At 51.2% G+C, this 138,010-nt stretch overlaps 7 protein-coding genes across 7 annotated transcripts; 4 read left to right on the forward strand and 3 right to left on the reverse strand.

The window, feature by feature from the left end:
- The first annotated feature begins 8,378 nt into the window (after nt 1-8,378).
- On the forward strand, nt 8,379-29,460 carry LOC128977111 (myeloperoxidase-like). Its single transcript, XM_054394581.1, has 13 exons — nt 8,379-8,451; nt 9,431-9,524; nt 10,786-10,961; nt 13,219-13,342; nt 14,567-14,696; nt 16,732-16,938; nt 18,137-18,452; nt 19,590-19,750; nt 21,079-21,325; nt 22,895-23,065; nt 25,748-25,985; nt 28,065-28,288; nt 29,438-29,460. Exons 1-13 carry the CDS (start codon nt 8,379-8,381, stop codon nt 29,458-29,460), a joined length of 2,184 nt encoding a protein of 727 aa, XP_054250556.1.
- A 6,084-nt stretch (nt 29,461-35,544) lies between these two features.
- LOC128977112 (1-acyl-sn-glycerol-3-phosphate acyltransferase alpha-like) lies at nt 35,545-43,778 on the forward strand. Its single transcript, XM_054394582.1, has 6 exons — nt 35,545-35,729; nt 39,055-39,188; nt 40,397-40,572; nt 40,824-40,919; nt 42,118-42,190; nt 43,624-43,778. Exons 1-6 carry the CDS (start codon nt 35,545-35,547, stop codon nt 43,776-43,778), a joined length of 819 nt encoding a protein of 272 aa, XP_054250557.1.
- A 2,342-nt stretch (nt 43,779-46,120) lies between these two features.
- SPNS3 (SPNS lysolipid transporter 3, sphingosine-1-phosphate (putative)) lies at nt 46,121-69,452 on the reverse strand. Its single transcript, XM_054394583.1, has 11 exons — nt 69,245-69,452; nt 61,654-61,719; nt 61,071-61,207; nt 59,813-59,964; nt 57,354-57,420; nt 55,293-55,483; nt 53,481-53,633; nt 50,365-50,554; nt 48,198-48,263; nt 47,128-47,226; nt 46,121-46,288 (listed from the first exon to the last, which is right to left on the reverse strand). The coding sequence occupies exons 1-11, from the start codon at nt 69,450-69,452 to the stop codon at nt 46,121-46,123; spliced, it is 1,497 nt and encodes a 498-aa protein (XP_054250558.1).
- Nucleotides 69,453-71,077: 1,625 nt separating this feature from the next.
- Nucleotides 71,078-84,344, reverse strand: LOC128976986 (tudor domain-containing protein 5-like). Its single transcript, XM_054394416.1, is given in 12 exon segments — nt 71,078-71,277; nt 71,937-72,104; nt 72,107-72,152; nt 74,078-74,227; nt 75,020-75,181; nt 76,434-76,634; nt 76,971-77,037; nt 78,717-78,923; nt 80,644-80,864; nt 81,828-81,981; nt 82,734-83,133; nt 84,113-84,344. Coding segments are annotated over 12 exon segments (2,208 nt in total).
- Nucleotides 84,345-90,442: 6,098 nt separating this feature from the next.
- On the forward strand, nt 90,443-108,927 carry NUP98 (nucleoporin 98 and 96 precursor). Its single transcript, XM_054394584.1, is given in 18 exon segments — nt 90,443-90,482; nt 91,180-91,298; nt 93,077-93,184; nt 93,821-93,992; nt 95,287-95,447; nt 96,230-96,358; nt 97,172-97,310; nt 98,653-98,698; nt 98,700-98,719; nt 99,079-99,219; nt 99,930-100,063; nt 101,683-101,870; nt 103,027-103,143; nt 104,413-104,708; nt 105,806-105,919; nt 106,953-107,091; nt 108,354-108,531; nt 108,868-108,927. Coding segments are annotated over 18 exon segments (2,301 nt in total).
- A 10,651-nt stretch (nt 108,928-119,578) lies between these two features.
- On the forward strand, nt 119,579-120,697 carry LOC128977011 (C-C motif chemokine 3-like). Its single transcript, XM_054394453.1, has 3 exons — nt 119,579-119,708; nt 120,001-120,109; nt 120,607-120,697. Exons 1-3 carry the CDS (start codon nt 119,636-119,638, stop codon nt 120,695-120,697), a joined length of 273 nt encoding a protein of 90 aa, XP_054250428.1. The 5' UTR covers nt 119,579-119,635.
- A 2,244-nt stretch (nt 120,698-122,941) lies between these two features.
- On the reverse strand, nt 122,942-123,572 carry LOC128977012 (C-C motif chemokine 13-like). The gene is made up of 3 exons (XM_054394454.1): nt 123,497-123,572; nt 123,219-123,333; nt 122,942-123,047 (listed from the first exon to the last, which is right to left on the reverse strand). The coding sequence occupies exons 1-3, from the start codon at nt 123,570-123,572 to the stop codon at nt 122,942-122,944; spliced, it is 297 nt and encodes a 98-aa protein (XP_054250429.1).
- Between the last annotated feature and the right edge of the window lie 14,438 nt (nt 123,573-138,010).

Here is a 138,010-nt window from a genome sequence, read left to right on the forward strand (position 1 = left end):
AGGCTCTCTGTTAGCAGCTGAGGCTCTGTGTTAGCAGCTGAGGCTCTCTGTTAGCAGCTGAGGCTCTGTGTTGTTTGCAGCTGAGGCTCTGTGTTTGCAGCTGAGGCTCTCTGTTAGCAGCTGAGGCCCTGTGTTGTTAGCAGCTGAGGCTCTGTGTTGTTTGCAGCTGAGGCTCTGTGTTTGCAGCTGAGGCTCTGTGTTTGCAGCTGAGGCTCTCTGTTAGCAGCTGAGGCTCTGTGTTTGCAGCTGAGGCTCTGTGTTGTTAGCAGCTGAGGCTCTGTGTTAGCAGCTGAGGCTCTGTGTTTGCAGCTGAGGCTCTGTGTTTGCAGCTGAGGCTCTGTGTTAGCAGCTGAGGCTCTGTGTTGTTAGCAGCTGAGGCTCTGTGTTAGCAGCTGAGGCTCTGTGTTGTTAGCAGCTGAGGCTCTGTGTTAGCAGCTGAGGCTCTCTGTTAGCAGCTGAGGCTCTCTGTTAGCAGCTGAGGCTCTGTGTTAGCAGCTGAGGCTCTGTGTTAACAGCTGAGGCTCTGTGTTTGCAGCTGAGGCTCTGTGTTTGCAGCTGAGGCTCTGTGTTAGCAGCTGAGGCTCTGTGTTGTTAGCAGCTGAGGCTCTGTGTTAGCAGCTGAGGCTCTGTGTTGTTAGCAGCTGAGGCTCTGTGTTAGCAGCTGAGGCTCTCTGTTAGCAGCTGAGGCTCTGTGTTTGCAGCTGAGGCTCTGTGTTAGCAGCTGAGGCTCTCTGCAGCTGAGGCTCTGTGTTAGCAGCTGAGGCTCTGTGTTGTTTTCAGCTGAGGCTCTGTGTTTGCAGCTGAGGCTCTCTGTTTGCAGCTGAGGCTCTGTGTTGTTTGCAGCTGAGGCTCTGTGTTAGCAGCTGAGGCTCTGTGTTAGCAGCTGAGGCTCTGTGTTGTTTGCAGCTGAGGCTCTGTGTTGTTTGCAGCTGAGGCTCTGTGTTGTTTGCAGCTGAGGCTCTCTGTTTGCAGCTGAGGCTCTGTGTTGTTTGCAGCTGAGGCTCTGTGTTAGCAGCTGAGGCTCTGTGTTAGCAGCTGAGGCTCTGTGTTGTTTTCAGCTGAGGCTCTCTGTTAGCAGCTGAGGCTCTGTGTTGTTTGCAGCTGAGGCTCTGTGTTTGCAGCTGAGGCTGTTTGCAGCTGAGGCTCTGTGTTGTTTGCAGCTGAGGCTCTGTGTTGTTTGCAGCTGAGGCTCTGTGTTAGCAGCTGAGGCTCTGTGTTGTTTGCAGCTGAGGCTCTGTGTTGTTTGCAGCTGAGGCTCTGTGTTGTTTGCAGCTGAGGCTCTCTGTTAGCAGCTGAGGCTCTGTGTTAGCAGCTGAAGCTCTGTGTTGTTTGCAGCTGAGGCTCTCTGTTAGCAGCTGAGGCTCTGTGTTGTTTGCAGCTGAGGCTCTGTGTTTGCAGCTGAGGCTCTCTGTTAGCAGCTGAGGCTCTGTGTTAGGAGCTGAGGCTCTCTGTTAGCAGTTGAGGCTCTGTGTTGTTTGCAGCTGAGGCTCTCTGTTAGCAGCTGAGGCTCTCTGTTAGCAGCTGAGGCTCTGTGTTGTTTGCAGCTGAGGCTCTCTGTTAGCAGCTGAGGCTCTCTGTTAGCAGCTGAGGCTCTGTGTTAGCAGCTGAGGCTCTGTGTTGTTTGCAGCTGAGGCTCTCTGTTAGCAGCTGAGGCTCTGTGTTGTTTGCAGCTGAGGCTCTCTGTTAGCAGCTGAGGCTCTCTGTTAGCAGCTGAGGCTCTCTGTTAGCAGCTGAGGCTCTGTGTTGTTTGCAGCTGAGGCTCTGTGTTGTTTGCAGCTGAGGCTCTCTGTTAGCAGCTGAGGCTCTGTGTTGTTTGCAGCTGAGGCTCTGTGTTTGCAGCTGAGGCTCTCTGTTTGCAGCTGAGGCTCTGTGTTGTTTGCAGCTGAGGCTCTGTGTTAGCAGCTGAGGCTCTGTGTTAGCAGCTGAGGCTCTGTGTGTTTGCAGCTGAGGCTCTGTGTTGTTGCAGCTGAGGCTCTGTGTTGTTTGCAGCTGAGGCTCTCTGTTTGCAGCTGAGGCTCTGTGTTGTTTGCAGCTGAGGCTCTGTGTTGTTTGCAGCTGAGGCTCTGTGTTAGCAGCTGAGGCTCTGTGTTAGCAGCTGAGGCTCTGTGTTGTTTGCAGCTGAGGCTCTCTGTTAGCAGCTGAGGCTCTCTGTTAGCAGCTGAGGCTCTGTGTTGTTTGCAGCTGAGGCTCTGTGTTTGCAGCTGAGGCTCTGTGTTGTTTGCAGCTGAGGTTCTGTGTTGTTTGCAGCTGAGGCTCTGTGTTTTCAGCTGAGGCTCTGTGTTAGCAGCTGAGGCTCTCTGTTTGCAGCTGAGGCTCTGTGTTGTTAGCAGCTGAGGCTCTGTGTTGTTTGCAGCTGAGGTTCTGTGTTGTTTGCAGCTGAGGCTCTGTGCACCAAAGCTCTGCTGGTGTCCCCCAGCCTGGGTTGGATGAGTGCCTGTCAGAGAATCCCAGCGTGGTAGGGGTTGGAAGGGACCTCTGGAGATGATCTAATGCAACCCTACTGAACTCCTCCCTGCCTGGAGCACCCCAGGAACCACAGTGGCTGTAGAGTGCCTCAAGCAGTGACTCTGCAGGTGTCCCTGTCCCCAAAGCTGGGCTGTGTGCAGGTGGGGCCAGACCTTTTGCCAGATTCTCTTGGCCCTTCAGTGCTTTAAAGAAAAAAATCACAGAAACCACAGAAAAATCATGGAATGGCTTCAGTAGGAAGGGACCTCCAGAGGTCACCCAGTCCAACCCTCCCTGCAGTCAGCAGGGACATCCTCCACTAGCTCAGGGTGCCTAGACCCCCATTGACCCTGACCTTGAATATCTCCAGGGATGGGGCCTCAGCTACCTCCCTGGGCAACCTGTTCCAGTGTTCCACCACCCTCATGGTAAAGAACTTCCTCCTGATGCCCAACCTAAAATCTGCTCTCCTCTCATTGAAAACCATTGCCCCTCAAACCCCCAAAGCAAACTGCAAAGCTTGCAGTGAGTCAGAGGTGAAGCTGCACTCAGAGCACAGGTCCTGCCTGCAGACCTCGGGGCCAGGACAAGCTGGAGGGAATCCCTGTGGAGCACAGGACGTAGGAGGAAGCTGGGTTTGGCCAGTCTGGAGGGGAGCAGGCTCAAGGGAGCCTCACTATGGGCTTCAGCTGTCCCATGGGAGAGCAGGGAGAGCCAGAGCCTCTTCTGAAGGCACAGGGTAAGGACCAGAGCTGATGGACCAGATGTGCTGCAAAGAAAATTCCTCTTAGATGCAAGAAAGCCACCATGAGAGTGGTGCAGTGCTGGCACAGGGCCCAGACAAGGAGCTGGAGCTGCATCCTTGGAAGTAGCACTCACTTAAGCAAAGCCCTGAGCAACCTCCCCTGGCCATCAAGGTAGCCTTGAGGAACTTCCCCTGGCCATCAAGGTAGCCTTGAGGAACTTCCCCTGGCCATCAAGGTAGCCTGGAGGAACCTCCCCTGGCCATCAAGGTAGCCTTGAGGAACTTCCCCTGGCCATCAAGGTAGCCTGGAGGAACCTCCCCTGGCCATCAAGGTAGCCTTGAGGAACTTCCCCTGGCCATCAAGGTAGCCTTGAGGAACTTCCCCTGGCCATCAAGGTAGCCTGGAGGAACCTCCCCTGGACATCAAGGGAGCCTTGCACAACCTTCCCTGACTTTTAAGGCAGCTTTGAGGAAGCTCCCCTGGCTTTTGAGGTAGCCTTGAGGAACCTCCCCTAGCCTTTAAGGTAACTTTGAGGAACCTCCCTGACTTTTGAGGTAGCCTTGAGCAACCTTCCCTGGCCTTCAAGGTAGCCTTGAGAAACTTTCCCTGGCTTTCAAGGCAGCCTTGAGCAACCTCCTTGTGGCTTTTGAGGTAACCCTGCTATGGGCAGCTGGGACACACCAGAGACTCAGGAGGTGCTCCCATCCCACACCTTTCTGTGCTGTGTGAGCTCAGCAGGTTTGGGACAGAAGCAGAGGACCTGCCTGAGGTGGCAGCAGCAGTAGCAGCAGCAGCAAAAGCAGCAGCAGCAGCAAAAGCAGCAGCAGCAGCAGCAAAAGCAGCAAAAGCAGCAGCAGCAGCAGCAGCAGCAAAAGCAGCAAAAGCAGCAGCAGCAGCAGCAAAAACAGCAGCAGCAGTAGCAGCAGCAAAAACAGCAGCAGCAGCAGCAGAGGGCCAGCAGAGCAGCCCTGCTCTGGAGCACAGGGGCAGTATCTGGGTCCCTCATCTGCTGCATCATGCAGCCCCCCCCGGACAGAGGGGGAGGTCAGAGCCCAGTGGGGCAGTTGGTGCAGATCTCTGCAGCTGATAGCTGCATTGCACAACTGGCAACTTGCTTCACTGCTCTCCAGCCTGCTTCAGGAAGCAGGAGAGTGGCAGGGTTTGAGAGGACTCTTGGCTGCTCACCTGGAGATCACAGCCCTGCTGCCAGGGGATGGTGTGTGGCCAGGGGTATTGGTGAGCCTGCTGCTGAGCACCAGCACAAGCACCAAGCCCTTGTGCTCACCACCTTCAGCAGCAAAGACCACACAGAATCATCTGTGGTCTGTTTGGGTTGGAAGGGACCTCCAAAGGTCATCCAGACCAAGCCCTCTGCACACAGAATGAACCAGGCTGGAAAAGACCTTCAAGAGCATCCAGTCCAACCCATCACCCAGCACCATTCATCAACTAACCCATGGCTCTCAGTGCCTCATCCAGCCTGATTTGAAACACTTCCAGGGATGGTGACTCCACCACCTCCCTGGGCAGCACATTCCAATGGCAAATCTCCCTTTCTGTGAAGAATTTCTCCCTCAGGGACATCCTCAAGCAGACCAGGTGCTGCTCCTCTGGAGTGAGGAAACAAGAGCATGTCAGGGAGTCACAGAACCACTGGGGTTGGAAAAGACTTTCCAGATCACTGACTCCAACCATGCTCTAGCTCTGCCAAGTCTGGTGCTGAGCCATGGCCCTCAGCACCACATCTGCACAGCTTTGAAACACCTCCAGGGATGGGGATTCAACCACCTCCCCTGGGCAGCCTGTGCCAGTCTTTGAGAACCCTTTCAGTGAGGAAGTTTCTCCTCACATCCAACCTAGACCTCCCCTGGTGCAACTTGAGGCCATTTCCTCTCATCCTTTCACTTGTTCCTAGAGAGAAGAGACTGACCCCCAGCTGGCTCCAACCTCCTCCAGCACCTCAGAGCAGAGATGTGCCATCAGCACCTGGGGCACAGCAGAGGGTGCAAAGGAGAGGGGTTCAAAGCAGAGGGTGAAAAGCAGAGGGTGCAAAGCAGAGGGTGAAAAGCAGAGGGGTTCAAAGCAGAGGGGTTCAAAGCAGAGGGCTTCAAAGCAGAGGGGTTCAAAGCAGAGGGTGAAAAGCAGAGGGGTTCAAAGCAGAGGGTGAAAAGCAGAGGGGTTCAAAGCAGAAGGTGCAAAGCAGAGGGGTTCAAAGCAGAGGGCTTCAAAGCAGAAGGGTTCAAAGCAGAGGGTGAAAAGCAGAGGGTGAAAAGCAGAGGGGTGCAAAGCAGAGGGTGAAAAGCAGAGGGTGAAAAGCAGAGGGTGCAAAGCAGAGGGCTTCAAAGCAGAGGGGTGCAAAGGAGAGGGTGAAAAGCAGAGGGGTTCAAAGCAGAGGGGTGCAAAGGAGAGGGGTTCAAAGCAGAGGGTGAAAAGCAGAGGGGTTCAAAGCAGAGGGTGCAAAGCAGAGGGCTTCAAAGCAGAGGGTGCAAAGCAGAGGGGTTCAAAGCAGAAGGTGCAAAGCAGAGGGGTTCAAAGCAGAGGGCTTCAAAGCAGAGGGTGCAAAGCAGAGGGGTTCAAAGCAGAGGGTGAAAAGCAGAGGGGTTCAAAGCAGAGGGTGCAAAGCAGAGGGCTTCAAAGCAGAGGGGTGCAAAGGAGAGGGTGAAAAGCAGAGGGTGCAAAGCAGAGGGTGCAAAGCAGAGGGTGCAAAGCAGAGGGGTTCAAAGCAGAGGGGTGCAAAGCAGAGGGGTGCAAAGCAGAGGGGTGCAAAGCAGAGGGGTTCAAAGCAGAGGGTGAAAAGCAGAGGGGTTCAAAGCAGAGGGCTTCAAAGCAGAGGGTTCAAAGCAGAGGGTGAAAAGCAGAGGGTGAAAAGCAGAGGGTGCAAAGCAGAGGGTGAAAAGCAGAGGGGTGCAAAGCAGAGGGCTTCAAAGCAGAGGGGTTCAAAGCAGAGGGTGAAAAGCAGAGGGTGAAAAGCAGAGGTGTGCAAAGCAGAGGGTGAAAAGCAGAGGGTGAAAAGCAGAGGGGTGCAAAGCAGAGGGTAAAAAGCAGAGGGTGCAAAGCAGAGGGTGCAAAGCAGAGGGGTGCAAAGGAGAGGGTGAAAAGCAGAGGGTGCAAAGCAGAGGGTGAAAAGCAGAGGGGTGCAAAGCAGAGGGGTGCAAAGCAGAGGGGTTCAAAGCAGAGGGTGCAAAGCAGAGGGTGAAAAGCAGAGGGTGCAAAGCAGAGGGGTGCAAAGGAGAGGGTGCAAAGCAGAGGGGTGCAAAGGAGAGGGTGAAAAGCAAAGGGGTGCAAAGCAGAGGGGTTCAAAGCAGAGGGTTCAAAGCAGAGGGCTTCAAAGCAGAGGGTGCAAAGCAGAGGAGTGCAAAGCAGAGGGGTGCAAAGCAGAGGGGTTCAAAGCAATGGGGTGCAAAGCAAAGGAGTGCAAAGTAGAGGGTGAAAAGCAGAGGGGTGCAAAGCAGAGGGGTGAAAAGCAGAGGGGTTCAAAGCAGAGGGTGCAAAGCAGAGGGTGCAAAGCAGAGGGGTGCAAAGCAGAGGGGTTCAAAGCAAAGGGGTGAAAAGCAGAGGAGTGCAAAGCAGAGGGTGAAAAGCAGAGGGGTGCAAAGCAGAGGGGTGAAAAGCAGAGGGTGCAAAGCAGAGGGCTTCAAAGCAGAGGGTGCAAAGGAGAGGGTGAAAAGCAGAGGGGTTCAAAGCAGAAGGTGCAAAGCAGAGGGGTTCAAAGCAGAGGGTGCAAAGCAGAGGGTGCAAAGCAGAGGGCTTCAAAGCAGAGGGTGCGAAGCAGAGGGTGCAAAGCAGAGGGGTTCAAAGCAAAGGGGTGCAAAGCAGAGGGGTTCAAAGCAGAGGGTGCAAAGCAGAGGGTGCAAAGCAGAGGGTGCAAAGCAGAGGGTGCAAAGCAGAGGGGTTCAAAGCAAAGGGGTGCAAAGCAGAGGGTTCAAAGAACTTCTGCTTCACAGCTGCATTTTGTGTTTCTTGCAGCCCCTTAGATCTTGGCAACCAGAGCCTGAAGGCCTTAACTCTTTACAATCACAGAACAATTAAGGTTGGAAAAGATCACCCAGTCCAACCATCAACCCAACACCACCGTGGCCACTAAATCCTTTTCTTTTTTGAACACCTGCAGGGATGTGCTGGGCAAAAGTGCTGCCTTCCATCTCCCCCCACTAAAAACCAGGGGAAGCTCTGCAGAGGCACCAGGCTGTGTGCCCAGGTGGGAGACAGGAGCCCCTCTGCTAGGGAGCTGGGCTGGGGAGACCCAAAGTGCTGCACTGCACCCTTGGGGGTGTTGCCAAGCCCCATGGGTCAGCCCCCCTGCAGATAAGGTCCTGCTGCAGATAAAAGTGTGGGCACAGAGGGGGCTGTGGTGAGGCCAGGGACAGCAGAAGATCTCAGGTGAGAGCCTGGCTCATTGCATGCTTGCTTTGGCTTCCATGGAGCACTTCTTTCTGTGCCATGGGTGGGGGACTAGGGGGCTGGGGCTCTGCTTGGACCATCCAGCTGAGGTCTGCTTCTGGCATGGCTTCACTCTTGCTCCAGGGCTGGCAGAGCCACTGTCTGCCTGGCACCAAGCACAGCTGGAGCAAAGAGAGGCTGTGGCTGCAGCACACTGCTGCTGTTGCTGGGGGGTCCTCCATGGGGGATAGGTTTAGCTTGGAATTTTAAGAGAATTTTAAGAGACTCTGGGCTGCCTCTGCCAGCATCTCCATGGTAGGTGTTAAGCAGTGTGCAGTAGCCCAGCCCACAGCTCTGGGCTCCTTCTGATAGAGCTGATTGCCTTGGAGCAATCTTAGGAGGTGAGTGGAGCAGCTTTGGCCCAAACCATCCCAAGTGTTTGTGTGTGGAGGACCTTCCATGCAGCCCTGGCTGATCCCTCTTCCCCTCCAGCTCTGCACCAACTCTCCCTGCATGCTCAGTGTTGGTGCCTGGGATCCCTGACCTGCAGCCCTGGCAGTGTGCTCTCTCCCCTGCTCCCTTCTGTCTTGTCCTCATAGTTCCAAAGCTGTGCTCCACCAGTGCTTGAGGTCCTTGGGACAGGAGGCAGCTCCTCTGCTGTGTGCCACTGCAAGAACCTCCCAGGCAGCAGGCTTGCTCTTGGGGAGCATTGCATGGGGAGGAGGCCACCTCCTGATCTTCCTCCTGAGGTGCAGCAGGGGTGCATGGTGAGATCCTTGGCTTCACACCTTGCATTTCTTTGCAGGGATGAAGTCAGAAGTCTTCCTGGGGCTGCTGCTGATCCTCAGCCTGTTCCAGGCATCCCTACCTTCTTCCTATGGTATTGTCCTCTCCTCAGGTTTTGCAGATCTGGGGCTTTTCTGAGCAGGGAAGATAAAGTTAAGCCTAGAAGGGCCTGACTGACTCTACTGTAAGCAGCAAGGCCCTGAAGAGGTATCAGGAGGAGCTTAGCCAGGCTGTATCTTCGAGGGCAGCAGTCATGGCTGTTCCACAGCTTCCTCTTTCCATGTCCCATGAGAGTCCTTAAAACCATGGTGAAGGAGAGGGCAGCTCTGAGAACTGCTCCATCCCCTGGGAAAGAGCAGGAGGGATGATGCCTACACCTCTCACAGTGGCTATTTGAAGCCTCCACAGATGGAGATATCCTTTTCATGCCCAAGAGTCACTCTCTCAGTCTCCCCTGAGGAACATCTGCATCTCCAGGTCTCTCCCTCTAGAGAGCCAGTAGCAGCAGTTTCTTCCAGCACTGCTGTGCTGATATTAACTGCTTGAGAAGGCACAGCAAGGGGCTGTGGAGTGATGAGGGGACTGGAACATCTCTCTCATGAAGAAAGGCTGAGGGGCTTGGGGCTTTTAGCCTAGAGGAGAGCAGACTGAGGGAAGATCTCAATGCTAGCAGTACTTACAGGGTGGGTGCCAGGAGGATGGGGCCAATCTCTTTTCAGTGGTGCCCAGCAGCATGACAAGGTGCAACAGGCACAAAGTGGGATGTGGGAAGTTCCCACTAAGCCTGAGGAGGGTTTTGAGGGTGCTGGAGCCCTTCAGCAGGCTGCCCAGGGAGGATGTGGAATTTCCTTCTCTGGAGTTATTCAAAACCCCCCTGGATGCCATCCTGTGCCACCTGCCCTGGGCCACCCTGCTCTGAGAGGGGGGAGGGTTGGCCTGGATGATCTCCAGAGGTCCCTTCCAACCCCAGCACGCTGCCAGTCTGCACCATCCCTGGGTGCTGGAGGCACCAGGAGGAGCCTGCAGCAGGGCAGGGGCGCTCTCACCTCGGCTCTTTGCTTTCCCTCACCCAGATCTGGCAGAGGAGCTGTCGGACAGGTCCCTCCTGAGCAGCGTGAAGGACGCCAAGCGGATGGTGGATGCAGCCTACAAGCGCACACGGGACCGGTGAGAGCCTCCTGCCGGGGCACACTGCGCGTCCTGCCGGGGCACACTGCGCGTCCTGCCGGGGCACACTGCGCGTCCTGCGGGGGCTGCAGCAGCCCTGCCGGGCTCTGCCTCCCTGCTCCCGCAGAGCTGCAGGGCTGTGAGCCCCTCCAGGAGCACGGTGGGCAATCACCCAGCGTCCTGCCTGCCTTCACCCTGGCTTTGCACTCTCTCCACCCTGTCAGGCTCCAGGAGCTGTAACTCCATCCTCCAGCCGTGCAGGCTGCTCCTCCCAGCTCATATTTGCTTGGCTCTGTTTCATCCCTCAGGGATACTCCCAGGAGGACTTGGAGCCAGCACAGGCTCCTGCTGATTTCTAGTGGCTCTGTCCTATGGAGGGAGCAGAGTGCTGCAGTGAGGACATTTTGTGGGACCTGACAGAACCCAGGTTTTGCCTCCGTGGTTTGGGAGTTTATGGCTTCAGAGAATCAGAGAATCAGAACTGGTTTGGTTGGAGTGACACAAGTGACAGGTCAAGAGGAAACAGCCTCAAGTTGTACCAGGGGAGGTTCAGGTTGGGCATCAGGAACACTTTCTTTCCAGAAAGGGTTCTCAGGCACTGGCCCAGGCTGCCCAGGGAGGTGGTGAAGTCACCATCCCTGGAGGGGTTTTAAAGATCAATGGATGTGGTGCTGACGGGTGGGATAGAGGCAGCAGCTTAGCAGCAGTGGTGGAATTGTGAGCTCAAGGTGAGCAGTTGGACTTGATGATCTGAGAGGCATCTTCCAACCTCAGCAATTCTATGGCTCTATGGAAGAGACCTTTCAGACCATTGAGTCCAACCATCCTGTACATATCCTCCTCAGCAGCCATCCCCTGAACCCCCTCTCTGGCTCAGGGATCCCTCCATCTGAGAGCAGGCTCCAGCAGCTCTGCCAGGGTGAGCCTCTGGAGGGAGGCTGGCAGCTGCAGCTACTGATGAGCTGGGTGACAGCTGAGTGAGGTTTGGCTGCACCAAGGGTGTAAAGACCTAAGATTTGTCTGCTGGCAGGTGGAGCTGGGGCAGTTTAAGAGCTTCTCTTGCTGCAGCTCACTCTGCCTCTCTGCTGAGGGTGGCAGGAGCAGCCCTGCTCTCCTCCAGCAGCTCTCCAGGGAGGTAGATGACTCTTTGCCCATTCAGTGGTAGCTCACCAGAAGAGCTGGGGGTGCCTGGGGTAGCCTGCAGGTCTCTTGGCATTGCTCCATTCCAGTCCTGCAGATTTTGGTCCCTTCTCCCCGGCAGGATGAAGCAGCTCCTGCAGAACAACATCTTGAGCCCAGCAGAGCTTCTGGGGTACAGCAAACAGCCAGTGGCAGGGACCCGAGCTGCTGCCCGGGCTGCAGACTACATGGAGACCACCCTGAGCCTCCTCAAGGAGAAGCTGAGATGGGTTGTGAAGGGGGACTTCAATGTCACAGGTAAGGATCTCACTTTGCTGGGAGGGAGGCAGAGGAGGCAGGTATGGGGCTTGGTCCCTGGGGCTTTGTGGGGCTTGGGAGCAGGGAAGGGAAAGGGTTGCTGATGGGCCATGACTCCAACCCTTCCCACACTCCTGCAGTGGGGCACAGCTGGGTTGGTTTTCTCAGCTTTCTTTCCATCTCAGCAAATTATTTGGAGTTATAGAGTCATGGAGTGGGTTGGGTTGGAAGGGACCTTTTAAAGCTCATCTAGAATCATAGGGAATGTTAGGGTTGGAAGGGACCTCAAGGATCAGCCAGTTCCAGCCCCTCTGCCATGGGCAGGGACACCTCACACCAGAGGAGGTTGCTCAGAAACACATCCAGCCTGGCCTTCAAAACCTCCAGGGATGAGGCTTCCACCTCCTCCCTGGGCAGCCTGTGCCAGTCTCTCACCACCCTGCTGCAGTCAGCTGGGACAGCCCCAACTCAGAAGCCCAAACAACCTGACCTGCAGTGGTTCCAGGCATGGGGCAGCTCCCACCTCTGTGGGCAGCCTGGGACAGGCTCTCACCACCCTCAGTGTCAACCACTTCTCCCTTCTCTCCAGTCTGAATCTCTCTCTTTCAGTTCAAACCATCCCCCCTTGTCCTGTCACACCAGACCCTGCTCAAAAGGCTGTCCCCAGCTTTCTGATCAGCCCTGGAAGGCCACCAGAAGGTCCCCCTGGAGCCTTCTCTTCTCCAGGCTGAGCAAGTTGAAGGTTTATCAGTGCTTTGTGCACTTGCCTGGTTCTCCCTGCAGTCTGGTGGTTCACCTGCCAACAGGTCCAAGCTTGTAAGACTCTTCCAGATGATGCTTTTTGCTCGAGTAGGGGATGAGCAAACACAGAGGACATGCAAGAGCTCACCCCAAAGCCAGAAGCTTTTCTGGCAGGCTTCAGCCAGCAGCAGTCACTGCCAGATGGCTTTGCTGAGAGGACAGAGCAGTGTGAGAGGACACCTCAGTGTGTGTGTTGAAGGAGCAATGTGCTCCATGAGGTGGCAGTCCTGGTCTCCCAGCTGCACCACTTTGCTCTGACAGATTAGAGGCAGTAAGAGGAACAGTTCAGGGAGGTGCAGGGAAGGTTCCTGCCACCTCCAGATGAGCTCATGCTGAGCCCCAGCATTGCAGCTCAGCACCAGCAGGCTGAGGCACATCCTAGGGTGCTCCAGCATGGAGTGAGTGGGAAGAGGGAGGCAGGGCACTCTGTGCTCAGCTCCAGCTTCTCCATCCAGCAGAGCACTTCTCCACCCAGCTGCCACCTCACCCACTTGCCCAGGAGGCAGCAGTGGCTCCTTACACCATGCTGTGACCCAAGCTGTTGGTGGCAGCAGTGGCTAGGACACCTCCAAGGGACTCAGGAGGTGCTGTGCTAGCAGCAGGAGCCAAGGAGGCTTTGCTGCTTGAGCTGGGCCACTTCCCTCTCATGCATGGGGAGATCTCCATGGTGGAAATGTAAAGCTCCTTGTGCTGCCCAAGGCTTTCTTCTGATGGTTCTTCTCCAGGCAGCTCTGAACAGTGGTGGAACACACTGGTGGCTGCTTCACAGGGTGGGGGAAAACTTGTAAGACATCAGTGGGATGACTGTAGGTGTTAGGAGGTCATGGTGGAGAGAAAAAGGGAAAGGAAGAGGGTTGCTTTGCTAGGAAATCATTCTGCTGCTGCACAGGCTGGACAGAGCCACAGGATCCCAGCATGGTGGGCTTTGGAAGGGACCTTTAGAGATCACCCAATCCAACCCCCTGCTCAAGCAGGGGCACCCACAGCAGCTTGCCCAGGTTCACAATGCCCAGGGAAGGTTGGGATCTCTCCAGAGGAGACTCCACAACCTCTCTGGGCAGCCTCCTCCAGGGCTCCAGCACCCTCACACCAAAGAAGTTTCTCCTCATGTCAAGGTGGAACCTCCTGGGTTCCAGTTTGTGTTCATTGCCCCTTCCTTGTGCTGTCACAGGACAGCACTGAAAAGAGCCTGGCCCCTTCTTCTTGACACCCACCCTTCAGATATTTATAAACATCCATAAGATCCCCTCTCAGTCTCCTCTTTCCCAGACTAAACAGCTCCAGGTCTCTCAGCCTTTCCCCATCAGATGCTTCAGTCCTCCTCAGCATCCTCAGAGCCTCTGTTGGGCTCTCTCCAGTATTTCCCTGCCTCTTTTGAACTGGGGAGCCCAGAACTGGACACCCTACTCCAGATGTGATCTCAGCAGTGTGTTTCTGCATGCTTATTCTCTGGCAGACCTCCTGACACCAGCTCAGCTGGAGATGATCTTCAAGGCAAGTGGATGTGACCAGCAGGATAAGAAAATGAGCTGTGACTTCTCTTACAAGTACAGAACCATCACTGGAGAGTGCAACAACAGGTGAGGGGACCCTGACAGCAGGAGGGGGTGGCTGTGTGGATGGATGGTTCAGAGGAGGGTCCAGAGGAGGGCCACAAGGGGGTTGGAGCACCTCTGCTACAGAGGCAGGCTGAGGGAGCTGGGGGTGTTCAGCCTGGAGAAGAGGAGGCTCAGGGCAGACCTCATTGCTGTCTACAACTACCTGAAGGGAGGTTGTAGCCAGGTGGGGGTTGGGCTCTTCTCCCAGGCAAGCAGCACCAGAACAAGAGGACCCAGTCTCAAGCTGTGCCAGGGGAGGTTTAGGCTGGAGGTGAGGAGAAAGTTCTTCACAGAGAGAGAGGTTGGCCATTGGAATGTGCTGCCCAGGGAGGTGGTGGAGTCACCATCCCTGGAGATGTTCAAGAGGGGATTGGATGTGGCACTTGGTGCCATGGTTTAGTAGTCATGAGGTCTGGGGTGACAGGTTGGACTCGATGATCCTTGAGGTCTTTTCCAACCTTGGTGGTTCTGTGACTTAATAGCAGCCTGCCAGTACCTGAAGGGAGCTACAAGAAGGATGGAGAGACTGTTTGCAAAGGCCTGCAGTGACAGGACAAGGGACAATGGCTTCAAACTAGAGCAGAGCAGATTTAGATTGGATGTTAGGAACAAGTTCTGCACCATGAGAGTGGTGGAACACTGGAACAGGTTGCCCAGGGAGGTGGTGGAGGCTCCATCCCTGGAGATATTCAAGGTGAGGCTCGACAGGGCTCTGGGCAGCCTGATCTAGTTGAGGATGTCCCTGCTGACTGCAGAGAGGGTTGGACTGGATGAGCTTTGGAGGTCCCTTCCAACATAGACCATTCTGTGATTCCTCCATCAGTTGAACTGGACCCACATCCCCAAGAATGATCCATGCAGGATGCCACCTTCAGGGTTTTAGAATCATAGAATCAACCTCAGAGCTCATCAAGTCCAACCTATCACCCAGCACCTCATGAGTAACTAAACCCTGGCTTCAAGTGCTACATCCAATCCTTTTTTGAACACCTCCAGGGATGATGACTCCACCACCTCCCTGGGCAGCACATTCCAATGGCAGCTCACTCTTGCTGGGAAGAACTTTTTCCTCCCCTCATATTGTGGAGCTTTTAATTACAGTCTTGCTTTGAGGGCTGTTGGTGTGGTCTATGTCTGAGCCTTGGTGGCACTCACAGTGGTCTTGGTGGCACTCACAGTTTGCTGCTCTTCCATTCACTCCAACAGGAGAAGTCCATCACTAGGAGCTTCCAACAGAGCCCTGGTCAGATGGTTGCCAGCAGAATATGAGGATGGTGTGTCAATCCCCTATGGGTGGACAGAAGGAACCTTGGTCTCTGGATACCCCTTCCCACTGGTAATGTTTGTAACAGTCATCTGAAAAACTGGGATCAGGGCTTGGGGACTGCCAGTCCTTGATCACAGGATTCAAAGTGCACATCCACCAGCTGGTGTGGTGGGGGTCAGGAGGAGGAAGTTAAATTCCAAAGTCATGTCCTCACCTCCTCTGGTGTGCTTTGTGGAAGCTGTTTGTCTCCTCAAAAGCAATGTGGCCAAGAGGGCCAATGGGATCCTGGGGGGCATTCAGAGGAGTGTGTCCAGGGAGGTTCTCCTCCCACTCTACTCTGCCCTGGTGAGAACTCACCTGGAGTATTACATCCAGTTCTGGGCTCCCTAGTCCAGGAGGGACAGGGATCTGCTGGAGAGAGTCCAAGGGAGGGCTCCAAGGATGCTGAATGGCCTGGAGCACTGCCTGGTGAGGAGAGGCTGAGAGCCCTGGGGCTGTGCAGGCTGGAGAGGAGAAGACTGAGAGGGGATTTAATAAATGTTTATAAATATCTGAGGGCTGGGGGTCAGGAAGGTCAGGCTCTGCTCAGTTGCACTCTGGGATAGGACAAGGGGCAATGGATGGAAACTCCAGCCCAGGAGGTTCCACTCCAGCCCAGGAGGTTCCACTCCAGCCCAGGAGGTTCCACTCCAGCCCAGGAGGTTCCACTCCAGCCCAGGAGGTTCCACTCCAGCCCAGGAGGTTCCACTCCAGCCCAGGAGGTTCCACTCCAGCCCAGGAGGTTCCACCTCAACATGAGGAGGAACTTCTTCACTGTGAGGCTCCCAGAGCACTGGAACAGGCTGCCCAGAGAGGTTGTGGAGTCTCCTTCTCTGGAGACTTTCCAGCCCCATCTGGATGTGTTCCTGTGTGACCTGTGCTGGATTCTCTGGTCCTGCTCTGGCAGGGGGCTTGGACTGGATGATCTTCAGAGGTCCCTTCCAACCCCTGACATCCTGTGAGCCTGGGTGCCAGAAGGTGACAGGAACAAGTGAATCCCCAGCATAAAAAATATCCAGCTGGAAATTCTGTGCATGGGTAGGTGATCTGTGGAGGTGCATATGGTCCTCCTGGCATCCACATGGAAGCAGGGACACTCAGAGGGGGTTTCTGGTCACTTGGGCTTGGTGCAACTGCAGCACTAATGAGGAGCTCTGTGGTTTGCTGGGTTGTGTGCCTTATGCTTCTGCTTTCATTGCACTTCCTGACCCAACCTTCCAGCATAGTGTCAGAGCTTGAACAGGGTTTTTGTCCACTTTTTCTGTAGTAATTCATGAAGGAAGAACAGGTGGGGGAATTATGATGGATGGGGAAGGGATGAGAAGGGAAGGAGAGTATCCAGCTAGGAGTTTACTCCTAACTGTAGTACTGCATCCAGTTCTGGAACACCTATTACAAGAAGGATCTGGAGGTGCTGGAACATGTCCAGAGAAGGGCCATGAGGATGAGCAGAGGGCTGGAGCTGCTCTTCTATGGAGACAGACTGAGAGAGTTGGGGTTGTTCAGTCTGGAGAGAAGGCTCTGAGGAGACCTTCTTGTGGCTTTCTGGTATTGGAAGGGGACTACAAGAAAGCTGGGGAGGGACTTCTTAGAGTGTAAGGGAGTGACAGGACTGGGGAGAATGGAGCAAAGCTAGAGGATGAGAGATTTAGATTAGACAAGAGATTTAGATTAGACATTAGGAAGAAATTCTTCCCCAGGAGGGTGGTGAGAGACTGGCAGAGGTTGCCCAGGGAGGTGGTGGAAGCCTCATCCCTGGAGGTTTTTGCAGCCAGGCTGGATGAGGCTGTGAGCAACCTGCTGTAGTGTGAGGTGTCCCTGCCCATGGCAGGGGGGTTGGAACTGGCTGAGCCTTGAGGTCCCTTCCAACCCTGACAATCTGGATGCTCCAGCACCTCCAGATCCTTCCTGTAATAGAGGCTCCAGAACTGGACACAGTCCTCCAGGTGGGGTCTCACCAGAGCAGAGCAGAGGGGGACAATCACCTCCCTCTCCCTGCTGGCTCTGCCTCTCCTGATGCAGGCCAGGATGTGATTGGCTCTCTGGGCTGCCTTCCTCCCTGCAGGTTCGGAACGTGTCCAACGAGGTCATCCGCTTCCCCCCAGAGCAGCTCAAGCTGGACCAGCAGCGATCCCTCATGTTCATGCAGTGGGGCCAGTTTGTTGACCACGACCTGGATCTCAGCCCAGACACCCCAGCCAGAGTCTCTTTTGGTGGAGATGTGGACTGTGGTACCAGCTGTGCCAAGGACCCTCCTTGTTTTCCCATCACGGTACAGCCAGACTGTTTCCAGCAGGGAAAAGTGGGAGAGGGTATCCACCTTCCAGTCAGGATGTGCTGGTGGTTCTCCTGGTCCCTGGCCACAGAGGCTGTGACCCTGGGCAGCCTGATCTAGTTGGAGATGTCCCTTCTCACTGCAGGGGGGTTGGACAAGATGACCTTTGAGGGTCCTTTCCAACTTGATGCAGTCTGTGAACCTGAGGGACAACCTCCTGGAGCTGGCCAAGGAGGTCATTCCTGATTTCTGTGAGGTGGGGGGTGCTGGGTCCCAGGGACTGTCTCCTGGCACAGCTTTCCCCCATTTCTGACCATTTACCTTCTCCCTCAATGTTAGGACTTTGTTTGGAGGCAACAGGGGTGGTGCTTGGTTGATGGTGAATGTGGCAGTGCCAGAGGCTGGTGGGTGTCAGTACTCCAGCAGGTCTGCATCCATTGGATGGTCAAATGCTGAGCAGTAGATGGGGCAAAGTGATGAGCACCTCCTAACTGTGGCTGAGGTTGTTCATCCTGGAGAAAAGGAGGCTGAGAGGAGAGCTTCTGGCTCTCTACAACTACCTAAAAGAAGGCTGGAGCCAGTGGGGATTGGTCTCTTCTCCCAAGTAATCATAGAATGAGGCAGGGTTGGAAGGGACCACAAGGCTCAGCCAGTTCCAACCCCCCTGCCATGGGCAGGGACACCTCACACTACAGCAGGCTGGCCACAGCCTCATCCAGCCTGGCCTTAAACACCTCCAGGGATGGGGCCTCAACCACCTCCCTGCACAACCCATTCCAGGCTCTCACCACTCTCATGGAAGAGCTTCTTCCTCACATCCAGCCTGAATCTCCCCACTTCCAGCTTTATTCCATTCCCCCCAGTCCTATCACTACCTGAGAGCCTAAAAAGTCCCTCCCCAGCTTTCTTGTAGGCCCCCAAATAAGTGATAGGACAAGAGGAAAGGGCCTCAAGTTGCACCGGGGAGGTTTAGGCTGGAGATTAGGAACAACTTCTCTGCTGCAAGGGCGGTCAGGCATTGGAACAGGCTGCCCAGGGAGGTGGTGGAGTCCCCATCCCTGAAGGCACACAAACCAGGTGTAGGCATGGCACTTGGGCTGATGGTTTAGCGGGCGTGGTGGTGGTGGGTTGCCAGGTGGACCTGATGATCTTAGAGGTCTTCTCCAAGCTGAGTGAGTGTGTGCCCTTCCTGCAGATCCCACCTGACGACCCCCACTTTAAGAACATGAAGCAGTGCCTGCCCATGGTGCGCTCCGCTCCCGCCTGCACCAGCGGCAGAGCCATCCGGGACCAGCTCAACGCCCCCACCTCCTTCCTCGATGGCAGCCAGGTGTACGGCAGTGAGGTGGCCTTGGCCACCAAGCTGAGGAACCACACCAGCCAGCTGGGCTTGATGGCTGTCAACCAGCAATACAGCGACAAGGGCAGGGCGTACCTGCCCTTCGACACCATGCAGAATGATCCCTGCTTGATAGTCAGTGGGAAAGCTAAAATTCCCTGCTTCATTGCAGGTAAGCTGGGTGCTGACCCCCCTGACCCTGGCATCCAGCTCTGCTTCAGGTCCTTAATTGTTTGCTTTGCTTAATTAAGTAGAAGATGAAGCACAGATAACAGCACAAAAGACTGAGCAGGGCTGTGCTAGGTAGGAGAAAGGTCCTCCCCCATCTCCAGCTCTTCTTTAGGTCCTTCCTTCATCTCTAGCTCTTCTTTTGGTCCTCCCCCTCCCCGGTCTCCAGCTCTTCCTTAGGTCCTCCCCCCGCCCCGGGTCTCCAGCTCTTCTTTAGGTCCTCCCCCCCCCTCCGTCTCCAGCTCTTCTTTAGGTCCTCCCTTCATCTCCAGCTCTTCTTTAGGTCCTCCCTTCATCTCCGGCTCTTCTTTAGGTCCTCCCTTCATCTCCGGCTCTTCTTTTGGTCCTCCCCCCGTCTCCGGCTCTTCCTTAGGTCCTCCCCCCCGTCTCCGGCTCTTCTTTAGGTCCTCCCCCCCCGTCTCCGGCTCTTCTTTAGGTCCTCCCCCCCGTCTCCGGCTCTTCCTTAGGTCCTCCCCCCCGTCTCCGGCTCTTCCTTAGGTCCTCCCCCCCGTCTCCGGCTCTTCCTTAGGTCCTCCCCCCCGTCTCCGGCTCTTCCTTAGGTCCTCCCCCCCCCGTCTCCGGCTCTTCCTTAGGTCCTCCCCCCCGTCTCCGGCTCTTCCTTAGGTCCTCCCCCCCGTCTCCGGCTCTTCCTTAGGTCCTCCCCCCCGTCTCCGGCTCTTCTTTAGTGACTTGTGCCTGGAGGAAAGCTGTCCCAGCTGTGCTCAGCAGCTCTGTTGTATGGCCCAGAGAGCAGCACATGGGGCTGCTTGAGGTGACCTGGGAACCAGAGCCATGATGCAGCACCTGCAGACTGGCCTGAAGGCAATGGCTTGTCCACGGTGGTATCTTGGCTCTCGCTGCCTCAGCAGATATTTGGCATTCCCCTGATGGTCCCCAAGCCTCAAGGCCCAGCCCTTGGTTTCCTTCTCCTCCTCTGTGTGTGTTTCACCCATCCTCCTCGCGACGCAGAGACGGAGATCTCTAAAACCATCCCTGGGCACGCTTCCCAGGGTGGCATTCCCCTCCTTTCAGTGGCAAGCAGCCAGGCACATGCAAGCCCACTGAGCTGTGTCACTTGCAGGTGACCCTCGAGCCACTGAGATGCTGGAGCTGACGTGCCTGCAAACCCTCTTCATGCGGGAGCACAACCGCCTGGCCACCCAGCTGAAGACACTGAATCCCCACTGGGATGGAGAGAAGCTCTACCAGGAGGCACGGAAGATTGTGGGTGCTATCATCCAGGTACCAGCCCTCATGCCCTATCTCCTGGCTCTCCTGGCCTCCTCCATCTGGAGGCAGACTGAGAGAGTTGGGGTTGTTTGGTATGGAGAGGAGAAGGCTCCCAGGAGACCTTCTTGTGGCCTTTCAGTGTCTGAAGAGGGCTACAAGAAAGTTGGGGAGGGACTTTTTAGGGTGCTAGGGAGTGATAGGACTGGGGGGAATGGAGCAAAACTAGAAGTAGGTGGATTCAGATTGGATGTTAGGAAGAAGTTCTTCCCCCTGAGGGTGGTGAGACACTGGCACAGGTTGCCCAGGGGGGTGGTGGAAGCCTCATCCCTGGAGGTTTTGAAGGCCAGGCTGGATGTGGCTGTGAGTAACCTGCATCACAGAATGTTAGGGGCTGAAAGGGGCCTCAGAAGATCATCCAGTCCAAGCCCCCTGCCAGAGCAGGGTCACCTAGAGCATATCACACAGGAACACATCCAGGCAGGTTTTGAATATCTCCAGAGGAGGAGACTTCCACTACCAGAAAGGATCCTCCCCAGACTGCCAAAGCAGCTGGATGAAGATCTGATGAGGTGATAGAGAGTTTGGCTTGGGGGAGTCTTTGCTTTCAGACCTGTGGTAGCAGAACTTCCATCATCAATCCCACCAAGGAAGCTCAGTGTGACAGCTCCTGTGGTTTGAGACATGAGCGATACCTCTGCTTCCAAACAAACTGGTGGCCAAGCAAGGAATGACTATGTGATGTTTTTAAGACTTTTTAAATTTTCTTCACAAAGCATGAGCAGAGAAAGCTAAAGAATGTCAATAAATCACTATTGGATGTAAGAAAGCAAAATAATGATTGTTCTAAACACTTCCATTGGAGAGAGAGAGAAATGTTTAAGAACCACTACTCAAAAACAAGGTTGGGGAGTTTGGGCAGTCTGAGTTCTCAGCTTGCTTGCTGGGCTTCTGTCTGGCTGCTGCTTCTTTTCTGGCTGAAGATAACACACTGACCTTGATGAGCTAAATCCAACAGCCTCTCTGCTTCTTGACTCTCTGCCTTCTGCCAGGGGAGATTCCTCCTGGTTGGGGGGCAGACCCCTTGGGGGAAGAAAAAGGAGCTTGGTTTTTGCTTTTCTGTTGATTGTACATATTTGTAAATGTTGTGACTAGTATCTATTTGTACAGATCCATTGCACTGCATCACAGGTTGTAGATTTGCTTGTCAATACAGCTTGCATTTGCTTCCAGCCTGAGCTAGCCTAGAGCTAGCCTAGCCTGAGCTAGAGTATTGTCGGTGTGGGGGGATTTCAGCTCTCACACTGTTACAGACTGACACTGCCCTTGGTTTCCCCCCTCAGATCACCACCTACAGGGACTACCTTCCTCTCCTGTTGGGAAGTGCATTCCACAGGTTCATCCCTCCCTACCGGGACTATGATGAGTCTGTAGACCCTCGAATCTCCAACGTCTTCACCCTGGGTTTCCGCTTTGCTCATGCTTCGGTTCCTCCGACCATCGACCGCTTGGATGAGAATTTCAAGTCCCTAATCCCCAAAATTAAACTCAGCACTTCCTTCTTCGCTCCCTGGAGGATCATTCAAGGAGGTAAAGCCTCGCTTGCACCTCTGCAGTGTCAGTTTATTCCACTCAGCCTTCTCTGCCCTCTCTGGGTGAGCTCCTGCTTCAGCCCAGCCTTCAAAGCGGTTTGCAGTAAGTGCATTAAGTGACCTCTGCTACCAGCCAGGGGTTTGCCCAACCCAGCTGCTGTCTGCAGCCAGAGGGGACCCCATCTTGCTGTCACAGAAACATTCAGGTTGGAAAAGGTCCTCAGGATCACCAGGTCCATGCTATGAAGCATGTGGGTTGATTGCTGGATTGCTGTAGACTCCAAGAATGTTTCCTTTTAAATTTAAATGAAATTTTTTTGTTTCATTTTTAATTTAAATTATTTTTTGTTTCCTTTTTAATTTAAATGGATTTTTTTGTTTCCTTTTTAATTTAAATGAATTTTTTGTTTCCTTTAAAATTTAAATGGATTTTTTGGTTTCCTTTTTAATTTAAATGGATTTTTTTGGTTTCCTTTTTAATTTAAATGGATTTTTTTGGTTTCCTTTTTAATTTAAATGGATTTTTTTGGTTTCCTTTTTAATTCAAATGGATTTTTTTGGTTTCCTTTTTAATTTAAATGGATTTTTTTTTTGAGTTACATATCTGATTTAATCAATTCTTTGGTTAATTAATTTTAAATGATTTTTGATTCTTTTAAATCCAGTTTTAAATCACAGGATGGTGGGGGGTTGGAAAGGGACCACTTAGTCCAAGTCCCCTGCCAAAGCAGGATCACCTAGAGCAGGCTGCACAGGACAGGCTTTGAATGTCTCCAGAGATGGAGACTCCACCATCACTCTGGGCAGCCTGCTCCAGAGCTCCACCATCCTCAAAACTAAGAATTCCCTCCCCATGTTTAGGTGGAACATCCTGGGTTCAAGTCTGTGCCTATTACCTCTTGTTCTGCCACTGGCGACCACTGAAAAAAAGACTTGGCCATGTTCTCCTGCCCCCCACCCTTTAGATACTGATCAGCATTGAGGAGATCCCCACTCAGTCTGCTCTTCTCCAGGCTGAAAAGCCCCAAGTCCCTCAGCCTTTCTTCACAGGAGAGATGTTCCAGGCCCCTAACAATCTTTGCAGCCCTTAGCTGTGCCCTCTCGAGCAGTTCCCTGTCCCTCCTCAACTGGGGAGCCCAGAATCACTCAGGTTGGAAAATACCCTTGAGATCATAAGGTCCAACCATTCACTCTGCTCTACCAAGGTCACCACTAAACTGGACCCAGGACTCCAGATGTGGCCTCACCAGGGCAGGGCAGAGCAGAGGGGGAGGAGCACTTCCCTTCACCATGCTCATCTTGATGCCCCCCCAGGATGCTGTTGGCCTTCTTGGACATGAGGGCACACTGCTGGCTTATGGTGGTCCTGTTGGCCACCAGGACTGCCAATTCCTTCCCCATGGAGCTGCTTGCCAGCTGTGCTGCTATTCCTTAAGTGCAGGAAAATTGATTCTCTTGCAGTAGAAGCTTCCAATTCCACGTGAGCTGTCTGAGCTCTGCTGAGGCTCTTGGGGGCACACTTGCCACCCCAACACTGCTCAGGAGTCCCTCTGTGTACCCCTTGCAGGTGGTATTGATCCCTTCCTGAGGAGCCTGATGGCTAACCAGGCCAAGCTGATGACACCAAAGCAGATAATGGTGGATGACCTCCGGAACCATTTGTTTGAGCAGGTTCAAAAGATTGGTTTGGATTTGGCCTCCCTCAACATGCAGCGTGGCCGAGACCACGGCCTGCCAGGTGAGTTGGCTCTGGGGGAAGAGCTTCCCAAGAACATCAGGTGGAGGTCAGAAACTCTTCTGACTGAACACTGAATCCTAACATCAGGGAAGGGTTTGGGTTGGAAAGGATCCTCCAATTCCAAACCCCAAGCATGGGCAGGGACACCTTCCACCAGCCCAGGCTGCTTATGGTCTCATCCAGCCTGGTCTTGAACATCTCCAAGGAGGTGGCACACACAACCTCCCTGGGCAACCTGTTCCAGTGTCTCCCCACCCTCACTGTAAAGAGTTTCTTCCTCATCTCCAGTCTCAATCTCCCCTCTCCCAGCTCAAAGTCATTGTCCCTCATCCTGTCACTCCCAGCCCTTGTCAAAAGTCCCTCCCCAGCTTTCTTGCAGCCCCCTTCAGGTACTGGAAGGCTGCTCTAAGTTCTCCCTGGAGCCTTTTCTTCTCCAGGCTGAACAGCCCTGACTGTCCCAACCTGTCCCCATAGGGAAGGGTGATCCAGCCCTGAGATCTAAGGTCTCTCTGGACTCTTCTCCAGGCTGAACAGCCCAAACCCTTGCAACCTGTCCCCGTGCTTGATGAAATGATTCTTTCCCAAACCTTCTCATGGTTTCTGTACAATCACAGGTAAATGAAGAGGAGGTTGAGCAATGAAATCAAAGCCTGGCTGGAGCTGGAGGAGCCAGGGTGGAGGCAGACATGGGGCACTGCATGGACCAGAGCCAAGTGCTCAGCAATTGCCTCATTTGTATTGTGCTTCAAATGGCAAACTTGGGAAAGCAGTTGAGCAACCAGTTTGCAGGGCTGGAATCAGGGCCAGAAAAATCTCCTGTGGCTTCTCTCCAAGCAGCTGCAGTGGTCCAGCCCATCCCACATGAGGGGAAGAGCAGATTGCAATATGTGAGGATACTCTCATGGTCATTTCTCTGCCCAGGCTGTGCCCCAGCAAGGAGGAGCATGTCAGAAGCACTCTCAGGGCTCTGCAAGGTGCAAACCCAGTGTGATGGCATTGCAGGAGGGTCTTGAGAAAGAGGTTGTTGGTAGGACTGCACAGCTGGCTGTGCTGTTGCCCAACAGGGGTGCCTGGGGCTGCTGTGTTGGTGGTGTCCTGGGAGATGCAGTAGAGCTCATTGTGAAACCCTGATGGGAAACCTGCTGGATTCATGGAATCAGAGAATGGCTTGAGCTGGAAGGGACCTTAAGGATCATCTCGTCCCAGGGAGACCTTCTGGTGGCCTTTCAATGCTTAAAGGAGCTGATCAGAAAGCTGGGGATTGATGTTGGAGCAGAGAAAGGACAAGGGGTGATGGTTTGAACTGAAAGAGGGAGATTCAAACTGGAGAGGAAGGAGAAATGTTTGACACTAGAGGGTGGGGAGAGCCTGGCTCAGGGTGCCCAGAGAGGTGGGAGAGGTCCCATGCCTGGAACCACTCTGGGTCACATTTTTTGTGGCTCTGAGTGACCTGCTCTAGTTGGGAATGTCCCTGCTGACTGGAGGGGATTGGAACAGATGATCCCTTCACAGGTCCTTCCCCCCCCCGACCCCTTCTGTGATTCTAAGTCCTTATCTGACATGACACTGAGTCACAAATTGCCCATTGCTGGGTGTCCTGTCCACTAAGATGCAGAAGGATGCAGCAGTTGTGGTCCAGTGGATTTCCAGCTCTTTCCAGGATGGAAAAACCAATTCAGCTGGCAAAGTCCAGTGGCATTCTCCCACCTGGAGCAACTTGGGCAATGCAAGAGCTCTTTGCAGTATGGGGCAGCTTGTCCCTGTGGTCAGACAGGGACAGAAGTGAGACCAGCCCTGGGGAAGTGTTTGGCCACTGTCCTGTTGTGCACATCATCACCTGCTCCAGATTCACTTTCAGTGAAGGCAACATCAACAAGATCTGTAAGGACCTCTCTCCTGTGGCTCTATCTGAAGGTATCTGAGACTGGATGCTCCCTGGGTCACAGTGGAGATGAGGCAACCATTAGACATGGCCAAAGCTTTCACCTGAGCACCCCCAGCACAGGGTTGGGGGCAGTCACAGCATACCCAGGATGCTGTCTCAGCATTGATCTCCTTTGCTTTTTGAGGTGCCCTGGGGTCCCTCCTCTGGCTCTGCTGCAGCTTCAGCAGGGTGTGGGTCTGCTGTAGTTCCTTGGTCACAGCAGCAGAGGTTCTTTCAGACACACCATGACCCTGGAGCCTGCACTGCAGCTGGATGCAGCAGCAGAATGGTGCTGGAAGGTGGTGGAGCAACTCCTGCTAGCAGAGATCACTTGCAAAGGCAAGGCCCTTCCCCAGACAGCACTGAAATGCCAGGCAGGAGGAGCTGGCTCTGGAGGAGTAGGAAGCTCTGAATGTGAGGAGGAAATTCTTTATATTGATGGTGCTGGAGTACTGGAACAGGCTGCAGAGGGAGGTGGTGGAGCCTCCATCTCTGGAGTCGTTCAAAACCCACCTGGAGGTCATCCTGTGCAACCTGCTCTGGCAGGGGAGTGAGAGTAGATGACCTCCAGAGGTCCCTTCCATTCTGTGAAGCTGGTGGCATTGACAGAAACAGAGGAAAAAGAATTAGGAGAATATTCTAAAGACATTTGGAGCCCACCTGTGCCCTGGCTTTAGGAAAGGAAGGGAAAAAAGACCTTTCCAGGAAGAGAAAACTCATTACTGATTCTCTCTGCCCTGCTACCCAACTCCCTGCAGGTTATAACTCCTGGAGAAGATTCTGTAGGCTCTCCCAGCCTTCTGACCTGAAGGAACTTGCTGATGTGTTGAACAATCCTGACCTGGCAAAGAAGTTCCTGGAGCTGTATGGGACACCCAAGAACATTGACATTTGGATTGGGGCACTTGCAGAGCCCTTTGTGACTGAAGGCAGAGTTGGACCTCTCCTGGCTTGTCTCATTGGCACCCAGTTCAGGCACATCCGTGATGGGGACAGGTAAGACTGGTTGGGCTTGGTGATCTTGAAGGTCTTTTCCAACCTGGGTAACTCTGTAGGAGCAGTGCTGGGTGTTCACACCCCAAAGGGCAGAGGGAGCCTGGAGCTGATGGGGATTTCTCTGTGCAGATTTGGAAACTCTTCCAGCTGCTTGCTGCTTCTTTTTTTTTTTTTTTTTTTTTTTTGGGGGGGGGGGGAGGGGGGGGTGGGGCATTACTCCTCCAAGGGTTTCTTTCCCCTTCTGGTGATAGTCCTTGAATGTGGTGATTGAGATCCTAGGCTAAGATCCCTTCCCAGTCAAGGGTTTTCACCCTCAGGCTGTTCACTGCCAGCCACTACTGCTGCAAACTGGATTTCCCTTCTCCATGGTTGAGGGAGGGGATTCTCCCCTCTGCTCCACTCTGCTGAGACCCCACCTGGAGCACTGTGTCCAGTTCTGGAGCCTCTATTACAGGAAGAAGGATCTGGGAGTGATGGGAAGTGTCCAGAGAAGGGCCATGAGGATGAGCACAGGGCTGGAGCTGCTCTTCTATGGAGACAGACTGAGAGAGTTGGGGTTGTGCAGTCTGGAGAAGAAGGGCTCTGAGGATACCCTCTTGTGGCCTTTCAGGATCTGAAGGGGGCTACAAGAAAGTTGGGGAGGGACTTTTTAGGGTGTCAGGGAGTGACAGGACTGGGGGGGAATGAAGCAAAACTAGAAATGGGGAGATTCAGATTGGATGTCAGGAAGAAATTCTTCCCCGTGAGGGTGGTGAGAGACTGGCACAGGTTGCCCAGGGAGGTGGTGGAAGCCTCATCCCTGGAGGTGTTTGCAGCCAGGCTGGATGTGGCTGTGAGCAACCTGCTGTGGTGTGAGGTGTCCCTGCCCATGGCAGGGGGGTTGGAACTGGCTGAGCCTTGAGGTCCCTTCCAACCCTGACAATTCTATGATTCCATGATTCTCTATCTCCCAGCCCTGGGGCTGTTTAGTCTGGAGAGGAGAAGGCTGAGAGGGGATCTGATCAATGTCTATCAATATCTGAGGGGTGGGTGTCAAGTGGAGGAGGCCAGGCTCTTTTTGGTGGTGCACAGTAAGAAGTGAAGGAACAACAGATGAAAATTTGAACACAGAAGGTTTCACCTCAAGCTTCTTCACAGTGAGGGTGACAGAGCCCTGGAGCAGGCTGCCCGGAGGGGTTGTAGAGTCTCCTTCTCTGGAGACTTTCCAAACCCACCTGGATGTGTTCCTGTGTGGATTACCCTGGGTGATCCTGCTTTGGCAGGAGGATTTGGACTCCTCTCTGGAGGTCCCTTCCAACCCCTAACATTCTGTGATTAGTCTCTTTGCCTTTGCCTCACTGGAAGGGAGGCACAGGGCAAGGCTTTAATGCAGTTGCCTCTTTATTTCATGGCAGAAAAGCAAGAGACATCATCCCAAAGAACAGCAATTTAAATTGGTTGTTGGCAAAAGAAATGTCTCATTGGTGTGTGGAATAACCACAGCCTCCATCCCTGATCACCACATGGTGCTCATAGGAAACAATCATGGAATCAGAGAGGCATTTAGGGGAGAAAACACCTTGGAGATCATCAGGTTCAGCCATCAGCCCAGCACTGCCAGGTCACCACGGAACCAAGTCTCTCAGCATCCCATCTGCTGTGGCTTTGAAACCCTTCCAGGGATGCAGACTCCACCACTGCAGGTTGGAAGGCTGGCAATAGGATGAGAGGAAATAGAATCATAGAATCAGTCAGGGTTGGAAGGGACCACAAGGATCATCTAGGTCCAGCCCCCTGCCATGGGCAGGGACACCTCACACTACAGCAGGCTGGCCACAGCCTCATCCAGCCCTGGGCAGCCTGGGCCAGGGCTTGACAACCCTTTTGGGGAAAGGACTTTATTTTTCCCCTAATCATAGAATCAAGAAGGTTGGAAGAGACCTCAAGGATCATCGAGTCCAACCTGTCACCCTACACCTCATGACTATCTAAACCATGGCACCAAGAGCCACGTCCAATCCCAATGTTGCAAGAGTCTTGAATGTGAAGAAGCCCAGAGGTAAACACTTTTTTTTCCATGTCACCTCCTTTCTCCTGCAGGTTTTGGTGGGAGCACAGAGGAGTTTTCACGGAGAAGCAGCGCTCTGCACTGTCCCAAATCTCCTTGTCACGAGTAATATGTGACAACACCCACATCTCTCAGGTACCCCAAAACATCTTCCAGGCCAACCATTACCCTCAGGACTTTGTGAGCTGCAGCAAGATCCCAAAGCTGGACCTTGGAGCCTGGAAGTCAGTGACGACTGAGGAATTTGCAGGACAAGGTATGAGCTTCAAACAACATGGGAGATAACCAGACCCAGAGGCTCTAAAGCAGAGCTGCCTAGCAGGAGGCTGAACATAAGTGCCAGGTGCACACCAAGCATGAGTTATAGGCTCATTAAGGTGGGAAAAGACCTCTGAGATCAATAAGTCCAACAGTCAACCCAACACCACCATGCCCACTAAACCAACCACCCACCCACGTGGGGAGGGTGGGGGTGGCTTTGGTGTGGGAACGTTGGACACAGCCAGTAGAAGAATCTTTGCATCTGGAATGAAAGAAGGTAGTGCTGAAGGCTCTGACTCGTGCTCCTGGGTCAAGCAGCACAATCAGATATCATAGAATGGGGAAAGGACCTCTAAAGGTCGTCTAGCCCAGCTCCCAGTTAGAGAATCCTGAAGGTTGGGAAATACCTTTGAGGATCATCCAGTCCAACCATCAGCCCAACACCACCATGCCCACTGAAGCACCAACCCAAGTGCCCTGCCCACACGTTTTTTTGAGCAGATGGAGACTCCACCACCTCCCTGGGCAGCCTGTTCCAATCCCTGACCACTCTTACAGCAAAGAAATTGCTCCTCATGCCTGACCTAAACCTCCCCTGGCACAACTTGAGGCTGTTTGGGGAGGGACATTTTAGGCTCTCAGGTAGTGACAGGACTGGGGGAATAGAATGAAGCTGGAAGTGGGGAGATTCAGGCTGGAAGTGAGGAAGAAGTTCTTCCCCATGAGAGTGGTGAGAGCCTGGAATGGGTTGTGCAGGGAGGTGGTTGAGGTCCCATCCCTGGAGGTGTTTGCAGCCAGGCTGGATGAGGCTGTGGCAGCCTGCTGTAGTGTGAGGTGTCCCTGCCCATGGCAGGGGGGTTGGAACTGGCTGAGTCTTGTGGTCCCTTCCAACCCTGACTGATTCTAGGATTCTATTTCCTCTCATCCTATTGCCAGCCTTCCAACCTGGCATTCTGCAGTGCTGTCATCTTGCTCCAGTGAGAGATGTCCAGAGGACCTTACAGCAATCAGGACTGATACCAGAGTGATCAGCTCCTCTTTGCCAGCTTCAGCAGTGGAGATAAATCTCAGCAGGCAACAGGGAGCTCTGGCATGGCCTTTTCTCTCTCTTAACACATTGCCTTTTTTTGTTTATGTCCTGCAGAAAAACCATCTGGTGACCTTTAATGCTGAACAGTGAGGATCCCCCCAGAAGACCCTACTTGGAAAACTGCAGAGATGGATTGTTATTCCTTTTTTCCCTCTCCTTATCTTTTTGCTGCCTGAAATATTTGGCCATTTGCTCAATTTAGTTGGCATGAAGCCTTTTCAGTGAGAGACAGAGAGAGGCCAGGCAGGAAAGAACTTCATGAAAAAGATGTCCCAGATCCATGCAACATCACAATGCACAGCAAAAGGAGTTAGCCAGAGGCTGACTCCCAGTCCAACCAGCTGCTGGCTTGTCACAGACTCTGTGATCCTGTAAGCTTTAGTGGCTAAAACATGGCTTGGACTCTCCTTTCAAACTGTCTGGCCTATACTGAAGGAAGGAGATTGGGGCAGTGGAATGGCTGCTTGCTCTTGCTCTCCAGGCTTGTTTTGATGTTTAAGACAAGGCTGTGATTCAACTTCCAGAGGAAAATCTGCTAATTTCATGGTGCCTTGGAGTGGAGCAACACTAGCTGTCACACACACCCCCCCCAGGCTGCTTTCCAATGCATTGTTTCAGGTTTTCCTTGCACATGGGATGAAGAAATTGCCCATGTGGCAGAAAGTTGTTTTGCCATCCTTATTTTTTCCGCCCCCTCTAGTCCAGCTGGAAGCATCACCTTTGTGTTGACAAAAATCCACAACAGCTTCTTCCTGCAGCCACAGTGCCTCCCCCCTGGGCTGTGGAGCTGAGGAGATGAGTCCTGGCTAAGCTAAGAACTGCCTTGATCTAGTTTTACTCCGTGTCCCCTCAGTATCTTCTCTTGAAAAGGACCAAACCCCTTTTCTCCTTCCTCTGGAGCCTGCTGTGTTTGCTGTTCTCCATCAATAAACTGCAGTTTTTGAGCTGAGGTCAAAGTGTTCCTTGCACTTGGTAAAAGCTTCATTAGCCACAGGTGAGTGGAGGATGGTGGTGGACCAGGTGCTTAGGGACATAGTTTAGTGGTGACCTTGCAGTGCTGGGTGGAAGGTTGGACTTGGGTGATCTTGAAGGTCTCTTCTAACCAAAGATACTCTGTGATCCTGTGACAGGAGTCCCTTCCCCTTTGAGCCTTCATCTGCTTGCCATGAACAAGAGAGTTTTCATAGCCTTTTCCCACCAAATTAGGTCACCACCTCCACCTCTCTTTCCTGGCCAAGGCCTGGCTTAGCAGAGCTGGTGAGTAGGAGACTCATGAAAGCAGCATGATGAAAGCTCATGGTATGAGTAAGCCACTCCTGGCCCTATTCACTTGGCTGGAGCCAGGCTCTGAAAGCAGAGCTGGGGAGTAAAAGTGAGTCACCTGAGCATGGATCCTTCAGCCTGGAAGCTGGGAGCTCCAGCAGGGCTGAGGTTTCTGAAAACACCTTGCAGGTTAGGCAAGAGCTGGCTGGGTTTGAAGTGGAAGCCTGATGGATCTCAGTGCTTGGGCATCCTTGTGAGTGAAAAAAATTACAGCTGAGGATTTCAGTGTCTGTGGGTTTGGAGCCTTGGTGTTTGCTTGCACCTAGCTGACTGCCCCTCGATGGTGAGTGGGGGATGGCACCAGTTGGATCATCCCTTTACAACCTTGCCTTTCCCCATACTCAGCACAGATCCAGGCTGGTGAAAGCCTCAAATAACCATGAGCCCAGCTTCAGGCTCCTGCATGTCTGATGTCTTCTGGAAAGAGCCTCTGCCCTCAGTGCTCTGAGTGTGTGGAGTTACTTTTCTGCATGGAACAGCTCAGTGATGCCCAGTCAGTGTTGGTTATTCCCCAGTTTGGTGGTGCCATGGAGAACCACTCCTCCCACAGCTGCTTTTTCTATGTACAAAGGCCTGCAGTGAGAGGACCAGGGGCAATGGCTTCAGACTAGAGGAGAGCAGAGTTAGATTGGATGTGTGGAACAAGTTCTGCACCATCAGGGTGCTGGAACACTGCAACAGGTTGCCCAGGGAGGTAGTTGAGGCTCCATCCCTGGAGATATTCAAGGTGAGACTCAACAGGGCTCTGGACAACCTGATCTAGTGGAGGATGCCAAGGGGGTTGGACTGGATGAGCTGAGACTGAGATCCCTTCCAGCCTGGAGCATCCTATGACCACACTGAGGCTCTAACACTTGTGAGGCTCTGCTCTGACCACGTGGACAGCACCATTGGTGCTGGAGAGGTCTTTCTGTCTTTTCTTCAGGACCAGGAGCTCGTGGTCTCATAGCCCAGCTCTGGTTTAGGGTTGATGTTGTTGGAAGCCACCAAGTTACTCCTGCTCAGCACCTGCTTGGCAGTGCCCTGTGATCTGCAGAGCACAATTTAAGAGAGGTGGTTGAGGCTCCATCCCTGGAGATCTTCCAGGTGAGGCTGGACAAGGCTTTGAGCAACCTGATCTGGTTGGGGATGTCCCTGCTGACTGCAGAGGGGTTGGACTGCATGACCTTTGGAGGTCCCTTCCAAACCATTCCATGTTTCTCTGATTCTATGATGCTCAGTTAGGAGAGACCAACTCCCACTGTAGGCCACAAGAGTGAAGCAGGAATCCAACTTCTGCAGCATCTCAGGAGGCTGCAAGCACCACTCTGCCATGCAGCAGAGGCAGCTTCTAGCATCACAGAACAGAATCCTGGAATCATGAAGGTTGGAAAAGACTCCTAAGGGCATCAAGCCCAGCAGTCAAGCCAACACCACCATGCCCTTCTCTGCTGAGGCTCTGCTCTGACCATGTGGACAGCACCATTGGTGCTGGAGAGGTCTTTCTGTCTTTTCTTCAGGACCAGGAGCTCGTGGTCTCATAGCTCAGCTCTGGTTTAGGGTTGATGTTGTTGGAAGCCACCAAGTTACTCCTGCTCAGCACCTGCTTGGCAGTGCCCTGTGATCTGCAGAGCACAATTTAACTCACAGCCTTGCTGAAAGGGTTTGAAATTTGCTGTCAGTGGCTTAAAACAAAACTTCTCAGTGGTCTGTGGTGAGTTCCTGCTCACACACTTCTCTGTTTCCAGACTTTCTGGGAGCATTCTCATGTGCAGAGCTGTGTGAGATGTTCCTCTTGCATTGGGAACCTGACAGCAGCTGTGGTTGTTCTTGCTGGAGTCATTCCAAGAGCTTTCCACTGGCATTATGCTTTAGGAACCCGCCTCCTGGTAGCTCAGGATGAACCAGCTGCACATCAAATCAACCTCCATCCAGTGGCAAAAGGCCAAAATTGATGCTGAGGAGATATTAGGAGGGTTAATAGGCATGATGAAGGTAATTCTTTGCTGGATTGGAGCTTAGAGAAGCACAAAGCAGCCAAGGCTAAATGTGTCCAGCAGGGCTAGGGAAGTTCTTCTACCTCTCTACTCTGCCCTGCTGAGACCACAGCTGCAATCCTGTGTCCAGTTTGGGGCTCCCCAGTTCAAGAGAGACAGAGACCTGCTGGAGAGAGTCCAAGGGAGAGCCAGGAGGATGCTTAGGGGACTTGAGCATCTCCCCTGGGAAGAGAGCCTGAGAGCCCTGGGGCTGTTTAGTCTGGAGAAGAGAAGGCTGAGAGGGGATCTGATCAATGTCTATCAATAGCTGAGGGATAGGTGTCAAGTGGAGGGGGCCAGGCTCTTTTGGGTGGTGCCCAAGGAGCAACAGGTACAAGCTGGAACCCAGGAGGTTCCACCTCAACATGAGGAGAAACTTCTTTGATGTGAGGGTGACAGAGCCCTGGAGCAGGCTGCCCAGAGAGGTTGTGGAGTCTCTGTCTCTGGAGGCTTTCCAAACCCACCTGGATGTGTTCCTATGTGACCTGCTCCAGCTGACCCTGCTTTGGCAGGGGGTTTGGAGGTCCCTTCTAACCCCTAACATTCTCTGATTCTATGGTTCTATATGAACCTGCTTCAGAAGGAACCTGGACCCTGCAGCACCAGAAAGACAGGAGAAGAAGGATCCCTGGCTAAGGCAGGAGAAGAGGGGACACAAGCAGTGCCTTCATTATCATGCCTTGCCTCAGTTTCTCCATGGAATATTACTGAGCTTTGTCCACCTCTCTCTTCTCAAGGGTTTGATCTTTGGGTTGCAGGTGCCAGTCAAGGTGGTTGTAGTGGTCCTTGGAATATTCCCTTTTGCAATCCTGGCTGGAATTTAATATTATTACCCCTTTAAGAGTGAGAGTTGCTTGAGCAAGATGATCTGTGTGCAGAGGGTGAATCATGAAGCTTTTGTTTCCCAGCCCAGGCATTGTAGTTATTGCAAAGATCCTCCCCCTGCAGGGGTTTGAGAGGAGCACTCCCAGGCTGTGCTCACAGTTTCCTGCTCTACCTCTTACATAAGTAGGTGTTTCAACATCTGCCTGCCCCTGGCCAAGAAACCATCAGCAGGAGGAGTTCCTCTGGCTTTGTTTATCCTTTTGTGGCACTTTTAGCACTTCTCTCTCTGCATGAGGAATGTTCAGTTGCTCAGCTGGACCCCCTCCAACGCCTGGATGCATGGGGCAGGAGCTGGCTGCTAGGGTCACTGCTTTCCCCTTACTCTCCTCCATGATATTCACCTCTGATTTCCTGGCCATCTTGGTGGTGTTCACTGGTGAGACAGCCTGGTGTGTCTGTGCTGTCCAACAACACATCCTGCTCCCTCCCATTAGAGAAGGTCAGTCACATCCTGGGCTGAGCCCCAGCAGCAGGGCCAGGGAGGGGATTCTGCCCTTCTGCTGCTCTCTCCTGAGATCTCCCCTGCAGTGCTGGGGCAGCTCTGGAGTCCTCAGCACAGCACAGACAGGGACCTGTTGGAGCAGAGCCAGAGGAGGCCACAGCAATGCTGGGAGGGCTGGAAGCCCTCTGCTGGGAGGCCAGGGTGAGAGAGTTGTGGTTGCTCACCCTGGAGAGGAGAAGGCTCCAGGGAGACCTTCTGGTGGCCTTTCAGTGCTGAAAGGGGAGATCAGAAAGCTGGGGACAGACTTGTGAGCAGGGCCTGCTGTGACAGGACGAGGGGGGATGGCTTGAACTGAAAGAGGGAGATTGAGAGTGGAGAGAAGGGAGAAATGTTTGACACTGAGGGTGGTGAGATCTTCTCCCAGGATGCCCCATCCCTGGCACCACTGCAGGTCAGGTTCTGAGCAACCTGCTCTTAGTTGCATCTGTCCCTGCTGACTGCAGGGGGGTTGGACTGGATGACCCTGACAGGTCTCCTCCAGTCCAAACCCAGTCTGTGATCTCTGCCTCCCTGCTTCTCTTTGCACGTGGTCCCTGTGCAGGGAGCTCAGTGAAGGAGAGCTGTGTCCAAGCAGCCATCACTGCTGCAGCCCAGAGCCAGTCCCTCCCTGTGTGCAGGCTGTGTGCCCACAGCTGTGTGCAGTGCTTGCAGCCAGCTCCCATTTGCCCTGCCCTGGGCAGCCCTTGCTGAACTGGCTCCCAGCAGTGTGATGGTTTGAAACTGTCTTTTTAAGTTTTTTCTTCTCAAGGTTCAAGCAGAGAAAGCTACAGAATGTAAATAAATCACTATTGGGTGTAAGAAAGCAAAATAATGATTGTTCTAAACACTTCCATTGGGTAGAGAGAAATGTCTAAGAACCACTACTCAAAACAGAGTTGGGGCAGTTGGGGTCTGAGTTCACAACTTGCTGGCTGGCTGCTGCTGCTGCTTCTCTTCTGGCTGAAGATAACACACTGACCTTGGTGAGCTAAGCTAACAGCCTCTCTGCTTCTTGACTCTCTGCCTTCTGCCAGGGAGTCTGGGGGGAGGAGGCCCCTGGGAGAGTAGACCCCTTGGGAAAGGTCCCCTTGGGGGGGAAGCAAAGGGAGCTTGGTTGTTGCTTTTCTGTTGATTGTATCTATTTGTAAATGTTGTGAATTGTGTCTATTTGTACAGATCCATTGCATTGCATTATAGGTTGTAGATCTGCTGGTCAATACAGCTTGCATTTGCTTTCCAGCCTGAGCTAGCCTGGGTATTGTCAGTGGGGGGGATTTCAGCTCTCACACTGTTACACCCAGCCACAGCCTCTGCAGAGCTCCCACAGCTCCTTCCAGCTTTGCACCACCCACCTGTGCCTGAGGAAGGGAATCTGAGCTCTGCTGCACAACATCAGCTGCTCCTGACTCGGGCAGTGCTCTGTGCAAGGCTCCCCTGCTTGAGTCTGGGCTGCAAGGATGGAGATTTTGCTCCTCCACTACCCCTTCACTTGTCTGTTTGTTGCTCTTCTGGTCCTTTACCAGGTGAAACCTGCCTTCAGGTACTTCTGCAAGATGACCTTTTACAAGCTGTGGCTCTTCACCCTTAGCATCCTGGTGATTCTGCTCAGCATTCCCCGTGGACGTAGCCTAGAAAACATCAAGTAAGTTGTCTGTGGTTTCTCTTTGCTCTGGGTGGTGATGGAGTCAACTCCTGCTCTGTTTTGGGGAGGGGTCTTGGGGGGTTGTGCTGCAGTGGGGAGGGACTGGCTGCATGTTGGTGTGCTGGAGAGCTGCCAGGCTCTCTGTTAATTCAGAGGAGGGATGTGGGCTTCAGCATTGGCTTTGAGTTGATGGAAAGCAGAAGGGATTATGGAAGGAAAGGATGTAAAAGGTGACATAAATCTGACAAACTGGGTAATGCAGGGCTGAAAGAATCACTGAGCTGTCAGGGTTGGAAGGGACCTCAAGGATCATCTAGTTCAAATCACTCTGCCACGGGCAAGGACACTTTCCACCAGACCAGCTTGCCCAGAGCCACATCCAGCCTGGCCTTAAAAACTTCCAGGGAAGTTGCTGGGTTTAATAAATCTCTCCAGTCTGCTCTTCAGAGGCACACTTCCCACCTCCATGTGGCTAATCCCTTATCTAAGGTGTGATGAGGAAGCCTCTGTTGGTGCTCTCCTCTTTCTCAACTCCATTCTCCCCCAGTGCCAACCTGCACCAGCAGAAGCTGACTTTACCACAGGGCAGGGCTGCCACCTGCCTTGTCACTGGTGGCCCCTTCCTGGCAATCACAGCCTGGTGTCCCCAGGTCTGGCAGTTTCAGAGCCCTTGTCCTTGCTGCCCATTCCCTCTCTCCATCTGTTCCTGACCCTGCAAGGAGCTGTCAGACTCAGCTAGAGGCTGGGCAGCATGTGGTGGGCAGTGCTGGGCAACAGGAGCTGGGGGTGTGGGTTGAGTGAGTGCATGAATGCTCCAGGCTGGGGGCAGAGTGGCTGGAAAAGTGCCTGCTGGTGTGGGTGACAGCAGCTGAACATGAGCCAGGGTGTGCCCAGCTGGCCAAGAAGGCCACCAGCAGCCTGGCCTGGGTCAGCAGTGATGTGGCCAGCAGGAGCAGGGCAGGAATTGTCCTCCTGTGCTGGGCACTGGTGAGGCCACACTGCAAATCCTGGGTTTGGTTTTGGGCCTCTCACTCCAAGACAGACATTGAGAGGCTGGAGCAGGGCCAGAGGAGGGCAACAAAGTTGGGGAAGGGTCTGGAGAACAGAGCTGGTGAAGGGTTTGGAGTACAGGGCTGGTGAGGAGCAGCTGAGAGACCTGGAGTTGCTTAGTCTGGAGGAAAGGAGGCTGAGGGGAGACCTTCTGGCTCTCTGCAAAACCCTGAGAGGAGGCTGGAGCCAGGTGGAGGTTGGTCTCTTCTCCCTAGTAATTAGCAATAGGATGAGAGGAAGCATCCTCAAGTTGCACCAGGGAAGGTTTAGATTGGACCTTGGAAAAAATGTCTTTGCTGCAGGCACTGGAACTATTGGAGTCATCATCCCTGGAGGTGCTCACAAAAACCTGAGGACATGGCACTTGGGTTGATGGCTTAGTGGGCATGGTGGTGTTGGCTTGACTGCTGGGCTTGATGCCCTTAGGAGTCTTTTCCAACCTTCATGATTCCAGGATTCTGTTCTGTGATGCTAGAAGCTGCCTCTGCTGCATGGCAGAGTAGTGCTTGCAGCCTCCTGAGATGCTGCAGAAGTTGGATTCCTGCTTCACTCTTGTGGCCTACAGTGGGAGTTGGTCTCTCCTAACTGAGCATCATAGAATCAGAGAAACATGGAATGGTTTGGAAGGGACCTCCAAAGGTCATGCAGTCCAACCCCTCTGCAGTCAGCAGGGACATCCCCAACCAGATCAGGTTGCTCAAAGCCTTGTCCAGCCTCACCTGGAAGATCTCCAGGGATGGAGCCTCAACTACCTCTCTTAAATTGTGCTCTGCAGATCACAGGGCACTGCCAAGCAGGTGCTGAGCAGGAGTAACTTGGTGGCTTCCAACAACATCAACCCTAAACCAGAGCTGGGCTATGAGACCACGAGCTCCTGGTCCTGAAGAAAAGACAGAAAGACCTCTCCAGCACCAATGGTGCTGTCCACATGGTCAGAGCAGAGCCTCAGCAGAGAAGGACTCACAAGTGTGAGGGTGTGTTAGAGCCTCAGTGTGGTCATAGAATGGTCCAGGCTGGAAGGGACCTCCAAAGGTCATCCAGTCCAACCCCCTCAACATCCTCAACTAGGTCAGGTTGTCCAGAGCCCTGTTGAGCCTCACCTTGAATATCTCCAGGGATGGAGCCTCAACCACTTTCCTGGTCAACCTGTTGCAGTGTTCCAGCACCCTGATGGTGCAGAACTTGTTCCACACATCCAATCTAACTCTGCTCTTCTCTAATCTGAAGCCATTGCCCCTGGTCCTATCACTGCAGGCCTTTGACTGGAAGACATTTCCTTCCTTCAGTACTTGACCTTCTGTTTTCTTTATTTTTCTGGTGTCTGTTAAAATATGGTGACCAGAACTGCAGTCTAATGTCACCTAGAGGCACAATCATCTCTCTTTGCACAGCCTGGGCACGAGCAGAGTTGGGCACAAGGTCACTGCAGCTCATATTCATGGTTCAGCAGGGTGTGCAGGGAAGGGGAGCACCCAGAGGTGCACTATGAATGTGGTGATCCAGGGAATTGCTGTAGCTGGGGTTGTTTGGCCATTGGCCTGATCTGGCTTGAAGAGAACCTTGCCAGGTGGTACTTGTCTGAAGAAACATTCCAGTTGCTCTTCTCCAAGTCATGGGGCAGATCTGAGTTGGTGGAGGAAGAGGTGGGATGGTTTGGAAGAGTGGTGGTTGCTCATAGACTAGAATCATGGAATTGTTTTGGTTGGAAAAGGCCTTTAGGCTCATCCAGTCCAACCATTCTCTGACTCTACCAAGGCTGGAGCTAAACCATGGCCCTCAGCACCACAGCTCTGCCTCTTTGAAACACCTCCAGGGATGGGCATTCAACCACCTCCCTGGGCAGCCTGTGCCAGCCTTTGAGAACTCTTTCAGTGAAGAAGTTTCCTGTGATGTCCAACCTAAACCTTCCCTGGTGCAACTTGAGAGTTTTCCTCTTGTCCTATCACTTGTTCCTTGGGAGCAGAGCCCAACCCCCACCTGGCTCCAGCCTCCTTTCAGGGAGTTGTAGAGAGCAATGAGGTCTCCCCTCAGCCTCCTTTTCTCCACACCAGGGCCTCTGCCCAGCCCTGTTCTCCAGACCCTTCCCCAGCTTTGTTGCCCTTCTCTGGACCTGCTCCAGCCCCTCAGAGTCCTTCTTGGAGTGAGGGGGTCCAAAACTGAACTCAGTTCTGCAGGAGTGGCCTCACTAGTGCCAGGATCAGAGGGACAATCCCTGTCCTGGTCTCCTTGCCCAGTTTCAGCATCCCTTTGGCCACCTTCTGCTTCCCTTCTCCAGGTTTATGCGGATGATATTCCTGCCACTCAAACACATCTTTGGGATCAAGATAGTGGTGAAGGGCAAGGAGAACCTCAGGAATGAGAAACCTTTCGTCCTTGTCTTGAACCACCAGACCTCCCTTGATATTATGGGTATGTGGTAATGCTGCCTCCTGCTCCTGACACCAGCAGGATGAAATCCCAGCACCAGGGGCAGAGGGGGGACAACAGGCAGAGGGGGACCACAGGCAGAGGAAGGTGCCCCGGGACCACAGGCAGAGGGGGGTGTCCCCAGGACCACAGGCAGAGGGGGGTGTCCCCAGGACCACAGGCAGAGGGGGGTGTCCCCAGGACCACAGGCAGGGGGTGTCCCCAGGACCACAGGCAGAAGGGGGTGCCCCAGGACCACAGTGAGAGGAAGGTGCCCCAGGACCACAGGCAGAGGGGGGGGTCCCAAGGCCACAGGCAGAAGGGGGTGCCCCAGGGAGAGGGGGATCCCAGGACCACAGGCAGAGGGGGACCCCAGGGAGAGGGTCAGGAGTGGTTCCTACATAATCTGTTACCAGCTAGCCCCAAGCCAGGGCTGCTCTCCAGGGTATTAGAGGTATTTGCAAACCAAACCAGCTCCATCCAGTCCGAGGGAATCATAGAATGGTTTGGGCTTGAAGGGGCCTTAAACATTATCTAGTTCCAACCCCCTGCCATGGGTAGGGACACCTCCAACTAGCCCAGGTTGCTCAAGGCTCCATCCAACCTGGCTGTGAGCACCTGAAGGGAGGGAGCATCCATGGCCTTCCTATTCCAGTGAGTCACCACCCTCACTGCCAGGGATTTCTTCCTAATCTCCAGCACCAATCTGCCCTCTTCCAGTTTAAAGCCATTGCCCCTTGTCCTGTCACTACAAGCCCCAGGCACGAGAATGGGGATGAGAGTGGCAGCTGACCACAGCCATGAGAAGGCTGCTGTGGCTGAGTGCCAGCAGCAGCATCATAGAATGGGCTGGGCTGGAAGAGACCTCCAAAGGTCACCCAGTCTGACCTCCCTGCAGTCAGCAGGGACATCCCCAACCAGATCAGGCTGTCCAGGGCCTCGTTGAGCCTCACCTTGAATATCTCCAGGGAAGGAGCCTCAACCACCTCCCTGGGCAACCTGTTCCAGTGTTTGGGAGACACCCTCATAAGTGAAGTCCTCCTCCACGTGGCTGCTTGCTCTGGAGACTCCCAGAATACCTTCCCCAGCCTGTTTCTGACCCTGTGAAGCTGGATGGGCACTGCAGCCGTGGCAGAGGGAGGGTTGTAGCCTAGAAACTAGATGCACCAGCACGGGTGGCAACTTGTCCTGCCCTTGTCCTGCCCCTGCAGTGCTGATGGACATTCTGCCCAGCCGCTGTGTGCCCATTGCCAAGAGGGAGATCCTCTACATGGGCACCTTCGGCCTGGCCTGCTGGCTCTCGGGAGTCATCTTCATCGACCGCAAGAAGAGAGAAGAGTCCATCGCCACCTTGGCAGAGGTGGCAGACTCCCTGCACAAAGAAAATGTGAGTGGGGAGGATTCTGCTGAGGGGAAGCAGGAGCCTCGAGGGGGCTGGGAAAGAGATCTCTGTCTCTGGGCTGGCTGCCGAGCAGAGCGAAGGAAGAGCATCTCTGGTGGGCTCAGTGCGGCGTGTGCCTGGCAGAGTGCTCGAAGAGGAGGATGTCTCTGCGTGGTGAGCAGCAGAGAGAGCAGTGGAATGTGGCTTACAATAGTGGCTGGAGGTCCTTCCATCTCAATGTCTTCTCCCCCTGGCAGTTCCGTGTCCTGATCTTCCCCGAAGGAACTCGCAACCACAGTGGATCCCTGCTGCCCTTCAAGCGTGGAGCCTTCCAGCTGGCTGTGAGAGCCCAGGTGAGAGCCACCTTCTCCTCACCCCTGAGGTGCACCTCACAGGGTGTCAAGGGTTGGAAGGGACCTCCAAATATCATTGAGGCCAACCCCCCTGCCAGAGCAGGACCAGAGAATCCAGCACGGACCACACAGGAACACATCCAGATGGGGCTGGAAAGGCTCCAGAGAAGGAGACTCGGACCCTCCTCATCCTTGTGATGGAGAGGGGAAGAGGAGGGTCAAGGGCAGCACTGCAAAGCAGGGCAATAGCCAAATGTTGGAAACTGGGGAAGGGAATAGAAAAAAAAAAGAGGCTGAAAAATCAGGCAAGAGCCAAGGCAGAGTCCTGGAGTACAGCAAGTCTCCAGAGAAGGAGACTCCACAACCTCTCTGGGCAGCCTGTTCCAGTGCTCTGGGAGCCTCACAGTGAAGAAGTTCCTCCTCATGTTGAGGTGGAACCTCCTGTGCTGCAGTTTCTGTCCATTGCCTCTTGTCCTAGCATAGAGTGCAACAGAGCAGAGTCTGTCCCCTCCCTCTTGACCCCCACCGCTCAGATATTTATAAACATTTGCCTACCAAGGTCCACCAGCAGCCAAGCTTATGCACCTCCTGCTCCTTGGCTTCCCTTTGGGTCTAGCACACATAGAATCATACAATCTCAGGATGGCTCAGCTTAGAAGGCACCTCAGAGGTCATCTGCTCCAACCTCCCTTTCCACAGGCAGGGACACCTCTCAACCAGACTCAGCTGCTCAAGGCTTCATCCAACCTGGCCTTGAACACCTCCAGGGAGGAGGCATCCACAGCCTCCCTGGGCAACTTCCAGGAGCTTGCCCAGAGGAGGAGCTGTTTGTGGGCCAAGTGGAAGTCCTTCATTACTCAGCTTGGGAAAACAATGGGGGAGCACTGCCAGGAGCCCTGGAGCTGTCCAGGAGGAGTTTCTGCTGAGCAGGTCTCCATGCATACAAATTCTATCAGTTCATGAAGTGTTGGCCTAAATACAGAGGTGAAAATGCAAAACCCAAGAGTGAGGACCCTAACAGCTAAAGGATCTAAATATCTCCAAACCCCTCTGAGTGCCCTTGTGGAGCTGACTGGGAGAATTATCAGTGAGGCTCAGGATTCACCTAAGGAAGCCACTTCTGGTTTTGTGTTTGGGTTTTTTTTTTTGGGGGGTGGATATGGGGAAATGTGCAGATTGACATTTATCTCCCCTCCAGGTCCCTGTTATTCCTGTGGTGATCTCTTCCTACTGTGACTTCTACAACCAGAAGGAGAAAAGATTTACACCAGGTAAGGATGACCTGGGGCAAAGAATGGGCTGAGTGTTGGTGTGAGGTCAGTCCTGGGAGGAGAGCCATGAGGCTGGAAGAGGAGTGCCTGTGATGTGGAGACAGCAGCCAGAGAGCAGCCGGGTCTGTCTGCTGGGCAGAGGAGGGAACAGGAGAGTTCAGGCACCATGTTTGCCTTGGATTTCTCCCTGCTTTTTCCACTATCCATATGATGGAACCTGGAAAAGCAGCAAACTCCTGGGGCAGGTCCTGCCCCTGACCTCTCCATGTTGTCCTTGGATCTGGAGGTGCATGGAGAGTTAGGAAACAAAAGCAACCATGGACCTCCCAGCAAAAGCCACCCTAAGACTGTACCTCCTCCTGGTTCCCAGCTTTCATCTCTGTGTGCTGCTTGCTCACTGCTACCATTTTATGAGGAACAAATGACACAACCTTGGGCTTCAAGGAGAGAAACGCAGACAAAAATGTGTTTCAAACTCCAGCAAAGCAACCCATCCTGTTCCTCCACTGCCTCTGCTGCCACCCACCCTCTGCCACTGCCCACCCTCCCCCAGGCCAGCCCTGCTGTTTCCTAAGGGCAATTCCCACTCCTCTCAGAGTTGGTGGCTGGGTGTAGCCATTCCCTGGCAGGCAGACACCTGGAGGAGAGAGTTGTGCAGATGGGAGATGCTGCATTCTCTCTTTCAGCTGCTAAGGGTGTGTCTGTCTGTCTGTCTGTCTGTCCTGTCCCTGCTTGGCCACATGCAGAAGCCTTTTGGTACTGGAAGCATCCTTCCAGCCTGGCAGGAGCTGTCCTGCTCCCTCCCCATCACAGCCCTGTTCAGCTGGGCAGCTAAGGCAGAGCACTGCCCTGGGAACTCTGAGGGACACACCAGTGCCCAGTACAGCCCTGGTCCTGCTGGTCACACTGCTCCTGATCCAGGGCAGGATGCTGGTGACCTTCTTGGCCACCTGGGCACACCCTGGCTCCTCTGGAGGTGTTCAAGGAACATGTGGACATGTCACTTCAGCACATGGTTTAATGGCCATGCTGGTCTTAGGTGCATGATCCTTGATGATCTTAGCTGGCTGTGGACCCACACCCCAGGTCTTTCTCTGCTGGGCAGCTTCCAGCCACTCTACCCCAAGCCTGGAGTGTTCATGAGGTCATAACTGGTGATTGTTAATAAGGTGCATTTGAAGAGAGATTCACCTGTGGCTGTAGCTCTGATTTTTTTGCAGCCTTCATGGATAGGAAGAGCCTGGATTTTTGGGATTTTTGCTGTGTGCATTCAGGGCATGACTGGGTTGAGACACACCCCCACCCCACCCCCAACCCCAGCTGTCTTGTTCCTTGGTTTGCAGCAATCCCTCTGCTAGATTTTCTCTTGCTCTTTTACAACACTCACATACTTTCTTCCCCCCTCTCTCGCTCTGTCTCTTTCTTTTTTCCAGGAAAAAGCATCATCCAGGTCCTGCCAGAAGTGGAGACCACTGGCCTTGGCCCAGAGGATGTCCCCAAGCTCACCGAGCGGGTCCGTGACTCCATGCTAGCCACCTACCAGAGGATATCAGCAATGACCAAGGAGGCTCCCCCTCAGGAATCCTAACTTCCAGCCCCAGCTGGGTGTGTAGCAGCAGGAGGGGGAGAGGATGGCAACCACAAGAAGGTCTGGCCAGCAGACACAGCCATGGATTGCAACCCTGACCTACCAGAGACCCAGAAAACATCCACAGAAGGAGAAAAGCTTGCACGTGGAGGTGGTGCAATGCTTGCCATGTTCCTTCCAGAACATTCTGCCACCTGCATGGACAGACACATGGTGGGCAGCTGGACAGTTCTTTGTCATCAGAACACTGAGACCTCCTCTCCAGCTGGAGCCCAGGCAGAGCTGGACCCATCCTGTCATCACTGCTGAGTGCTCACAGTCACCTTTTTAGACTCAAACCCAACAAGGCAGAGGCATTTATCCAAGCCTGAGACCAGGGGTTTGCCCTGGAAGCACACTCAGGAGAAGGCACTGCCTCCTACCTCTTTCCAGGGGGAGACCCTGGGAGCCAGCTCTGGCCCCTGAAGAGAAAGCCAAGGCAGCTTTGGGAGAGGGGAATTAAAGCCCTGAAGTGTGTCCAAAGGGGTTGGTGGTTTGTTTTTCTTAGCCTTCCTTTAAGGCAGAGCAAGGTTTTGCTTTCAGTCATGGGGCACTTCTTGAAAGGGGGACAAGGCTGGAGACTCAGAAACCAGAGGCAGACAGCAGCAATGGCTTGCTTCACACCCTTGCCATGCCTTGGTGACCTCACCGTTTTAAACACAAAATATTTTCTTCACCTCAAATATACTCTGGGAGCTGCAGCTCCTGCTCTCTCATGCCTCTTTGGTCTTGCCCTGCCTGCTGTGTGTCAGAGGATGACATCTTCTTGCCTTCTTACAGGCTGGCCAGGGGGGTTGTGGAGTCTCCCTCTCTGGAGATATTCAAGACCTGCCTGGCTGTGTTCCTGTGTGATCTGCTCTGGGTGATCCTGCTCTGGCAGGGGGGTTGGACTGGATGATCTCTTGAGGTCCCTTCCAGCCCCTAACATTCTGTGATTCTTCTGCCCAGGGTCACTATGGCCTTTCCCCACCTCTCCCCCTGTACTGGAGGCTCACGGAGCAGCATGGGCCCCAAGCCCCATTGCTCACCCAGGGCCCTGACTGGAGACCCTAATGGATCTCCTGCAGCCCCCCAGGCCAGGGGTGGGCATCATGGGGCACTGGGTTGAGATGGGCATGACTTGCTAGCACACCCCTCCTGGCAAGGCAAAGATGCTGATGCTGTAGGCATGGCATTTTACCAAAGATCTCCTTTAGTAGTACTCAGCTGAGGCACCTACTCCACTCACAAGCTTCATGCATGAGTCTGGCTCAAACTGATGCCTTCTTGATCCATCCCAGTCACAAAATGATAGAATGGCCTGAGTTGGAAAAGAATCATAGAATCAATCAGGTTGGAAGAGACCTCCACGATCCTCCAGTCCAACCTATCCCCAGCCCTATCCAATCAACCAGACCATGGCACTAAGTGCCTCATCCAGGCTTCTCTTGAACATCTCCAGTGATGGTGACTCCACCACCTCCCTGGGCAGCACATCCCAATGGCAAATCTCTCTCTGTGAAGAACTTCCTCCTAACATCTAGCCTAGACCTCCCCTGGCACAGCTTGAGACTGTGTCCCCTCCTGCTGCTGCTGGGTGCCTGGGAGAAGAGCCCAACCCCCACCTGGCTACAACCTCCCTTCAGGTAGCTGTAGAGAGCAATGAGGTCTGCCCTGAGCCTCCTCTTCTCCAGGCTGAACACCCCCAGCTCCCTCAGCCTCTCCTCACAGGATTTGTGTTCCAGACCCCTCCCCAGCTTTGTTGCCCTTCTCTGGACACCTTCCAGCACCTCAACATCTCTCTTGAATTGAGGAGCCCAGAAGTGGACACAGGACTCAAGGTGGGGCCTGACCAGTGCTGAACTTGAAGATCAGCCAGGTCCAAGGCCCCTGTCAGGGGAAAGGGACACCTCCCATGAGCCCAGGTTGCTCAAAGCCTCATCCAGCCTGGTCTCAAACACTTCCAGGGATGAGGCATCCACAACCTCTTCCAGTGTCTCATCACCCTCAGAGTAAAGAATTTCTTCCTGCTGTCCAACCTCAATCTACCTCGCTGTGTTTTCAAACCATTGCCCCACATCCCAGTGCTACATGCATTTGAAGGGGTCACTACCAGCAGTCCCCTGATCCTTGTGTCTTCTGCAGTCTCTTTCTCTCAGTGTGGGAGGTTTGTTTAATCTGAGACTTTGTCTTCATAGACAGCAGGGTGGTGTGAGGGGCAGCCCTTGGTGTTTTACCTTCACAGAGCTGAGGGCAGGGCTGGTGTACAAACAGGAGAGCAAGCAGAGGTTAAAAAGTTCTAAGGAGAGAGAGAGAGAGAAACCTCAAAGTCTCTCTGCTTCTTTACGATCTTCCTCAATGTAGAAAGAGGTCAGGAAGAAAAAACCTCCTCCACAGACCCCCAGGAAAGCACAGAGGATGAAGCTGTACTGCATGCTCCAGAAACTCCACTGGACCGAGCGAGCGTGCCTGGCCTGGATCGCACTGGAGATCTAGGGAGGGAAGGAAGCAGGCATTAAGCTGGGCTACCATCATCATCCTCTCTAGAGATCACCCACTCCAACCCCCCTGAAAAGCAGCATCACCCAGGGCAGGTCACCCAGGAACACATCCAGGTGGGTTTTGAAAGTCTCCAGAGGGACTTTCCAGGTCTCCAGCAGCTTCATACCAAAGAAGTTTCTCCTCCTGTTGAAGTGGAACCTCCTTGGTTCCAGCTTGTAGCATTTGTTCCTTGTCCTGGGCACCAGCCAAAAGAGCCTGGCCCCTTCCTCCTGACAGCCACCCCTCAGATATTGATAGACACTGATCAGATCACAGAATCAATAAGGTTGGAAAAGACCTCAAGGATCATCAAAGTCCAACCTGTCACCCACGCCCTCATGACCACTAAACCATGGCACCAAGTGCCACATCCAGGACCCTCTTGGACACCTCCAGGGATGGTGACTCCACCACCTCCCTGGGCAGCACATTCCAACAGCTAACAACTCTCTCAGCCTTCTCTTCTCCTGCTTTCTAGCAGGACAACCTCTAGTTTGTCCTGGTGCCTGCTGTTATTCCTCCCCAGTTGCAAGACTCTGCACTTGTCCTTGTTGAACTTCAGGAGGTTAGGTTCAGCCAGGACAAGTGGAGAGGATGCATTCTACAGCCCTGCAGCATGGTGGGACTCAAAGCTGCATGTAAGGGAAAATATGCACAGAAAAACCTCTCTCTATTCTAGTGTCCATGCCATTTGAGGAGTTTCTGGTTTTGGGTCCAGGAAGCGTTTACAATTCTGTGAGTGTCTGTCTCTTACCCTAAAGGAAGCTCAACAAGCAGAGAATTCACTTACAGTCCCAATGAGATAAGGGCTGCCTGCATCTCCCAGCAAGTGGCTCACCAGAATCTGCAGGGCAATAGCTGTGGCCTGGCGCCTTGGTGTCACAACATACTGAAACAAAACACAGCCCAGGAGAGCAAGGACATTATCCAAGGGACCTCATCAATGGGCAGCTACTTATACAACACCCTAGAGGGAGGAATAGATTCGTTTTTGACAGAACCCCAGCATGGCAGGGTTGGAAGGGACCTCTGGAGATCATCCAGTCCAACTCCCACTGCTAAAGCAGGGCACCCACAGCAGCTTGCCCAGGATCACAATGCCCAGGGGGGTTAGGAAGCTCTCCAGCCAGGGAGACTCCACAACCTCTCTGGGAAGCTTGGTCCAGGCCTCCAGCACCCTCACACCAGTAAGCTTCTCCTCATGTTCAGATGGAACCTCCTGGGTTCCAGTTTGTGCCCCTTGTTACCCCTTGTCCTGGCCCTGGGCAACACTGACAAGAGTCTGGCCCCAGTCTCTTGCTCTCCACAGCTCCTTTAGCTCTTGCTGAGCTTTGCTCAGATGCCCTCTGGGGCTGCTCTTCTGCAGACTCTCAGCCCCAGGGCTCTCAGCCTTTGCTCCTCACAGAGCTGCTCCAGGCCCCTCAGCAGCTTTGCAGCTCCCCCCTGGACTCTCTGCAGCAGTTCTCTGTCCCTCCTGAACTGGGGAGCTCAGAACTGGACCCAGCACTGCACCTGTGTCCTCACTAGGGTAGAATAGAGAGGGAGGAGAACCTCCTTCATTAGAGAATTCCTGACACTATTTTTTATATATATATATATATATATATATATATATATATATATATATGATCTGTCTTCATTGTCAGTGGCAGCCTTGCACAGCAGCATGCACTGGCACACAATTTCATCCCTGACCTTAGCAGGATACCAAGAGGGGCATCCTTAGTAAGATTCCTTCTTTTCTTCCTAGAAGGTGAAGATCCTTCTGGCCACCAAGCCACAGGCTTCTGAACAATATTGTGTTGAGAAAAGGCTGCAAAACCTCAAAAGAAGGCAACAGTTTCCCAAGCACTCACTTACCAGCAGTATGTCTGTCACAACAGCCCAGTTGACAGATAAAAACAGTTCTCCAAATGCAAGAAGGATCTGCAAAAGAGAAGCAAGCAGTGACTAGAGGCCACCGCACCAACCTTCTTCACCCTGAAGATGAGGGCAGGCTGTGCTTATATACACACAGGAGCTGCTGTACACACACAGCTACTTATGAATGAAACATCTCTGTCTGTGCTTACACACACCAATTGCATCGTGAAAGGTAGGGGGGAAACGGAGCGCGGAGGGCGGGGGGGGCTGGAGCACGGAGGGAGGAGGGGGCTGGAGCACGGAGGGAAGAGGGGGGCTGGAGCACGGAGGGAAGAGGGGGGCTGGAGCACGGAGGGAAGAGGGGGGCTGGAGCACGGAGGGAGGAGGGGGCTGGAGCACGGAGGGAAGAGGGGGGCTGGAGCACGGAGGGAAGAGGGGGGCTGGAGCACGGAGGGAAGAGGGGGGCTGGAGCACAGAGGGAGGAGGGGGCTGGAGCACGGAGGGAGGAGGGGGCTGGAGCACGGAGGGGGGCTGGAGCACGGAGGGAAGAGGGGGGCTGGAGCACGGAGGGAAGAGGGGGGCTGGAGCACGGAGGGAGAAGGGGGCTGGAGCACGGAGGGGGGCTGGGGCACGGAGGGAGGAGGGGGCTGGAGCACGGAGGGGGGCTGGGGCACGGAGGGAGGAGGGGGCTGGGGCACGGAGGGAGGAGGGGGCTGGGGCACGGAGGGCGGGGGGCTGGGGCACGGAGGGAAGAGGGGGGCTGGAGCACGGAGGGAGAAGGGGGCTGGAGCACGGAGGGCGGGGGGCTGGGGCACGGAGGGAAGAGGGGGGCTGGAGCACGGAGGGCGGGGGGGGGCTGGAGCACGGAGGGAGGAGGGGGCTGGGGCACGGAGGGAGGAGGGGGCTGGAGCACGGAGGGAGGAGGGGGCTGGGGCACGGAGGGCGAGGGGGGCTGGGGCACGGAGGGTGGAGGGGGCTGGGGCACGGAGGGTGGAGGGGGCTGGGGCACGGAGGGCGGAGGGGGCTGGGGCACGGAGGGAGGGGGGGGCTGGGGCACGGAGGGAGGAGGGGGCTGGGGCACGGAGGGTGGAGGGGGCTGGGGCACGGAGGGAGGGGGGGGCTGGGGCACGGAGGGGAGGGGGCTGGGGCACGGAGGGGGGGGGCTGGGGCACGGAGGGCGGGGGGGCTGGAGCACGGAGGGAGGAGGGGGCTGGAGCACGGAGGGTGGAGGGGGCTGGGGCACGGAGGGAGGAGGGGGCTGGGGCACGGAGGGAGGAGGGGGCTGGAGCACGGAGGGTGGAGGGGGCTGGGGCACGGAGGGAGGAGGGGGCTGGGGCACGGAGGGAGGAGGGGGCTGGGGCACGGAGGGCGGAGGGGGCTGGGGCACGGAGGGAGGAGGGGGCTGGGGCACGGAGGGAGGAGGGGGCTGGGGCACGGAGGGCGGAGGGGGCTGGGGCACGGAGGGAGGAGGGGGCTGGGGCACGGAGGGCGGGGGGGCTGTACACACACAAGCTGCCTGGGTTGAAGCACAGAAGCTGTGTGGGTTGCTTTGTGTCACAAACCCTCAGCAGAAAAGCCAAAAGTCAGACAAATAACCCAACTGTAATGAGCTGCTGAGCCCAAGGAAAGGAAAGCAAGAGGCTGTGAAGAGAAATGTTTAAAAAGTGCTCAGAGACCTCCCCCCTTTGCTCAGGTTTCAAAATGAAACAGAATCAGAGAATAGATCTGGTTGGAAGAGACCTCAAAGGTCATCCAGGCAGCACCTCTGGGCCAGGACAAGTACTGTCAAAGGCTCCTTCAGAGCCATGTGTGCTGTACAGACACAACTGCAAGCTTGAAGTACTCAGAGAGCAAAGCCAAGGGCCACTGCAGCTTTGTGCAGCTAACTACACAAGTTTGCTCTCTTGAGTGTGGCTGCAGTAGACAGCTCCTGAGGTCCAGTTTGTAGTGTTCTGGCCCTGCTCACTGGACCAAGGAATACACAACACAGCACTCACAGGACAGAACTCAGCTGCAGGCAGCATGCTCAGTGCTTAGCTTTCAGGCCACCCCTTTCCAAGTCACTGAAACCCCTCAGTGGTCTCGGAGATAGCAGAGAATTCCACCAAACCACCTTCCTCCTCCCCCTTCCCTGCCTGCCCAGAAGACATTTGTTGGCACTTACAAAAGTGGACAGGATGTTTGTCTGGGCCACCATCAGAGCTATGTAGAGGCACAGAGCAGAAATGAACATGCTTGCAGCACAGATCAGAGGATCAGCTTTGTTGTTGATCTTTCTTAATCTCCTGGCAGCTTCTGCCCCAGTAATGACACCCAAGATTCCTGTCCCAATGGTGATGCCTCCAAATATTAGGCTGGTGACAAAGCAAAGGATTCAGTTGAGCATAGTAAGACTACACCAAAGAAAAGGAAAAATTAGCATTAGCTTACACCTTTAGTTTCAGAGGAATCTTTAATGAGGAACTGGAATTTTGATCCACTTGGTCTAACCCTCCCAGATCCCTCTAAATGTATTTAATCCCAAGCCTCACTTGAAGCTATCCCTCTGCCACTGAGGCTCTGCCTCCCAAGCTCCAAGAGAACTCAGATGGATTTAGAATCTCTCCAGACAAGGAGACTCCACAGCCTCTCTGGGCAGCCTGCTCAAGGGCTCCAGCACTCTCACAGAAAAAGTTTTCCTCATGTTTAGGTGGAACCTCCTGTAGTCTGAATTTGTGTTTTCAGGGAGTCTAAGTCACACAACTCTGATCTGTGAGCAAAGCCTGCAAACTGGTGAACAGCCAGAGGGAAAAGTGACCTTGAAGTATCCCTGGGCAGGCCTGGGAATGTGCAGCTCACTTCTTCCAGCTCCATCAGCTTCAGGTCTGATGTTTCTTTAGATCCCTCTGGAATAACAGCAAAAATTGGCCTTGGGCTGCTTCTGGCACCAGCTTATGCCAAGGTTATTTTGAAAGCACTCTGTAAGAAGCACTACATGAGGTTAAACTCTACCAGGAACTCTAGCTGCAAGAGGGCAGATTTAGACTGGACATTAGGAAGAAATTCTTTAGTGTGATGGTAGGGAGACACTGGCACAGGTTGCCCAGGGAGGCTGTGGATGTCCCTTCCCTGGAGGTGTTCAAGGCCAGGCTGGATGAGGCCTTGAGCAACCTGGGCTGGTGGGAGGTGTCCCTGCCCATGGCAGGGGGCTGGAACTGGATGATCTTTAAGGTTCTTTCCAACCTAAACCATTCTATGAATCTGATTCTATGATTCTCTTTTGCTCCCCTGCAGACCATGCCTGCTTTAGCAACACTACTGTGGAATAATAATTCAGAAGGGGGTTTAGAAACCAACCAGGCTAACACCCTCAGCTTAATAAATAAAGTAGTCAAGCTGCATCTGTGAACTGTTTAAACTCTTCAGCTGCCTACCCTGAGCCAGGCTCCTGAGTCTTTACTCCTTTCCTCCTTGTTAGTCACTAGCAAGTAACATTCCAACAGGGACATCCATGGGAGGACAACTGCATTGCAGGACTTGTGGATGGCTATTCAGCTGCACCTTGGAAGCTGCTTTGGAGTTGGTTGTCCCATTGCAGAAAATCAAAAGAGCTCAGATCCCAGAGGACACACTCAAGGTATGCTTACTGCTTTTCCCTCTAGCTGTCTTTACCTGGAAAGGCAATATAGGAAGCAGTTAGCTCTTGGAAACCTATCAGGAAGGCAGAGACTGAACCTGGATTTGGGATACCTCCAGAAGAGAGGAAGGGACACTCATGTGGAGGCCACTGGTAAGGAGTCAGTACACACAAGTGTCCCAGTGCTCACTATCACTGGCTGCAGCCATGAAGACTCAAGAGGAACACTGAACAATTTTTTCTGTGCTGGATAACACATTGTAAGGGAAAAAAAAAATTCTCTTCCTAGCTGGGGGAAAGTGATCTCCAAAAAGCTGTATTATGCTCACTTCAAAGATCTCTCCTGTTGTAAATTCCCCCTGCTCATCCAACATTTACTGATCACAGGATGTTAGGGGTTGGAAGGGACTTATCCATGAATCTTTATTGCTCTGAACAGCCTCTCTAAGTGGAGCTGTGCTGGCAGCTGCTCACAAGACCAAATTCTGCTGATGTGATACTAGATCAAATTCATCAAGCTTGCTGTATGCTGGGAGTCACAATGCCTTGGCCAATGTGGCAGGAGTTTTACAAGCAGGCTAACAAGAAGGTAGTAGGAAAGCTGCCAAAACACAGGATCTCAGCTTAATTAAATGGGTATTGAAGTAGCTGTCAGCTGAAGTCCCTTTGCTAAAGCTGCTCCTTTCCCTGCAAGTGTTCCTGTTACTGGCTTCTTTCTACTTGATTTAAATTAGGCTGGCAGCACCTTTCCAGTGAACCAAGTGATTGTAACCAGACAAACAAACAGGAGTGGAAGCAACTTGGAATAAAAAACAATTGTTTGGGTTGGAAAAGCCCTCTAAGATCATTGAGCCCAACCAGCAGCCCCACACCACCATGCCCATCAAACCATGTCCCCAGGTGCTGTGGCCACACATTCCTTGAGCACCTCCCTGGGCAGCCTGTTTCAATCCTGACCTGAGATTGGAGAAAAAACATTTTTTCCTAAAATCTACTCCAACATCCAATCTAAAATCCATTCTAGTTCAACATCCACACCCAACTGCCTTCAGGAGAAGTGTTCACAGTCATATTCGTCCTTTCACAGGCTCACAGGATGTTAGAGGTTGGAAGGGACCTCAGGAGATCAAGTCCAACTCCCCTGCCAGAGCAGGAGCATAGAATCCAGCACAGGTCACACAGGAACACATCCAGACGGGGCTGGAAAGGCTCCAGAGAAGGAGACTCCACAACCTCTCTGGGCAGCCTGCTCCAGTGCTCTGGGACCCTCACAGTGAAGAAGTTCCTCCATGTTGAGGTGGAACCTCCTGTGCTGCAGTTTCCATCCATTGCCTCTTGTCCTATCCCAGGGTGCAGCTGAGCAGAGCCTCTCCCCTCCCTCTTGACCCCCAGCCCTCAGATATTGATAGACATTTATTAAATCCCCTCTCAGTCTTCTCCTCTGCAGCCTGCACAGCCCCAGGGCTCTCAGCCTCCCCTCCCCAGGCAGTGCTCCAGGCCCTTCAGCATCCTTGTAGCCCTCCCTTGGACTCTCTCCAGCAGATCCCTGTCCCTCTTGAACTGGGGAGCCCAGAACTGGATGCAATATTCCCCTTTGGAAACAAACTGTGCCTTAGCACCCTGCAGTATTTCCAGGTGTGCTTCCACACTCCTGTGCACCTCACCTGTTAGATGAATTGCATGTTTCTTGGAGACATGGTGATACAAGGCCCTGGACAACCTGAGCCCTGTAAAGAAACAGTGGTACCCACATTCCCAGGGCTCCTGTAACGAAGGCCATGGCAGTCAGACCCAGTGAGGACCAGACAAAACTCCAGCTGCAAGTTAAAAGAAAGAGATGAGAGATACTAGAAAGAACAGTGTGAGGAAAAAGGGAAAGGCTCCTGCAATACCACAGAATGGCTCAGGTTGGAAGGGACCTCAGAGGTAGACTCACAGAATTGTCAGGGTTGGAAGGGACCTCAAGGCTCAGCCAGTTCCAACCCCCCTGCCATGGGCAGGGACACCTCACACCACAGCAGGTTGCTCACAGCCACATCCAGCCTGGCTGCAAAAACCTCCAGGGATGAGGCTTCCACCACCTCCCTGGGTAACCTGTGCCAGTGTCTCACTACCCTCATGGGGAAGAATTTCTTCCTAACATCCAATCTGAATCTCCCCATTTCTAGTTTTGCTCCATCCCCCCCAGTCCTGTCACTCCCTGACACCCTAAAAAGTCTCTCCCCAGCTTTCTTGGAGTCCCCTTCAGATACTGGAAGGCCACAAGAAGGTCTCCTCAGAGCCTTCTCTTCTCCAGACTGAACAGCCCCAACTCTTTCAATCTGTCCTCACAGGAGAGGTGCTCCAGCCCTCTGATCATCAACTTCAAGCTCCCCACCATGGGGAGCTCTCAACCAGACTTTGTTGCCCAAGGTCTCATTCAATCTGGCCTTGAACACCTCCAGGCAGGGAGCATCCACAGCCTCTCTGGGCAGCCTGTTCCAGAGTCTCACCACCTTCATACTGAAGACTTCCTAATCTCCAGTCTAACCCTGTTCTGCCTCAGCTTCAAACCATTCTCCCTTGTCCTATCTCTCAACCTTTATGAAAAGTCCCTCTGCAGCCTTCCTGCAAACTCCCTTCAGCTATTGGAAGGCAGCTCTAAGGCTCCTCTGGAGTCTTTTCTCCAGGCTGAGCACCCCCAGCTCCCTCAGCCTATCCTCATAGCAGAGGTGCTCCAGCCCTTGAATCATCTTTATGGCCTCCTCTGGACTCACTCCAGCAGCTCTGTGTCCTTCTTCTGCTGGGCACACCAGAACTGGAGGCAGTAATCAAGGTGGGGTCTCAGCAGAGCAGAGTAAAGGGGCAGAATCCCCTTTCTTGCCCTGCTGGCCACACTCCTCTGGATGCAGCCCAGCACACTGCTTTGGCAGAGGGATTGGACTAGATGATCTCCAGTGGTCCTTTCAACCCCTACCATGCTGGGACTACCTTCCAGCCATCAGGTTAGTTGCTCAAAACAGAAATACAATTACTTCAAAAACCATACTGAGGTCCTACAGACCTGACCCCTTGTATCAGAGCCATAGCAGGGCTCACAAATACCACATGAAGGCTTCCTGAGATGCTGCTCCAGCCTTGCTCAGGCACTAAGAATTCCAGGTAAAGCTGCACCTGAAAGATGCACTTTTACCCACCTTGCTTAAAACAAGAGGGAAGGGGGAAACTTAGCAGGAAGCAGAGCTGAGTTTAGGCAGGAACACAATGCTATCACATCTGGGCCTCCTTCCCCCTCCTCAAACTGGGGAGAGAGAAGCAGCAAAGCCTTTTTTAAATCCCTTATGTGGCATAACTGTAAGAGAGTGGAAGGTTTTCATTCATGGGGTTGCAGTCAGCCTGCAACAGGAAGGAGCTGGGTAGGATTTGATGGCCATTCTCTCTCATCATGGAATGGTCATTCTTCAATGGAGGCAACTTTTGGGGCTAAACTCACTTACTTCTTGGCCAGGGCTAGGACATCTTGACACCAAGTGGCCTTGGCAGCTCTCTGCACTCCTGGCTTCTCAGCTTTCACTCGTATGGTGCCGGAGATGCTGAGTGCTCTGTGGAATGCTGTCCTTCTCTGGGTCCTGTGAGGGACCAGGAGAATCAGAAGAACCAGTGCTAGACCTCCCATGCAAGGAGTTATCTGCAGACACAAGGTTGGTTAGATCAAGGAGAGCTTTTTTCTTTTGATTCTTTTAGTGAGAAAAAAAAAAAAATCACAGCAATTCAAAGGCAGTGTTGGGATGACCTAAGGGAGATCTGCAGAGCTGCTCAGACACAGCATCACAGCTCACAGGATGTCAGGGGTTGGAAGGGACCTCTGAAGATCATCCAGTCCAACCTCCCTGCCAGAGCAGGACCATAGAATCCAGCACAGGTCACACAGGAACACATCCAGATGGGGCTGGAAAGGCTCCAGAGAAGGAGACTCCACAACCTCTCTGGGCAGCCTGCTCCAGTGCTCTATGAACCTCACAGTGAAGAAGTTCCTCCTCATGTTGAGGTGGAACCTCCTGTGCTGGAGTTTCCATCCACTGCCCCTTGTCCTGTCCCAGGGTGCAAGTGAGCAGAGCCTGTCCCTCTCCCCTCCCTCTTGACCCCCAGCCCTCAGATATTTATAGACATTTCTTAAATCCCCTCTCAGTCTTCTCCTCTGCAGCCTGCACAGCCCCAGGGCTCTCAGCCTCTCCTCACCAGGCAGTGCTCCAGGCCCTCAATCATTCTTGTAGCACTCTGCTGGGCTCTCTCCAGCAGATCCCTGTGCCTCTTGAACTAGAACTAGATACAATATTCCAAGTGTGGCCTCACCAGGGCAGAGCAGAGGGGGAGGAGAACCTCCCTGGCTCTGCTGGCCACACTCCTCTGAATGCCCCCCAGGACCCCATTGGCCTTCTTGGCTCCCAGGGCACATTGCTGTCCCATGCAGAACTTGTTCTCCACCCCCACTCCCAGGTCCTTCTATTGGGGCTGCTCTCCAGCAGATCCCCTCCCAGCCTGTCCTGCTGCAGTTTATTCTTCCTGCCCAGATGCAGGACTCTGCCTTATCCTTGTTGAACCTCATTAGGTTCTTCTCTGCCCAGCTCTCAGCCTGTCCAAGTCTCACTGAATGGCCTCACAGCCTTCAGGCTACCAGCCAGGCCTCCCAGTTTGGTAAGATCAGCAAACTTGGTGAGCAGACTCTCTGTCCCCTCACCCATGCCACTGATGAAGAGGTTGCTGTGTCTGACCTGCTGTTTGCAGGTCAGATTTGTAAATGAGAGTGACTTGGGTGACTTATGGTGACTTTGAAGGGAAGATATTGAACCCTCCCTCCACATCACACAGGGACATCATTTTTGCCTCTGACTTTGGAGAAAGAAAAACATGTGAAGGAGGAAAGCTATGAGAGTGCTTTGGCCACAAATGGAAGAGTCACTGCTGCAGTCATCAATGTTCTCTGAATGACATCAGATTGCTCTTACAGTAAACACTTTCCCCACCTTGTACCTGCTACCTAATTTTATAGATAAGTCAGGAGGGGTTGACAAAGCAGCTCCAGAGCACAGGTGCTCAGTATGGAGAGGGCTCATGATGACATGACCTGTCAGAAGAGGGATTTTTTTTTTTTCCTCTTGAAACCCTCAAGTGATAGAAGCTGTTACCAACAGCAGTTCAGAAAGCAAAGTCTCTTTATTCTCCTGGAGAATTAGACTGGTGCAACCAGTATAAGTCATTTAACCTTCACTTTCCTCTGTTTGAGGAGGTCTTGGTGCACTGACAACCATTCCACGTGTGTCCTCAGGTAGGAGGAACATCAGCCCCTGCCATGGTTGCTGTAGTGTCTGATTTTGTCCTGCAAATGCTGGGCACAGATCTTCCACTTGTCCTGCAGGAGGAGTTCTCTTAACACCACTCAAGAGAGCAGAAAGTCCTCCCTCTGCTCACCTCTTTGAACATCAGCAATCAAAGCCCCACTGATGGTTCTGCTTTTACAGTGATTGGCTCAGCCCCACCAGTGAAAGGGAGTAACTCACCCTGAATGCCCAGTGCCAGTCACCTGTGAGCTCTGTCATGCCAGCTGCCAGGACATAACCAAGACCACTGCAAGCAAAAGAAAGGAATAATCAGTAGGAACCAAGGAATTGTTGCTGGCTGGAATGACCCCAGCTGAGGAGAGCACAGAGGAGTATTCTGTCAGAGCTTTCAAAATGGCTAAACCAAACCAACCCCTCATGGTCTATGCCAGTCTGCTTGCCAGCCAGCATTAAGAAAAGCAGGATTGGGATAGTGGCAATCCCAGCATGGTGGGGGGCTGGAATGGACCTCTGGAGATCATCCAGTCCAACCCCCTGCTCAAGCAGAGCACCCACAGCAGCTTGCCCAGGATCACAATGGCCAGGAGTGTTTGGAAGCTCTCCAGAGAGGGAGACTTTACAATCTCTCTGGGCAGCCTGCTCCAGGGCTCCAGCACCCTCACAGCAAAGATTTTCCTTGTTTAGGTGGAAAGATGTCCCAGATTGCCCTTGGAATACATATTCTGTGGGATGGCTCTGCAGACCCAGATCACACAGCCCACAGAGCAGTTTATGATTTACTCTTTTCTCTGCTAGCCACATGCAGGGATTCCTTTAGCTTTAATGTGCCTTCTGGGCTCAGCCCTGGCTGCCTGCTTGGATAAAGAGTTTGCCTCTAAGACACTTACAAAAACCATTTTCCACCTCTTCCTCTGTGTCCAGCTCTGGAGCTCCCCACACAAGAAGGTGGAACAGATCCAGAGGAGGCCACAAAGTTGATCAGAGGGCTGGAGACTCTCTCCTATGGGAACAGGCTGGGAGAGTTGGGGATACTCAGCCTGGAGAGGAGAAGGCTCCAGGGAGACCTTGGAGCAGCCTTTCAGTATCTGAAGGGGACTGCAGGAGAGCTGGGGAGGGACTTTTGACAAGGGCTGGGAGTGACAGGACCAGGGGTAATAGCTTCAACTGGAAGAAGCTGGATTTAGATGAGGCTTTAGGAAGAAACTGCTCCCCATGAGGGTGGTGAGGCACTGGAACAGGTTGCCCAGAGACACTGTGGAGGCTGCAACCCTGGAATTGTTCAAAGCCAGGTTGGATGAGGCCTTGAGCAACCTGGGCTGGTGGGAGGTGTCCCTGCCCATGGCAGTGGGGGGGTGGAACTAGATGAGCTTTAAGGTTCTTTCCAAGCCAAACCATTCTATGATTCTTCAAACACAACTGAAAGAGGAGAGGGAAGTGTCTTGGAAGACATTTTGTGGAGAGTTCTTGAAATATCTATTAAGTAAACAAATCTCTGAAAGCTTTTGCCTTCCAGATCCCAGGAATAAATTACCTACCCTCAGCCATGTACTTTCCAGAACAGAGTCAGTATTTTGTTCCAAGCTTATCAGTTTTCAGAGTTTAGATTCTCCCTAAAAATGTTTGGGTTTGGGTTTTTTTTTTTTGGGGGGGGAAAGCAATTTCTTCTTCAAGGCAAATGCAGAAAGAACTCTACTCAGTTCTAGTTAAACCTTCTAAGCAAGAGAGCCAATACAGATACACATCAAAATTTCCAGTCAAGGCTCAGGCTATTCTGGAATATTGTGTCCAGTTCTGTGCCCCTCAGTTCAGGAAGGACCTCAGGGAACTGCTCGAGAGAGTCCAGCACAGAGACACAAAGATGATTAAAGGAGAGAGACTGAGAGGGGATCTAATCAATGTCTATAAATATGAGGGGTGGGTGTCAAGTGGAGGGGGCCAGGCTCTTTTGGGTGGTACACAGTGATAGGACAAAGGAACAAGAGGTTCAAACTAGAACATAGAAGATTTCACCTCAATATGAGAAGAAACTTCTTTCCAGTGAGGGTGACAGAGCCCTGGAGCAGGCTGCCCAGGGGGGTTGTGGAGTCTCCTTCTCTGGAGTCTTTCCAAACCCACCTGGATGCATTCCTGTGAAGACTACCCTGGGTGATGCTGCTCTGGCAGGGGGGTTGGACCTGATGATCTCTTGAGGTCCCTTTCAACCTCTGATATACTCTGATACTCTTCCTTAGGAGGAGAGCCTGAGGGAGCTGAGGGATCTTTAGCTTGGAGAGGAGCAGCCTGAGAGGTGACCTCATTGCTGGTGATAAAGATGTGCAGGGGGAGTGTCCAGAGGCTGGAGCCAGGCTCTGCTGGGTGATGCCCAATGCCAGCACAAGGGGCAGTGGTGGAAATTGAGGCATAGGAAGTTCCATGGAAACAGGAGGAGATTTTTTTTTTTCCCTATGAGGGTGGAACAGGCTGCCCAGAGGGGTTGTAGAGACTTCTTCTCTGGAGATATTCCAAACCCCCCTGGATGTGTTCCTGTGTGACCTGCTCTAGGTGACCCTGCTCTGGCAGGGGGGTTGGACTGGATGAGCTCTCAAGGTCCCTTCCAACACCTAACATTCTGTGATTCTGCATGGTGAGTTGCAGCCATGGGCAGACAGAGTTTCAAAAGGTGGGTGAGGAAAACCAACCTGCCCACTGGAATGAAGATGTAGAAGATGGATAACATCGTGGTCCTTTTCCCTTCCTCAAACAGGTCTGCAATCATGGTAGGTGCTACTGTGGAGTAACTGGCAGTGCCAATGCCAACCAGCCCTCGTGAAAGAAAGAATATCCAGCAGTACTGCAGGCAAAAGACAGATTACAGTCCCAAAAAAATAAAGCCTCTGCAAGAAAGAAACATTATTAGGAAAGAGGTGCATTGTGATGCCTCAAATGTAGCACAGGGAATGGGAATTCACTGCCATGTGTTTGTCTGTGTGCCCTCCACTCACACCAGCTTCCCCCCCAGTCCACTGCCATGCTTTCTACTTGCTGCACACCAGCAGTGACTCCTTGGAATGACATCCAGAGGGAATTACAGGACCAGCAGGATGAGTGAGGTGATGCTCACCCTCTACTCCGCTCTCCTAAGACCCCACCTGGAGCACTGTGTCCAGTTCTGGTGCCCCCAGCAGAAAAAGGACCTGGAACTGTTGGAGCAGGTCCAGAGGAGACCATGAAGATGATCAGAGGGCTGGAGCACCCTTCCTTATGGGGACAAGCTGGGAGAGTTTGGGCTGTTCAGCCAGGAGAGCTGAAGGCTCCAGAGGGACCTTAGAGCAGTCTTCCAGTATCTGAAGGGGGCTCCAGGAGAGCTGGGATGGGACTTTTGTCAAGAGCTGGAAGTGCCAGGACAAGGGACAATGGCTTTGAGCTGGGAGAGGGGAGATTGAGACTGGAGATGAGGAAGAAATTCTTGACAGTGAGGGTGGGGAGACACTGGAAGAGGTTGCCCAGGGAGGCTGTGGATGCTCTCTCCCTGGAGGCGTTCAAGGCCAGGCTGGATGAGGCACTGAGCAACCTGGGCTGGTGGGAGGTGCCCCTGCCCATTGCAAGGGGTTTGGAATTGGATGATTTTTAAGGTCCCTTCCAACCCAACCCATTTTACAAATCCATAACAGGTTCCATGGATCACAAGCTTGCTGCTACACTGCAAGGTGATAATCAGCATTCAGGACAAGAAGAAGACCTCATCAATTGCAACAGTCATATGTGGGTTCTCCATTGCCTTGGCTGGACTCCATCATCCCACCAAGCATGGCTGAACAAAATCCACTTAGTCCAGGCACGGGGACTGAGTGCTCACTGACAGGGTGAGCTCACTTTTCCTAATGTGCTCAGGGAAGGACCCTGCAAGATGCCCTGCACAGATTATTTTCACAGTAGCCTCTAAACCCAGCAACCTACCAGTTCAGTGAGGAAGGAGCTGGCCAAAGTTACAGCAGACCAGAAGAAAATGCCAGCCCCGAGGATGATTTTCCTATTGTAGCGGTCACCAAGGTAGCCAAAGATGGGGGCAGCCAGCATGTAACACAGGATGAAGACTGCAAAATCCAAGAAGGAGCAAAACCAAGGTTGGTCAATTTGTTTTTATGGCACACAGTCCTCACCCCAGCTCAGGTGGTTTTAGGGGCAGAGGATAAAGGCAGGCTGAGTTTGTAGGACTTGTAGGCAGATGGATACTTTGAAGCTAAGAGTCAGAACCCAAACCTCTAGGAGAATAAAATGTGTGTCAACTGCTCATGTTCTGCACTGTTGGAGAAATTCCTTCACCTTTTGTGGCTCAGGATTTGTGAGGGACTCAACTCAAAGTCCTTCCCTCAACCAAAGGCTTTCAGTTTTGCCTTCTAGTCAGCTTGCCCATGAGCGGAAGTGAGCCACAGCACAGACTGAGCAGGAACCAGAAGGAATAAAGTGAGCAGACTGTGTTTGGGGGGCAGGTGTAAGGACACAAGGCAAGGCAACATCTGGGGTGAAGAGATCTCATTACCTGTTTGCAGCAGGCCTGTATCCCCATCACTAAGCTCAAAGTATTTCTGCACATCTAAGAGGATCCCTGCAACAGAAAACATGGAATCACAAAGTACCCTACTCATTCCTTGCAACTCTGTACAGAATTCCCTCCTAGTCTCCAGTCTCAATCTCCCTTCTCCCAGCTCAAAGTAATTCTCTCTCATCAGGACACTACAGGCAGTGTGAGCTTGCAGCCCAGAAGGCAAATCACAGCCTGGGCTGCATCCAAAGATGTGTTGCCAGCAGATCCAGGGAGGGGATTCTGCCACTTTGCTCTGCTCTGATGAGACCTCACCTGGAGTGCTGTGTGCAGGTCTGGAGCCCTCAATATAGGAAGGACATGGACCTGATGGAGCAGGTCCAGAAGAGGGCCACAAAAATGCTCAGGGGGTTGGAGCACCTCTGCTACCAGGACAGGCTGAGGGAGCTGGGGGTGTTCAGCCTGGAGAAGAAGAGGCTCCAGGGAAACCTAACAGCAGCCTGACAGTACCTGAAGGGAGTTTACAGGGAGGATGGAGAGAGATTGTTTGCAAAGGCCTGCAGTGACAGGACAAGGGACAATGGCTTCAAACTAGAGAGGAGCAGATTTAGACTGGCTAGCAGGAAGAAGTTCTTCACTATGAGGGTGGTGGAACACTGGAACAGGTTGCCCAGGGAGGTGGTTGAGGCTCCATCCCTGGAGATATTCAAGGTGAGGCTCAACGAGGCCCTGGGCAGCCTGATCTAGTTGGGGATGTCCCTGCTGACTGCAGGGAGGTTGGATTGGATGACCTTTGGAGGTCCCTTCCAACCCAGACCATTCTGTGGTTCTATGAAGCCCTTGTAAAAAGCCCCTCCCCAGCTTTCTTCTAGGCCCCTTCAGGTATTGGCACAAGTAACTGTGGATTTCCAAATTGGCATTTTCAGTGTTGGCAGTGACAAACTTCACCCAAAGTTGGGTGGGCAGAAAGCCCACCTCAATTTCTAACCATTCAGTAGCTGTGGGACCAAGGTTAGAAGACCTGACAAAAAGCATGGGAGAGAGGCACAGGAGCACCACACTGAGGGAAGCTGCATGGATGTGGCACCTTATGGATGTATGAATGCTGCTGGGACAAGAAGGGGATTTACACCTCCACAGCATGGCAGAGCTGCAGATCTAGCAACTTGATCTAGGGTGAAGTGTCCCTGGAACTGGATGATCTTTGAGGTCCCTTCCAACCCAAATCCTTCTGTGACTCTGTCATCTACCATCTCTTGCCTTGAGTTTCTGCATTAAAGGCCTGTAAAAAAATGTAACAGGAACAAGAGATACTGCTGGAATAAGCAAATCTTTAGTCCAATACTGAAAGACATCTATTGTTCTTAAAAAAAAAAAAAAAGGTAATTTTTCTCATGCAGCTTTAGTTTTGCCAAAACAGTCATAATCAAAAACTATTACTAAGAGGTAGAGGGAGGGGATTCTGCCTCTCTGCTGAGACCCTGTCCTGCAGTGCTGGGGCAGCTCTGGAGTCCTCAGCACAGCACAGACAGGGACCTGTTGGAGTGGGGTCAGAAGAGGCCACAGCAATGCTGGGAGGGCTGGAAGCCCTCTGCTGGGAGGCCAGGCTGAGAGAGTTGTGGTTGTTCAGCCTGGAGAAGAGAAGGCTCCAGGGAGACCTTCTGGTGGCCTTTCAGTGCTGAAAGGGGAGATCAGAAAGCTGGGGACAGACTTGTGAGCAGGGCCTCTTGTGACAGGCCAAGGGGGGATGGCTTGAACTGAAAGAGGGAGATTGAGAGTGGAGAGAAGGGAGAAATGTTTGACACTGAGGGTGGTGAGACCCTGTCCCAGGCTGCCCAGAGAGGTGGGAGCTGCCCCATCCCTGGCACCACTGCAGGTCAGGTTCTGAGCAACCTGCTCTAGTTGCATCTGTCCCTGCTGACTGCAGGGGGGTTGGACTGGATGACCCTGACAGGTCTCTTCCAGGCCAAACCCAATCTGTGATCTCTGCCTCCCTGCTTCTTTTTCAGTGCTTCAAGGGGCTGATCAGGAAGGTGGAGACAGACTTCTGAGCAGGGCCTATTGTGACAGGACAAGGGGTGATGGTTTGAACTAAAAGAGAGATTCAGACTGGAGAGAAGGAAGAAATTTATCCTGATGGGTGGTGAGAGCTTGGCTCAGGTTGCTCAGAGACGTGGGAGATGCCCCATGCCTGGAACCACTCCAGGTCAGGTTGTTTGTGGCTCTGAGCAACCTACCCTAGCTGCAGATGTCCCTGCTGACAGCTGAGGGTTAGACTAGATGGATTTTAAAAGTCCCTTTCAACACAAACCAGTCTGCAATTCGGAATTAAACCAGAAGCTTCTCCACTTTGATAGCGGTTAAAGCATTGATCTGAACAGGTTGGGGAGACATGAGAAGGGTTAAAGCATTGATCTGAACAGGTTGGGGAGACATGAGAAGGGTTAAAGCATTGATCTGAACAGGTTGGGGAGACATGAGAAGGGTTAAAGCATTGATCTGAACAGGTTGGGGAGACATGAGAAGGGTTAAAGCATTGATCTGAACAGGTTGGGGAGACATGAGAAGGGTTAAAGCATTGATCTGAACAGGTTGGGGAGACATGAGAAGGGTTAAAGCATTGATCTGAACAGGTTGGGGAGACATGAGAAGGGTTAAAGCATTGATCTGAACAGGTTGGGGAGACATGAGAAGGGTTAAAGCATTGATCTGAACAGGTTGGGGAGACATGAGAAGGGTTAAAGCATTGATCTGAACAGGTTGGGGAGACATGAGAAGGGTTAAAGCATTGATCTGAACAGGTTGGGGAGACATGAGAAGGGTTAAAGCATTGATCTGAACAGGTTGGGGAGACATGAGAAGGGTTAAAGCATTGATCTGAACAGGTTGGGGAGACATGAGAAGGGTTAAAGCATTGATCTGAACAGGTTGGGGAGACATGAGAAGGGTTAAAGCATTGATCTGAACAGGTTGGGGAGACATGAGAAGGGTTAAAGCATTGATCTGAACAGGTTGGGGAGACATGAGAAGGGTTAAAGCATTGATCTGAACAGGTTGGGGAGACATGAGAAGGGTTAAAGCATTGATCTGAACGGCTTGGGGAGACATGAGAAGGGTTAAAGCATTGATCTGAATTGGTTGGGGAGACATGAGAAGGGTTAAAGCATTGATCTGAACGGCTTGGGGAGACATGAGAAGGGTTAAAGCATTGATCTGAACGGCTTGGGGAGACATGAGAAGGGTTAAAGCATTGATCTGAATAGGTTGGGGAGACATGAGAAGGGTTAAAGCATTGATCTGAACGGCTTGGGGAGACATGAGAAGGGTTAAAGCATTGATCTGAACGGCTTGGGGAGACATGAGAAGGGTTAAAGCATTGATCTGAATAGGTTGGGGAGACATGAGAAGGGTTAAAGCATTGATCTGAACGGCTTGGGGAGACATGAGAAGGGTTAAAGCATTGATCTGAACGGCTTGGGGAGACATGAGAAGGGTTAAAGCATTGATCTGAACGGCTTGGGGAGACATGAGAAGGGTTAAAGCATTGATCTGAACGGCTTGGGGAGACATGAGAAGGGTTAAAGCATTGATCTGAACAGCTTGGGGAGACATGAGAAGGGTTAAAGCATTGATCTGAACGGCTTGGGGAGACATGAGAAGGGTTAAAGCATTGATCTGAACGGCTTGGGGAGACATGAGAAGGGTTAAAGCATTGATCTGAACGGCTTGGGGAGACATCGGAAGGGTTAAAGCATTGATCTGAATAGGTTGGGGAGACATGAGAAGGGTTAAAGCATTGATCTGAACAGCTTGGGGAGACATGAGAAGGGTTAAAGCATTGATCTGAACAGCTTGGGGAGACATGAGAAGGGTTAAAGCATTGATCTGAACAGCTTGGGGAGACATGAGAAGGGTTAAAGCATTGATCTGAACGGCTTGGGGAGACATGAGAAGGGTTAAAGCATTGATCTGAACAGCTTGGGGAGACATGAGAAGGGTTAAAGCATTGATCTGAACGGCTTGGGGAGACATGAGAAGGGTTAAAGCATTGATCTGAACAGCTTGGGGAGACATGAGAAGGGTTAAAGCATTGATCTGAACGGCTTGGGGAGACATGAGAAGGGTTAAAGCATTGATCTGAACGGCTTGGGGAGACATGAGAAGGGTTAAAGCATTGATCTGAACGGCTTGGGGAGACATGAGAAGGGTTAAAGCATTGATCTGAACAGGTTGGGGAGACATGAGAAGGGTTAAAGCATTGATCTGAACAGGTTGGGGAGACATGAGAAGGGTTAAAGCATTGATCTGAACGGCTTGGGGAGACATCGGAAGGGTTAAAGCATTGATCTGAACGGCTTGGGGAGACATGAGAAGGGTTAAAGCATTGATCTGAACGGCTTGGGGAGACATGAGAAGGGTTAAAGCATTGATCTGAACGGCTTGGGGAGACATGAGAAGGGTTAAAGCATTGATCTGAACGGCTTGGGGAGACATGAGAAGGGTTAAAGCATTGATCTGAACAGCTTGGGGAGACATGAGAAGGGTTAAAGCATTGATCTGAACGGCTTGGGGAGACATGAGAAGGGTTAAAGCATTGATCTGAACGGCTTGGGGAGACATCAGAAGGGTTAAAGCATTGATCTGAACAGCTTGGGGAGACATGAGAAGGGTTAAAGCATTGATCTGAACGGCTTGGGGAGACATCGGAAGGGTTAAAGCATTGATCTGAATAGGTTGGGGAGACATGAGAAGGGTTAAAGCATTGATCTGAACAGCTTGGGGAGACATGAGAAGGGTTAAAGCATTGATCTGAACGGCTTGGGGAGACATCGGAAGGGTTAAAGCATTGATCTGAACGGCTTGGGGAGACATGAGAAGGGTTAAAGCATTGATCTGAACGGCTTGGGGAGACATGAGAAGGGTTAAAGCATTGATCTGAACAGCTTGGGGAGACATCAGAAGGGCAAAGGCTGTCTGATCACCATTTGCAACACACTGAAGACTCAATTCCAGCAGACAACAAAGCAGAAGAGCTTACTGAATGCAAACTCTGTCCAAGCCTGTGAGCAAAACTGCCCAGAAACCACAGCTTCGTAACTGCCACCAGCTGACTTTTAACACTCAAGCCTCACCCTCGCTTCCCTGTTAACTTCTACTTACCAAAGTGTTCATACAGATGGGCAGCCAAGCTCAAGAGGGCTGATCCAAGGGTTCTGCAATGCAGCTGGGTTCTAGCAGATGAACAGTTTATTGCTGGGGTGTAAACTACAACTTCACAGATTTCCCCATCCCCTACCATGGCCCAAGAGGCCACAGAGCTAACTAAAGACTTGTTCTAGAGTACAGGTTTGGTGAGGAGAGGCTGAAGGAGCTGGGGCTGTTTAAGCTCGGGAGGAAGAGGCTGAGGGAGACCTCATTGCTCTCTACAACTCCCTGAAAGAAAGCTGCAGTGAGGTGGGGGTTAATCTCTTCTCCCTAAGAACAGGTGACAGAAAGAAAGGAAATGGCCTGAAATTGTGCCAGGGGAGGGTTAGGTTGGAGATTGGGAAAAAAATTCTTTGCTGCAAGAGTGGTCAGGGATAGGAAGAGGCTGCTTAGGGAGGTGGTGGAGTCACCATCCCTGGAGGTGTTCAAGAAACCTGTGGTCATGGCACTTGGGGACATGGTTTAATGGCCATGGTGGTGTTGGGCTGATGGTTGGACTCAATGACCTTAGAGGCCTTTTCCAACCCAAACAATTCTTTGATTGTGTGAAAAAGTGGTTTAGTCACTGGTTGTAATTAAAGCAGATGTTTGATATGTCAAAGGGCTGGACACCAGCCCCACCACTGCTCTTGAATTCTTACCTCACTCACAGGACACTGAGTGTCTTAACAAGTAGGCAAGGTTTACTCACTCTATTTTTAAAGGCACCAAGCCAATGCCTTGTATTTCTGAATGGTCTGAGTAGTGAAACAACCACTTTGTGTAATTAATAATTCCACATTCAATAACCCATCCTTTGAGCATGTTAACAAGCAAGCTTTCAGAGGTTGTCTTGAAAATCTTTGCATGTCCAGGAGCCAAAAAAAAAAAGTTCAATACCTTAATATTTCCACTTAATAATTCCAAATGTAAACCCTCTGAGCATGCCAGCTCTTGCTCAAAGATATTTTGATCTTCTCCAGTCCCCTGCCCTTCTCCAGAAGGAAGTTTTGTGAGCCTAGAAGTCATACATGGATGTTTTTCACTAACACTTTTGCAGTATCATTCAGGGTGCACCCCTGCTTGTTTCCTTCCCTCTTGTATGTGTGGTTAAGAAATACTCAAAAAGAAACAAAAGCCTCAACTCCTAAACCCAGCAGCCTCTCAGTTTTTAAAGATACTGACTGAATAGCTAATAGTTCTGAATTGTCTTAGTAAAAAGAATTGGGTTGTACACTGTCAACAATCCTTTGTTGTTTTTGTTTTTTTTTCAAAGGTTTTAAAATATTTATGATTTCCATGCCACTAAGAAGTGGAATGCAGCAAGCTCACAAGAAGTGTTTCCTCCTAACTGATGAATTGTAGAACCCTAGAATGGCTCAGGTTGGAAGGGACCTCAGAGATCATCTCCTCCAACCTCTCTGCCACAGGCAGGGATGACTCTCAACTAGATTTGGTTGCTGAAGACCTCATCCAGCATGACCTTGGACACCTCCAGGGTGGAGGAATCCAAAACCTCTCTGGGCAACCTGGTCCAGAGTCTCACCACCCTCATACTGAAGACTTTCTTACTCAGCTCCAGTCTAACCCTGCTCTCCCTCAGTTTCAAACCATTCCCCCTTGTCTTGACCCTAAACACCCTTATGGAAAGTCCCTTTTCAGCCTTCCTGTAGGATCCCTTCAGGTGTTGGGAGACAGCTGTAAGGTCCCCCCTGGAAACTTCTCTTCTGCAGGCTGAACAACCCCAGCTCCCTCAACCTATCCTCATAGCAGAGGTAAGAGTAGAGTTGAAATGAGATGGCCCAGCACCCTTCAGCCCTGCCTGAAGCAAGCAGGGGGGAAAAGGTCCCCCCTGCTAGAACAAAATAGTTCAAGTGTGGAAAAAAGCCACTGACTGCTTTTTAGCAACAATAATTGCACAAGCAGGAAAGAAACCTCACTGGCAACATTCAAAATCAATTAAGTTTTAAATTACAGAAGTTTAAGTATTTAACCAAGTACTTATTTAACCAAGAATTTAACATCTGCAACTGCAGAGCCCACAGAGCTGTTCAGAGCTTAGAATCATAGAATTGTTAGGGTTGGAAGAGACCTCAAGGATCAGCCAGTTCCAACCCCCCTGCCATGGGCACAGGGACACCTCATACTACATGAAGTTGCCCAGAGCCACATCCAGCCTGGCCTTCAAAACCTCCAGGGATCAGCTACCACCTCCCTGGGCAACCTGTTCCAGTGTCTCACCACCCTCATGGGGAAAAACTTCTTCCTAACATCCAATCTGAATCTACCCACTTCTATTTTTTTTCCATTCCCCCCAGTCCTATCATTACCTGACACCCTTTGAAGTCCCTCACCAATTTGAATGTCTTTTTTCCTGTAGGAGGCAAAAAAATCAGGCTCTCACCTGGTACAATGAACCAGTCCATGAAATTGATTAAATTACCATAGCACAGCACAGCAGCTATCAGGTAATCTCTCTTTGCTGGCCGCTTCCTTGCCCCAGGCACAGATGCACCTTGCCTGACGTGTGTGACAGTAGCTCCGTAACTCAGCTCCTCAGGAGGTGGCTGGCACTGCAAGCCTGTGCTCTCATGTGCACTGGGGTTGTGCATATTCCCCAAGGCAGCAAGTCAGCATAGATGGTGAAGTGTTTCCTTAGCACACCAAGCCACAAGTCAGTTGTGTGTCAGGGCTGTGAGGAACTTCAATCACTTGCAGTCATTTCCGGCAAGGAAGCTCAGCCACTCAAAACCGAAGTTAAACGCTCCCTGCAGGAGGAAGAGCTTTGCAAAAAAGAAGCTGCAGTCCTGGGGTTGCTGCAAAGGAAGAGCTTTGCAAAGGAAGAAGCTGCAGTCCTGGGGTTGCTGCAGAAGGGCTGAAGTGCTGCGACTCGAAAGCAAAGGAAACAAACAAACAAAAGCATCCAAGAAATGAAGTGCACAACTTTTGCAATGATCCCACACAAACTGCATATGCGAAATTAATGACCTTTGCTGAGGTCTTTGCCAGTTGCCAGAGCTAAACACAGACTTTCTAGAGAAGAAATGGAAAGGAAAAAAGAAAAAAAAGAAAAAAAGAAAAAAAGAAAAGAAAAAAAGAAAAAAAGAAAAAAAGAAAAGAAAAAAAGAAAAAAAGAAAAAAAGAGAAAAAAAAAAAGAGAAGCTCCTTTGCTAGGCCGGGTTCCTGTATTTGACTTGAGGCCTCCTTCACCACAGACTTCTTGTGCAGCTCTGGATGAGTAAATTCCTTTCTCTGATCCTCAGATCTTTGTTCCTGCCACCCCCCACCCCTGACTTTCAAGAAGCCTGCCCTGCCTTGTCCCTACCATACCCTTCTCCCTGTTACCACCCATCTGCTTTGCACTGGTCACTTCTACCCCCAGGGTAGCAGACACAGCAATAAACCTCTCATGCTGGGCTTTTCTCCATTTCTCCATAGTGTTAATGTTCATCCTCTCTTGAGCTTTTCTTCTGGGTGGTTTGCAGTGAAGCAGACCTGTGGAACGTTTGCAGGGGGGCACAGAGCAGCCCTCGAAGCCCCTGAAATGCTGACAAACAGTCCAGGCCCCAGCAAACCAAATGGCAGCATTCAGAACCAGGGCACTTCTGTTTTCACAGCTTCTCTCTGCATTAACAAACTCAAGCCCAAGAGAATTTCCTGCCACAGACAGGGAGCTACTTAAACACTGCCAACATCCAGCTTGTAGCTTTCTCTCACTGGATTCTGGACAGATCTCATTCCATGTCTGTAATGTAGGATTCCTGATGCTGATACAAGGAATTAGAGCATCTTCTTCTTGGGGAAGGAGCTTTCTTTTGGCAAGTTCCACAGACTGAGGCCTGAGCTATGACACAGCCACCTCTCCTAAGAGCCAGGAGCATGAGAGCATCCATGGTGTTAAAAAACAAACCATCATCTCCCCACACAATGTCAAAGCTGCTGTGCACTGAGGGAAGGAGGGACAGGCAGCCAGTTTCCCTCTCCTCGACTTAAGCAAAAGGTGAGATCTGAAGGTTTTCCTGAACCATTAAAGACCAATAAAACTATACACCACCAATACACCTGGAAGTAAAAGTAACATTTATTAGATGTACTGACCACAGCTGAGATGTCAGGCTCTGATTTGTTGAAGGGGATAAATGTTTCAGAACCAAGAAAATAGCAGTACAGTCATACACAGGGCCTCTGCTGCTCTAGGCAGCCTTCTCCAGCAGCTGCCCCAGGTTCTCACCTCTTGTCACATCTTCTTTCTCAGGCAGGGGAGCCACTGGAAAGAGCCAGTGGATGAGGTCAAACGTGCAGATGCCAACACTGTAGACAGCATGGCAGGAGGGACATAGAGCTTCTGAGACAGCCCATGGTCAGCCAGCCCAGGGGCACAGCACAGGCCAGCTGCAGGACTACTGGGAACATCTTTGTTCTTCATTTGTTCTTCGTCTGCATAAGGAGAGACACAGGTCATGACAAGAGGACTTTCTACTGCACATTTGGGGAGCCTGACATGATACAACCCAAGAGCCCCTCCTCCTCTCCTCCCAGTGCTCACCCTAGTATCCCCAGAGGTGGGACACCAGAGGTGAATTGAGCAGCTTCTGTCTGGAGAACTGGGCCTCCACTCCAGACAGAAAGCAATTCTGTTCCAAGGCTCAAAGAGGCACTGCCTTTGGCATGCCCAGCAACCTTGTCAGCCAGGCAGCTCTCACATGGGTCTTGTCACTTCTGTCATCATTTGGCAGATGGAAGACAAGCACCCCACAGAGACCTTACAAGGTTAAAAAATGCTTTTGCCCCTTGTGCTCAGGATACTGAGAGACACTCAGTATGAAATGAACATGGGCTGACAGATGGACTGAAGAAATAATGACTCCTGCAGGAAAGCAGAAGAAAGTCAAAACAACAAACTCTCCATCCATTTGTTCTCATTAAACATTTGGGAAGTTATTTTACTGCACAAAGGGCAAACCACTTGCATCCACCTCCATCCCACAGAAACACCAACACTTTCATCTCTTGTAGCAAAGAAGCAGCACCAGTGCTGGGCCCCCCCACCAGTGACTGCAGCACAGTAACCACTCAGCTGACAAAGCCATTTGTACCGTTATGATTGTCCAGCATAAAGGGCATTGCTGTCAGGAGCACGGAGGGATGCACAGCTTCACAAGGTTGGGCCTCCTTGGAAAATCTTTCCATCTGATCAGGGTCATCTTGGCTCACTGCTGCTGCCTGCTTGAAGTAGACAAAGGAGGTGTCAAAGTCTTTCACTGCTTGAATAAGACAGCAGGCAGTGAGGGCTCTCCAAGGGAAGGAGATGTCTGTGAACCCAGATAAAAGGTTCAGGAGAGGGTGTGATTAGTGCACACTGGGTTCATTAGCTGCCCTGATCTTTATTATCTCTCAAAGTCCATGAAGAACTGGAATGGCAGCAACTGGGTGATGACTGTGCTGGGTTACACCCATCCTGGATGGGGGCTGAGAGAACCCAGCCCCTAGGTGGACAAAAGAAACTTGATCCAGGTGGGCAGAGAGAGACTTGGTTTTCCCTCTCCCAGGAGGAGGGGTCCCCTGGGTCAAAGGTGGTCTATTCCACTCCTCCTTCCTGTCCAGCAGGTTCACCTTAAGAAGCTCACACAGGAACAAGTCCAGGTGCTTTTGCCTCCAGAGATGGAGACTTCACCACCTCTGGGAAGCCTGTTCCAGTGCTCCACCATCCTCAACATAAAGAAGTTCCTCCTCCTGTTTAGATGGAACTTCCTCTCTTCAGGATTGTGCCCACTGCCCCTTGTCCTGTCACTGGGCACCAGTGAAAAAAGCCTGGTGCCATCCTCCTGACACCCACCCTTTAAGTATTGATCAGCATTGATGAGATGCCCCTCAGTCTGCTCTGCTCCAGACTGCAAAGCCCCAATTCTTTCAGGATGTTCCATCAAAGATGTTCCAGCTCCCTCAGCATCTCTATAGCCCTTTGCTGTACTGTCTCTAGCAAGTCCCTGTCATTCTTGAATCAATAAGCCCAGAACTGGACACAGTACTCCAGATGTGGTCTCACCAGGCCAGAGCAGAGTAGGAGGAGAACCTTCCTTGACCCACCTGCTACACTCCTCTAGATGCATCCCACATTGCCACATGGCATGCCACAAGGGCACATTGCTGCCTCATGGTTGTCTCAGCTGCTGTCAACCTCCAGATGTGTAAGGAGCTGTGGTTATCCAAAACCTTGTGGGCACAATCCCATTTCCAACTCTACAATGCCTTCTGTGGCTCACCAAACCCTGGCTGAACTCAGTGCAATGCTTGGCTGGCAAAGGGCCATGCTGCAGGCACTGTGAGATTCACCACCAACCCCTCTTTCAGAAGCAAAGTGATGACACCAGCACCACACGATGCCAGGTCTGGAGCCCTCAATATAGGAAGGACAAGGACCTGATGGAGTGGCACAAGGGGTTGGAACACCTCTGCTATGAGGACAGGCTGAGGGAGCTGGGGGTGTTCAGCCTAGAGAAGGCTCTAGGGAGACCTAATAGCAGCCTGCCAGGACCTGAAGGGGGTCTACAAGAAGGCTGTAGAGAAGCTGTTTACAAATACCTGTGGTGACAGGATGAGGGGCAATGGCTCCAAACTAGAGAAGAGCAGATTTAGATTGGATGTTAGGAATAAGTTCTGCACCATAAGGGTGGTGGAACACTGGGACAGATTGGACAGGGAGGTGGATGGGGCCCTGTTCCTGAACATATTTAAGATAGGGCTCGACAGGACTCTGGGCAACCTGATCTAGTTGAGGATGTCCCTGCTGACTGCAGAGGGGGTTGGACTGGATGAGCTCTGGAGGTCCCTTCCAACTGGGACCATTCTATGATTCTCAAAGCACAGCCCATGATATCACCCTCCCAAAGCCACACTCCAAAGCAGGAGGAGATCTCTGAGAGGCAGAGGAGCCCCAGCTACTCCCAGTAACCCTCAGAACCATGGAGGGGAACTAGAGGAATGAACTTCATTCAGATTTGATCTACAAAGCAGTGAAACAGTCTTGTTTCCACAAGACTTTGATGTGGATGATCAAATAGACCAGAAACAACAGCAAAGAGGAGAAGGTGAAGCTCTGAGCCCATGCTAACGTTCAGTCAGTGTTTCCTTGGCAGCCATTTTTAGAAAGGAACATGGAAAGGCAATCAAGGGGTTAGCCAATCTGCAAACAAGAACAACCCCTCCCAACAGCAACAACTGAGAAAAACACCCTCACCTTAACTACTGCCATAAGCTCCACAGGAGTTTCATTTGTATCCCCCTGCACAACTTCAGGGTCTTGGTCTGTTGTCCTTGGGGCACTCCCTTCATCCAAAAGTGGCCACACATCATCTTGTGCCTCCTTCTTAGCAGACAGGTGCCACTGCTAAGGAGATGGACAAAGCAAGGGAAGGTCTAGCAAGATGCAGTGGAGCAAACAACAGAGCGATCAGATGACACCACTCAGGGTTTACCACAGAGAGAAATGCAAAGCAGCTTCTCTGTTCTGCTCAACAGGTTTAACATTTCTAACTGAAGAAGTTTGGGATGCTTGGAAAGGACAGAGAGAGCATGGAAGGGCAGGAAGTAGCATGAACAAAAAGCTAACTGTCACTTTAACTTCTCCACACTAAAATGTAGCACTTTGGAAGTAGAGTTTTATTCAAGCTATTTTTTTCTTTTCCAGTTCTTGCTGCCTTCTGAGAGATTTGACCATGGAGAAGTGTCCAAACATAACAAAGCTGATACGACAGTGTTCAGAAGTTCTGCACTTAAGGAGGGTGAGGAGGAAAAGTTGGTAACCCTGACAAGGCAAACCTACACACACCCTCCTGGGGTGCAATGCACTGAAATGCTAAGTCAGACTGAGCTCCAGAACCTGGTACTGGCCTGAGTTCTCCAAGTCCCTTCTCCAACTGAAAAATGATGGTGTCTGTGGGAGATCAGAGAAATCACCAAGCACACAGACTCCCTCAAGTCTGCAAAGGGGTCAGAGGACAAGCAGCTACCCATGCACTCATGGGCCACGTGTAACTTTCTGTATTATGGTTCTGCTTGCTTTTCAGGAAAGCAAAAAAACCAACCCCACAGAATGACTGCACAGGGCCAAAGCAATACATCTGCTGATCCTTGGAGCTGATTTCACTGAGTGATAGCTATGGCACAGCCAAAGTCCCACCTGGTCACACTGTTGATTCCCATCCAGCTTTGAGCTTGCTGTTTCACTGTCTGCATTTAGAGATTCCTGAGGCAAGCCAAGGTCTGGCTCCACCAGTTCAGCATTCTCCTGCTGCCTGCTGGGCTGAACATACAAGGCCAGAGGATTCAGTTCCATGAATCCCTAGGAACAAACAAATAGTACAGTCAAGAAAATCATGTTGTAGCTACCACAAAAAAGACTCAGCCAGTTTCTAGCAGGTTTTAGGAAGAAACAACACCCAAAAGTTAGCTTCAAATTCTCATGGAAATTGTCCTCCTACAAAAAAATCAATTCCTCTCCTTCCAGCAACAAAATTCATCAGCAACACCCCCTCCTCCCAAAAACTGGCATACTCATGCAAAAATACAGTTGTAGGCTCTACTCCAGCCAAAACACACCTTCTGCATCTTTGGAATACACCAGCAGACACAAGCACTCTGGGCTGTAAAGCCCAACTTTCAGCTGAGACAGAAAATCCTGGCAGAACCTTTCTAACAGTTTCCACATCCGCACAGTTCTTCCTGAAACTGAGCTGAGACATTCAGCAAACAACACAGAGGGGCCCAAGTCCTAACTGCTCTCTGTGCTGGCTTGCAACTTGGACCTCTGTCCAAGGCATGAGGTCAATCTACCATGGTTATGCTGTCCAACACTGTCCATTTCACTGGCAAAGCAAGAGCTTACTTTTTAAACCACTTCCATAACTCAGTTTGTTAACAGCATAACCAATCTTCAATGCCTAGAGCAGAGAAGGCCAAAACAATTTACTGAACTGCCCTGTTCCTCACTCAACTGCCCTTGCCACTGTGGAACACTACTGTAACTGAGAGACTAAAAACCTTATCACCTTGCTCTCATTAATTGTTTGGATGATCCAGAGACCTCTTAAATTATAGCTAGGAAAACCTGCTGGAATTAAGAATGCATATAGTCATGTAACCAACACATGTCTGAACAACCTCTCAATTCCCTCTAAGTTTGGTCTAATGCTGAGAACATCTGGAGCTATTTTTCCACTTTTCCATCCTATTTATACAAGATGAGCAAGCAGCTTCAGATGAAGCTGCAATTCTAACAAGCTAATCACCTGCCAAAAAAAAAAAAAAAACCCAACACCACCTTTGAATCCACTGTCAGAAGACAGTACAAAACCAATTTATTCTACTAAACTCTAACACCTCTGCTGTTATCAACAGATTCAAGTCTCATCAACAGGAAAGCTCTTGACAGAGCGTGGGATGCAGTCAGAAAGTGGCCAGTTAGAGGACAGCAGGGAACATCAGTCTGGCTCTTCACTAAACTACTGGCTTCAAGCTGAAGATCTTCCCATTACAGGCACCCCACAATCCTTTCCCTGCCCTTCCTGTCAGCAGCACATTGCCTCCCTCCTGACCTGGGAAGGAATGTTCTCTTCACAGATGGCAGCATGTCCCCCAGCGCTCAAAACACTGTGGAAGTAGACATCCTCCTTGGTGGATGTGTCACACAGGAAGAGATGCAAAATGCCATGAACATATTCATCCACAAAGCCCACAAGTAGTTTGGAGCCACACAACTCCTTGAACAGGAGAGTTGCTGCATTGGACCATGTATCCTGAAGGAGAAACACAAGTGTAAAGATACTTAAACCAGACCAACAGCCACCAGCTGAGACCTCCCCTTGTGGGCCCTTGTCAAAAAGGCAATTAAGCCAGGTCAGGTGAGAGACAGAAACAGAAGAGTCAGGCAGAGAAGATTCCCAGCACTGACTTCAAACAGCCCCAAAGCCTGCAATGCCAGTTACACTGGGAATGCCCTTTGGCCACAAATACTTCATTCTAAACATGGTTTGATGGCATTCACCAGTGTGAATTATCAGGAAAAAAAGCCAATCTCTGCTTGGCAGCTCTCATCCCTGTGTCAATGACCAAACCTGCACATGAACACTCACCTCTGTGGGCTTTACTCCTGCCAAGGAACATGGGATGGCCTGAGCAGGGAGCTTCAAGTAGCACCTCCTGCAGTACAAAACAAAGCCATCACCATCACAGCAAAAACACAGAAAAACAAGGCAGAAAAGCAGAACTGCCTCCTCTCCCATCTTTTCAAAATCAGCTGAGGAATTGAGAGGCACATCTTGGACTTTACACTGGTGACTAAAACCCAACAGCAGCTCTGGAAGACATTTCATATCCAGAGAATGGGCCCAGCAGGAACAACTGATCCCTCAGGCCTTCTCTGGCTCATGCATCTTCCCACTAATCCCCTTCTGGTTACAAGGTTACAGACAGAGAGCAAGACTTTTGAACCAAAGGATGCTGATGGCCAGGCACAAACAGAGCCAAAGGAAGGGGAAGCAGCAACTGTGGAAAAGGTGCTGAAATGCAGGTGAGCATGAGTACCTCTGATACTGCAAATGAGACTGCAAACATGTCCCACTTGGACTGAAGTCTGTCCACAAGGATGTCTGTGTCCATTCATGGTACCGAGGAAGAAGGATTAGGGAGTTTGTCCCAAAATGACAGAAAGTGGCAAAAGTAAAGGCTGAGGAATGACAGCAGAAATAGGAAAGGATTTAGCCCAGAGTTGCTGTGAGGGACTGATGGAGAGGGCTGACAAGCAAAGGCCCTGGAGAGACCAGCAAAACAGGTCTTAACACCACCTCAAGCATTAGCATGTAAGTAAGGAAATGCTGCTGCAAGGCACCACTATAGTACAACCCCAGATCTTTTCTGGAGTCTCCTTCCAAAGGAAGGCAGAGGCCAGTCAGCCTCACTTGGATCCCTGGCAAACCATGGAACAACATACCCTGCCACTTTTCCAGGCACTTGAAGGTGACTGGGCGTAGCCAGGGCAAGTCATGACTTGTAGAAGGCAAGTCATACCTGACCACCTTCTACAATTAAATGATTGGTATGGCAGGTTGGGGGAGAGCAGCAAGTATTGTTTACCTTGACTTCTCCCAGGCTTTTGACACTGAGATGCTCACAGAGAAGCCAACAAAGTATGGGCTGGATGAGCAGTGAGGTAGATTGAGAACTGACTGAAGGGCCAGGCCTAGAGAGTGGAGATCAACGACACAAAGCCTAGTTGGAGACCAAGAACTAGCAGTGTACCCCAGGGGTCATTACTAGGTCCAATACTGTTCATCATCTTCATTAACAACCTGGAGAATGGTGAAGTTGATGATGATGATGAATGACTACTATTCTTCAGGTAGTCTGATAATGATACAAAACTGGGAGGAGTGGCTGGTAACACCAGAAGGTCATGCTGCCATTTAGAGGGACCTCAACAGGACAGGGAAATGGGCTGGTAAGAACCTTGTGAAGTTCAACAAAGTCCTGCACTTGGGGAGGAACACCACCACACACCACAGTATCACAGGACATTAGAGGTTGGAAGGGATCTCCAGAGATCGAGTCCAACCCCAAGATCACCGAGTCCAACCCCAAGATCACCGAGTCCAACCCCAAGATCACCGAGTCCAACCCCACCAGTGCATTGATGACTGACCAGCTGGAAAGCAGCATTTTTACCATGAAGGTGACCAAGCCCTGGAACAGCTTGTCCAGAGACAGCTCAAAACCTTTCTTGACATGATTATGGGCAGCCCTGCTCGACCAAGGAGTTTGGACAGGAAGACCTGCAAAGGTCTCTCTTCCAAGCTCAGTCATTCTGCCAACCATTCACTTACTTGAGGAATCTCAGGGCAGACGTTGGGACGAGCTCGAGGTTTCCATAATCTGCATAGAAGACCTCCAGCTGCTGGTGGCTGAGCACCTGGTGGACGATGACTCGGTACCACCACGCGGCGACCCGCACACAGCAGAGCTGCCCAGGCCGCACTGAGCCCTCGGGCATGACGTAGCGATCGCAGAGGCGTCTGTCTGAGTAACAGCGTCTGCAAAAGACCAGCGTGAGAAGCTGTGCTTGCTGGGCTGCAGGAGATGAACAAAGAGAAATACAGAGGGGTTTCAGAAGTATCCTGATTGCTCAAAGTCTCCACGACGTGGACTTTTCAGGAGCTGCTCGAACAGATCCTTTACATCCCTGCTCTGCCACGCTTGAACTCGAATGACAACCAAAAATGAGAACCCAAACCTGTAAGGTTTGAGTGATACTCTTGGGGCCCAACCAAAAGTGGATTAGTGGGCTTTACTCAGCAGCTAAACACAGGTGCTTTAGTCATTACTTTTTAACATCACCTTGACATGTGTGGTAGTTTCAGGCTATGCCTAGAAAATTTCCCACAGATCTTGAACAGAAAGTAGTAGAACGTAAATAAACCCCCCACTGGGTGTAAAAAGGAAAGTAATGATAAGTTCCAAACAATCCCATTGGACAAACTATCAACCAAGTGGGGTTCTAGATACTAACTTTCTCTTTTTTTTTGGCCTCCTCACTCTGGCTGGTGCTTCTGCTGGCTCTTTGCTGACCTTGGCTGTGTTCTTTGTTTTGGCTAAGTACTAACAAACAATTCTCTGCTCTTTCTCTTGGCCCTTGTGTTAAGGAGGGTAGAGGAAAGGGGGCAGAGAAGGGGAAAGCTATTAGCTCCCCTGGTTGTCTGGGGGAGTTCTTGTGCTGTTTATAAATGGTAAACACCTGTAAATATAGGTAAATATTGTATATTTTGTACATATTCATTGCATTTCACTTTAGATTGCAGTTTTGCTTGTAAATACAGCTTCATTTGCTTCCAACTGAGCTGGTCTGGCAATTTAATGTTGGGGGGAATTTTCAACTCACCACTTGCCAGGGCTTGTTATGAACTAGGTTCTGGAGCACCATCTTACTTACTGTCTGCAGAGTTTGGCATCACATTGAGATATGCCCCATGGACAACAGGCGCTTACTCTGGACCACAATTAAAGAGTCACTGTAGCATTGCTGTGGTGGAATAGAATATCCAGTACATAATGAAGCTGATACTGGTGAGGTGCTGCTTTCAAACAGAGACAGTGCAAAGGCCACTTGCCTGTTGCTTTTTTGGTGTTGGAGATGGGAGGAAAAGCCTTAACTGAGCAAGAGTAGCACAGACCACAGAGAGATACAAAGGATCCCAAGTTTCTTTCCATAACCTTTCCAGGCTTTTCAAGGTTAGGACTGTCTTGGACACAGCCAAGCTATCATGCATTGCTATTAACCATATTTTTTGCTTGCTGGTTAAAAGGAGTAGGTAAGTATCTGAGTACATACTTCAGTAGAATCATAGAATGGTCCAGGCCTGAAGTGACCTCCAAAGGTCATCTAGTCTGACCTCCCTGTAGCCAGCAGAAACATTCTCAACTAGATCAGGTTGCCCAGGGCCTCATCGAACCTTATCTTGAATATCTCCAGGGAAGGAGCCTCAACCACCTCCCTGGGCAACCTGTTCCAGTTTTCCACCACCCTCACAGTAAAGAGCTTCTTCCTGATATCCAATCTAAATCTGCCCTTCTCTAGTGTGACACCATTGCTCCTTGTCCTATCACTACTGGCCTTTGCAAGCAGTACAGCACCAGGATCTCCATATCAAGTAGGGAAGCCAGTAGTGACCACAACTAAGAGCTGGGTGCCCTGTTCCCTCAGGGCAGACACATACCCCATGGCTAGTGGTACTCATCAGCACAGGGTGTTCGCACCTCATGTCAATCATCATCTCCAGTAGTTCATCAGGGGGTTCCCTGCTGCAGATGTGGATGTAGAACTGGCTTGGAGAGACGATGAACCCCACAAAGACTCCCACCATGCACCTTCTCTCCAGTGGGGGTAAACCACAAAGGCTGCTGTCCTGAACAGCATCGGGGGGGATTTCTGGAGTCAGTACCAACTTGTCTAGTATGGACTGCTCCAAATCTTGAGGCTACAAAGGAGTAAGAGGAAGGTGGCAGTCAGATGTCATCATGCACTGAACACACATGACTGGCCCTTCCATTAAGGTAAAAAACCCAGTTCTGCTTTCTTGGGGACCTGTGAACTACCGAGTACCAGAGAACCCCAACAAATTGCACAGACTTGGATTAAAACTTTCCCTATGATAGAAACATTCATTTTCATGCCCTTGATTTCCTTCTTTCTTTTTTCCCCCTCAATGTAAAGAGGGGTGCAATAACAATATCTTGCTCATACTCCTGCAAGGAATAAAGGTTGGACAGGATGATCTCTGAGGTCTCTTCCAACCAGATATATTCTGTGATTGGACATCATGTCACATCAAAAAAAAAACAACCAACCAACCAAACCCAAAACAAAAAAGCCCAAACCAAACCCAAAAAACACACCAAACCCCCAACAACCCAAACCAAACACAACCCACTTCTGTGTTGGATTTCACCCAAAAGATGCTATTTCTATGTTCTGTGACCATGAAAGTGTACATGACTGAACCAGCAAAACTGTCTCTCAAAATGACTCAGAGAATCAGAAAATCAGAGAATATTGTGGGCTGAAAGAAACCTCAAAAGATCATCCAATCCATTCACGAACAAAATCAGGTAAGTCCAGCTGCAAGTAACTATACCAAAAGACATCATCATCATCATTACCAGGGAGCAAGCTCATGCTTAACTTGCCAGGGTGACTTGACAAATAGATCTCAAGACCAGACACAAGACAGAGACCTAGTCTGGATGGCACATAAAGCTACAGACTGAGTCAATGCGAGTCTGGTCACCTCCAGACTGATCTAGAAACAGACACAAAACAAATGTCTGAAGGCAGCAGTGCATCAACAATGCAAACTTGACAGTCAAAAAAGCAGTAAAAAGAGGATCATCCCCTGGATCAAGAGATGAAAAAGCTACAAACTGCTCATCCAGATGCTTACTTTTTGGAGGCCATCACCCAAACCTCCTGTTTGTGCTTGGACTGGCTCTGACTTCTCTTCTGCTGTCAGGTACAAGCTCTGTGTCTCATGGCTGGATTCCAAAGGAGGCTTCTCAGCTGCAGGTGCTGCTGCAAAGAGAAAAATGATTTGGTTGCTATCTTCTGTCAGACTGATGCAGTGGTACATATTAAGAAGAAAGAGAAGACATGTGAAAATGAAAGTCTGAAAGCACTGGTGCTGTTTCCCTCACTTCACCCTCACAGTCCTGAGGATTCACTGGAGAGGAATCCTGGAGATTAATCCTTCAGTGCATTAACAAATTAAAACAAACCACTTGCTCTTGTAAGCATGCTAATGGTTCAATCAGTTGCTAGAATGAGAATAAACGTAACTTTCCCCAAGAATTTGGCAGGTAGGTGGTGTTCTGCTTTCTCTCATAGATGTTAGTGTAATTCTGAGGCCATCTGCAGTCTCTTTTGGTTTCTGTTGTGGAACAATGCAGCCATGCCTCAGACCAGGGCTCCAGCCTCCAAAACCACATTGGAAAATGCTTTACCAGCCTGAAGAGCAGACGTTTGGGAGAGCCTTCTACCTTGTTATCTATTGCCTGGAATACACAGAAATTCCAGTCCTGCACACACATTCAGAAAGTCTCTGAACATCATAAACATCTCTTTTACCTTTCCCCCCAAACCAGTGTCTACCTGTAGAAAACTTTCAGTTAAGTTCTCTGCTACCAATAACTCCTTGGGGCAGCTACTTCTGCAGCACCCCTCTGCCCTTCTGTGCTAAAACCTAGGGGAACTGGGACTCCTACAGCAACTGGAAATGCAGCAACACCCACTTGAAACACAGGTGCCTGGCCACAGTGCTTGTGAGAGCTCTGTGCTTTCAGTTACACCACACAATGCCTCACCTTGCAGCACCTCTTCCTTCTCCAGCTGGTTCTTCAGGGTCAGCAAGGAACCTGCTCCTGTCTGCTCGATCACAATGATATCAGATACACTGCTGAGGACCTCAAACAGAGAGGAAAATCCATACTGTGTGTACTGGAACTCCTGGCCAAAGTGTTTGAAGAAGGCCTTGTCAAAGTCTGAGAGAAGAACTGGTGAGGAACTCAGCAGGTGCTGCAGCTCAGCCTTCACTGCTGCTGGCAGGACAGGAGCCCTGCCCATCTGAGGGAAGCACTGGGGATTCCAAGAGCAAGAAGCAGCATCTGCCTTCACAGCAGCTCTCTTCCCTGCCCTGCCACCTCTCTGCCTGGCAACCAGCTTGGCAATCTTTTTGGTGGTCTCATCTGCAATAGCTACAACAGAAAGAAAGAAACTATTATGCTGCCATGCTAAACCACTAAAAGCTCTACACAGGCAAGCCTCCTCTACCTTACCTTCCTTTTCTCCTCCCCCAGACCTTTTCAGCAGCAGGTGTCTCCTTTGAAAGCAATCACACTAAACTAGGGCTGATTTCCAGCAGGGCAACCACTTTGCATCTCCCCTTGCAAACAGACAGAACCATTTCCAGCAGCCAACAACTATTTTGCCCCCTCAACTCTAGGAATTCAGATCCAGGTGGGTCAAACTTTTTGAATATAGGATCACAGGGGGAAAGTCAGCTGCTGTCAGTTTTGTTGGGAAAACAGTAAATGGCTCATTGCTCCCCTCAGCCAAAATCACAATGAATCCCCACTACAGAGCACCCACCTGCTCAGGCAAAGCCTCCCTGGAGAGCAGCCCAGGTCTCCCCATGCTTTTTAACAACTTGTCTTAATGAGGCGCTCTCAAAACCCCTAGCATTTCATCCTTCCCAGTCAGTTCTCTGCACTTCCCATTTGTTTCCACAGCTCTTCTCCAAAAAAAGAAAAATAAAAGAGATCATTTGATGCACACTAAACTTTCCATGGGATCAGGTAGGGAAGCACAGCTTCTCCCATGAGGCCCCAGACTCCTGTTGGAGTCTGCAGTTACAGGAAAAGTGATGCTTACCGCTTCCACTGCACCCTTAAGAAACGCTACTGCAGCTTCTGAGTGCAGAAGGAAAAACAAATAACTAACTAGAAGCCTGGGTGATTTTTCAGGACCAAAAAAACCCAGAAAAACTTTAAAAGGAAAATCTAAATACAAGAAGAAACATCAAAGACATTAAATTAAACCAAGCTATATGAGAAAAGGAGTAACAGAGGTATGAGACCTGGGAATCCATCCTGCACAGCCCCATTTCGAAGCACCCTCACTTTGCACCATTATGAGGTTCAAAACAACTCCACCTGTAAGGAAACAACTCCTCACCTTTCAGGACAGAAGTGCCTTTCTTAGAAGGGCAGATTCTGACAACATCAGGCATATCTGCCACCAGCTCCAAGGTGGATTGGAAGCCCAGGTCACAAACAGGGAGAGGTTTGCCAATCATGGTCAGGTACTCCTCTTCCAGCTCTGCTGGTGTTAAGCCCCCTTTGGCAGCTATTAGCAGTGATCTGACCTCCTTCTTTAGCACCTCCGGAATCTGTGCCTGCTTCGTCATGTCCACACTGAGGAAAAAACTAAGGAAGGCAGAAAACAATTCGTCCCACAGTTCCTCAAATACAGGCAAAATACTTTTTACCCCTCACCGGCTGAAAGGTGGTGGGGGAGAGGGCAGCAAGCCAGGCTCCCTGCCCGCTGCTTCCCAACAACCTCTGCGTGTCCTTGACACCCCGCTGGAGCTGCCACCCTCCAGTACCCCGGTCCCCAGCTGAGTGCTCCTGCACCTGCCGCTTGTCCCTATGGGATCACAGCGCCCACGGGCACTGTATCCCCAGTCCGGTTCACGTCTAAACTCTCGTCCCAGGGATGGCCCTCTACAAACCCTGCCCCTCCAGAGACCCTTCAGCCCTCAAGTGCTGCCTGAGGATCACCTGACAGAGCCCCACAGGGCCACTGTCCCCTAAAGACGTTCCTTCGTCCCTCGACCACAGCCCCCTCCCCAGCCGCCGCGCTCACCGGTCCCGCTCTCCGCCTGCGCACTCCCTTTGCCACCCACCGCCCATTGCTGCGCGGCCCTTCCTTAGGACGCCGCCGTGCGGCCCGCGGGGGTGCGGCGGCCGCGGTTCGCCGGGCGTGTGCCCGCGATACCCAGAGGCGGGAGGAACGCCACGGGCCGTGTGGCCCAGGTGAGTGACCGTATTGTCCCCGAAACCAGGCATCAGCGCTTAGCGCCGAGCTCAGCGTGAACAGCAGCACTGCTTTATTACAGAGCGGCGCAGGTGTGGGTGCTGGGAGGATCCCCGCAGAGCCAACAGAAATTTGAGAGTCTCCCTCCACAGCGACCTGCTCTGGTCGCTTTATTCGAATAAAGTTTTACAGGACTCCTGTGTCTCCTCTCCTTTGTGAACACCAACCTCTAGCGACGAAAAGTGTTCTGTACACCCTGGCACCAGTTATGTCAGTACACTCTTAAGAAAGACAGCACTGGCGGAACTTGGTTCAGATTAAGACAAGGAGCAATGGATGTAAGTTGCAGCACAGGAGGTTCCACCTCAACACAAGGGGGAACTTCTTTACTGTAAGGGTCACAGAGCCCTGGAACAGGCTCCCCAGAGAGGCTGTGGAGTCTCCTTCTCTGGAGACTTTCAAGGCCCGTCTGGATGCGTTCCTCTGTAACCTGAGCTAGATTCTATGGTCCTGCTCTGGCAGGCGGGTTGGACTCAATCATCTCTTTGGGTCCCTTCCAACCCCTGACATCCTGTGATCCTGTGATCCTCTTCCTAGGATGACTTTATCCCAAAGGAAGCAATGCCAGCCTAACTGTTCAACACTCACCAGGGAGGAGAGGACTAGCGAGCAGAAAAGCGCTGCTGCCTCTGCCGCCAAATTGAGGGGAAAGCTCCGCCGGGGCGGCATCAGGGCGGCAGGGAGTGCAGCGGTTGCCCAGCAGGCAGCCGCCTCCCCTCGGTGCGGTGACCCGGCGAGACTCCCCAGTGCCCGCCGCCCCCTGAAGAGCGCTGCCGTTTACGGTGGCGCCGGAGGGTCAAACTAAGTCGGGGGCTACCAGGGTGTCCATGTAGCTGCATCTACCTATGCATCCACCCACCTGCTGATGTATCAGTTCCTGTTAATGTACACATCTTATGCCTTGACCTTCCTACTTCTGTCTGTCCATCCACCCACCCACCTTATCTAGCTGTGCATCTGTCTGTGCATATAGCCACCACACCTGTGCATCCAACCATCTGTTTATGTGCCCACTCACCCACTCATCCATCTTATCTTTCTGCACATCTATCTGTGCATCCATCCATCCATGTAGCTATATTTTAAATTATAAAACCTGTTTTTTAACCCCCACCCTGCAACTCCAAATCTGCTTATACTCCCACCTGCACCTCCCACATCTGTGGGTGCCTTGGGGACAGGGCACCACAGAAGGGACCACCCAAGGGACTCCTGCAGAGACAAGTGACTGTTTACCCACAGGGGATGGCATCCAAGTGTGGATGTGGAGACCATGGCCCTGCAGGATGCAATGCTTCTTACTGGCAGGGGAAACTGAGGCACTAGGACAGCCAACAGACCATCTCAGGGCCCCCCTTAACTCTTTGTGTCCCCACGTCCTGTCACCCCAGGCTGAGGGACAAACCTGTGCCTCAGTTTCACCTGCCAACACTGCCCCTTGGGTCAACCCTTCTCCCCCCCCCCCCCCCCAAACCCCCATCCAAACACAAAAGCAAACAAAAAGTGAGATTTTTATGGAAATAAAAGGGTGAGAAGTCCCAAACTCAGTGGGGACCCAGCCTGCGGCTCCCAGGCATCTCACAGAGGTAACTGAAGCCCATTAACAGCCCATCCCCAAATGCAGCCCTGCTCTCAACAAGGGAAACTGAGGCATAGATCCACCTTCTTCCCTTCAAAATCCTCTCTTTCGCTTCCTTGGGACCTCAAGGGTGCTCTGAGGGCAGCTTCTTCATCCCTGTGAAGCCACTCCTGCAGGTAGCCAGGGTTTTCCGGAGGGACCTGTGAGATGGGATGGTGGGGTTGGGATGGGCTTGTGATTGCACCTCCAGGTACGATTTCCCCTCCCTGGGAGTGTGTGGGGCATCCTGAGGAACAGTCATCCCAAAAGAGCCCCAGACTTGGCCCAGCTGCCTCCATTCCTCAGTTTCCCCCACCTAGGACTCTATAGGGATGGATGGGCACAGCACACAGCATCCCCTAGGCACCCCAGCAGCAACCCCATGCCTGTTTCCTTGCCTGGGGCTCTATGGTGATGGATTGAGACCCCCTCAAGCACCCCACCAGCATCTCTGTGCCTCACTTTTGCTCCTTGCTGGGGTCCTCCGTGGTGATCATAGAATAGAATAGAGTCATAGGAGCATTAAGGTTGGAAAAGACCTCTAAGATCATCAAGTCCAACCATAACCCATCACCACCATGACCACTAAATCATGTCCCAAAGTGCCACATCTATCATTTTTTAACATCCCCAGGGATGGTGACTCCACCAGTGTGTTATCAACATTATTCTCATCCTAAATCCAAAACACAGCACTGCACCAGCTACTAGGAAGAAAAATTAACATTATTTGAATCAAAACCAGGACAGGCAAATATCAACTTTATTTTGTTTTTTAACAATGAGAAAAAGAAAAAACAAAGAAACTTGTGCCTCTGATATTTGTGAAGGAGAAAAAGATTTTTCAGGGACTTTGCAAGCTTTGTTCTGTTCATCCTCGTGTTTAACTGAAACCTGCACATTGAAAACCAAGAACCTAAAAAATTGAATGTATTATTTTGAGTACCTCTTGGTTTGTTAAGAAGTTGTTTCTAAAATGTCAAATCTAAAATAATTTGGGGTTTTCAGAGAGAGTGAGAGAGAGACACTGCTGGATTTTGGACAACCTCTGTAGTCTCAAGTTTTGCCTGTGCACAGCAATGTTTCTACAATCAACATTCATATCAGAGTTCAACTCGATTGTCTTAATCTACCAAAATATGCTGCTATGACTTAGTCCTGTCCTCATTTATGACCAAATGTTTCTCCTTTTCTTCTTGGGTACAGAATTTTGCACTTCTATGACCCTCCAAATACTGTAAGACACTACTTGAAAAGAACATTGAGTTAGTGCAGACAGCAGCAGATCTCTCTTTGCTGACACATAAGTTCTACCTCAACATGAGGAGAAACTTCTTCACTGTGAGGGTGGCAGAGCACTAAAGCAGGCTGCCCAGAGGGGTGGTGGAGACTTTCAAAACCCATCTGGATGCATTCCTGTGTGGCCTGCCCTATGTGATCCTGCTTTGGTAACTCAGGCTGTCTGGAAAACACCAAATCTTCACCTTCCCTAGTTAAAATGGTGGTTTAAATTCTGAAGGCCAGCCAGCAGCACCTCTATATACAGCATTACAGAGTGCCAGGATCCTATTTTCCCTCAGCAGGCAGAATACAAAGATTAGGCTGAATTTACCTGAAAAAACTTTACTGGCAGAATTAAAACAGTTGGAAAGAGTGACCCACATGGCAGTGAAAAGCCATATAATATATTCTAATAAAGAAATTGGAGTACCCTCGTGTGCTCTAGGGCAAACTGAGGATGCTGCAAGGTAAATTTTCTGAGGTAATTTTTTTTTTTACACAAAACTGCGCATTTCGATTTGAGACGCCGGCAGCAGGCATTAAGACAAACCAAGGGTGCTGAGAGAGCCCCATTTCTGAGGTAATTTTTTTTTTTTTCTCAAAACTGGATATTTTGAGACTTGAGATTTGGAATAAAGCTGGAAATGGGAAGATTCAGACTGGATGTGAGGAAGAAGTTCTTCCCCATGAGAGTGGTGAGAGCCTGGAATGGGTTGTGCAGGGAGGTGGTTGAGGTCCCGTCCCTGGAGGTTTTTGCAGCCAGGCTGGATGAGGCTGTGGCCAGCCTGCTGTAGTGTGAGGTGTCCCCGCCCATGGCAGGGGGGTTGGAACTGGCTGCTCCTTGTGGTCCCTTCCAACCCTGACTGATTCTATGATTCCATGCTTCTATGAGACGCACCATCCTTTGGCTAAAGAACCAAACCGCTCTCAACGGCCGGGGCCGGCGCAGCTCCGGCCTGCCCTGGCCGCTCCTGCCGCACGGCGCAGCCTCAGGCGCTTTTCCCGCCGTTTCCTCCGACCTTCCTCGCCCTGTGGCACTTCAGGCGCCTGGCGGCCGCCGTCGCCTCGGCGCCGGTCCCCTCCCGCCCTCCGGCTTTGCCACTCCCTCACCACGGCCATCGCACGGGTTCTGCCAGCAAAGGGTTAATTCCTGCCGAGGGTGGTGGGGGGGGAATTCCCCATTTCCTCACCCCAGAGGTGCCACAGGCGCGGGAGGTGAGTGCGGTCTGTCCTCGGAGCCCGCAGGGCTGCGTTCATTTCACTGCAGGCTGTACAAGAACCAAGGTGTGTGGGGTAGCTACAGCTGCTCAGGGTGGTGTGGGGTATTGGGAAAACAAATACTTAGGATTTCATGGGTGGGCAGGTAGGTTTAGTGACAAGCCCTATGAGGAGAGGCTGAGGGAGCTGGGGGTGTTTACCCTGGAGAAGAGGAGGCTCAGGGGAGACCTCATTGCTGTCTACAGCTGCCTGAAGGGAGGTTGTAGCCAGGTGGGGGTTGGGCTCTTCTCTTAGACAACCAGTGACAGAAGGAGAGGACACAGTCTCAAGCTGTGCCAGGGGAGGTTTGGGCTGGATGTGAGGAAGAAGTTCTTCACAGAAAGAGAGATTTGCCATTGGGATGTGCTGCCCAGGGAGGTGGTGGAGTCACCATCCCTGGAAGTGTTTAAAATCAGACTGGATGAGGCACTCAGTGCCATGGGTTGGTTGATTAGATGGTGTTGGGTGATAGGTTGGACTGGATGATCTCAAAGGTCTTTTCCAACCTGGTTAATTCTGAGATTCTGTGACTTCACTCAGTTTAGTGACTTCTGTGCTGAGCACTGTAAGGTGCCTGCTTCCACTGGGTGAGCAGAATGCAACAGGAGCTGGAATTGGGGAGCCTTAGAGAAGCTGTCAAGCATGGGCAGAGATAATTGATGAAGGGAAAATTATCAAATTATAAATTCAGAAGAATGGTATGGCTTTAGGTTGGGGAAGGATCCTGGTTCATCCTCATGGATGTGAGAATACCTGCTTGGTAAGCTCCTAAATGAGTCTTACCAAGTTCTGCCTTAAATCATAAAGATGTGGAGTTTGGAGTTTAACTTGAACAATTAGTGACCCAATGGAAAATGCTGGACAGGAGTTTATTGCTGTCCTGAGTGCTGAACCTCCTGGAAAACCTAACTGGAGTTTAAAAGCTGCCAAAATGCTGAAAGCTTAGCGTGCTATGCCATCACCTGACATGACATTAAGTGAGGCTTTGCAACTGTGCTTGGTGTACAGAAAACTTCAATTACTAGAGGTTGGTGTTCACAGAGGAGACACAGGAGTCCTGTAAAACTTTATTCAGATTAATGGAAAGTCTACAGGGCAGATCCCTGTGGGGTTTCTCAAATTGCTGGAGGACACAGCTTCCTTTTATCCTAAATTCCCAGCCACAATTCCCTTTCCCCACTGGCTGTGGGGGCTGCCTGCAACATGTTCCCCCCTTACATGTACACTCCCTGCACAGATGATTTGCATCAACAATGAGGAGGATGAAAAAGGAGTTTCAAGACACTGGAAGAGGTAGCCCAGGGAGGTGGTAGAAGCCCCATCCCTGGAAGTTTTTAAAGCCAGGCTGGATGTGGCTCTGAGTAACCTGATGTAGCGTGAGGTGTCCATGGCCATGGCAGGGAGTTGGAACTGGCTGATCCTTGAGGTCCCTTCCAACCCTGACAATTCTGTGATTCTATAAGATGTAGATCAAAGCTGAATTATTCTTTCCAGGTTGAGGGGAAATCCCTGAGAGGTCCTGAAAATGTTTAACAAACCCTTTGGAACTTCATTTGGAGGCAGCACTGGCTTTAGGACAACTTCAGTTTCTGGCCAAAGTAAGTAATACATCTGAACTGACTGTTCAGTGCTTAAGGTATTGAGGTGCAGCTTCAAGAGCTTTGTGGAATTACTAGTCATGCCTCTTCACATATCCCCAACACTGATGTAGATGTTCCCCTGCATCCCGAAGTGGAAAGTTAGGGGTGGTCCTCTACAGTAGAATATTGCATTAGCATACTGTTGGCTTCCAGCTCTGCTGCTAGAAATGACTTTTTTTTCCCCTCAGAGTCTTATTCCCATTTCCAAGCTATTTGCTAAATGAAATAAAGACAATTATCACTTAAAATAAATAACTTGTAATAAAATATTTGGGTTCAAATTTTAAAAATCAGGTTGGTTTTAGCACTGATCTTCTTGTGTGGTTTTTTTGTTTTGTTTTTTTTTTAAGACTTTGGAACTAGTACCAGCACTAACACAACTTCTGGTCCTTTTGGAAGTATAACTGGCTCTCTCTTTGGTCCTACTGGTTTTCCTACTGCTGCAACTGGCACAACTATTAAGTTTCATGTAAGTCCTGGAACTGTTTCTTACTTGAGCCTGCTGACTGCAGGAAGCATCACCATTTGCAGTTATTTGTGTAAATCACTGTCTGGATCACTGAACTGAACAAAAAAAAAAGAGTAGTTCATCTGCAAGGCTCTGGGCAACCTGATCTGGTTGAGGATGCACCTGCATACTGCAGAGGGAATTGGATTATGTGACCTTTGGAGGTCTCTTCCAACCCAAAACATTCTATGATTCTGTGATTCTATGATTCATCTGCAAGGGCACAGTGTTCTGAAACAATCTGAAAACATCCCCCTTACTGGAACTGTTGCAGGGGAGATGGAATGTATAATGAACTACAAAGAAACCGACTTTTTCTGTTCTGAGTTTTGCAGACTTCTCAAACACCATGGAGTAATGGCCCTCTTTAGACTTGCTAGGTTTAAAGCTGGGTTAAGGCTGAAGAGGTAAAGCAGCTCTTAAAATTGAGCCTGCACAGGAAGGTGGGAAATGGTATAGAACTCAGGGGGATCAACACCAAATGCTAACAGTCAAGAGACGTCTTGGAATGGGTCAAAATAAATGCACAGTATCACAGTACATTAGAGGTTGGAAGGGGCCTCCAGAGATCATCAGGTCCAACCCCCCTGCCAAAGCAGGATCACCCAGCGTAGTCTGCACAGGAATGCATCCAGGTGGGTTTTGAATGTGTTCAGAGAAGGAGACTTCACAACCTCTCTGGGCAGCCTGCTCCAGGGTTCTGTCACCCTCATTGTAAAGAAGTTTCTCCTCATGTTGAGGTAAAATCTTCTATGTTCAAGCTTGAATCTGTTGTTCCTTGTCTTATTATTGCACACCACTAAAAAGATCTTGGCCCCCTCCACTTGACACCCACCCCTCAGATATTTATAGACATTGATCAGATCCCCTCTCAGCCTTCTCTTCTCCAGACTAAACAGCCCCAGGGCTCTCAGTCTTTCTTCATAGGGGAGCTGCTCAAGTCCCCTAAGCATTCTCATGGCTCTCTGTTGGACTCTCTCCATCAGGCCTCTGTCTCTCTTGAACTGGGGAGCCCAAAACTGGACTCAGTATTCCAGATGTTGTCTCACCAGGGCCGTTCTCATACAAGCCATCATGGCTTTGGAAATATAACCTGAAAAGTGGAGACTGATTCCCTGTGTTTCCTGGATGAGTTCCCTTGAAGAGAGGGTTGGATAATGTGTTGAAAGCTCTGTGGCCATTGAAAATGGAGGGTGACTCAGAAAAGAAACCATCGTGGAAATGGGGCCACTGGTACCTGCTGGAGAGAGGTGTTCTTTCTCCCAGATACTTGTCCGTGTATATCTCATGGACAAGCCCTTTTCCTTTCTAGATGCAGCTGATTCAGCAGACAGAGGCTTTGTTGTTTTGGGTTGTAGGCAGGGCTGTGATGATAGCTGGGGCAGTCTGAGTGCTGTTGATGAAGTATTTTCATAGTACAAATGAAAACATGGGGGAGAATGGAATCCATGCATAACTAGAGGATTTGTATCACAAATTTAGGTAAAATCCTTTTAAAGTGAAACTGAAAAATTAATTACACTGCCTTGTTTTGAGCATTGTGAGGCTAAATTGCACTACTGATGGCTGCTGAAGGTGCCTCAGCCCTGGGGAGGCCACAGATGTGCAGAGGACAGGAATACACTGTCAGGTGCCACGCTAGACTTAGCCTTTAAGAGCATCTGCTGGGAGCATACTAGCTGTACTAATGGAATGCTCTCTGGATTTTAAGCTTGATATCTTAACCTCTTCTCTTGCAGCCACCAACCAATGCAGACACTGTGGCAATAGCTGGAGTTAGTGCTAGGATCACTACCAGGCACCAATGTATTACAGCTATGAAAGAATATGAGAGGAAATCTCTTGAGGTCAGTCAGTGTGTACTCAAATGTGCTTCTCTTGTTTGGCTGTTGAGTAGAGCTTTTTTGGACTGTAGTAAGTGTCTTCTATGCTCATTAATACAAGTACAACTTTCAATATCTGCAACCTTCACAGGAGAGTGGCATCAGCAAGTAAACATTTCTTGCATCGCCATATGGATTGTGTTTGGTTTTAAATGCTTAACAGGACTGTTGCTGAAGAGCTGAAATTCCATCTCACCATGAACCAGAAGGGTGAGGGACCCTGTTGGGAGCAGTCCTGCACTGCTGAGAAAATGGCAGAATGTCTGACAAAACTCAGATGTTTGATATAAACTTGTGTTCCCAAGGATTTAACACTGAAGCCTTTCTGTTCAGGTTGAGTCGTCTGATACTTCAAACAGGTCTTCTACTCAAAAGATCTGAAAAAGCTGTGGAAAGTAAAAATTGAAACCCAAACTTAAATGCAAGCTTAGACCCTGTTTATGGTGTCCTCTTCTTTTTAAGAATACAGGTGGTGTAGCTTTTCTTGATCCCTTCATCCTGGAGTTGGCTTGAATGCTGTGTAAGCATGGTGATGATGCTGTTCTGACCTCATCCTGTGTAAAAAGAACATGTAAAAAGAAATGGATTCTCCTTTACTAGGAACTCCGTTTAGAAGACTACCAGGCACACAGGAAAGGGCCTGGAAGAGCAGGAGCAGTTGTGAGCTCGTTTGGGCCTTCTGTTACAAGACCAACTACAGGACTTTTTGGCTCTTCTTCTACTACTAGCCAAAGTTTTCCATATGGACAGAATAATCCATCTTTTGGAACCAGTAAGTACTGCCTGCACCCTGCCATTGCTGTGGCTGGCTCTGCAAGTGCTCTTTTAAGCTATTTAAAAATCCGTGATGAAAAAAGATGAGGAAACACTGGTGGGAGCCCAGAATTTTACTGATTTTATTATCAACATTAACTGATTTGGTTCTTTGCCATAGAAATTTCTATTGACTTACTCTTCAGGGACTGCAGTCTTCCTCTTCATCCCCAAGTTTTGCTGGAAGACAGCATGTGGGCAGTCAGTTCATTCACATGGGCTAGTAAAACCATTTGAATAAAAACCACTGGGATGTTGCTAATGATCAGCAGGGTGATGGCATCAGCTGGTTAATGGTGAATCATTCTTCTGCTAATGAGTGACCATAAATTCCCTGGAGGCTTTGCCAGGAGCTCTTCTCCCCACTAGATTAGGGTTGGGATGTGGACATCTTCTGCCTTGTGGTTTCAAGCTGTTTGTTTTGGCATCTTTAGTCAAAAAGTAAATCCATGGATGAAATAACTAACTCACTGAAGTGTTTGTTGGGTAGTTGCAGGCCAATTGCGCTAACCACTTAGCATGCTTTTTTGAGCTTTGTCTAAAATAGAGATCAAACACAAATTCTATTTTTATTGCCTTCTGCTGCAAGCCTGAAAGTAAGTAGGTATTTGTATTTGTGGAATGAGGACCAAAACCAGAAGATTAAAATTCTGTGGCCCATAAGAACAGAAAGGCTGCAGTGTTGGGTTGGAATTGTGTCTGTCCTTAGTGACCAGCAGTGCTGGGCTTAATACTGAGGCTGGTCTGCAGCCTGGCTGGGTTGAGCTGAGATGCCTCTCCTTGAGAGAGGTCCACATATTGGAGATCCTATTTGTCTGCTCCCCTCAAAGGTGTGGTTCATGGAAACACAGGGAGAACAAACCAACCATGTGAAAGCTAGTGTCAGGCATGTCTGTGAGGGAATTCTTAGGTGTCATGCTCATACTGATCTCAGGACAAGGAGAACCTGGTGAAATGTCTAAACCAAACTGCTTCCATGTGAAGCAAAGTGTGACCTGTGGACCTGCTGCTTATGGACATGTTTTAGTGTTGACTGACCCTTCATTGCTGGGTCAAAGGTTGGAATGGGTGATCTTGGAGGTCTTTTCCAACCAGATAGATTCTGTGAATGCTGTGTGGGATTGATGAGGCTGGATGTTTTGCTGTTCCACTGAACAAAGCATCTTTTCTCCTGTTGGAACGTGCTGAGTGTGGCGATGTGGTCGGTGTGGGCTGAATGCTTGAGTTTCATCCATTGTATTTCTACCTTGTAGGTGCAGCTGGCTTTGGATCAGGAGTAACAGGGGCTCTTTTCCGCCAGCAATCTCAACCTACAAACCTGTTAAACAAACCATTTAGTCAAGTCAGAACAACCCAGAGCACTGCCTTTTCTTTAGGGAGCACCCCTCTAGGGCAGGCAAACACAAACACAACGGTAAGATAAATTGTTTGAACCCTTCAAGGCGTAAGTTGTGGTACATCTACTGCAGCTAGACCCAGGAGGCTGCAGTAGAGTGTTTGAGCTCTTTCTCAAATTGCAGTATGGCTTCATGGAATGAGGATTCAGAGCTTTGAATGCTGCCCTCTGAGCTGGCAACGTCCTGCCAATCCAAATTTTTCATTCATGATAACTTGAGAGCAATACAGCTTTTAAGAAAGAGCTTTCCCTGTTCCCTTCTTCAAGCACTCTGCTCTCTATCCATTTAGGTATTCCCAACCCTGTTTCCATGGATAACAATGCAATTCCATTATTAATATCCTGTGGGAATTCATTACCCGTTCTGTGCTTCCTGGTGACTAATGAGCAGCACTTCTGGAGCTTTTGGTAGAAAGATGCTACTGAAGCATAACTTGTTGCATATCTGGGGGCTTTGGCTCCGAATACACTAAATTCTTTCTGAATGTGTTGTGGCTTCTCCCAGAAAACCCTGTGGCATGTTTCTTCTCCATCTCCCTCATGCCAAATGTTGAAGAAATTCCAATATCCTTTTAAGCTTGGAGCACAATTTTTTTTTTAATTCCTAGTTTCTTTTTGAAAAACTAATTTCTTGGAGCATGACTAATGCTTCTGAATTGCTTTTCACACACCTTCCCCCAGCAAAAGGGATGAGGTTATAACTCTATTTTTTAATGGGTTTTATGTGATAGTGCTGTTTCCATCAGCACTAGACTTGGGAAAGTATTACAGGTTTGTCTTAACCTAGCTCTTGTTCGTAGGGTCTCTTTGGGGTCAGCCAGCCTGCACAGCCTGGAGGCCCTTTTGGAGCACCTACCAATACAAGTGCTGGTACTGGATTTGGAACTGGAACTCGTCTTTTAGGACAGAGCTTTGGTGCTGGCAGTTCGGTATGTCTGTACCTCAGTAGTAAAGCAGCTGCAAGTCCTGTAACTGGAGTCTGATCTCCATGAAAGTGGCCTTATCTTAAGAGTTAAGATGCCTAAGATGCAAAAATGGTGTGGGTTCATGTAACCTGAAGGGCACAGAAGTACTGTCCTGAGTGGTAAAACAGAACAAGAGAGATAGAACATCTCCCACTGCTGGTGTATTGCTAGGGATCTCCTAGCCTGAGTTGTGGTGGTGACTTAACCAAAAAAAGATTTAATTCTTGATACTCAGTCATTTTGGTTGTCATAGAGCTCTGCTTTCTGTTTATCCTCTGTCACCAGGGCATCCACCTCATTCAGCAGTGGGCCTGCATTGCTTCTAGTGTTAGTGTTGCCTGCGATGCATTTGAAGAAGCCCTTTCTGCTGTCATTAATGCCTCTTGCAAGGTTGAATTCCAAGGAGGCCTCAGCTTTCCTAGTTGCCTCTGACAACAGTCATATTCCTCCCATGTGGCCAGCCCCTCCTTTCATGACCTGTAGACTTTCTTCTTCCACTTGAGTTTGCCCAGCAGTTCCCTCTTTAACCATGTGGGTTTTCTGGGTCCCTTTCTTGATTTCCTACCTGTTGGGATGCTCTGATCTTGACTTAGAAGAAGTGGTCCCTGAACGTTAACCAACTATCTTGGGCCCTTTTACCTTCTAGTTTCCTGTCCCATGGGATTTCCCCTGGCAATTGCTTGAAAAGGCCAAAGCTGGCCTTGCTGAAGTCCAGGGTTGTGAATTCTTTTAATATCAGTCTATCAGTTTTCCAGATTCATGTTTTCTCCTTTTCAGACCCTGTTTGAGAACAAGCCTGCTGGATTTGGAACCACCACGACGAGTGCTCCCTCATTTGGTACAACCACTGGCAGCAAGGTCTTTGGTAACAAATCGTTCCTGACTTTAGGAACCAATACAAACACTTCCAATATTGGTACATAGGCAAAAAGTGGGACTTAATCACACAAACTGTTATGTGTATACCACACCTCTGGCTGCTGAATATCATGTGCTAAGTGATGATGATTCTCAGGTGAGCCATGCTTTAGATGCACATTGCAGTAGGAAAACCTCTTGGCTGCTGTTCTCTTGCTGGTAGTCCCTGACTGGAAAGGTAGGCAGTGAAGTACCACTTATAATGAGCACTTGAGAGAAGGTGGAAGCTGTAATTGAAAACTGCTGAAACCAAAGAATTGGGAGAACACAGAGATTTGTTAAGAGGTTGTAAATGTGCTGTGGCTGCAAAGGAGTGATGAAGGACATAGAGCAAAGCCAGTGATATCCGTGGTTGGATAGCAGGGATAAGGAGATCTTGCACTGAAATAAGAGTCAAATTAAAGAGTTTCAGTTTAGCTGGTAGCTGCTCTTTCAAATTCCTGAAGAACTGGGTCTCGTGTTAATGTTGGCCTCTGACAGTAATGTTGGAGAAGTATTGTGGAATGTGTGTGACTGAGCAGAAGGAATGTGCAGTGATAGTTCAAGTGAATGAGAGTCATCTTTCATGGCAATTCTAGATTCATGGCAAACTAGAAATCTAGTTTGGTGTTTTGTTAACTCTGAGAGCAGCAAAACTGTATTGCAGCGAGTGAGCAGAAGTGGTTGTAGATCCTGACATCTGTCTTTAGGAAAAAAATATATTTTAATATCAGCAATCAAGTCCAAAATACAGTTAATCTGTCACAGCAGCCTGCCAGAACAGACAAAGAGGAGAAACTGTCATGCTCTCAGACTACCAGGGCAGCACCTCAGCAAAGGACAGCTTCCTCATGGTGACCAGCCCTGGGCAAACAGTTACCACAGGATTTGTGAATGTTGCTTCCAAGTCCCTTGTTCTCCTGTTCTCTCTGAAGTTCTTCACTGACACCTCAGTGTGTTGGTGCTGTGTGGTGGAGAGCAATGCTGACTGCTGTGCATGTTGCCTGTCCTTTTGCAGTGGTACAGGTGATAGGCAACATGGAGTTTGATTCTGATATGCTGCTGATGTTGGTCTGTGACTGGAGCTCTCTAGCTGAACTCTGTCTTTGCATTCTAACCAACCATAGGATGGTTTTGTGGTCTTCAGTTTCAGAACTAATCTGTCTGATGCTAGACTTGGATTGTACTTAGCTACAGCCAGAGATAGGTCTTTGAACTGTGTGCTTGTGTGAACCTGAGTGAAGCCAGTGATGCTGATTTATTGAAATATATTTTTTAAATTTCATCTCAGTGTTACATTAATGAGCTGCTGGATCTGCTCTGTAGGTGTGGGGGAGAAATTTCAGCTCACACTAACACAGGTTTTGGTGTCAGTGCTGCTGGAAATAGTTGGTTTGGAAATAAGCCTTGGAACAGGGTTTGGAACAGGTAAACAGTTTGGTAGATTCTTTCCCATCAGCCTAGGCAGAGACCTCAGAGCCTGGGTATCACTTGCTAGCTCTATTGCAGTAAAAGCTGTAGATATTTTAGCTTGAAGCCCTGATTGTCAGTTTCAAATCAGAACCCAAGAGAGTGCTGAGTAACCTTTCAGAAATCGTAGGCAGCATTGCTTACAGTGCTGGCTGATGCCTCAGAAAACCAGTGGTGTCCTGTGTGTTGGAAGCCTCTCATCTGATCCTGTGAACCTCAAGTGTCTGCAGCATTCATGGATCTTTTGTTGTGGGATAAATTGGGTTGTAAGTTTGTCATGGAGTTGTAGTAACTGCCAATCATCTCTCCTGCAGCAGCTCCTGGGGCAGGACAGAAGCCTTTGTTTGGGAACACCCAGTCTACGCTTGGGGTAACACAAGGAACAGGAACCTTTGGAGCACCAGGATTCAACACAGCAGCAGCTGCTCTGGGCTTTGGAGCTCCTCAGCCTGCTCTAGATAAGTGTGCATTACCTCAAGTTGCTGCCTCCTCCTTTGTTTCAGGTGTGGCTAAACATAGGAGCAAATCCCACCCAAATGCTTAGGAGTAAAAAAACTGTCTCAGCCTCTACTGGAGGCCACTTCTGTTCTTGGCAGCAGCAGATGCCATGTTGGTAACATTTTGTTGTGCTAAGTAAAAAGATATATAGAAACATATTGAAATAATCCAGAGTTGCTTATAGTTGCAGCTATTTTAAGGCTTTTCCTTCAAAATTGCTTGCATTAGTTTGGGGCAGAAAGAGTTGTTGGCATTTTGTGCTTGCACAAAAAAAAAAAACCATAAGGGAAATGTGTTAGCTCCTTCAGTATTTCCAGGCAGGATAAGCAGAGGGAGTTAATTAGCAAGGGATGTTTCATAACTCAAATGTATTAGTTAAAGGTTTTGGCAGGCCAGGCTCATTCTGCTGATGTACACATGACCTCAGCTTTTCACCAATAAAAACTTACTGAACGTGGTTGCAAATTCTAATGAAGGAATAGAATCTGATTTCCTCCTTCAGACTGCTGCAGAAATGGGGAGTGAAGAGCAGAAGAAAGGAATGTTGAAGTTTGTCTAGAGATTTGGATTGCTCTGAGGAGATCCTCTGATGGGAAGGATGTCTTTTCTACCTACCTTGGTTGCATCAGTAAAACTTTTGAGATGTTAAAGAATGATGTTCTGTCTCTATCACTGTCAGACCCAAATGCCTCAGCTGCCCAACAAGCCCTCCTTCAGCAGTATCTCTTCAGCTTGATTTACTCACCCTTTGGAGATTCGCCACTCTTCCGAAACCCCCTGCCAGACCCAAAGAAGCAAGAAGAGGTTAGTACATGGAAAAAGGACACTCACTTTCTGGGGAAGATTTGAAATGACTTTAATTTTGTGCTCACAGTCTTCACTGAAGTGTGCAGTGAGCAGAAAAGTCAGTTGCCATCTCTATGCTCCTAGCAGTGCAGTGGGTTTTTATGCTCTCCAGGACACAAATTGCTTCTGCTGTGACTTTATTTACTGCTTTTGTCTGCATCTGGGCATTGGCTTTGGAGTTCTTGCTCAGCTTACTGCTGCTGGTTGGGAATAAGGATGGGTAAATATCTATGCTTGGAATATTTTCGGTGCTTGACTTGAGCTTTGCTTATGACATCTCTTATGTCAATCTCTGGCAAACCACAGCCTGTTGGTTTGTTGTAAAAGACAACAGAACAAACACTTTTCAGACTTTTCAAGAGCTAAGGCAGGTTCTAAGTGGCTGCTGCATCTTGGACAAATTCTAGGAGCTAGAGATTACTCCTGTCCAGCCTCTGCAGCCCAGCACAGTGTGCCACAGACCCAGGGAGTCTGCTTCCCAGGATGATGGAGATAGCTGTTGCGTTCCCATATGCAGGAGCTATCAGTGGTGAAGGTGAGCTTGTACCCCAAACTGAGGGTGTGCTGATGCAGCCAGCTGTGCAGCCACAGCCAAGGCTGGACCTCCAGCAGCACCATGGGGAGCACTGCTAGGACTGTTAGATTCTGGCCTACACAGCCACATTCTCTTCCTCCTGTGCGGCTGATAGGGGTTGAAGTTCCCCAGTGAAAGCACACACAGTCACTCTCCAGACTCTCACACACCTGTGGCTCCCTTGAGCATTAGCGTGGCCCCTTTGTCCATCCGATAGTCCTGCCCAGATGGTGAGGCCTCCACAGAGCAGGCTGCTCCAGCTTGATCCTTGCTGCAAAAAGCAGCAGGCACTCACACACTCATTGCCTGGGCACCATGTGCTCGTGGATCCAACGATATCAGCATGAGTCCTCTGCCTCTCCCAGATCCCTGCCAGGATGCAGAGCCTCCTACCTGCAGCCTAGTCCAGCTTGAAGCTTGCCAGCAAATTACATGAGCATCCCTGCTGCATGAGGTCTGCAGACAATGCAGGTGCTCTGCCTGTCCCCCACTGCTAAGCAGCTGTCACCTAGGCACAAAGGCCAGTGAGTTGTGGTCCTGCTCCAGTGGAGGGTTCTGAGACCTTCACTTGCTGTAGTCACCCTGGTAGCTACAGCTGGGACACGCCAGTCGCAGCCTGGAGGCTGGAGCAGAGCACTGAGGCTTTCCCTTGCTCTGGCTGCTGGCACTGCTGGTCCAGGGTGCACAGCACCCTGGTCTGACTCCAGCAGCTGTCCCCAGGCTCACTCAGCCTGGACAGGAGGTTTGGGCTGTCCCTCTCCAGACTTACCTCTGTAGATTCCTAGTGACTGGAGACTTTTGCTCTTTGGCATTGTTTCCGTTGCCTGTTGTCAACCAGCTCTGTGTCTCCATTTTGGTTTATTGCTCCCCTCTTTACTCTTTATTCTGCTTTGCATTTAAAAGGTCCTGAATTGGCCAGCTTAACAAAGCAGGCATCTCATCACCCACAAACCCTTACAGGAAGTGATGTAAAAGCTCCAATTCCACATCTTTTTTGTTTCAGAGGCTGGCAGCAACTAACCCTGCAGCTCAGAAGGCCTTAAAGACACCCCCCCCCTACAAGCTGAGTCCACGTCCAGAGCCCAGAGTGCGGCCAAATGTTTTGCAGTCAGCTGGCTCTGCTAAATCTTTGTGTGGTGGTCTGGAAGAAGATGATGAGCCAGCCCTAGACAGTGGTACATTCATGCCAAGGTTAGTTTTGCTTTTGTAGATGTTGGAGGGAGGAGGTATTACAAGAACCTGATCAGATTAAGTAAACTTCTGTAGAGTGTCCTGAATTCCAGGACTGTTTCGTGACCTGGTTCAAATATGAGTGGTGATAAACAGGTTTTGTGTAAAATGTGAATGGAAACATTAGCTTGAACTGCTAAGGCCAAGTAAGCTGTAAAATGAGGTCACCCCTTGACTGGAGCAGCTAAGCTTCTATGAAGTCAGTTAGGAATATTCCAGGGAAAGCTTGTACAGTGTGACACTTCCTGCTTCTGAAGTAGAACTGCCATGGGGTTTGCTAATGACTCAGGATGAGGGCAGATTTCTGACATTTTCACAGCCTGGTGCTGGTTCTAGTTCAGATGCACTGATCTTTTTGTGAGAAATGAATAATGGTGCTGTGCATCTGCCTGCTGAAGCTTTTGGTTTCAGTCTTCAAGGAGCACCAGTGGCAATCACATTGAAAAGGGGGTCGGGAAGCTTTGGGGTTTAGTTAAAAACAATAAGAAACCACTTCTGGAGGAAGATGCATCAGTCACTGCAAGTACTTCTAAGCATAGTTTTTTAAAAAAGATCCTGTAACTTTTGTGATCTTGATTTGTCTTTAATCTAGCATGAACCATCTGTTGTCCAGGCTGAGAGCAGAGAATTACTTGGTGTTTTATGGAAAAACATGACAGGAACAAAAACTCAGAATGAAGGCTCACTTAGGTTGTAATGGCATAGATTTGGAGTGGTCTTCAGATTGCAGGCAGTGAACCCTGGCCTGGCCTTTGATTTGCTCCTGAAGTGACCCTGTAGTAAAGAAGAACCTGCAGGTGTAGACCAGATATTCTGTGCTTCTGGCTGGCAAAGCACTGGTTTGTAAAACAGCCCATATTGTGTTTTGCTGAACTTGAGTTTTGAAGCTTTCAGTGACTTTTCATGCTTAATCATTGAATGGAAATTCCAAAAGCCTTGAATGGAATTCCAAAAAGAGCATCTCAGAGGTTGCTTTCAGAAGACTTCCTATGTCCTGAGTGTGGGAGCAGGTGTTCTACAGCTGATTCCTGGTTCCTGAAGCACGTGGATTAAACATGCAATGCATATTTATGCAGTGAATATATCCATCCCAATTTCTCTTTGGTGCTTTGTTTAGGAAGAGCATCAAAAGGCTGGTTTTGAAGAATCTCAAGAACATCAGCCTGTTCTCACCTGTGAACCATGAGAATGAAGATGTGGCTTCTCCTTTGGAGTGTCCAGAGAAGGGAGATGGGTATGGTGATCATCATCCAGGAGCTTATAGTTAGGAGGAATGCAGATTAGTTGTGCCTGCCTCTGAATTGCCTTTCATAGAATAACTAGTTGTTTTCAGAGGTGTCATCTTAGATGTTCATTGGAAGTGGCTTGACCTAGTGTGAGATCCTGTGTGGTCAGCTACTGAGTCACTCCATCCTAAATGAGGAGTTCAAAGAGGAACAATTTATTTTCTGGATATGTTTCTCTTCATTCCCTGTAGAAAGAAACTAGGTGATAGACCTGACCCTGAGGTGAGAAGAACCTCTCCTTCTGCTCAGTCCTCAGTAACATGGGGACTGAAAGGAAGCTCCACTGATCCATATGTTTTGTGTTAACGTGTTTCTACATGTGGAATCTCTAAGGCCTTCTCTTCCCTGCAAAAGCCTGAGAAACCACTTCCTCTAAAAATCTGCTGCTGTATTTCAGATGAACTTCTTTTTTTTTTTTTCCTGGTAATCAGAGAAAACCTTCTGACCAGCTCAGCATTCTGATGTTATGTAAAGCTTCTAGGAGTAAGAATGTATTATGGGAGTGGAGAATGTTAGGACCTCTTAGTCCAGACCTGGGCCCTTGATAATGGGGAAGACACATTTGTTAGCTGTGCTACCTGCAACCAGGTACAGCAGGCAGCTCTCTGAAGGTGGTGTTTTGGAGTGCCTGTGGCAAAAATGTTCTCAGGTTTGATTTGATCATGTTCCTGCAAGTCCTTGAGAGGTCTCTGTTCCTCAAGCAGTCTCAACGCTGCATTCAGACTTGGTTGTTGGAGACTATCTCCAGCTGGGTCTCTCAGAACTCCATGGAGAGAGATTCTGCAGCCTCTCTGGATCCCTGTTCCAGTGTTTGACTGTCCTCATCTATTTCCCTGTTTTGATTTGGCTGTTATTTCTCATCCTTCTGCCATGCATATCTGTGGAGAGCCAGGATTTTGTCTTGGGTGTTGGAAGGCTACTATTACACCTCACTGCAAGCCTTTTCTCCAGAGTGAGCAACACCCATCTCTCAAGTTCTCCTCATAAAACAGTCTGTAATCCCTCAACCATTGTGGTACCCCTCTCCTGGTCTTATCCCACTTTGCTTTCTTGTGGTGGGAGCCTCAGATTTGATGCAGAATGGCAGAAGAGGCCTAACAAAGGCAGAGTGAAGGGGCACAACAGTTCCCCTCAGTCTGCTGACTGCAGTTTGTGTGACGGTCCTGTTTGTTTTGTCTATGAAAAGCAGAATTTGAATGTTGACATGAGCCCCTTAGAACTAAGCCATTCAATTTTCTTCATTCTCTTCCTGAAAACCACAGACATGAGCAGCAGGAGGAAGAGGAAGAAGATCATCATGAAGTGATTCATCTTTACACTAACCCCATTGTCAAGCCCACCCCACAGACCCCAGAGAGCACAGTGCAGCAACACCAGAGCACGGTGCAGGATACCCTTGTGTCTCTGAATACAGGGCTGGAAGGCTGCAGTGAAGAGGCCTCATTTCCTGATGATCCCCTTCAGGAGGAGTGCAAAGAGCAGCCTGAGCCCATGCATCATCACCATCCTGCAGGTTAGACTGTGAGGGGACAGTGGCTGTCTAGTTCCTGACAGCATTTTGTGCATGCTTCATTAAAGTTCTGATTTGCTGGTTTAGACCCCCAGGCTTTTCCCTTTTACTTTCCCTCCCTTTTCTTCAGAATACAAATGCTGCTTTTCAGACTCCTAGCTAAGTGCAACATATTTTTCTGCTGAGTCAATTTGTGATTACATTTCATCCCTCAATTTTCTAGTAGATTGATGTGCTGAGATGCATGAGGGGGAGAAAGAGGACCCAGGCTGTCATTGCTCTGCAGTAGCAGAGAGAGTTGACTGTTGTTCAGGAGCAAGATCTTTGAGTTAGAAATCTGATGCTTGGTAGTTACCAGCATGCTAACTGCATCATAGAGTTTGCCAGGAAAGGAGTGGACTGCAGAACATGGCTGTGTCTCTCTAGACCCATAGTTTTGTGTTTTCAGTTCTCTCAATTCCAGTCTGAGGGTTTAGTGAAACTGAAAGGAGAAGGGGAGAGGTCTTGAGTACCTTTCCTTTAACGATGACTTTGTAGCTGTTGAAGAGGTGGGCAATGTACAGTAAGAGTTTTTTCAACTCAAGGATGAGCTGGAGAAGATGAAAAGATCCTTACAGGTAATATGTGACATCTAATGAAACTAGCATGTGACATGTTCAAAATAACCATCTTCAGAAGCCCCAGTGGCAAGAAGTTGTAGATGCAAAAAACTAAATTAACAGAGGAAAAAGTGTTGAAGGCTGTTAAATAGAAAAGATGCTGCATCATGCTCAGCAGGTGCCTGATAAAGCAGCCTGAGTTTTTGTGTCAAGTGTGGCTGGCTGTGTTTGCATTTCTCTTTTCACCCATACACCTGCTTCTGGCCTCTGATGACAGGTGCTGGGCTGGAGGAACCTGGCCTAGCAGTTGCCCTAAATCTGCTGTGAAGGCTATGGAATTAGGGCATTTTCATTTCTCTGGGTTTGTTGCATCAATTCTTGTTTCATTTGGGACCTTCAGTTGTCCAGGCTTGCAAAAGAGATGGGATAAAACTTTTGTTGAAGTGCTTTAAGTTGGGAACTTGCTGTCCAACCCAGGTCTCACTGAATTTTCTGTTACAGGGATTATTCTAACAAGAAATGGCTATTACACCATCCCCTCCTTGGAAGACCTTGCTGGACTGACCAATGACAGCAATGAATGTGTTGTGACCAACTTCACCATAGGCCGTAGAGGTCAGCACCAACAGCTTTGTCAGTTGCTGCAAGCTGAGGCAGTGATTTCAAAGCCTTGGAACCTAGCTCTTGAGTTCCATGCCCTCAGCCTTATAAACAGTGCCCTGGCATCAGAGGCCTGGCATGTTTCTAATGGGTGGCACAACCAACCTCTGTTATGGGATACTTGAGAAGCTTGAATAGGAAAACAAAAGCACCTGCAGCTTTGTTACTGTTACTTTGTTACTGTTACTGTGAAATCCAAACTTGCACCAAATCCATTGGTGCAAACCTGATTGTGGTTGCTTCCATCTTAGTTGCTGGCTGCACTGGAGCTGAGGAAGCTCTAGTGAAGAGCCTTCAGCCCAAACTGTATTTCTCCCTGCTTTCATTGGAAAAAACCTAACACCACCACAACAGTCACATGGTGTATACTAGCTTTTAAAACACTTTTTTTAAATATCATGGAATCCTAGAATGGTTTGGGTTGGAAGGGACTTCCAGAGCTCATCTAGACCAACCCTCTCTGCAGTCAGCAAGGACATCCTCAACTAGATCAGGTTGTCCAGAACCCTGTTGAGCCTCACCTTGAATATCTCCAGGGATAGGGCCTCAACCACCTCCCTGTCCAACCTGTCGCAGTGTTCCAGCACCCTGATGGTGCAGAACTCATTCCTAACATCCAATCTAAATCTGCTCTTCTCTAGTTTGAAGCCATTGCCCCTCATCCTATCACTGCCAGCCTTTGGAAACAGTCTCTCTCCAATGCTCTAAAGCTGAGAGTACACTTAGTATTGGTGTTGGCAGTGTGAGTAGCCAAGGGAGAACAAAAAAGTTTTGGTAGCAAAAAGCTTTCTGTGCCAGAGAATTGCCTGTAACAAAGCTGATAGCACATCCTCACTTTTTGCACCCTGGGAAGGAGAAGTCACTTACTGCTTTGTTCTGGAGACATGCTGAGGGTAAGGTGGGGAAAGGAGGAGTATGGCTGGAACAGAGTTTCTTAGGCCTGCAATTTTTTCATGGACAAATTGGGACATTTTGGGTTGTTTTGCAGGTTATGGATCAATTTACTTCGAAGGAGAAGTCAATCTGACTAACTTGGATCTGGATGACATCGTGCATATCCGCAGGAACGAAGTGATTGTCTACCCTGATGATGGGAGAAAGCCACCTGTTGGGGAAGGGTTAAACAGGTAATGTTCGACTGTGGCCTCTGTGGGGACTCTGTGGGCACCAGGGGAGGTTTAGGCTGGATGTTAGGAAGAAATTCTTCACAGAAAGAGTGGTTGGCCATTGGAATCACAGAATAAGCCAGGTTGGAAAAGACCTCAGAGATCATCAAGTCCAACCTATTACCTAATACCTAACACCTCCTGACAAGTAAACCATGGCTCCAAGTGCCACATCCAATCTTTTTATTAACACCTCCAGGGACTGTGACTGTACCACCTCCCTGGGCAGCTGTGATGGTTTGAAACTGTCTTTTTAATTTTTTACCTTGCAAAGTTCAAAACAGAGAAAGTGAAAGAGTGTAAATAAGTCACTATTGGGTATACGAAAGCAAAACACTGATTGTTCTAAACACTTCCATTGGATAGATAGAAATGTTTAAGAACTATTACCCAAAACAAAGTAGGCACTCTGCACATTCTGCAGTGGGGGCAGTTGCTGGGCTGTCTGGCTGCTGTTTCTTCTTCTCTTCTGGCTGAAGATAACACACACTGACCTTGGCAGCTAAGTTAACAACTTTCTGCTTAACTAACTCTGCTTTCTGTCCAAGGGGGGTCTGGGGGGGAAGCTCCTGGGAGAGAGGCCCCTTTGGGAAGGGTCCCCTTGGGGGGAAGCAAAGGGAGATTGGTTGTGCTTTTCTGTTGATTGTATATATTTGTAAATGTTGTGAATTTTGTATATCTGTACATATTCATTGCATTTCATTGTAGATTGTAGATTCTGCTTTGTAAATACAGCTTTCATTTGCTTCCAGAATGGGCTAGCCTGGTTAGTGTTGGTGGGGGGGGGAATTTCAGCTCACACTGACACAGCAGCACATTCTTTCTGTGAAGAAGAGTAATATGCTGCCCAGGGAGGTGGTGGAGTCACCATCCCTGGAAGTGTTTGCAAAAAGACTGGATGAGGCACTCAGTGCCATGGTTTAGCTGATTAGATGGTGTTGGGTGATAGGTTGGACTGGATGATCTCAAAGGGCTTTTCCAGCCTGGTTAGTTCTGTGATTCTGTGAGAGAGTGGCTAGGAAGGATGTTTTCTGGCAATCTCCTTTGTCTGCAGGCAGCTACCAAGAAACATCAGGGCTGTGTGTTCTAGAGTTGCAGGTTTCTCAGCTTGGGTTTGGCAGCTGCTTTGAGCCCCTGTGTTCACTTTTCAGCTCCTCTGTGTGACGGTGATAGCTTTGCCTCAAGACCTTGTCATCTCTTACGCTGCTGTCTGTCTTTAACAGGCGAGCAGAAGTCACCTTAGATGGAGTCTGGCCTACAGATAAAACATCTCGCTGTCTGATCAAAAGCCCTGAGCAGCTGGAGAAGATGAACTATGCAGGCAGACTGGAGGCTTTGTGTCGGCAGCAGGGCGCTCAGTTTGTGGAATACCGCCCAGAGACTGGATCCTGGGTGTTTAAGGTAACGTTTTAGCTCTAGCTGTAAAGTGACTTACAAGAATAGAAGTTGTCTGAATCTCCTGAGAACTCAGAATTCAAAGTTTTGCTAAATTCCTGTAAACTGGCTCAAGTCCCTCATCTGCAGTGGAAGCTGTCCTCACCAAACTGATCCAAACTGCTCTGGCTGAAGCCCTGCGTGCAGCAGCTGTTCTTGCTCTATACAAAAGCTGAATGGGTAGCAGGTGTCACAGATGCTGTGTAAGGTGGACGGTTGTGCCAGCTCTTTGTTCAGGCTCTCAGAAATGGATTCCTGAGATCTGTTTTCCAAGGAGTGATGTTTGCCTTTCTCATCACACAGGTGGCAAACTTTTCCAAGTATGGCTTGCAGGAGTCGGATGAAGAAGAGCATCCTTTGTAAGCAGACACAAGGAAGGCATCCTGGTGCTGGTGGGATAGAATCCACTGAACATTTATGAACTACCTGTAATTTTTTGAAGAAACAACTCATAAAGCAGAAAGCAAGTGCAAAGCAGATGGTTTTTACCAAAACTGGCTTCTTGATATCCTTGTTTGTGAAAATAAATATCCAGCAGTTGAAGTGTGCAGGGGGAGTTTCAAGTGATGAGCTGGATAGGACATGCTGAGAAGTTTTTGGTGTTGAACATAAGCAGGCTTTAGTTTCACCCTTAACCTGTGACTGCAGGGAGAGGTAGTCACAACCCAAAAAATGGGGATCATATTCAAGTCCATCTCATGCTGGCAGATAACCCAAGGATAGGTGATGTTGTTTTACAGCTGTTTGCATTAATTCAGTTCTGATGGTCAAGAACTTGGTGATTCTTTGAGTGGCATTAATAAATTTCTGGACTTCACAATTTAGTTGTCCAAGTGCCAGTTGAGTTTGAAGTATCCCAGATCACAAGAGAAATACAATTTCCAAGATACTCTATCAGTCTCAGCTGTGGTTATGTACACTTTGAGTGTGAATCTCCTCAGCAGAACATCCATGTCTTGGTGTAATAGTACTGTTCATGGTGGTTAAAGTAGCTGCACAGAGCAGTAGAATCATAGAATCATATAATGGTCTGGGTTGAAAGTGACCTCCAAAAGTCCAACCCCTTCTGCAGTCATCCTCAACTAGATCAGGTTGCCCAGAGTCTTGTCGAGCCTCGCCTTGAACATCTCCAGGGATGGGACCTCAACCACCTCCCTGGGCAACCTGTTGCAGTGTTCCAGCTCCCTGATGGTGCAGAACTTTTTCCTAACATCCAATCTAAATCTGCTCTTCTCTAGTTTGAAGCCATTGCCCCTCATCCTATCACTGCCAGCCTTTGGAAACAGTCTCTCTCCATCCTTCTTGTAGGCCCCCTTGGGGTACTGGAAGGTTGTTATTAGGTCTCCCTGGAGCCTTCTCCAGGCTGAACATCCTCGGATCCCTCAGCCTGTCCTCATAGCAGAGGTGCTCCAAACCCCTGATCATTTTCATGGCCCTCCTCTGGACCTGCACCATCAGTAATAAACCTCACATACAACTGACACCTGATATCCAGACAGAATATCTGCTGTGAGCTTTTCCACCATGACAGGTCCATGCTCTTCCCTTAGGAGTGGCTGCTGCCTGTTTATTGCAATCAATTCTCTCTTGCCCACCCAGCCCCTTGCCTACAATTCTCCTTGCTCTGCAGGTACCTGTGCCACATCCCAGATTGATGGCAATAACCCTCCTTCTTCAGGAGGACGCTCAGGGCTCTGCACAGGGCTCTCTGCTGTACCCATATGGTAGGCCAGCAAGAGCAGCACAACCCCACTCCCAATGCTGAGCAGGTCCCCTGAGATGGCCCTGAGCCTGCACAGCATCCAGAAGGTGCAGCATGGGTCCTCACATGAGGCATGGGTGCTGGACAGTGCCCCAGACATTCAGCTGCCCAAGGACATCATGCTGCCAGCTGCTGCTCTGCCTTGGGTGCTTCGAGGCCCATAAAAGATGATGATTTCTGCCCCCCCAGTACTTGTCTGTGACTGCTGCATCTTGGGTGCAAGACTGGTGCAGGCAGGCAGAGCTGGAGAGCTCTTGTTCTCCCTCTTGTCCCTTGATCTGTGCCTCTTGCACTCCAGCTCCCAAACAGCTGGGACCTTGCTGGACTTGTTCCACAGTGCCTGAGCAGCTCCAGCCCACACCCAGTGCTCAGATCACTGCATCCCTCCCAGGTCATCCTTGCCCCCAGACAGTACCCAGAGGGCATGGGATGGGTTTTCCATTCCCTCAGGACCCTCACCAAGGCTGCCAGACACTGAAGTGTCCTCTCAGGGGGCTGCAGTGAGCTTGGGCCCTGGCTGTGAAGGGTGGCAGCTGCCAGTGGAGGGGGGGGCAGGAAGTGGCCAGCACTGCTGGGACCAGTGGCCATAGCTCAGGGCACTGTGGGGTTTCATGGGAGGTTTTGGGGGTGACATGAGACCTCTGAGTGGCACTGATAAGCAGGGAACTGGGATGTCTTGGGGAGCAGGGCACTACCAGACAGTGGTGCCCACACAGGGACATGCATGATGGTGGAGCCAGTGATGCTCACCCATGTGGGACACTCCTGTTCCCCAAGGCCCTTGAGGGTGTCCTGTGGGTGAGCTGTGACCAGCCCTTGGCCAGAGCTCCTGTGCTGGAGCTGCTGGTGGAGCATGAGTGGGTCCCTGGATGCAAGGGGAACAGTGTGCAGAGCCCTGGGGACATGGAGCTGCCCCCCAGCACCCCAGCACACCCCCAGCCATAGCCATGGACCTCACCTGGGTCCATGCCATCCACACCATGCAGGCTGCAGGAGATGACCTGGCAGTGCTGGGTTAAGGGTTGGTGATCTTGGACTTGGTGATCTTAAAGGTCTCCTCCAGCCAAAACAATTCTGTGATTCTCCATACTGCAAATATGTTGTGGAAAGCCTGAGGATCTGGAGAGGTGAGTTCAGAGGGAGGCACGTGCCTGTAAAATAGAAAATAATTTACTTTAATCAAGGTTTGAGAAGACAGAGGGAGTTGGGAAGGCAGAAGGAGTTGGGAAGGCAGAGGGAGTTGGGAAGGCAGAAGGAGTTGGGAAGGCAGAGGGAGTTGGGAAGGCAGAGGGAGCTGATGGAGCAACATATTAGATGACATTCACTCAAGAGCCATTTGGAATACTAATTCCTGTTTTGAAGCTCAAATGCAATACAGCTTCAAAAAAGCCTATGGTAAAGTTTTTGAGTTTGTGGACAGCTTTTAAAGATATTTGAGCCCTGATTATTTGGTCCACGTCACTTAGAAGTCTGTTCCATTCCCCTTCAGTGACATTCAGGTCCCCTTAAATGCCATTTTCTTTAGAAAATGAGACTGACCATCTCATTTCCTGGAGTTGATCATTGGTGCTGGAAGCCCAGGAATTAAGCAGAATGCTGCAGTGTGTGAAAGATGGGACAGAAACTAATCCTCCAAAGGCCATAATGGTGGTGTAGAAACCAGCAGGATGACCTCAGACTGCCACACTCAGCTCTGCCCATTTGGACTCAGCACTGACACAGAAGGCTTTGAGCCAGGTGATGAAAGCATTTGGTGACTTGCAGCTGAAAGATTGAAAAGAGTGAGGCAGGTAGATGAAGGGAGCTTAAAAATAGCCATTCAATATTGATTACTTAGCCTTTCATGCAGGAGAAGAAAGGGACATCTACATGTTTAAAAGCATTTGAAGAGAGAAACTCTGCACTGGGGGGAAATATTTTCACAGAAGGCAGCCAGAAGGTCTCATCAAGGGCAAAAAATGGGAAAGAAAAGAGGGAAGTGATTTGCTATGAGATAAGCCCAGCTCTGGCAGTTTGGACAATGTCTATTATTAGCCTGTTTTCATGGAAATGGGGCTTTTGCAATCTGCTGTCTGGGTGCAGGAGGCAATGGCAGCTGATGTCTGCAAACTCAGAACTGAAATGCCTTCTTGCAGTCAGACAGCTTCTGTTTGCAGCCAGCACTGCCTTCCTGCAGGCAGGCACACATGGGAGCTGTAGGTCAGTGCACCTGGCACAGCAGCAGCCCTCTGCCCCTGCAAAACCAAGCCCAGCTCTGGGGAGGATTAGCCCCAGAGCTTTCCTCCACTCCAGCTCAGGGCTCCCCTGCAGGCTGCAGGTGGAAGTCATGAGACAGAGGGGACAAATCTCAGGGTGGGGACTATCCTGGGGTGGGGGTGAGCACCGTGTGAGAGCTGAGGAGGAGGATGGGGGTGCTGACTGGGGGAGTGAGGGCAGAGAGAATCACAAATCACAGAATCTGTCTGGTTGGAAAAGACCTTCAAGACTATCCACTCCAACCTGCGACCCAGCAATGGCTTAGGAACAAGTTTGGCTGTTAGGAACAAGTTCTTTACCACGAGGGTGGAGGAACACTGGAACAGGTTGCTCAGGGAGATACTTGAGGCCCCATCCCTGGAGATACTCAAGGTGAGGATGGACAGGGCTCTGGCCAACCTGATGTTGAGGATGCCCCTGCTGACTGCAGGGGGGGGTTGGACTGGATAACCTTTGGAGGTTTCTTCCAACCCAGACTATTCTGTGATTCTATGATTCTATAATTCTATGATTCAGAGAGTGGCAGGAAGGTGCCATGGGGCCAGGCTGGGTGTGCCTTGTGCTCTGAATCCTGCTACATCCAGAGGATTGTAGCCCACTTGTGTGTGTTCCTGCACAACCCTGCATCCTTTAACAGGGATGTTGGACAAGATCTCCAGAGATCCTTCCAACCCCTTAACATCCTGTGATTCTGTGGTTCTGCATTGATGCTGAGGTGAAGCAGGTTCTTCTTTCCCATGTCAGTGCTGGCTCTGCTCACACAGCAGTGCTCTTCCCTGGTTATGTTTAAAGAAATGTATCTGCTTGCCATCAGGAGCAAGGCCTGGTAGAGACTCAGGGCTTGGAGTCATCTGTGGGGATCTGGCAGAGAGGCTGCAGCCTCAGCTGCAGCCATCTCATAGAGCTGGAACACAAACCCTATGAGGAGAAGCTGAAGTAGCTGGGGGTGTTTAGCCCCCAGGAGGAGAATAGGAGGCTCAGGGGAGACCTCATTGTTGTCTACAACTACCTGAAGGGAGGTTGTAGCCAGGTGGGGGTTGGGCTCTTCTCCCAGGCAAGCAGTGACAGAACAAGAGGACACAGTCTCAAGCTGTGCCAGGGGAGGTCTAGGCTGGATGTTAGGAGGAAGTTCTTCACAGAGAGGGTGATTGCCCATTGGGATGTGCTGCCCAGGGAGGTGGTGGAGTCACCATCCCTGGAGATGTTCATGAGAAGCCTGGATGAGGCACTTGGTGCCATGGTCTGGTTGATTGGATAGTGCTGGGGGATAGGTTGGACTGGAGGATCTTGGAGGTCTCTTCCAACCTGGTTGATTCTATGATTCTATGAGTCTATGATCTCTGGGTGAAATACACCCCCTGGGCTGGTTTCTAAGCTTTCAGACATAGAGCTGTGGGTACCCAGCTCAAAGTGTCCACACTCTGCTGCATGGCTGGAGGGTGTCAGGCACATGTCTCTGCAGTGCCACACTACTCTCCAGATGCTGAACCTTACTAATCCCTTTGTGTTTTATTGCAGTGCAGTGCATGCAGTGCAGTGCATGCAACCTCCTGCCTGGGCAGAGGTTATTTCTTCTTTCCCTGCTCTCTTTTCTGTCAGTCTGGTGTAGAAGTCACTCAAGCTGTAGGGAGAAGAGATCTTTGATCCAGGAGCAAGGAAAAACCTCTGTCACAGAATCACAGAATCACAGAATTACTGAGGTTGGAACAGACCTCTGAGATCAAGTCCAGCCTATGACCTAACACCACCACATCGACCAGACCATGTCACTAAGTGCCACATCCAATCTTTCCTTAAACACCTCCAGTGTCTGATTCCCCTTTCCATGAGGAAGTGCTTCCTAACATCCAACCTGAACCTCCCCTGCTGCAGCTTCAGGCCATGCCCTCTCATTTTGTCACAGGTCCTTAGCTGTGGGGATTTGTGCAGGGCATAGCCCAGGATCCCCTGAGGGGATTTGAATTTGAATTAAAAAGATATCAGCAGAGCCAGGTTTAGGCTTCCCACTGAGTGCTCTCATGACACTGTACATGCAGGGGTGAGTGACAACTCCCTGCAGGGTGAGGCTGAGGGCTGATCTGAGTTTTCCTTGTGCCTTCCAGCCACAGGAGCTCTTTGCATAATTTTTATCAATGATGAGTGTCACTTCCACGCCGGATGTTGCCTAAAGCCTTGTGGTTTCCTCTGCCCTTGCATGGGACCATGCTGGTGGCACTTCCTCGAATTTCTTTCTGCCTGTGTTTGCTTCTGTGCATGGTGAAGGCAGAAAGGCTGCCATGATCCCAAAGCACAGGGCCCCACACACGTGCCTGCCAGCCTCCCCCCAAAGAGCTGCAGGAAGCATTGCTCTGCCCTGCTCCAGGGTCACAAGCACAGCCTGCTTCTGCCAGCTAGCAAAGCCTTGTCCTCAAGGCAGGGTCTCTGCAGAGTTGGAGAGGATTTCCTAAAGCCAGCTGCAGGCTGAGGCAGTTAGGAAATGCCTTGGCTTTTCTTAGTGGGCTTGGGGACCAGAAGTGTTGCTGTCCTCCCACAATAACTGAGGTCATCCCTTGTCTTCTAGTCTAAATGAATCCCAGGACGTTGGCTGGCTGCCCTGTCTGAACACAGGACTCTTGCTGCTCTTTCCTCACTCTTCTCCTATCACTTATTTCTCTGCTCTGACCACACACACACTGTCCCTGCCGTTTGTGGCTGCTCTGTCAGTGCTGCTTTTCCCATGTCACTGGGCCTCAGCTTGTCCCACTCTACCTTGCAGGCTGCCTGTCCTCATGTAGGTAGTGATGGTCACAGAATTAACCAGGTTGGAAAAGACCTTTGAGATCATCCAGTTCAACCTATCACCCAACACCATCTAATCAACCAACCCATGGCACTGAGGGCCTCATCCAGCCTTTGTTAAACACTTCCAAGGATGGTGACTCCACCACCTCCCTGGGCAGCCCATCCCAATGGCCAATCTCTTCTGTGAGGAATTTCTTCCTAACATCCAGCCCAAACCTCCTCTGGTGCATCTTGAGACTGTGTCCTCTTGTTCTGGTGCTGGTTGCATGGGAGAAGAGCCCAACCCCCACCTGGCTACAACCTCCCTTCAGGTAGTTGTAGACAGCAATGAGGTCTGCCCTGAGCCTCCTCTTCTCCAGGCTGAACACCCCCAGCTCCCTCAGCCTCTCCTCACAGGGCTGTGCTCCAGACCCCTCCCCAGCCTTGTGTTCTAGACCCCTCTCCTGCCTTGTTGCCCTTCTCTGGACACATTCCAGCATCTCAACATCTTTCTTAAATGCCCAGAACTGGACACAGCATTCAAGGTGTGGCCTAACCAGTGCTGAGCACAGGGCAGAATGATTTCCCTGTTCCTGCTGGCCACACTGTTCTTGATGCAGGCCAGGATGCCCTTGGCCTTCTTGGCCACCTGGGCACACTGCTGGCTCCTCTTCAGCTGCTGTCAACCAGTACCCCAGGTCCCTCTCTGCCAGGCTGCTCTCCAGCCACTCTGTCCCCAGCCTGTATCTGCCTAGGGTTATTGTGGCCAAAGTGTAGGACCCAGCACTTAGACTTGTTAAATCTCATGCCCTTGGACTCTGCATGAGACTCTGCTCTTTCAGCCTTTGGGAATCATGTGTTCTTTGGAACACTGGAGCTGGGGTTGTTTAGCCTGGAGAAGAGGAGGCTCAGGGGAGACCTTATTGCTCTCTACAACTACCTGAAGGGAGGTGTAGCCAGATGCTCTCTTCTCCCAGACAACCAGTGCCAGAACAAGAGGACACAGTCTTAAGCTGCACCAGGGGAAGTTTAGGCTTGAGGTGAGGAGAAAGTTCTTCACAGAAAGAGTAATTGGCTGTTACAGTGTGAGAGCTGAAATCCCCCTCCCACACTGACAATGTGCTGCCCAGGGAGGTGGTGGAGTCACCATCCCTGGAGATATTCAAAAAATGATTGGATGTGGCACTTGGAGCCATGGTTTAGCTGTCAGGAGGTGTTAGCTATCAGGTAATAGGTTAGACTTGATGACCTCAGAGGTCTTTTCCAAGCTGGTAGATTCTGTGATTCCCTCCTTTTTTAAAGGACACATGTATCAGACACGCAAAGGCACTTGATAATGCAAGACCAGTGTCCTGTTTGCTCATCACTGGCTTTCCCTGATTCCTCCTGCTCCATGTGAGTTTGTCCTGCTAATCACCAGTGATTCAGAGGTGGCCACAGCCTGGCTCAGTAGGAAGGGAGGGGAATCTCTGGGGCCTTTATGTTTGACTATATCTGCCATATCTATCTCTTCCTCACTTATTTGCTTTCTTTTCCCTTTTCTCCCCTACGTGCTCCAAATTTGGAACCTATTGAGTACCTGACCATAAACTCTTGTTCTGTTTATGCAAAGCCAAACCAAAACAAGGTGGCATCTTTGGCTTCTTGCTCCCCTTCTTGACTAAAGGGCTTTTGCTGGGTTTTGTTTATCACATTTGAATTTTCTGGGGTCTTCTGGTTTTCTGTGTTTCTTCCCTGAATTTCTTGTGTGTTTCTCTGCTGAATCAGAAAGTCATCTGCTTACAGAGGTCTTCCATGGCAGGAGAAATAAACCCCTAAGTTATTTCTTCTCCTCTTACATCAGTTAAACTCTATTCTCACCCTGCAAGGTTAGACTAGATGATCCTTGAGTTCCCTTCCAACCTGGCATTCTATGAATCTATGAATCAGTTCCTTACCTTTAATTCCTTCAACACGAGCTATCTCCTTTTGCTGAGTGGCAGTTTTGTGCAATTCATTGAAATATTCTCAATTCCAGTTAAAATGGAAAGTATTTCATCAGCCTCCAGTAAGCAGTCCCATCTGGCTCTCTTCTAAATGAAGAACTGAAAGTGTGACCAAACCTTCTGCAGCAGAAGGGAAACACTTTCGCCATTTCCATCAGAAATAAACTTTGCAGTTGGGAGATTTGCTGTGGTTCCTACTGGCTGAGGAGCTTTCTTCTGCTTGCTGCTAAAACCAGTGCCCACAGCTCATCACACCTCTGCTTGGCATTGCCATCATCCCCCTTCCCAGCATTTGCTGGGGGTGGGATATTCATAGAGTCATAGAATCATAGAATGGTCTGGGTTGGAAGGGACCTCCAAAGGTCCAACCCCCTCTGCAGTCAGCAGGGACATCCCCAACTAGATCAAGTTGCTCAGGGGCTTGTTGAGCCTCACCTTGAATATCTCCAGGGAAGGAGCTTCAACCATCTCCCTGGGCAACCTGTTCCAGTGTTCCACTACCCACATGGTAAAGAACTTGCTCCTAATACCCAATCTAAATCTGTTCTTCTCTACTTTGAAGCCACTGCCCCTTGTCCTATCACCACAGGCTTTTGTAAACAGCCTTCTTCTAGGCTCCCTTCAGCTACTGGCAGGCTGCTCTAAGGTCTCTCTGGAGCCTTCTCCTCTCCAGGCTGAACACCCCCAGCTCCCTCAGTCTGTCTTTGTGGCAGAGGTGCTCCAAACCCCTGATCATTTTCATGGCCCTCCTCTGGATCTACTCCATCAGGTCCATGTCCTTCCTCTATTGAGGTCTCCAGACCTCACCACCATTCTGGCACTTCTTGTTTCCCATTCTGCATTCTTACCTCTCCCACTCCTTTTCTGTCTGCTTGGGCAGGCAAAGGGACTCCCACCAAGCCAGCATTGCCCACTGCCATTGCCCATGCCTGGAAGGGACCCCAAGGTAACTGTAGAGTTGAGATGAGCACCCTGTCAGCACCCTGTCAAGCTGAGCACCTGGCCCAGCACCCTGAGCCTTCAAACTGTCCTGTGTAGTTGAATCCACTGCTGCCCTTGGGAGATGATTCCAGTGTCCAACTGTTCTCATGGGGAAACATTTTCTTCCAGAGTCCAGTTGGAATCTCCTGAGGAGTAACTCACAATCTCCTTGAGGCTTCATCTGCAAGGATGCAAAGAGCTGATCTCAGTGGGCATCAGGAGAATCCTCTCCTCCCTCCAACTCCCACCCTTAACACTCCCCTGACATGGCTGCTTTTGCTTTCCTGGGCTATGTCCACAGAGGGATGAAATGATCCTGCTTGGGATGAAGTGGGTGAACAGCAATTGCAACAATTTGATGGTAAAGAGGCTGCAGACTGTAGCCAAACCTAAAAATCCTTGGAGGGGTGCAGATCCTCTGTTCACCAGGGAAACAGGGAAGGTGGCAGGCCAGGCTGCAGCCTGAGCCCTCTGCTCCAGCTCTGGAGCAGGGAATACAATCCAGTCCTTACAGACCTTGTTGTAGCCTTCCAGGATCTGAAGGGGGCTACAAGAAAGCTGGGAAGGGACTTCTTAGGGTGTAGGGTAGTGATAGGACTGGGAGGAATAGAACAGAAATAGACATGGGTGGATTCAGATTGGATGTTAGGAAGAAATTCTTCCCTGTGAGGGTGGTGAGAGACTGGCACAGGTTGCCCAGGGAGGTGGTGGAAGCCTCATCCCTGGAGGTTTTTGCAGCCAGGCTGGAAGTGGCTGTGAGCAACCTGCTGTGGTGTGAGGTGTCCCTGCCCATGGCAGGGGGGTTGGAACTGGCTGAGCCTTGAGGTCCCTTCCAACCTTGACAATTCTATGATTCTATGATGCTGCCGGGGCTGTTGCAAAGCAAATCCCTGCCTGGGGATTGCTGGTGCTGCCTAATGGCTGCCTGCTTGGCATTGCCATGGGGGCTCTGGCCATGGAGCTTGGTGCCAGATGGAGCTGGCCGTGGCAGATGGAAGCACTGCAGCAGTGCCAGTGGTGGTGTTGGAGGGGTTAGGGCTGCAACTGGTCCCTGCTGGACACCCAAATGGAATCTGAAAGTGGCCGGCCTGTGGCCAGCACTTCCCCTGCTGTGGTTTCCTTTCCTTCTCCAGCTCAGCAGATCTGGGCCATCCTGACATAATTTCCCCGGTACCATTTGCTCATCTGGCTTCCTCGAAACCCAGTGCCCGCCCAGCGGCTGGGGATAAAAGGAGGGCACTGCCCCAGGGCCCAGCATCACCCAGAGGAGAGACCTGCATCTCCCAGCTCCAGCTCTGCTCACAGATCCCTCCACTCCTGCAGCACCATGAAGGTCCTGGCAGCTGCCCTGGTTGCTTTTCTCCTCCTTGTCACCTGCTCCCCATCCGAGGCCCACCTTGGTGAGTCCAGCATCGCTGCATCCTCCCCGGGGCTGGCTGATGGGCAGCCAGACACTGTCAGCCCTGCCAGCAGGGACCCTGGTGGCTGTGGGGAGGGTTGGGAGCAGGAGACCACCACCAATGCTGAGGAACAGGCTTGGAGCCAGGTCTGGCCTGGGAGCCCCTGCTCGGGAATATGACACAGGGTGGGGGATGTGCAAGCGCCGGGAACCCTAAGGGCTGGTGGCGCCGGAGCCTGTGCCGTAGCCTGGAGTCTCACCAGGGCTGTCTGTCTGTCCCTCTGTCCTGACAGATGGCGTCCCCTCCACCTGCTGCTTCAAGTACCATCCACGCCCCGTCCCGTTGAGCATCATCACCTCTGCTTACACCACCAGCAGCAGCTGCGCCCAGCCGGGGGTGATGTAAGTACCCAGCGATGGTGGGGGCTCGGGATGCCGTGGCTGAGGAGGGGCCCCGAGGGGGGACAGGGGGGAGACGGACACCCGGCCGGGGACCTTCGGAGTGCTGTCTGCAGCTGGGGAGGTGTCCTGAGGCGGAACAGGAGACAGACGGACACCCAGCCGGGGACCTTTGGGGTGCTGTCTGCAGCCGGGGAGGTGCCCCGAGCGGGGACAGGAGACTTTTGGGGTGCTGTTTGCAGCTGGGGAGGTGCCCCGAGTGGGGACAGGAGACTTTTGGGGTGCTGTTTGCAGCTGGGGAGGTGCCCCGAGCAGGGACAGGAGAAAGATGGGCACGCGGCCGGGGACCTTTGGGGTGCTGTTGGCAGCTGTAGAGGGGCCCCGAGGTGGGGCAGGAGACGGACACCCAGCCAGCAACCTTTGGGGTGCTGCTAGTGGCACCCAGTGCTTGCACCCTGCTGCCCTGGCCAAGCATCCCAACCTGTTTTTTCTCCTGGCAGCCTGGTCACCAAGAAGAAGGACCTGTGCGTGGACCCCCAGGCACGCTGGGTGCAGGCACGTCTGAGGCACTTCCAGTCCCTGCAGAACTGACCCTCCCACTGCTGCCTCCCACCACAGCCCTGGCACGACCCTGGCATGCTCAGCTTCCAGCCCTGGGCATGCAAGAGAGAGCTGGAACCTCAGCCTTCTGGCACGGGAACATGGATTCTATTTAACTTATTTAAGTTAAATTATTTTTGTTGTTGTTGTTGTTAAGAAAAGGGAAAATACAGAAAAAAAAAAAGTTAAACTATATAAAAATGCTAATTTAAACCAAAATTATTTAAACTGGATTGATGTAGTCTGTTTATTCTTTAACAAGAGCCAAGAGTTTGGATGCCTAAATAAAATGTTTGTGCTACCAACCCCTCTGAGTGTCTCTCAAGTCCCTGCTGGAGCCCTGATGCAGGAGAGGGTTAGGAGCAGGGTGCCAGGGAGGAAGGCTGGGTGGAGGCTGTGGGTTGCTCACTCCACAGCCTGGTGGGAGCAGTTCAGAAGTGCTGGGTGTAAGCTCTGGTGAGGAGGACAGGAATTTTCTGCTGGATGAACATCTCCTTGCAACGTCGCCTGCCATAGGAGATGCAGGCTGAGAGGAGGTAAGAGGAGGCATGAGGAGTGTGGGTGCTGCCTCCTCAAGGGGTATAGACACTACCCCAAGGGATGCAGGTGCTGCCCCAGGGCCTCTTCTGCTCCCTCCTCACTGTGAGAGGTCCCCTCTCACATCCCTGGCAGTGCTGCTTTGCCCCAGGGTATGTCCAACCAACTTCCCTGCCAGAGAGGCTTATTACTGAGCCACCTAGTCAGGATGCTGGGGCTGAAGCCATTCCCAAGCCTACATTTGCTCCTTTTGAACAGAAATGGGACATCCCTAGGCTTTGGCAGCTGGTAGTGCCCCTCAGCTCCCCAAACCCATGACAGAAGCAGGACCTGAAGCTCTTGTCCCACTCTCCTAGCTCCCAAGATCATGGCAGTGGAGAATCAAGGGACCACACTTGGGGCAGCCATGGGAAAAGGCTTCTTGGAGGTGCTTTGGCTTCCAGCCCAGCCAGCCACCAGCAGCAGGGTGAGCAGGGCCAAGGAGAACACCTTCATGGCCAGCCAGGAGCTCAGTCAGTGCCAGCAGCCACCAAGAGCTGCCTGCCTCTTCTTCCAGCATGATGTACTCCCTGGGCAGGCCTTGGACAGCTCTGGACTCTCCCTGGGGAAAAAACCACCTGGAGACACTGATAAAGAGCAAGTGGTGAATCAAAATTCCTTCTCCCAGCCTCCCTGGCCCCTATGGTACCTGAGGGCTGCTGGGAAGTGTGGTGAGCAGCTGGCAGCTCTGTGCTGCTAGTGGTGTGCCAGGGCTGGCAACTGTTTTGGGTTTGGTTGCCCCACAGGCTGATGCTTGCCCTTGCCAAAGCCCTGGGTTAGTTTATTTTAAAAACCCACCCACTGCCAGCTCTGTTGTGACCCACTCCTGCAAATTTACACCAAAGTGAGCTTGGTGGTGGAGAGGTTTGCCCCAGCCCACCCTGAGATCCATTGCTGGCTGCCCATCATGGTGTCTCTCCCAGTGGCAGTGCCCCTCCCAGTGGCAGTGCTCATCACATCTCCTCCTGGCATCCCAGGGGCATGGGCTGTCAGTGGGGCCTGACCAGGCACTGAGGGGTGTTTGGGCCAGGGGTCTGCAGGTTAGCATAGCTGATGAGGAGCATGGGAAGCCCTCTCCTGGCAGCTTGTGCCTCCCTCTTTCCCCTCCCACGTGGACAGGGCTTGGCCCCACACCCCCCTGGGTGCCCTCACAGACACACAGTTGTGGCTTCAGCTCTCACTGGCTCCTTACTGACTCCAGCACTCACAGCTGAGGCTTCACAGCAGGGTCTGCCCCCTCCCAAGACACTCACACAGCCAGAGGTTTGCACACGTGAGCTCATATTTAATTCCCTTCAGTGTGGTGTACAAAAAGTAGGGGTGGAGGTGCTGCCCTCTGCTGCTGCCAGCCTGGTGGGCACAGCCTCCCTGGCACGCTGCTGTTGCCTGTGAGGGGCACAGGTAGCTGCCTGCGTGCAGAGCAGGGCTGAGAGCACAGGGGCTGGCAGCAAGCCTGGCCCCCAGTGCCCTGCAGGGTCAGCACATCCTGTCCCAGTGGGGTGCCAGGGGTGGCAGAGGTCCTTTGCCCTTGAGGAGGAGGTGAGGGCTGTCCCAGCATGATGGGATGCTACATCCAGCTGTGAATCCTCTGCAAAGGGGCTGCCTCCAGTGCCCCATCTCCCGCGGAGGAGACTCCCTGCAATGCCTCCAGCTGCCCCGCTAGCTGGGGATGGAGAAGGAGCTGACTTGGAAGCTCTGCTGGTACCTCTTCACCCAGGCCCGGCTCGCTTGGGTGCAGATCTCCTTCCCATTTCTCACCCTGAAGCTGAGGCAGAGAGAAGACAGAGTTAGCAGGGAAGATGGAGACCCCAGGGCTGAGTTTCTGAGGGGCTTGGAGAACCAGAGGATGAGGACTGGACCCATGAAAGCAAGGCAGAGAGGCTGGCAGGGTCTGGAGGGGCTGTAGCCAGCGCCGGGGCTCGTTTAGGGTACTCACATCACAGCTCGGTGTGGGCACTCGGGGCTGGTGGGGTAGCAGGCGACAACGTTGTCTCTCTTGATCCTTCTGGTCTGGAAGTTGAAGCAGCATTTGTCAGGCACGGCCGGGGCTCCTGGGGGGACAACACAAGCTGCTCTTAGCCTGGAGACCCCCATCTCCCGTCTCCCCGCCTCCCACTGTGGGCAGAGGGGCTCTTTGTGGGAAGCCCCCCAGCACCCTGTGCACAAACCAGGGAGCTGCCCCTGACCCCTAGCCCGCGGGGAGGCAGCGCTCACTCTGAGCCAGGCTCTGCCAGTGCAGCGCCGCAAGGAGGAAGATGAAGGCACAAACCGCCCCAGCTGCCTTCGCCATGGCGGGTCCGCAGCAGGGCTGCTCGGGGGTGCCGGGGCGAAGCTGTCGTCTGCCGGGGTCAGGGCTGAGGGGAGGCTTTTATGCACAAGCGGCAGGGCTGCCGTCCCCCGGGGCCAGCAGCTGTGTGGGCAGGGGGAGGACCTGGTCCCTTGCCACGTCCCAAATCACAGAGGGTGAGCAATGCTCATTTCCCTGCCAGCACAGCCCTGGGAAGGGAAAAACTTGATCCTGGGCTGTGCTTTTGGCCCCTGACAGGTTTGGGATTTTTCTTGAGCTCCTTCTTCCACACTCCCATCCTCCAAACAGGCTGTGTGCTCCGTGGCAGGAGGACCAGGGCGGGCAAGAGGGTCTGGGATTTCCCCTGGATGGAATCAGGGCTTGGCTCAGCACCCTACAGGGTGCCCAGCACTCAAACACACTCCCAGTGGGCTGTGCCCAAAGTTTTGTTTCTAATCCCTTTGCATCCCAGCCCAGGGAACAAACAGTCAAATACCCTCCTGGCTCCTAAAAATAGCCATGGAGCAATAGATTTTTGGTTGCACCAGTGATGCACAAAGATCTTTGCTGAGTTTTTGGGGTGTTCAGGGCCCCTCAGGTGGCTCCATTCCCCTCCCCCAGCACTGAAGCACGTTATTGGCTGTACTGGGCTGGGAAAGGCAGAGGCCGGTTTGGGGCTTCCCCAGCAGAATTGGTCTGACAGCAGCTGTCCAAAAATCTCCTTCTCCCCCCAGCCTCAGGGCACATCCCAGCTGCCAGCAGCTGGTGAGAAGCAGTGTGGGGTGCAGCTGCACATCCCCAGCAGCCCCATCCCACTGCATGGAGCTGGGGGTGCCAAGGTCACCCTCTCACTGCTCTGACCATCTGGGGGTGCAGCTGCACATCCCCAGCAGCCCCATCCCACTGCATGGAGCTGGGGGTGCCATGGTCACCCTCTCACTGCTTTGACCTTGTTGGGGTGCAGCCCCACAATGGAGATTCAGCTGGGGAGGGCAAGGGGTGCTGGGCCAGGCAGGAAGCTATTGTGATGGGACCAGAGGGCCAGCTCCACAGCAGGGCTTCATGTGTCCTCCCCTTTGCTCTGCTCCAAAGCCATTTCCCAGCCACCAGCCTCAGTTCCCCTGGGCACAGGTGCTGGGGTACAGGGCTAGTGGTGATGTGATGCCACAGGGCTGCTAGCTATGGGCAGGGGGTGGGGAATTCATGTTTCCATGCCTGGCTGGTGGAGCAGAGGACCTTTCATCACCTCAACTCCCATTTAATCTCTCCCCTGGGATGCCCTGGGGAGTGGAGGGAAGCAGATGCCCCCAGTCCTGCTCCAGTGCAGCTGCCTGGCTTGCCTTTCCTTTCTGGGATCCATCCCTTCATTCTTCTCCTCCTCCTTACTCACACACACTGAGGAGCTTCTGGACCAGCTGGGGTAATCTGGCCTCCCAAGGGTAGAAAATGTTCCCTCTAAGAAGAAAATGAAACAGAAGCACCAAGAAAACAAGAGAGGCTTTATTGGAGCTGGGAAAGGCCCCTCTTACAGACTGGGAAAACCATGGAAAACACTGGGACACATCAGGCAGGGGAATTCCAGTGATGACATTCCTGGCACCTGTACATCCCTCTGTCCTGAGCCCTGGCACTGGCATCTGCCCCACAGGCTGAGCAGACCCTGCAGATGGAGGATTCTGGAGCACAGAGGATTTTCAGCCCAGGCAGGGCCACGGGGAGCTGACAGCCCCTGAGCACCCCCCGAGCACCCCCCGGTCCCTGGGGCTCACCTGTATCTCAGGAGGGATATCCCTCCCCACATGGGCCAGGCTTTACTGGGCTTACACAGACCTGGCACCAGAGCCAGGATGTCTGTGGGGGCTCAGAGGAGCCAGAGGCACAACCAGATTCTCCTGCAGCTCTTGATGAATTTAGGAGAAGCTGATCTCCAACCTGTGCAGCTCATCAGCTCCCCTGTGTTTGCTGCAGAAAAGGGCACAGGGCATGGGCAGCCTAACCTCTGTGAAGAGCAGATCAATGCTTGGGGGTGGCCCCATGAGCCCCCCACAGCCTCATGCAGTCTGGGCTGAACCCCACCCTTTTCCTTCCTTTCTTCTCTCAAGCTGTGCCAGGGGAGGTCTAGGCTGGATGTTAGGAGGAAGTTCTTCACAGAGAGAGATTTGCCATTGGGATGTGCTGCCCAGGGAGGTGGTGGAGTCACCATCCCTGGAGATGTTCAAGAGAAGCCTGGATGAGGCACTTAGTGCCATGGTCTGGTTGATTGGATAGGGCTGGGGATAGGTTGGACTGGAGGATCTTGGAGGTCTCTTCCAACCTGGGTGATTCTGTGATTCTATGAGTCTATACTTCTCCTGTTTCACGGTGGGCTCCTTGCCAGCTCTCACAGCTCTGTCTCCAGGCTGCAGAGCATGGTGAGGAGCAGAGCTGCTAGCAACAGGCCACAAGTCTCCAATCTCCAACTGACTTCTCTCCCAAAGTCATGCTGTGGGGTCCTGAGAATCCCAGAAGCACAGAATGGTCTGGGTTGGAAGGGACCTCCAGAGCTCATCCAGTCCAACCCCCTCTGCTGCAAGCAGGGCCAGCCTCAACCACATCAGGTTGCACCAGAAAAACCATGGACCTGTTTCAGACATGTTCATCACACTACAACTGTGGTGATTCATAGAATCACAGAATGGTCCAGGCTGGAAGGGACCTCCAAAGCTCATCCAATCTGACCTCCCTGCAGTCAGCAGGGACATCCCCAACCAGATCAGGCTGCCCAGGGCCTCATCCAGCCTCGCCTTGAATATCTCCAGGGAAAGAGCCTCAACCACCTCCCTGGGCAACCTGTTGCAGTGTTCCACCACCCTCATGGTAAAGAACTTGTTCCTAAACACTCTGCAGGCAGTGCTGGAAGAAGCTGCAGCCACACTGCCAGGCTTGCAGCAGCCCATCTGGCTCTCACCCACTCAGCCTGGGCACAGGGAGAGGCACACAGAGATGCTCCCTGCCTGTGGGGATCTGCAGCCCAGCAGGACCATGTAGCATCCTGTGGCTTTGATGTAGAACTTTGGGGGTTTGGAATCCTCTTTTGATCTTGGAGTTCACGCCCTGCTCCTGGCTGGCAGCTGTGCTGAGGCAGCTCCCTCTTTCCTAGTTGCCAGTGCCAGGATATGGGATGCAAGTTTGCTCTGTGCCCTAGAACAGGGGGAACAGCCCCAAAGGGGAAGATAAAATTCTAGGCTTCTGTGATTTTCAACCTAAAGCAGTGCTTCAGAGGCTCAGGGTGCCCACAGCAGAGCTGATCCCAAAGGACTCTTTCCTCTGGCACGATGGTCCAGGAAAGGGGCATTGTGGTACCTGTGTTGTGCCACTGGGGTGGTTTTTCCCCTGCAGCTTCATCTTCTCTCAGCTGTCCTGGGCTGAACTTTCCCCCAGCATCCTCCCCTGTGTGCTGCCTAACTCATTCCTCATGTTCTTTGGCCTCCTGATCCTGGCTGCCTCCACACTGGGGCTGGCCTTGGGTTGGTGTGAGAGTTTTTCAACCCACCACAGCTGGAAAGCTGATTGAAACTGAGACAAACTCCCTGCCTCCTGGTCTGCACCCTGAGTTCTGCAGGCTGCACATTCCCAGCAACCTGAGAGGCAAGAAGCAGCACTTCATGGTGGGGGATGGGGGGAAAGAATAAACTGTGAAAAATGAAGTAAGATGCTCATAAAATCCTCTGCACTCAGCAGCTAGGGGTGAAACCAGTTAAAAACTTCACACTAGGGACTTTGTGGGCTCTCTGTGTGCCCCAGGCTGGGCAGGGTGGCAGCAATGGGCAATGCTTATCAACACCTCAAGCCAGGAGGTGCTCTGCTGCAGCACCCCAAATCCCCCAGGACCCAACCCTGGGTCCCTGTGATACTTTTTTCCCCAGGGCTGCAGCTCTCAGCAGCTACAAAATGGTCTGGGGAGGGGGGAGGGGGAGCATTACTGACTCTTCATTTCCCACAAGTATTTTCTGAAACCACCTGCCCAGGGAGGAACAAATACCCAATGGAAGAGGAATTCATCTCCTCTGGGACCATGCCAACTGATTTTCCTTGTGCATCATACTCCTGGCACCACTCCAAGCCAGGGGGAGCAGGGCTGGGGTGGCTGTAGGAGCCCCAGCACAGCTGCCCCTTCCCCTCAGCTGAGTCACTCCTGGACCTTCTCCCAGAATACTTCTGCAGATGCTCCCTGGGGTGGCCGTGGGAAAGCTCTTCCTCCTGCTGCCCCACTGGGCCTGCTGTGGGGAAGCTGACAGTGAGTAGCACTGGCTGTGGCACCAGCCCTGGCTGTGTGGGGATGGGGTGAGGACTGGGTCTCACTGGCCCTTGCCATTTTTGGCACCCCAGGGTTCTCCTAGGGCTCGTGGCAGTGTCCAGACCATGAGCCAGGTGAGGTGCTGGCCCAGGAGAGACCTTTGGCAGGGTTGGAGGGTTGAAAAATTTCCTCCTGGGGCACTGAATGGACAGTGATGGTTTGGAGACTGCTCTTGTTGGTAGGTTTGGTGTCAGGTAAGGGTATAGGAAAGGAAGAGGTGTTCTGCTTGCAGCTGAGCTCCTGTGGTCTCACTCAGGTTGTGTGCTGGATGACATGGGGTTTGGAAGTGTTCCCTGGAGCACAGAATCATGGAATGCTTTGGGTTGGAAGGAACCTTTAAGCATGGTTTGCTTTGGTGCTGAAGGACATGGTTTAGTACCAGGCTTGGTAGAGTTAGGTGATGGTTGGACTTGATGATCTTAAAGGTCATTTCCAACCAAACTGGTTCCATGAGTAGTTCCATGAGTAGTTAAATTGCCAGACCAGCTCAGGTTGGAAGCAAATGACCTGCTGGAGAGCAGCCCCATGGAGAGGGACCTGGGAGTGGGGGTGGAGAACAAGTTCTGCATGGGACAGCAATGTGCCCTGGGGGCCAAGAAGGCCAATGGGGTCCTGGGGGGCATTCAGAGGAGTGTGGCCAGCAGAGCCAGGGAGGTTCTCCTCCTCCTCTACTCTGCCCTGGTGAGAACTCATCTTGAGTACTGCATTCAGTTCTGGGCTGCCCAGTTCAGGAGGGACAGGGACCTGCTGGAGAGGGTCCAGCAAAGGGCTACAAGGATGCTGAAGGGCCTGGAGCACTGCCTGGGGAGGAGAGGCTGAGAGCCCTGGGGCTGTGCAGGCTGGAGAGGAGAAGACTGAGAGGGGATTTAATAAATGGTTATAAATATCTGAGGACTGGGAGGTCAGCAGGGAGGGGACAGACTCTGCTCAGTTGCACCCTGGGATAGGACAAGGAGCAATGGATGTAAGCTTCAGCACAGGAGGTTCCACCTCAACAGGAGGAGGAACTTCTTCACTGTGAGGCTCACAGAGCACTGGAACAGGCTGCCCAGAGAGGTTGTGGAGTCTCCTTCTCTGGAGACTTTCCAGCCCCATCTGGATGTGTTCCTGTGTGACCTGTGCTGGATTCTCTGGTCCTGCTCTGGCAGGGGGGTTGGGCTCAATGATCTCTTTGGGTCCTTTCCAACTCCTGACATCCTGTGAGCCTGTGAAAGCTGTATCTGCAAGCAAAACTACAGTCTACAATGGAATGCAATAAATATGCAAGGGGGGGGTGGGGAGGGTTAGAACTAGATGATCCTTGAGATCCCTTCCAACCCTAAGAATTCTATGATTCTATGCACTAAATATACAATATTGATATCTATTTACAGGTATTTACAATTCATAAACAGCACAGGAACACTCCCCTCCCCCCCAATCCAAAACCCAGGAGAGATGCTAATAGCTTCCCACTCCCTGCCCCTCCCCTCCCTCCCCCCTACTCCTTATCCCCCTGGACACAAAGGGACAAGAGAAAAAAAGCAGAGTTATTTTGTTAGACTCAGCCACAGCAAAGGACACAGCCAAGGTCAGCAAAGCCAAGCAGGAGCCAGAGCCTAATGTCTGCTAGAGCAGGGAAGCAGAAAAGAGAAAGAAATTTGCCGTACATGAGGGGATGCCATCCAGAGGGACCTGGACAGGCTGGGGAGCTGGGCACAAGCCAACCTCATGAGGTTCAACAAGACCAAGGGCAAGGTCCTGCAGCTGGGTCGAGGCAATCCCAAACACAAATCCAGGCTGGGCAGGGACTGGCTGGAGAGCAGCCCTGAGGAGAGGGACTTGGGGGTGCTGGGGGATGAGAAGCTCACCAGGAGCCAGCAGTGAGCACTTGCAGCCCAGAGAGCCAAGCAGAGCCTGGGCTGCAGCAGCAGAAGCATAGGCAGCAGGTCAAGGGAGGTGATTCTCCCCCTCTGCTCCACTCTGCTGAGACCACACCTGGAGTACTGCATCCAGTTCTGGAGCCTCTGTTACAAGAGGGATATGGACATGGGGAAAGGTGTCCAGAGAAGGGCACCAGGATGAGCAGAGGGCTGGAGCTGCTCTGCTATGGAGGACAGACTGAGAGAGTTGGGGCTGTTCAGTCTGGAGAAGAGAAGGCTCTGAGGAGACCTTGTGGCCTTCCAGGATCTGAAGGGGGCTACAAGAAAGCTGGGGAGGGACTTTTGAGGCTCTCAGGTAGTGACAGGACTGGGGGGAATGGAATAAAGCTGGAAGTGGGGAGATTCACACTGGATGTGAGGAAGAAGTTCTTCTCCATGAGAGTGGTGAGAGCCTGGAATGGGTTGTGCAGGGAGGTGGTTGAGGCCCCATCCCTGGAGGTGTTTGCAGCCAGGCTGGATGAGGCTGTGGCCAGCCTGCTGTAGTGTGAGGTGTCCCTGCCCATGGCAGGGGGGTTGGAACTGGCTGAGCCTTGTGGTCCCTTCCAACCCTGACTGATTCTATGATTCTGTGATTCTATGGCCTGACCTGTGGGGTTTGTTTAGAATTAATCATTAGTTTCCTTTTTACTCCCAGTAGTGATTTGTTTGCATCCTGCCACTTTCTGTTCGAGATCTGTGGGAAATGTTAAAGGTAAAGCCTAAAACTACCGTGGGCAGGGTGGGGGGAGAGCAGGGTGCTGGCAGGATTTGGGGTGCTGGAGCACAGCAGCACTGGAAGGGTTTCTGCAGCTCTCCAAGCCCTCGGCTGATGCTTTTCCTGCGTTAGGCACAAGATGTCAGTGCTGCCCACGGAACGGCCACAGCAGCATCTGGGTCCTCCTCCATCACCCCGATGCCCACGGTCCAGGGTGCTCCCGGGGTCCCCCCCGCCAACAGCGACCCTCTGGAGCTTCTGACTAATGGAGATGTACCAAGAGTTGCAGGTCTCAGTCACCCCCATGGCATCATGTTCTTCTTGGGAGATATCAGAAGGCTCTCAGATACCTCCAGCCCCATGGGCATGATCTAGGGAGAAATCCAGGAGTCTGGAAGAAGAAGATTAAGAAGAATCAGCCCTTTCTCTGAATCAGCCTTTTCCCCGTGGGTATAAACTAGGGAGGAATCCAGGAGTCTGGAGGAGGAAGATGGAGAGGAATCAGCCCTTTCCCCATGGGTATAAACTAGGGAGGAATCCAGGAGTCTGGAAGAGGAAGATGGAGAGGAATCAGCCCTTTCCCTGAATCAGCCCTTTTCCCATGGGTAAAATCTAGGCAGAAATCCAGGAGTCTGGAAGAGGAAGATGAAGAGGAATCAGCCCTCATGGCACTTCCATCACTGCTGCTGGCTGCCCTCTCACTCCCAGTGGTGTGCAGGTGACAGAGCAGCCCTCCTGGAGCTGGCATCCCTTGAAGGGGGAGATCAGATGCTCCATGCTGGGGAAAAAAAAGACAGGAAAAGAGATAATGAAGCAAAAGGAGTTGGGAATTAAAGATATGCGTGGAAAGGGGAGGAAAAAAAGGCCTCAAAAGAATGTTGACAAGTCTGGAGGCTTCTGGGACCTTGGGTGACCAGAAAAATAACACATCAAAGGCCTCATGGAAGCCTGAGACAGATAAAAACTCTGAGCCAAAATGCTCTATGAATGTTTAACTGCCATCAATATTTAATTAGCAGATAGAGAGACATTAGGAGCAAAGGGATCCAGCCTCTGCCTCTGCCCCAGCCCCTCCCTGAGGGTGTGGGGGGGTTCATGGTGACTGGCATGGGGCTGTCTTCAGCCAGGCTCAGTGCCAAGACTGAGGCACAAGGGACTCCAAAGAAAGGGAAGGAGCCCCCTGAAAGGAAAGGCCTTGCTCTCCCGGGTCCTCACTGTGGGGCTGGGGGAAAAGGAAGGGATAAATTGTGCATGACCTGGGCACTGGATCTCTGAAACAGCTGTCCAGCAAAAGCCTGCAAAGAACTCTTGTCAGAGATGCAGGATGCTGCAGCAGAGCAGCTTTGCCCCCTGGCACTGCAGACTCTCCTGCTTTGTGAGGAGCTGGCTGCCATCAGTGGCAAATGGAGCAGGGGAGCTCCTGCAGAGGGATCTGAGCTCTCCTGAGGGGGGATCTGAGCCAGGCTGGGGGAGCTTTTGGAGAGGGTAGTGCTGCTGAGGGCTGCTCAGCCTGGGGTGCTCTGCAGGGCCAGGCTGCAGGACGTGCCCCCCAAGGTGGGACATTGGAAGTGGCTTCACTCCTTCTCCAGGCTTAAGGTCTCCCTTCTGCTCTGGTGCCTGCAAAACCCTCTGCCTGGAGCTGGTGGGGCAGAAAGGTGCCTGTTTGCCCCTCCAGTTGCCCCCCAAAACTGCTCAGCTGGGTGCTAAAGCTTCACCATCAGTGCCTAAGCCATGTGTGCTGGAGTGCCCAATCCACTGCTAATCCCTGCTGGCTAGAGGGTGGCAGGAGGGAAGGGGATGAGCACTCCCTGTGCCACTGTGCTCCTCTCCTAGTCTATGTCCCCTGTGCTGGGGAACCTCAGCAGCCTCCAGCTCAGCCACATTGCTCCTGCCCTTCAAGGGAGGCTGATACTGGTCAAGGTTTGCCCCCAAAGCCAGCTGTGTCCTGGGCTGCATCAAAAGTGTGACCAGCAGGACAGGAAAGGTGATTTGCCCCCTCTGCTCTGCTCTTAGCACACACCACCTGTAGCACAGCATCCAGCTCAGAGACCCCAACATAAGGACATGGACCAGCTGGAGAGGGTCCAAAGGAAGGCCACAAAGATGATCAGAGGGCTGGAGCATTTCTCTCACAGGGAGAGGGAGTTGGGTCTGTTCAGCCTGGAGAAGGCTCCTGGGAGATCTTAGAGCAGCCTTCCAGTATCTGAATGAGGCTACAGGAAAGCTGTAGAGGGACTATTTATAAGGGCCTGTGGTGAGAGGACAAGAGGCAATGGTTTGAAGCTAGAGCAGGGTAGATTTAGGTTGGACCCTAGGAAGAAGCTCTTTGAGGGTGGTGAGCCACAGGAACAGGTTGCCCACAGAAGTTGTGGATGCCTCATCCCAGGAAGTGTCCAAGCCCAGGCTGGATGAGGATTTTAGCAACTTGGTCTAGTGGGAGGTGTCCCTCCCCATGGCAGGTGGGGGTTGAAAATAGATCATCTTTAAGGTCCCTTCCAGCTCAAGCCATTCTATGGTTCTGTGACTGATTCTGCTGGGTCACTGCTGTGCCTGGCACAGGGATGGGCACCGGGAGAAGGTCAGGGATGGGGAGACCTCACCTTGGCCATCCCTGGGGCTGGAGGGCGAGCTGGAGCAGCTCAGCCCTGGGCTTTGGGTCCTTTAAGGTTATTTCCCTCTCTGGTAGCTGCCTTGGCTGGAGGGCGGCTGGAGAGGGCAGTAGAAGCCCAGCAGTGTTGGGCTTCCCGCTGCTGAGCCGGGCGCAGATGCGGGGCAGGCGCAGTTGCAGCACCTTTGCAAGAGCCGAAACGCCTCAAAAGCTCTTCCCAGCCCCTTCCCAGCCCCTTCCCAGCCGGGCTGCTGCTTGTGCAAGCGAAGCACTTCCTGAGAGCAGCTGTGAGAATGTCTGGATTCAGGCACTTGGCGTGGAGTTGGTCTCAGTGGTGAGGATGCAGGGCCGGGGTTGGGATGGGGCAAGGAACTCCCCAGGCACTGCCTCATCTCCTTTCTCCATCCCTACAGGCCAGGAGCTGTGGTGCCATGACCTCTTGCAGCTAAGGGCATCTCTGTGGCTTTTTTGTGGTCAGCCTGGTCCTCCAGCTTCTCCTAGCTGTCAAACAGGAGGTATTTTGTGCCTGCTGATGGCTGACAGCAGCATGCAGCCAGCAACTGCTCTGCCAGACCCCAGCTGGGGAGGGGGTTTGGTTTCCCCTCTTGTTTTCAAGGTATTTGAAGCAAAAGCCCTTGCTGGTGTTTCTCTTCACTGCAGCAGTGAGGGCAGAGCCATGGAAGCCAGGCAGTGCACAGGAGTCCCCATCCTCCATCCCCTCCTGGCCAGGTGAGCCCAAGGGGTACCCAGGGAATAAAACCAGCCCCCCAGAACCCAGTGTGGTAACTGTGATCACCAGCTAAGCCAAGCCCAGCTGGCACAGGCCCCAACACCTCCATATATACCCAGAGAGGTTGTGGAGTCTCCTTCTCTGGACACATTCAAAATCCACTTGGATGCATTCCTGTGTGGACTACCCTGGGTGATCCTGCTTTGGCAGTGGGGTTGGCATCCATGATCTCTGGAGGTCCCTTCCAGAATCATGTAGCAACCAGATTGGAAGAGACCTCCCAGATCACAGAATCACAGAATGTTAGGGGTTGGAAGGGACCTTGAGAGCTCATCCAGTCCAAGCCCCTGCCAGAGCAGGGTCACTCAGAGCAGATCACACAGGAACACATCCAGGTGGGTCTTGAATATCTCCAGAGAGGGAGACTCCACAACCCCCCTGGGCAGCCTGTTCCAGGGTTCTGTCACCCTCACTGGGAAATAATTCTTCCTCCTGTTTCCATGGAACTTCCTATGCCTCAGCTTCCACCCCTGCCCCTTGTGCTGGCATTGGGCATCACCCAGCAGAGCCTGGCTCCAGCCTCTGGGCACTCCCCCTGCACATCTTGATCACCAGCAATGAGGTCACCTCTCAGGCTCCTGCTCTCCAAGCTCCAGATCCCTCAGCTCCCTCAGGCTCTCCTCCTAAGGAAGATCTTCCACTCCATCATTTATGTGGCTCTGCACTGGACTCTTTTGAGCAGTTCCCTGAGGTCCTTCTTGAACTGAGGGCCCCAGAACTGGACACAATCTTCCAGATGTGGCCTCACCAGGGCAGAGTAGAAGGGGAGGAGAACCTCTCTTGACCTACTGCCCACAGCCCTTCTATCCACCCCAGGATGCCATTGACCTTCTTGGCCACCAGAGCACATTGCTGTGCCCAAGTCCAACCCTAACTAACCAACCAGACCATGGTGCTCAGTGTCTCATCCAATCTTTTCTTGAACACCTGCAGGGACACTGAGCCCAGCAGCACCGAATCCCAGAGATGCTGTCAGGGATACCCTGCAGCAGATCCCAGCCCCAGGAGAGGAAGGGCTTATGCTGGATCACTGGAGTATAAAATTGCTCCTTGTCCAGTGTGGTAGCTTCAGGCTGTACCTTTAACATTTTCCACAGATCTTGAACAGAAAGTGGCAGAATGCAAACAAATCACCACTGGGTGTAAAAAGGAGAATAATGATAGGGGCTAAACGATCCCATTGGAGAGATTACAAACATCAGCTGGTTGTGTAGGTTAATTTTTTCTCTCTTTTTGGCTTCCTCACTCTGGGAGACACTAACTTGCTTCTGGATGGCTTGGCTGACCTTGGCTGCATTGCTGTGTTTTGCCTAAGTACTAACAAAATCACATGAGGGTCAACAAGACCAAGGGCAAGGTCCTGCAGCTGGGTCAGGGCAATCCCAAGCCCTGATATAGGCTGGGCAGGGACTGGCTGGAGAGCAGCCCTGAGGAGAGGGACTTGGGGGTGCTGGGGGATGAGAAGCTCACCAGGAGCCAGCAGTGAGCACTTGCAGCCCAGAGAGCCAAGCAGAGCCTGGGCTGCAGCAGGAGAAGTGTGGCCAGCAGGGCAAGGGAGGTGATTCTCCCCCTCTGCTCCACTCTGCTGAGACCCCACCTGGAGCACTGCATCCAGTTCTGGAGCCCCAATTCTGGAGCTCATAGTACAAGAAGGATCTGGAGGTGCTGGAAGGTGTCCAGAGAAGGGCCATGAGAATGATCAGAGGGCTGGAGCTGCTCTCCTATAGAGACAAGACTGAGAAAGTTTGGGGCTGTTCACCCCCTGAGCACCTTGCCTGGCTCATGGTCTGGACGCTGCCAGGGGCCCTAGGCGAACCCTGGGGTGCCAAAAATGGCAAGGACCAGTGAGAGCCAGTCCAGTTTTGGTGGGAGGAGGGGGGTAGAATTTTCAACCCACCACATCCAGCCAGGAGCCCATTGGCAGGAGAAGCTGACAGTGGGCTCACAGCTGCTGCTTGGGTGCAGAGACCTGCTGGGCCCCGTGGCAGGCGGCGGCGGCGGCAGCAGTTTCCATATCTGGGCCATTCACCACTCGAGACTTTTAGTGCCCCGAGCAACGGGCATGTACTGCTGATGAGTTCTTTCTGCTCCAGTAATTACAGTGAGGAATTTGTCAGAACGAGCTTTCTGAAAAAAAAAAACCAAAAAAAAAAAAAACAACGGAAAAAAAGAGAGAGGAGAAAAAAAAACAAACCACCACAAAAAAAAGAAAAAAAGAGAAAAAACCAAACAAACAAAAAAACCAACATGAACACAACCACCATGAAAAAAAGAAAAGAAGAAAAGAAAAAAAAAAAAAGGGAAAAAAGACACCCCCCCACCAGAAATAAAGGAAAGAAGAAAAGAAAAAAAAGGAAAAAAACCCAACCCCCCCACCACAAAAAAAAGAAGAAAAGAAAAAAAAGGAAACAAGAGGAAAAAAACCCCACCACCACACAAAAAAAAGAAAAGAAGAAAAAGAAAAGAAGAAAGAAAAGAGCAAAACCCCCCAACACCATCACCACAAAAAAAAAAGAGAAGAAGAAAAGAAAGAAAAAGGAAAAAAAGAGGAAAAAATCCCCACCACCACACAAAAAAAAGAAAAGAAGAAAAAAAAAGAAGAAAAAAAGAGGAAAAAAAAAAAAGCAAAAATCCCCCCACCACCACCACAAAAAAAAGGAAAGAAGAAAAGAAAAAAAAGGAATAAAGAGGAAAAAAACCCACCACCACACAAAAAAAAGAAAAGAAGAAAAAGAAAAGAAGAAAAAAAAAGAGCAACCCCCCCAACACCATCACCACAAAAAAAAAAGAAAAGAAGAAAAGAAAGAAAAAGGAAAAAAGAGGAAAAAAAACCCACCATCACACAAAAAAAGAAAAGAAGGAAAAAAAAGAAGAAAAAAAGAGGAAAAGAAAGAGCAAACCCCCCCCACCACCACCACAAAAAAAAAAAGGAAAGAAGAAAAGAAAAAAAGGGAAAAAGAGGGAAAAAAACCCACCACCACACACAAAAAAAGAAGAAAAAAAAAGAAAAAAAACCCACCACCACACAAAAAAAGAAAAGAAGAAAAAAAAAAGGAAAAAAGAGCAAAAAAACCCCACCAATAAAAAAAGAGGGAAAAAAAAAGAGAAAAAACCCCAACAGCACAAAAAAAGAAAAGAAAGAAAAAAGAAGAAAAAAGAGGGAAAAAAGCCCACAAAAAAGAAGAAAAGAAAAAAGAACAAAAAGAAGCAAAAAAAAAAAAAAAAAACCACCACAAAAAGAAAGAAGAAAAAAAGAGAGAAAAAAAGGGGAAAAAAATCCCCAACAACACAAAAAAGGGAAAAGAATTTAAAAAGGGGAAGAAAAAAAGGGCAAAGAAAACCCACCACAAAAAAATAAAAAAAGAAAAGTAAAAAAAAAAGAAGAAGAAAAAAACCCCAAAAACACACAAAAAAATTAAAAAAAGGAAAAAAATAGCAAAAAAAAAGAAAAAAACCCCAACAACCTTCATGTCTTGTTCTGATTTTACCTGGAGTGTAAAAAGTCATTAGTAGGGGAAAAAGAAACCCAGAGGCTGTGCTTAAGCCAGCAAGGCAGCCAGAGAACACAGGTTTTGCAGCCACTGCACACTCCATATGCACACCAAAAAACCACCCAAACCCCCCCAAAAAAAAACAGAAAGGAGAAAAAATTAAAATATTCTTCCTGGCTTTTATTATTTGATGGATGGACCATTCAGTGGATAAAGATCTGGCTTGATGGCAGCACCCAAGGAGTGGCTGTCGATGGCTCCATGTCCCAGTGGAGGCCAGGGACCAGCAGAGTCCCTCAGGGCTCAGTCCTGGGACCAGGCTTGTTCAACATCTTTGTCGGTGCCATGGACAGAGGCATTGAGTGCAGCCTCAGCAAGTTTGCTGATGACACCAAGCTGTGTGGTGCAGCAGACAGGCTGGAGGGAAGGGATCCATCCAGAGGGACCTGGACAGGCTGGAGAGGTGAGGCCATGACAACCTCAGGAGGTGCAACAAGACCAAGGGCAAGGTCCTGCAGCTGGGTCGAGGCAATCCCAAGCACAAATCCAGGCTGGGCAGGGACTGGCTGGAGAGCAGCCCTGAGGAGAGGGACTTGGGGG

Source organism: Indicator indicator, chromosome 30 (genome assembly GCF_027791375.1).
Source record: "Indicator indicator isolate 239-I01 chromosome 30, UM_Iind_1.1, whole genome shotgun sequence".
In the NCBI taxonomy this organism is placed as follows: Eukaryota; Metazoa; Chordata; class Aves; order Piciformes; family Indicatoridae; genus Indicator; species Indicator indicator.

What these genes read in the sequence shown, in the direction of transcription:
- LOC128977111 (XM_054394581.1), top strand. Translation starts at nt 8,379, where the DNA reads ATGAAGTCAGAAGTCTTCCTGGGGCTGCTGCTGATCCTCAGCCTGTTC. An exon ending in GGGGGACTTCAATGTCACAG is followed by an intron (nt 10,962 to 13,218) that starts GTAAGGATCTCA and finishes ATTCTCTGGCAG; the next exon opens with ACCTCCTGACACCAGCTCAG. An exon ending in ACTGGAGAGTGCAACAACAG is followed by an intron (nt 13,343 to 14,566) that starts GTGAGGGGACCC and finishes TCACTCCAACAG; the next exon opens with GAGAAGTCCATCACTAGGAG.
- LOC128977112 (XM_054394582.1), top strand. Translation starts at nt 35,545, where the DNA reads ATGGAGATTTTGCTCCTCCACTACCCCTTCACTTGTCTGTTTGTTGCT. An exon ending in CGTAGCCTAGAAAACATCAA is followed by an intron (nt 35,730 to 39,054) that starts GTAAGTTGTCTG and finishes TCCCTTCTCCAG; the next exon opens with GTTTATGCGGATGATATTCC. An exon ending in ACTCCCTGCACAAAGAAAAT is followed by an intron (nt 40,573 to 40,823) that starts GTGAGTGGGGAG and finishes TCCCCCTGGCAG; the next exon opens with TTCCGTGTCCTGATCTTCCC.
- SPNS3 (XM_054394583.1), bottom strand. Translation starts at nt 69,452, where the DNA reads ATGCACAACCCCAGTGCACATGAGAGCACAGGCTTGCAGTGCCAGCCA. An exon ending in GCTCCTTCCTCACTGAACTG is followed by an intron (nt 59,965 to 61,070) that starts GTAGGTTGCTGG and finishes TTTTGCCTGCAG; the next exon opens with TACTGCTGGATATTCTTTCT. An exon ending in ACATGCAATTCATCTAACAG is followed by an intron (nt 50,555 to 53,480) that starts GTGAGGTGCACA and finishes CTTTGTCACCAG; the next exon opens with CCTAATATTTGGAGGCATCA.
- LOC128977011 (XM_054394453.1), top strand. Translation starts at nt 119,636, where the DNA reads ATGAAGGTCCTGGCAGCTGCCCTGGTTGCTTTTCTCCTCCTTGTCACC. An exon ending in CCCATCCGAGGCCCACCTTG is followed by an intron (nt 119,709 to 120,000) that starts GTGAGTCCAGCA and finishes CTGTCCTGACAG; the next exon opens with ATGGCGTCCCCTCCACCTGC. An exon ending in TGCGCCCAGCCGGGGGTGAT is followed by an intron (nt 120,110 to 120,606) that starts GTAAGTACCCAG and finishes TTCTCCTGGCAG; the next exon opens with CCTGGTCACCAAGAAGAAGG.
- LOC128977012 (XM_054394454.1), bottom strand. Translation starts at nt 123,572, where the DNA reads ATGGCGAAGGCAGCTGGGGCGGTTTGTGCCTTCATCTTCCTCCTTGCG. An exon ending in CTGGCAGAGCCTGGCTCAGA is followed by an intron (nt 123,334 to 123,496) that starts GTGAGCGCTGCC and finishes TTGTCCCCCCAG; the next exon opens with GAGCCCCGGCCGTGCCTGAC. An exon ending in TGCCCACACCGAGCTGTGAT is followed by an intron (nt 123,048 to 123,218) that starts GTGAGTACCCTA and finishes TCTCTGCCTCAG; the next exon opens with CTTCAGGGTGAGAAATGGGA.